The sequence below is a fragment of the Typopeltis vanoorti genome, chromosome 15, assembly GCF_054136105.1.
Source record: "Typopeltis vanoorti isolate ZY-2024b chromosome 15, IOZ_Tvanoo_1.0, whole genome shotgun sequence".
Classification (NCBI taxonomy): Eukaryota; Metazoa; Arthropoda; class Arachnida; order Uropygi; family Thelyphonidae; genus Typopeltis; species Typopeltis vanoorti.
Window position 1 is genome coordinate 51341787 of NC_143563.1, and position 144179 is coordinate 51485965.

The following is a 144179-nucleotide window of genomic DNA, read 5'->3' on the forward strand; positions in this document are numbered from 1 at the left end:
TCCAGAGGCGAGTGACCAAGATGATAGCAGGTCTGTGGAATGAACCGTATGAGAACAGGTTGAGGATTTGTGGGTTGCAAAAATTGGTTGATAGGCGGAGAAGGGGAGATATGATTGAGACATTCAAATTACTGAAGGGTTTCTATAAAATTAATTCAGAAGATATTTTTGAGAACAGGGCTGGTTGTGGGAGGACTAGGGGACATCCATGGAAACTGGGCAAAAGTGTGGTTAGTAAAGGTATTAGAGCTGGGTTCTTTACTTTTAGAGTAGTGAATGAGTGGAATGCGCTCCCTGAGTCTGTGGTGGATGCTGTGACAGTGAATGAGTTTAAGGCGAGGTATGATAGATACTGTATGAATGTCAAATAGTTGTGATGAATATGATTTGGGGCCTCCCTCGATGAGTCTAATGACTCCCTGGAGTTTCCCGTAATAATAATAATAATAATAATAAAAAGTACAGAATGGATTTAGAAAAGGACGATCATGTATAGACCCGGCCTTTTGCTTAAAATTAATAATAGAGAAAAGAAGAGAACATAATTTAGAAACACATATTTCATTTATTGACTTTGAAAAAGCAGTTGACAAAGTTAAAAGAAACATATTATTTAACATATTAAAAGAAAAACAAATACCAAATAATATCCTAAAAGCTATCGCAATTATATATGAAAATAATCAAATACAAATAAGATTAAATCACGACCTATCATATACGAGAGAGATAAACCAAGAGGTCCGACAGGGATGTCCACTCTCAGCAACTCTTTAATATCTACTTAAATGAAATAATAATAAAATGAAATAAAATATTTCATCAAGGAATTAAACTTTCTCCTAGAGTAAACTTAAACACTCTTCTCTTTGCCGACGACCATATTTATAACAACTACAATAATTACAAATACTGTATATTAATAATTACAAATTCTGAAGAAAAACTACAGAAAGCTATTTTAAATCTAAATGAGATATCCAAAGATTATGGTATGATAATATCAACAGAAAAATCAAAAACTATGGCCTTTAAAGGAAAAGTTCCAGCAAGAACTAAAATAGTAGTAAATAACAAGATCTTAGAACAGGCAAATTCATTTAACTAGCTAGGATGTATGATCACATATGAAAATGAAAAAGATATAAACATAAAAATTGCAATATATTTAAAAATAACAGGTGTAATTAACTCACTATTTAAACCAAACCTAGATCAAAAACAAACGAGATTAAAAGTATACAATACATTAGCCCTACCAGTCTTAATGTATGGAAGCGAAATCTGGACAATAAAACAAAAAGACAAACAAAGATTAACAACAGAAGAAATGAAGTTTTATGAGAAAAACTGCAAAGTATACCCTATTTGATCACAAAAGAAACGAAGATATTATGAAAGAATTAAACCAAGAATCAGTAATAGAAAAAATTAAAGAAATAAGAACATAAATGGATGGAACACGTTCAAAGAATGAAAGCATTAAGATTACCAAAACAAGCCTTAAAGTACAAGCCATTAGGGAACAGAAAACCAGGACGTCCTCTTGAACGATTCAACGAAGAATTCTAAGGCCGAAACAGGCCATGCTAGGCCTAAATCCTTGATATGCATGATGAAGATTATATCATACATTTGATATTATATGAAACAAATGAGTACAATAACGATGTTGAAGTGTATTACCGGCATTAAAGTCGAGATAAATGTGAGCAATATTTCAATGTCATTTATGGCTACGCTAACCTCTCTTAATCCTATCTGAAAGACTTCTTCCGGTTTCTCATTTACGAGCTTGTCATTAAAAGATGAAAAGACATCAATAAATGTGTTCTTAGTCTAGCAGCTCTCAGTATAGGAAATAACTTTAATTTTACTCATGTAATGAAAAGATCTAATTCTTTACCATTTCTACAGGTAAGATACTGCTACTGTCCAATAGGCTACAATAAAAAGTTGGCAGCCAGGAGAATAGATTAAAAAGACAATAAATAAATAACAATTCCCATTCATAGGGCCTCTATAGTTCAGTCGGTATAGACCAAACCATTTGGTCAGATAACTGGGTGGGGGGGGGAAGAAAGAACGAAATCGACGAAAGTATTAGTGCGCCAGTTACTAGTACTCATATAAAAATGTTATAACTTGCTGGGCTATTCTTAAATTTCATTCACTTAAATTTCATTAGAGATGGGAAAGAGGAAGTCTGAAAAACCCTTTTATGGCAAAGGGCAAAGACAATATGCCTTTGCCAATTTTGTGCCAAATCAGAAACAGTAATTTGTTTTTATTTCGTACAAAAGTTTACATTTTAGTAGAAATTTTTAAAATTTCTTACCTTAACAACTTTTAAAAATGCAGTCAACTTTCAAAGTATGATTTCAAAAAGAAGCTACACAGATATTCGTATCAAGCAGGGGCGAATGTTTGTTTTGAAATTCAGGCTTGCTCTTGTTATCCTTCAGTGAGTGAGAGGTGTGACTGAGGTCTTATTAGCGGAATACTGAATTGCTTACCATTTAAAACTACATACTTTATTTTGAAATGTATGTACATTCATTCATACAAATATAAGGTTATTTTATAAATGATATTCTATCTCTTTCAATTTAGCTACTTAAATACAATTTATACCCTATGGTTCTTCTTTATAAACTGGTCAATAACATCGTTATATAAAGTTGTTTGTAATTAACGAGAGGTGTGATTGAAGTCTGATTAGCGGAATAATGAATTACTGACCATTTAAAACTATACACTGTATTTAGAAATTATTTGTATGATTAAATCTGCATTTAATCATACAAATGCAACGTTATTTTATAAATGCTATTCTATCTTTTTCAATATAGCCACTTGAATACAATTTATACCCTACGATTCTTCTTTATGAATTGGTCAATAATATCGTCGTATAAAGTTGGTTGTAACTTAATTTTCCAAAGAACACGCACACTTGTAAAGGCCTGCTGTAGCACACTAGTTTGAACTACTTTGACTGCATGTGGCCTGTGTTTAAGACGACCTGAAGGGAGCGGTAATCGCTATGCGCGCGCATGAAATCACGGTGCTATAGTGAGGACCTGGAATCTCCGACAACCGAGCAAGCCAAGGTAGTTTAGACTAGAAGAGAAAGCATCGGCCTTCAATACAGAACGGCAAGCTTAATTCTTGCCGCACAAGATTAATACGTCTGTTTAATACATCAAATATTGATGAACAGAGAAACGAATCCCACATGTTGTAGGCTACTACTGTTCAGAGTGTCTGAATATCAGAATGATATCAAAACCAACACTTTTTGATTTCATTTTAACAAACGAAGTTGTTTCTGTTATTTTTTTCACTAGATGCGTTATTTACTTTTTATTAAATGTTAAATATCTCTTTCATAGGTGGTGTCCATTAGAAACAAGAAAAATTAAAACATTGCCTGTATGGACAACAAATTCGAGACAGTTACGAAACAGTATATTTCACAATAGCATTCTTTTCTAATTTCGATATTCATTATGATAGCAATTCAACTCAGAGAACTTTTTAAGTATGTTTTTCACTGTTAGATTCGTTACGACAATCCCTTCACCACTTGATTTCAATAATATCCTTTCAGGCAGAACCGTGGAATTATATTCTTGAATGATCAATATTCATGAGTTGAAATTCAGTAAATTGACAAAACATTTGATAGACAATTTACTTTTAATTTCATTATGTGTGCATCCCAAAAGCGCATTCGAAATAAGAGATGATGTTAATATATATCAGCAGTGGCCAAACTTGGCTCGCGAGGTTAATTGCCGATGCCTCTTAAAAGTTACAGCTTACGAACCACGAAACCTTAAATCCAGAGAGGATTTTGCCTATTTGATGCGATAAATAGGATTACAGTCACAAATGAAAGTAATACTAGGTGAGACTCACAGATTTAATTAGAAAATAAGATTAAATTCCACATGCATCGATGTTCTAATTAGCTAATAATAAGCTAAGGAAAAACAGAAGATAACAAAAAGACTTGAATACTTAACAGTTGATAACATAATAGACGTGTTTCATGAAAGATATCATATCATGCTTAGAGTTTACAGACAATTCTGTTTCTTCTAATTTCCCCTAAAACTATAGCAGAATACTCATTGTTGAGAGGATTTATAATAGAGCCAGTTTTGCCTTAATTGGCAAAATACAAATCACCAGATTAGAACTGTTCTGCACAGATAGAAAAGCTTCACAATTTTGTCAATTCACCAGAGAAAGAAACATCGCAAATTTGACAAGTATTGCAAAGACTGTTTGCTCAAGAAATTTAAAAACTGCAACAGATAAGACATCGAAATACAAAGTGACACCAGTAAATAAAGTGCTTATAAAATTTTCACATTATCAGCTAAACAAAATGGAATCTTCAGTGTTGAGCAAGGATTTTTGCTTTTCAATTACCCCGTGCCACATTCGCGAGAAGAACATAAATAGAAAACCTTAGCAAATCTGCGAGGTTTTTATCTCAACAAGAAGCCTTGAATATTAGATTGTTGTCTACCAAGACTGATGATTTGATCTCCAGCACAATTGGTTTCTCAGAGGAACTGGTGACATATCTTAAATCAAGACATTCCATCACCCTTGGAATGTATGGCGTATCCAAAATATTCTGTTTAAACCTGTTAATACTCTTAAGGTGTGTTGAAGTTCAGATCATTTCTAGAAGCTATCGATTTGTTTGCCTTTCTTTGTATGAGATTTAACAGTCTCTGGTCACACCGCATTTTAAAAGCGGCTATCCTTTTTCTATTCGGCTTTTTGGGATTCCTACTTTCAAATTTATAAATAGCTCCTGAAAAAACAGTTGCATAATTATACATAATCCTCGGTTTTGTTCCTGGATGATAAATTTGTCCTTCCAAACTTTATGGAAGTCTCTGACCATTGCTCGAGCCATCTCTAATCGTCTTCTGATGTCTTCTGAACATCATTTCTTCACATTGATATTGGATTCCAAGTACTGAAATTTGCTCACGTTCTTAATTATTTCTATTTAATGTACATTTGTTTCTCAGGGCATTCCTCTCTATATTTCTTCCCAGAACCACAATCTTTGTCTTTCTTGGGTCGGGCTCAAGTCCTCCGTAGTTGTTGATTTCATTTACTATTCAACATTTAATCCTAGTTATTCCCTGTTATTACATAGGAATACTATACGATATGCAAATCTTAGATTATTGACTTATCCCAAACACTGTTTCCAGTTCATCCATTTCTATAGGCATTATAGATAGAAATTGAACAAGAGAGAGAGAAGAAGGAATGGTCCTTGCCCATTCGAAGCCAGGTTGCTTATCCATCACTTGTGTTAACCAAGGCTTCTTGGTCACTATATGCAAATTAATTAATAATCTCATAAGGTGTTGAGAAAAACCCTTTCTTTTATTACTCCCCACAATTTCATATACTGAACACAGGCTTTTGCCATCGTCTGTTTCAGGCTAGGGGTGCACATCGAAGATCCTTGTCTTCTGCGATTGGAATATCAGGATATAATGCCTTGTGCCTTGACCACTTAATGTTTTGTCTCCAAGTATAGGTATATCATTGCATCTGGAAGAGGTATTGGTAATAACTATTCTGTTAGTATGGACAAATTCTGATATTCTTTCACCTCAAACGTTGCATTATCCTGAGATAACTTGTCCATCACAGGCCTGATTGTCATATCTTTTATCTTTTCCACTTTTGCATTGATATAAAGAGAACATCTTTGCCTGGCAAGGTACTACAATGTAGGTATTCAGAAAACTCAATCTCTTCATCAAGCCTTCTGTGTGGGTTGCATAAAATACCATAATTCGCATATTGTTATGATGAACCCTAATTCTAATTGAATGTATATCTTATAATTTACAGGTTAAACGGGATCTTATCTGACCTTTCCTCAGGGAAGAAAAGTATCATCCTACCTTCTGAAATGATCTCCGTTACATGTAGTGTCTGTAATTACCTGGATATCATTTCTATACATGTACCTCTCTCTACAGGATCTCAAACCTCCAACTTGTAGTTCATACCCATTCTGTTCGATATGCCTATAAAACTTAACCTCTACGTTTAATCACTAATATTCTTTGTATCTCATTCCTAGTAGAAGTGGCCGTTATTGGTGACTATAACACACTTCTTTAACTTCCTCTCCATCTAAGCCCTAAATGCGGCGCTGATTATTCTGAATAACAAACGATGAATCATAAAATTTGTTTGAAGGCACCATCATGCCAGAATTTTGGTCACTGCAAGAAGTAGTAGAGTTCTAGGAGATCCTCTACACAAAATGGATGACATAGAATTGATTCTGTTTGTTTACGCCTTTCTTACTATTGATTTGAAACAACCTCCTATAACCCCCCCTCCTCCCTTTCATCTATCACTTGAAGAGTACACATGGTAGAAGTGTGTTCTCTCCTGGGATTGTTTCGGCCGCTGTTCCTAATTCAGCAATCATTTTCACAACGTGGATTATTATTCTGCTATTATTATAGAAAAGAACGCTCACTTTGAAATTTGGAATATTCCGCCAGGAATAATCATGCTATAGAGCGATCCGAAAGATTAACATTTTTTGTTGCCAGTGAACCCTGAGGAGACATGATTTCGATACAGGGGACTTCCAAGAAACTCACAATACTTCAGATGAAAATATGAGAAACAATAGGAGAGGATATAACTTATTTTGAAAAAAAAAACTGTATTAACAACACAAAGCCATTATATCAAAAATTGTTCTGTGTTTTAATACAGTTAAAAAAATTAGTCAAGAATAACTATCAACACCAATGTTATCTGTTAGATTGTTTTGAAAAAGAGAGAGTGGGGCAGCAATAGATGATGATATTCACGGAGGTGGTCGATTTCTTTTTATTAAAAATGAACTCTGTCTCTCTGAATACCAGTGGTAATTGGAGTATCTTATGGCTTTATGCTGGAAGTTGAATAGGAGTCATCATGCTATAATGATTATCTCTTATGACCAATCCTGTAAGAGCTCCATGAGATACTAATTCCAAATTGGGCACATCTAATGTAACGTTTCGAGACGGGACGAATGATTCCACTTAGTATCTTTAATATCAGAGTTAAATGCGACACGACACTAGAAGATAATTATTAAGTAATGAAATGTTCGTAAATGCAACTAAAAATGCTATTTTCGTAAATAAAGTGCTTTGAAACATAATCCTATTATCATCAATTCAGGTTTTACTTAAAAGGAGAAAATTTAGACATCGTGGACATATTCTCTAATCTATATATCGACCAATACAGGACAGAACATCTCTTTGCCGCTCTATCAGTAGCATCAATAAGTACCTGAGAGGTTGAGATGCAAATCATACAAAGAAAAGCATAATTGTATGCTCTGAAAATTCTGCCAAATGCAAACAGCTCTAACGATATCTAAATGGCTAATTAGTAACGGGAAAATGTTACCCATATAGACCTAACCCTTTTTAACTCTATATGGGCTCTGTCCCTGATCCAAAGGATGCGAAATGTAGCAGGAATACATCTTTCCGTATGCGGATGCAACAATGTCTGAGTACAAACTACTTCGAAAAGTTACTAGGGGCGCTGTAAACACCAAATGCATTACACTTGCATATCATAAACCTCGGTAGGTGCCAAGAGGATTTAAAAAGAAGGACACAGGTTTTCCCTTTATTCGGGCTGTTAATACCGTCCACAGTGATGGCACTGACCTTTCCCGAAGTGGTTTGCTTCTGAGGCCATGCTATCTAAACAATTACAATGCCGTTGCTGCACATGAATTTCATTGCCTGAACAATTGCTGACGCGGTCTACTATCACCGTGGGCTCTGCGACGAATGATTAGTCGTTTTGAGGAAACAGGATCCTTGGGAGATAGACCGGCAGAGGTCGCAAACCAGTCTGTTCAAAACTAGTAAATGACGTTGTTACTACCATTACGGATGACAGCGTTGGTTTCTGCAGTTCACGTGCAGCAGAAACCAACATGCAGATAAAACTGTTCAGAAAATTATAAAGATTATGATTTTTACCAATTCCAGATTACTCTGACACAAGAGTTGCACTCGCAGGAGTTTGAAAGTCAATTGACATTCGCTTTAACATTCCTTGCTCGAGTGGAGTTGGACGCTACACGGCTGTAGACATCGAGTAGATAAGGGTTTGTGTTGGGAGATGAGGCTCACTTTCACTTGAACGAAGCTGTGAATACCAACAGTTGCCGGTATGGGCTACGCAAAACCTGCATGCAATCCAACAAATTCCTATGCATTCACTCAAATTTACTCTCTGTTGGGGGTTTACAGTTTATCATTGAACCATTCTTCTTTGAGGACATTCGCCATCGGGTTCTGTGACCGACTCTCTTACAGCCGAGAAGTATCGCGGTAGGATAAACAATTTTGTTGCTTCACAACTACATGGGCACCTGTGCATAGATCAGTCATTTTCATACAGGATTAGGGGAGCCATTCTACACAACGGTCGGTCCATACAGGATGTTCTTTTCAGGGTCACCTTATTCATTTGATCTGATCGTTCCCACCTGCTCTGAGCATTGCTGACAGGTAGGGTTTATCATGATCATCCTGATAACTTGCAAGACTGAAAGACAGCATAATGCAGCACGCGCCCACCATGAGTCCCAACCTGCTGCGTTCTGCCATTGATCACACTGTACAAAGAATGCAGTTTGTGGCATACTGCTAAGGGTAGTAACATTAGAACATTGCTTATGTCATTTTTCTCCTTACATCTCATTCAGTATATCATACAGCGCCCCTGGGTGTGACGTTTGAAACTGCTTTTTCACCTCAGACACATAGCTTCCGCATGGCGCACAACGCATTCCTGCAATGTTTCTCAGCATTGGCGTTGAGCTCCACAGGGCTACAGGAATACTTTAGTTTTGATCACCTTCTATATAACAAGGGGTTAGGCTTGTAAATTTATTTAAAAATTAGTTGACATTCAACATGATTAGTTATCCAATTAGGAGACACCATCGTCAGCAAAAGCAGTAGAGAACATGCAAATCAAGACATTCGATCATCCCCAGCTGAAGATTCACTTTGTTCAGTAGTGGGTTACATAAGCTCTATCACCTTTTTTTTTCCTAAATAAAAACAGGTGATAGAGCTTATGTAACCGGCAGATGTCGCCTATCAGATATTTTATCCACTCTGAACAAGTGGTTTTTACCTCACTAATGTTGCGCTGGAGGAATCAGTTCATATTATCAACTAACTCTTTCCTGGGGACATTATACGCTATCTCTCCCCATTACCAATTTATTTATGGAGAAATCTGAGAATGTGGTCTTGTCACTAGCCATCCTAAAACTACGTTTGATGGTGGGAGATGTGCAGCAGATGTTTTTATGAAATACACTCTTAAAGACTTAAATAATTTTGCATGACTCTTAATAATCATCACCCCAAGATTTAGTTTACACTACAGACTGAGAAGGATAACAAATTAATTTTTTAAATATATAATTATCAAAACACAAATGATGGAGGCATAAACTAAATGAATTAAGTGCTGAGGTTGTCTGCAAGAATAGAAAAATCAGAACTGCAAAAGAGACTCCTGAAATTAAAGAAGCACTGAAGATAAAGAAGACGTTTATCGAACGTTTCCTGCAAGGAAATCAGTGCTTTAAAAAAATATCGGAAAAAAATTTAAGAAAGCGAAGCATTATGCAAAATTAGCTGAACGAAAATCTTTAAAAGACTTCGGTAAGAACATAAAAAATAAATATCACGAAGGTGACAAAATATTCTGGAGGCTATTGACAAAACTTCGAAATGGAGGAAAGAGTATTGTAAAAGGAATCAAAGATAATAACGGTTACATGAAACTTAAAGATCAAGATATTCTAGTTGCAAGAGTAATTAATTTGAAATGTTGTTACATAAAAGAACCTGAGACAGCGCGGTGATAGGAAACAGAACAACAGTGCATTCAGAATTATAAAAGAATATTTGAGGTAGAAAAAGACATCAAGCACTTGAAATGAAGAGAGGCAACTACAGTAGTAAGTGATATTCGATTAGAAATGTTCACATATGACCGTCCGTTTTAGTGTACCTAAACTACACAATTTCGAAGTCAGAGAGTGAAATCTGGATGAGTGGAGTACAGAACTCTTAGTACTCATCTATAAAAAAAAGAACAATGTGAGTGTTACAAAGGAATTTTTCTTTGCACAAATATACTGAAGGAACGGATAAACAAATTGTGGAAGGGAAGCTTGGATAAGAACAAACTAGATTCATGTGAAATAGAGGTTGTTTGGATCAAATTTTCACTTTAAGACAGATAGTGGAGAAGACATGGGAATATAACAAAGATATGTATTTTCTTTTAATCTCCAAAAGACATAAAGTTGTATAGGGAAATAAACCATGAATAAAGTTGTGAAATGCTCTACAGTAATATGATTTAAAGAGGATATCATATCAAGCAATACTTACAGAATATTTTAATTATATGTCAGCTCGCTGAATTCAAGGAGGTACAGGAATATAGTTTGATGTGAAGTCAGGTGTGACATAACGACTTTCATTATGTCCATTTTCATTCATCATCTATATGTATTACAATTTTCATTTATTTTGTATATATGGAAATAATGGGAGTAAAACTTCTCAGAAAAGTAATAAACACTAAGTTCATAGGAAAATTTGAAGTGATAGAACATCAATGTGATGAAGGGATCATGAAACCAACTATCGGAAATTTACTACTTCAGAAATCAGATGTAGGAAAACCATATTTTGTGCATACATGCGAATGAATTGTTCCAGTTACTTGATCAAGGCGGTATTTATTATCAGTTTAAGCTATGTTGCTACAGAGATTGATCAAATGTTCTACAATTTCTATCTGATTGCATAATTGCATAATCCGCATTTAATGATGTTCCAAATTTTTGCTTAGGTTGCATTATTTTGCAAGGCATGTTCTTGTGGTGGTGGAATGAATTTTTCTTTTTCTTCTTTAATATATCCATATTGCAACCATTTCCACGTCTTCGTCATGTCAATCTCCCTCTATATTTTAGAAATTGGCATTGTAAGGGTTTATTTTTCCAGTGTGTATATACTATATTTTGCTGTTTGTTTTGTAATCAAATTTATTTCGATTGTCTTTAGAAAGCCTTATTTTGAAATGGCTTTGAGCATCTGCTTAGTTCTATTGTTGATATAATTTTCTAAAGTAATTTCTTCTGATCTGACTCTTGGTGTGCATACGCAAAAACCCATGCATGGATACAAATGTATGATTGGTTTACAACATTTCTTGGATGAGATTGATAATTTAAATAATACTATTTTGTATTATTGTTTAGTGTATTTCACATTTTAAACTCTTTAAAAGAAAACAGGAGTTTCTTATTGAAAACGTAATGGCGATATTAAACATGTAGGGATAAAACGAGCTTGCCTTCTCCCTGTATGGGACGACGACAAAAGACAAGGAATAAGAAACGTCTCATGGTGTATGTTATTGTTGATAGTGATGTTTTCTACTGGTGCAGGACACTAGAGTGTGCAGAGGATTTGAAATTGGAAGTGATCATCATCTAGTCATGAGCAGGATAAAATTGATTTTTATACTGAAAAGAAGAATATATAAGAAAGTTTTAAAGCGAATAAAAGTTGAGAATTTCTCAGATGTGAAAACCGCAGACCGAAATACATAAACATTATTGTAGAAAAATTGGAAGAATTTGAGAACAGGACCCAATCCTTGGAGATTCATTTGCAAGCCCTGAAGAAACAATTGATTGATTCAGCCAGAGAGGCATGTGGTGAGGTTGTCTCGAAGGAAAGCAAAATCAGAACTCAATTTTAAAACACAGAAAGTCAAAGAAGCAGTGAAGGAAAAGAAGAACCTATATCGAAAGTTCCTTCCTGACGAATAAATCACCTTATGCTCTTAGAGAATACAGAGACACTTGTAAGATATCTAAACACTGCGTAAACCCAGATAAACAAGTCATGTGAAGACTTTGGTAATAATGTAGAAAATAAATATCAAGAAGATGGCAAGATATTCTGGAGATTGTTGAAGAAATTCAGAAATGGAGAAAAGGGTGCTATAAAAAGATTAGAGATGAAAACGGTCACATAAAAACTGGAGAAAAATATAAATATAAAATAAATGTAAATATAAATATAAAAATATCCTTGATGTGAGGAGTAATTACTTTGAAATATTGCTAAATGAAAGAGTCTGTAAGAGCACCCTGAATCAGGCATGCAAACAGGAATACATATCCGTACTTAAAGTAGAGAAGCCATCAAAATCCTGACATGTAGAAAGGAAAGTGGAGTTGATGATATTCGACCAGAAATTCTCACGTGTGGAGGCATAAAAGTCTTACAGTGGCTGCACTACATAGTTTAGAAGACCTGGACACAGGGAAGAATTCCATATGTTTAGAGTAGAGCTCTCATGTACCTATATATGAAAACGGAAATAAATCTGAATGCGAAAATTACAGAGGTATTTCTCTACTGAGTGTTCCTGTAAGATTTATGCAAGTATACTTGAGAAACGGTTGAAAAGGATTGTGGAAGTGAAGCTTGATGAATATCAAGGTGGATTCAGGCCAAATAGAGGTTTTCAGTAATCCGATTTTCACTTTACTACAGATAGCTGATAAATTATGGGAATATGACAAAGATATGTATTTAAGTTTAGTAGATCTGGAAAAGGAGTATGAAAACGTGCCAAGAGAGAAGCTATTCAAAACACTACCCTTGTGTGGTGTCAGTGGGGCATTATTTCAAGCAATACTTAGTATTTATATGAGTGGTAACTTAGCAGTTAGAAATGAAGGATAGACGGTGGTTTAATGTTAAATCTGGTGTCAGACAATGATTTACATTATTCCTTCTATTATTCATTATATATATGGATCACATTATGAAGGAAAGTGATATTAAATCAGTTATATCAAATTTGAAAATATTAATGTCAGCTTTGCTTTATGCAAAGCTCACATTAATGTTTTACTTCTATATGTTTCTTCTTCTATATAAATCGATGATGTTTTACTTCTATATAAATCCGCTAGAAGTCTTCAAGATTCCCTGACTAAATCGAATAACTGTTGTGGTAGGAAATTCAGGAATAACATGACAGAGACAATTAAGATAGACAGAAGCATTGAAAATATCAACTGCATTGAATGGAGAGCCTATAGAACAAGTAAAGCATTTCAGCTACTTAAGTACAATTTTTAGTAAAGATGGTAAATTAAATATGGAAATAGACAGCAGAATCAACAAAGCTGGTATGGTAAGGAGTCAACTGAATAAATTTATATGGAATAAGAGAGAAATTAGTCAAAACATTAAATTAGCTGTATACAAGACAGTGTTCAAACCAATTTTAACTTATGGATCTGAGACTGGATTAAAAATAAATCTTTTACCAAAGACTGTGAGAGCCCTGAGAAAGATTAGGGGTGTGAACAGATCGGATCTGTATGGGAAAGAACGTGAGTTGTTAGCATCCAGTAATTTGTTAGCAGAGCTAATCTTAGATGCCATGGTCACTTAAATAGAATGGGAAAGGAAAGAGTAGCAAAATAAATGTTCTTTGACAGGTTTTCTTGAAAACGACTGAGAGGAAAACCAAGATAAGAAAGAATTTTCGAGGTTCTTTTCTGAGGGAAAGTGGCGAACTCCGCAGACGGCACTCAGACACCTTTAACTGAGCTACCATTATATGGGTATACCCATGAGTTCTACTGCGATGTTTCTTGTGACCCACAGTGGAAGTCTATTTACAAACACTAGTCATTAAGCACACAATACGTATCATATCTCTTCTTAAATTCACTCACACAACAAAGCACTTTCAAGCACCTGTAGCAAGGCATTGCATCCACTGACCACCCTATTAGCAAAATATGTAGTCTTAATATCTTTTGTCCACACTCTTGCACAATTTCCAAGGTAAATACCTCGTTCTCACCTCTCCTGCGCTGTATGCCAAAATATGTCATTAGTTTCAATTCCATAAAACCCCTTTTTTGACTCATGTTTCTATCATATCTCATCACTTACGTCTGTCAACTGGTTCTCAAATATATCATCAAATATATCATCATAAATATAGATCATCCGGTGTCATCTGTCTTTCTGCAACTGGAGGATGTGTTTATGACTTGAAGTATGTTATTCCTTACTAAAAATGTACTAGATGCACAAAGCACGTTTCTTACGTAAACGTTTTCACTGATTTTGGTTATGAGACTAATCTGTGTATAATGTCCCTATCGGCTTGACAGAATTGTTTCATTCGATCTCAATATAAGCAAAGTAGTGTTACAGACTTCAGGCGAATGTGGCTCATATACAGACGCATACAAAGCAATTTAAATAATTCAATTACCGATTCAGTTCTTTATACTGCATAGATAAGGTCTTATCAACGGAGCTAGATCCGTGAAATACTAAAAGTTAAATTATTGACATGGTAAATTACATGGTATAACTCTTCTTGCACATTTATTTTTGATTATTGTTGTTTTCCTGTATTGCACGTGTTTAGAAGATGGTATATTAATGTAAATTATTATAATAAAGTGTATTCAGTTTTTGGCTGGTATAGAGAGTTCTCTAATTATTTTTATTTTGTAGCATTTCTAACGGCATATTTCTCGAAATGGTATCGCTTCGACTTTTTGTTGGGTTACGATTTTTTCCCTCTGACTGGACGTATGATTACTTAATGACATTGTTTTAGTGCAAGTCGTCCGATATTGATGAAATGATAAAAGAAAATCCACAATTATAAAATATTACTCGATATAAAACAAACTGTAATACGGTTGCTGGTGGCAAGTGGCTACAGCACTGAAGAAATAAAACAACAACGTAACCTCCGCTTCTATTCTATTCTTCAGTTACAATTAAACATTAATTTCGTCTAATAAAAAATCTCTGCGTTTAAAACAAAAATTTCCATTATTGCTTCTATCTGTGAAGACATTACGAAATCTAAGCACCCAGTGTAGTGTTCTGGATGATAATCTCATGCCTGTTCAATACATGGCCCAGAATTTAGGAATAAACAGTAACATTATAGAGACATAGAGACAAATCGGCCCTTCAAATCACACGCAATTTACAGACACGAAATACTAATAATGGTAGTGGTGGTGGACAGTAGATGGCGCTGATGTTGATGATTGGTAATAGAGGTTCGGTGTAGTGGTGGAGACGGAGAGTTGTACAATAGGTGTCCTTCCGCGATCAGTCTTCAGACTACTTGGAGGTGTCCCGAATAACAATAATAATAACTGATGTGCTCTTCCGCAGTCGATGCCTATTCAGCCTAGATTTTTCAACTCTAAAAAGACCTGTCGAAATGCAAACATAACACCGACGCCATTTGTCATGATCCAAATTACATTTCAGGTAGTGAATATATTTCGTCTCAACGTATTTCGATGGCAAAAATGGTTAACATGTCCTTAAAAACGTGGATGTTACGTTGCTCTAATGAGTATTTCTTAACAACCATTCGCAAGTTGATAGCGAACACAGAATCATTAGATTCCCACCCTAACAGTGCAAAATACTTAGCAGAAAGACTTGGTTGCATCAAAGATTATGTTCTGTACCGTCGACAGGGTGTAGCAAAGAGCAGCCGGCCTCATGGCGCCGCTTAATAAGGCCGCTCGTTCCTCCATATTGCGGTAGGCGCCGTATTATGGCAACAACATTCTTTCAACCCTTGTGTTTTGTGTATGTGTGTTGTGCTGTGAATATATAGTTATCATTCAACTATTTTGGAATACCTATTTGTATTCAGAAGCACCATTCTGGAGAAAATGTAAGCTAACCACCTCACCGGCCATTATGGTTGAAATACGCATCCTCATATGCTTCATATCCATCATATATTTCAATGTAATATCAATGGTATTACAATATTAATATGCACTTCGCATCGGTGATAAACTAATCTATCCAAATCTCCATTTATTTTAAAAAAATGCCATTTGGTTTTTCATTCAAAAAAGAACTGATTTTTATATGTAAAGGCTGATGCGATTCGTGATTGTAAACTAAAAATTCCACAGCCAAAAACGTTTGTAATATAAGATAACATTAATTAGATAAGTAATGAACTTTAAGATTTTAAAATTTTAGATAAATCAAAATATTTGGATGAGTTATGTGTATGAGAAAGAAAGTGTGTGTTTCAGGGGACAGCAGTGATAAAGTATAATTAATTATTCAGAAATTGTCTAAATGCTGCCTCCATCTTGAATCTATCTAAATGAAGAATTCGCATACGCCTCTGCTAACAAGAAAAACGCGCGCGCGCGCGTGTGTGTGTGTGTGTGTGTGTGTGTGTGTGTGTGTGTGTGTGTGTGTGTGTGTGTGTGTGATGGGGACATCAATGATAATTTGTAATTAATTATTCAGAAAATATCTAAATGCTACCAACATCTTGACTCTACTCTAAGAGTTCCCATAGACTTTAACAGGAAAGAAATATCGCACTTATTGGAAAAGTCATGTCACCACCTATAGACAACTATGACAAATCTTGGTGAGAATGATGGATGTGTGTCACCCTGGAAAATTCCAAGATATCTTATCTGTAAACATCACTCACAATTTCATAGACAAACTAAAACACCACGTGATGTAACTGAGACACATGTTCCCCAGAAATTTCCAAACACATAACGTCAAGATTTCGTATCGCTAAATATCACCCACAATGCTTTGCGCGAAGCAAACACACCATGTGATGTCACTGACAGATTTGGGACACTGAGCAAAACTCCACACATTCCAAACTCTATCTTATCAATATCCATCACTCACAATGCTATACACAAACCATTTAGTTACCTACAGCTCAAAACAACACATATCCAGGACACTGACGTCAATCCCCCCCCCATTCTCCCTAGTATATGGGGAGTGATGTCAGTATGTTTGCTTTAAAGACCCGTATTTGCTTTAAAGTGTCCCACCAATCACACCACGAATCATTATCGACTAATATATCTTCCTTTTCCTTTCAAATCAATAATGTCACTTATTTACAACTAACAAATAACGTCACTAGTCTTCATCTGATAATTACACGCATCCACGATACTCACGTCACTTCCCACATTCACCCTACCACTATTTGGTTTAAACTGCCCCACCAATCATGAAACGATTCCTTATCCACTCTTATATAGATATATGTCTTTTTCTTTTCCATTGAAAACAATAAAATCTCTTATTTACAATTAACAAATTACGTCACTTTTCTACATCTGATAATACCACATATACAGGACACTGATGTCGCTTCCCCATTCAACCTATTCATACTGCCCTACCAATCACAACCCGATTCCTTATCTAAACATCACTTACAATTTTATATGCAAACAAAACAAACAACGTGACGTTACACACATATAAGTTCCCCAGAAAAATTCCAAACAGTCCAAACTCATGATATCACACACACAATGACGTCGTCATCTGAACAACCAATCACATCACGGTTCCTTATTTTATCTTGATCTTGATCTTGATCAATGTGACTGTACTACTACTTGCCATCTATTTACATCCTTAATCTCTCTCAGGACTATCATATCTGTGGTCTCTAGTTTTTGGTCAAGTGTTTAAATTCAAACACAATTCTCAGATCCATAAGTTAAAATTAGTTTGAATCTGTCTTGTATACAGCTAATTTAGTGGTTTGACCAATTTATCTCTTATTCCATAGAAATCTATTCATTTGATTTCCTATCATAAAAGCTTTGTTGATTCTGTTGTCTATTTCGATATTTAATTTACCATCGTGACTAAAAATCTTGCCTAAGTAGCTGAAATGTTTCAATTGTCCTGAAGGTTCTCCATTCGTATTTCAATTGATATTTTCAATGGTTATGCCAAGTAGCATTCTCAGCACTTAATCTTGTGAAGCTGGACTGAATAGACGATTTGGCAATACACACTACACATTACATGCGACTTATGACTGAGCATATGTAGTGAGTGCCAGTATACGACACCTGTTATATTCTCTTGAACGGATCAGGCAAACAAAGTAGCTCCCAGACAGACCACGCACAGTAGTAGTGGGGCCACTTCTGACCTTATCAAGATCAAGATAAAATAAGGAATCATGACATCATTGGTTGTTAGACTGATTGATGTCATTGTGTGTGATGCTGTAAGTGACATCATGAGATTGGAATGTTTGGAATTTCCCTTTGGGAAGATGTATGATTGACTTCAGGTCGTGTGTTTGGGTTTGCATATGGAATTGTGGGTCATGGTTAGAGATAAGGAATCATGTCGTCATATGTAGGACACTTTAAACTAAATAGGGGCAGGGTGAATGGGGAAAGTGACATCAGTGTCCTGGATGTGTGACTTTATGAGATGTAGATAAATGACGAAATTGATTAGTTGTAAATAAGTGACATTATTGTTTTGAATGGAAAAGGAAGATATATTATGGGATAAGGATTCATGGTGTGATTGGTGGGACACTTTAAACCAAATAGGGGTTGGGTGAATGGGTAAAGTGACGTCACTGTCTTGGATGTGTGTTGTTTTGAGATGTAGATAAGTAAATGGTTTGCATATTGAACTGTGGGTGATGGTTAGAGGTAAGATAGAGATTCGAATTTTATGGGGAACATATATGTCAGGGACATCATGTAGTGTGTTTGGTTCGCATAGGCATTAGGGGTGATGGTTAGATATAAGGAATCTGGATATCATGAGGAACTTTCTGGAGAACATATGTGTCAGAGACATCACTAGTGTGTTTTTGTTTGCATGTGGTATTGTGGGTGATGGTTACAGATAAGAGATCTTGGAATTTCCCAGGGCGACTCATATCTGCTATTGACGTCACATTTTGTCTTTGGGTGTGTATAGTTGACAGTATGAAGTTTACGATATAGGTTTGGGGTATTTCATTCCTGGTAGCATCATTTAGATATTTTCTGAATAATTAATTATAATTTATCATTGCTTTCCCCCCTCACACACACACACACATGCACACACACACACACACATGCGTTTCTTATCAATGGATGAGTATGGAAATTTTAGTTTAGAGTCAAAAGAGATGGTGGCAGAATTTAGACATATTCTGAATGAATTATTATATGCTGGTGTCCCCTCAACCACACACATTTAGACATAAAAAGTCAGTAATGTATCCCATGGTGATACTCTCTAATGTATGTGCCCTATGATTATTCTTAAAAAAAAACTATTCTGTATATCAATTACAATTGTACTTACCAAAACATACCAGAAGTGGTCATTGAAATTACAAATATCACTTGTTATGTTTAAGTTAAACAAAAATATTAACTTATGTTCTTTCCAAAATATAGAGCATCTTGGAACTAGAGATGTTTTCTGAAAACAATAGATATTGCAAATTGTTGATTTTTAGCCATATATTCACAGCACAAACTGCACAAACAGAGGTTTTAAAATGCACTTGACTCTTTTTTTCCTTATAGGTTACTGAGTGCTGTTTTCATCATTTACACTATGCCTCATGCTGTGTTTTCCCACGTTTCTATCCAAAATGACATCATAGAGTTGAAGTGGAAATGCAGTTTTAATATGGGTATGTGTGACTTCCTGTTTTTGGAATTCTTGGTGATGGTGAGAATATGGATTTCTAATAAGAGAAATGAATTGTTTTTTTTTTTACTTAATGGGATACACAAAACACTACAATGCACACAAGCATTTTTTTTCTTTCTATCATGTTCACATTTCCTAAAATAATTAACTACTGGAATATCAGTTTTACTGATTTTTTTCTTTCTGGTGTTTTTACTTGACAATAGCTTGTAGTTAATTCCTTACACATTTCTGTTTGATTTTTAATGTCATATGCACTGTAGTTCATAGGTATATTTTCCCCATGGATGCAGATGTTTCATTCATGTGATTTTCCCCAAGATGACACACACCTGTGAAATTTTATTCATTCTGATGGTGGAAAATTGTTATGCAGTAAAATTAATGCTTACATTTTTATTTTATATTTTTGAAACCAATAGATACAATTCTAATCAGAATAACTGACCAAAAATATAAATAAATAAATAACTGATTGACCTTCTCTGATTATTAATTTTACCTTCGATTCCTTGTGCTCTCAAACTACTTCTCCTTCTCTAACTGAAATAAATAAATTTTGTGTGAATTCCCCCCCCCCCCATCCCCAACTGCAGATTTGTGTCCTTTTATCTTAAGATGTCTCATTTCTGCTCACAATTTTGTTGTGCCTAGGTGTGACAACGTCTGTGTTTGGGTTTGTAAAATCTTTTGTTAGCAGTTTCTTATATTACAAATGAATATTAGCTCTGTAGTATACTTTGTTAATTTTATATGTTGCCTTTTATTTGACTGAAATATTATTTACAATACTGTATTTCTGAATCTAACATTCAGAATAACTAAGTAAAGTTTCACTGCAAAAAACACAACAACAACAACAACTACACACATCGTTGTTCATTTAAGTTACCAATGCATATTTTATATTGCTGAAATATTAAATCACCAAATGCTTACAGTCACAAATTAATTCCAAACTAAGGGACAAATATACAAATCTGTTAGAGACATCTACATATATAGCAATAAAATTGTTACTATTTAATTCATTTGTACTTTATTCATTTTAAAAGACACAATATCAAATCTGTTAGAGACATCTACATATATAGCAATAAAATTGTTACTATTTAATTCATTTGTACTTTATTCATTTTAAAAGACACAATATCAAATCTGTCAGTTTCTTTTCTTCATTCTCCTAATGGAATAGTATGTGTTTTCAAGTTTGAAAAACGTTTCGATTACCAGACACATGTTTGTAAACTTTTATCATGTACAAATGTTTGCAAAGAAAAGAAAAATATACCTTCTCTTAATTTTTGAAAACACCATAAAAGTTTTTTTTGGCTATTTTCACTTGTTACATTGTATGAACATTTATTTATCCTGTCTTCACAGTCCCCAATTTCGTATTTTGTTATCTGCACAGTATATGACATATTTTTATTTTCTACACCACACGTTTTAGAGTTTTGATAATGGAATTGGATAAAATATCTACTGTCTATCTGTAAAATAACCCAATTCTAAAAGTCATACGTTAAGTATGACTGTTTTATTGTAGTGTGGTGGAGGTATCTACAGGTATAGTAAAAAATTGTCACTTTTCAGGTGACATATACCTCTCTGCTACTTCACCAATCCACCAACTGCAACTACCTTTATCATCCACTGCCAACGAGAGTAGCAGGGGCACTTTGAACCAGACAGGAGTAGGGAAAATGGTGAGGAGGCGACACAGGAAATGCGACGCGGCCGATCGACGAGACAAGCGTGGCCGCGACCTCACCGCGATCGGTGTGAGTTGCCATCAGATGCAGTGACGCCACTTGTTATTTGCAAACGAGTGACGTCACCTGTTAAATGCAAATAGGGGACATCACTGAACCAAAGTGCAAAGTCGTAAACCACAGCAGTGGAGAGGTGCGACCTCCTGTGCGACGCGGTCGTTAGACCTGTGCGGGTGCCCCGCTCCTGCCTGTCTTCAGCAGCGGCCCATGGGCAATGATCCCAGTATGAAACACTAGGCGATGCCCAGCGCATGGAATGCCTGGAACCTCTGCGGAGGGTTCATTCACTACTGGGTGTGTTAAAGTGTTAAGTTTATTCTTAAGCAAACAGATGAGAGTGGCTAGTTTTATATCCCGTTTGAAAGTGGTGCAAAGGCCATGTTTCATTAGTACTTTGGCTATCTTTACTGATGTACCTCTGACATAGGGAGTAGAGATGGTCATGTTGTGTTCCTCTTTATTAGGGGAGGGAGAAGTAATGAGGCTGTGGAGTATTTTATCTATTTTGTAGGGCAGAAAGAAATTACTACTTCCAAAAATTCATGGAATATGACGTCATGAAGCAAACATGGGCTACACTCAATGATTTAGTAACTCGGAAAAAAGTAACATCAGCACAAGTTTTATTGCGAAAAGTTTAGGTCAGTATACAGACCATGAGAAATTAGCAGACTCATTCAACCATGCCTTCACAAACCATATCACACACTCAAAAAAAAAAAAAAAAAAAAATCTACCAACTATTCAGAAAAACCTAGAGACACAAAGTCAACAACAAACTGTTTGTTTTTGACATGTAACAAAACAGGAACTGAAAGAAGTACTCTTACATCTAAAACCAAAGACCACTCCAGGAATAAACAAAATAAGACTCACAGACCTTTTAACACAGTTTAAACAAATAAATCCAATACTTTGGAAACTCGTGAACACATTATTCGATGTTGGCATTATTCCCCAACAACTAAAAACTGCAATAATTAAGCAAATTTTCAACCATGGAAAGAAACCATTCTCAGTACTATAGACCAATAGCTACTCTACCAGTCATTTCAAAAACTCTAGGAAAAATAAAACAGACCAGACTACAGAACTATCTACAGAGGTAAAACATCATCTCAGAAAACCAATACGGCTTTGAAAAAAAAAAGCACTCTCAACTTCTTAGAAGACACTGCCGACACAATAAACAAAGCTCTCGACAAAAACAAATACGCCGTTCTGGTACTGCTTGAATTAATCAAAGCATTTGATACACTTGTAGATGACATGCTACTCAGACTATACTCGACAGTTATAAGAGGAACACTACATACCGCGTTCAGAAACTCTCTCGCAAACAGAACACAAGTAACTAAAATAGGTACATGTCACAGCGGGGTATACAAATAAAACACGGTTTTCCTCAGCCATTCTTCAAGATAGACTTATACGTTGGTGATACATAACTGTTCATTTTAATGAAAGACAACATATACTATTATAAAATAAAAAAAATCAGCTAACGCCTTTTTATTCCCGTATACGGGGAATAGGCGAGGCCATTTAGCCCTATCTAACTTTTGGAGACTGAGTGGGCAGTTCAATCTCCACTGGTACCAATCAGAGATAGATGGCCCAAGGCTATCACTAGTTAAGCGGTACTCAGTGAAGAGAGACGGCTCAAATATGCCGCCATCTCTTGGTCTCTAACCCTAACACAATATATTTAATGTCTGAAATAATGTGGGTTCTACGGTCGATTTTCTTAAGTTTACAGGACGAAAAAACCCGAGTTTCCGGGAGCAAAAACCTGCTTGCCCGTGCCAGAGAACGACTAACTCGGGAACCGGTCGAAAAAATGCTTAGAAAAATTTCCTCTAGTCGCCGACTAGACTCGAAACCAAGTCTTCCTTCGTGCGGTCAAGCGCCGTGGTAGGCAAACGCCACATCCACTGAGCTACACAGGCTCCCGTATACTATTATATTAACTAAAAAAAACTTTAATTAATACTTCCAATAAACAGAACTCATCAGGGCGCTGTCTAGGCATATGAACAGACGCACGGTGATATCGCTGGTCCAGTTTTGTATAGTTTCAGAGTGGTTCGAACTCCTGTTTTAAGATATAAAATGCACCGAGATCGGCTAAGAAAAAAACAAATTTTGAAGTGTTGTAAAGTGAACAGAGAGGACCGTGGTCAACAACGAGCGAAGAACAAAGGACGTCCCCATCTTTACAAACACGCCATATCAGCCCAAGGGAAGAAAGGTGAGTCAGAAGTGTATCAAATGCCTGGAGGATTTATCGTCTGACAGAAATAATATAACTTGTACGAAATGCAATAGGATTCTATACTTAAAATGTGCCAGCTTTTCAGAAACAGCCAGGCAACATAAATATAAATCCGATGTAACACGAGGAATGGAAGTGCGTACTCTATAGGAAGAACAAATAAATGTACCTAAAGCAGCCACCTAGGACGCAACCGATTATATCGGAGGCCAAATCAGACGACGAACTGAACAGACAAAAATGCACATGAGTCCTATAATATCAACTCTTTAAACATACTAATAGAAAACGGTCTAGAGACCATAAAAGCCAGCTTAGTAGACCCTTCTGCAAGATCTCTTTAATAAACAGAACGAACAAATAACAAAAACAAAAAACTAGCGAATATGAAGATTTGCTAAAACATAATAATTTAACAGTGATAGAAGTGTTGCAAACGGTAAAAGACATTAAAATTAGCATCAACGAACTAACTGACAGGCAACACAATTTGATGAAAGAGACATCCCTATTCCGTCAAGAATTGGATACCCTAAAACTACAATACAAACGTTTAAATCAGCAACAATATAAATAAGATTTGTCATAAACGGTTCTTCCGGAAACGGCACCTACAGAAAATCTCAGAGATCTGGTTTTAAAATTAGGCCATGCAATTGATATCCCCCTACAGCTTAACGACATTCAAACCGTAAATCGGTAGGAAGAGCAAAAACCAAGGCTTGCCGCGACCTGCACCGGTCATAATTCGCCTTGCGAGCAAGTCCACAAGTGACAATCTCATAAAAGTCAGCAGACAGAAAACGCCTGTTCCAAGGGCCTGAACGCATAGCAAGACAATACACCAATCTTCGTATCCGAATATTTAACACCTTTCAACCAGAATATGTTGTACCAAGCAAGAAAAGCAAAAACAGAAAAAAATTACCAATTTTCGTGGAGCAGAGATGCCAAGATATTCATAAGGAAGTCACAAACTTCAAAGCCGATACAAATTAAAAGCTCAGAATACATGCCACTGTAAAAAAGCAGCCTAATTAACTCAAAAAGAAGACCACAATAAAAAGAAAATGTGCACCATCAGGAGAGAAGCAATTACACAGGATATATCGGCTATTTCACTTCGATCAGACCGTTCAGATCATTCATTTGGCCTCCCAAATACCTGTCCACTTTCAATATGGCAACCAAATCAATCAATCAATCAATAAATAAATATATACTGTATATGTGTCTAACCGGTGTCATCCTCAAATAAGCTAATTACAAAACTTCGAGGATGCAGTTGAGACATTACATCCCAAACGAGATCAACAGAAAAAAAAAATAATAAAAAAAAAATAAAATAAATAATAATAATAAAATAAATAATAATAATAAAATAAATAATAATAATAAAATAAATAATAATAATAAAATAAATAATAATAATAAAATAAATAATAATAATAAAATAAATAAATAAATAAATAATAATAATAAAATAAATAAGTAAATAAATAATAATAATAAAATAAATAAATAAATTATTCATTACGTTGGGGGAGGGAAAGTAGATATATGTATGTATGTAATTTATCGACATATATGAGCAAAAAAAAAAAAGAATTATTATCTATTGTTAAAAAATTCCATGCAGTCTTCATTATAAATATTAGAAGAACACGTGTTGTAAATATAGATGTAAAAAACTATTATTTTCAAAATTTAATTGAAATGCAATGCAGAAAATGAATCACATATGCAGCGCTTTGTGCCGAATTTTGTAAAAATTGCAAGCTGGAATGTCACAAAAGACGATTATTGTAATTGTGTAAATATTTCAGAAATCAGAAATCAATTTAAAAAATATTAAGTACGGTCAAGAAAGTGTCTTTCGCAATTGTGTTCATGTAATGTATTATAAATATTATTTATAAATAATAAAGTTTGATCGGTTGAAAAAAATAAATAATTTTAAAGAGAAATAAGAACTTGTTATTGTACATGTAGCATAATAATGAAAAAAAACCCATAATAATCATCAATGTTAATATTATAATAATATATTTTCTAAACAATTATTATTATTATTATTATTATTATTATTATTATTATTATTATTATAGTAACAATTGAGAGAGGGCGCTGTATAGGCATACAAACGGTTGCATGTTTGTATCGCTGGTCCAGTTTTTATTCTTTAATGTGGTTCAAACTCCTGTTGTTAATTTAAAAGTGTCACACAGTAACTCTTCTTGTCATGCAGAAGAGTTAGTGTGTGACACTTCTTTGTCACACAGTAACTGTGTGGTGCTATATAGGCATACAAACGGTTGCATGCTTGTATCGCTGGTCCAGTTTTTATACTTTAATGTGGTTCAAACTCCTGCTGTTAATTTAAAAGTGTCACACAGTAACTCTTCTTGTCATGCAGAAGAGAGTGATATATAATTTATCGAAATCAGCCAAGTGAAACCTAAATTTTGTGTGTTCTGAAAATTCAGCAGAGTTCATCATGGTCACTAACGAGCATAGAACAAAGGACGTCGCCAACTTTACAGTTGTCCAAGGGAAGAAAGGTGAGCCATGAAGTGCAACAAGTGCCTCAAGGAATTATCGTACGACGGAAGTCATATAACCTGCAGGAAATGCATTAGAAATCTTCACTTTACATGTTCTGCATTCTCAGAAACAACATGGCAACGCAAATGCAATGCCAAGCGAGAGGAATGGAAATGCCTATACTGCAGAGAGGACAAAGAAACGCTGCCACCGATGACGCAACTGATTACAGCAGAGGCAGAAGCGGACAATGAACTGAACAGACAAAAAAATACCGATGAGTCTTATAATTTTAGTTCCGTAAATTTATTACTAGAAAAAGGTTTAGAAAATATAAAAGCCAGCTTGGTAGATGTTGTCCAGGAACTATTTGATAAACAGAATAAAGAAATAACAAAAAAATTAGCGGATATGAAGAGTTTGTTTAATTTAATAATTCAAAAGTCAATGAAAAACGGTAAAGACATTAAAACCAGCATTAATGCATTAACTGACAGGCAGCACAAATTGATAAAAGACACCTCGGAACTCCGTCAAGAATTTAATTCTCTGAAACTACAATACGAAGTTTTAAACCAACAACAACATAAAGAAGACCTTGTCATAAACGGTCTTCCAGAAATTGAATCCACAGAAAATCTCAGAGACGTAATTTTAAAGTTAGGCCATGAAATTTACATCCCACCTAGAGCATAATTATATTCAGACAATAAATCGGTTTCCCAGGAAGAACAAAAAACAAGACTCACCACGACCCGCACCAGTCATAGTTCGACTGAGAAGCAAGGCTACAAGAGACAACCTCAAAAAGCCAGCAGACTGAAAAACCCAGTAGTCAAGGATTTAAATGCATCGGAAGACAATACACCAATCTTTCTATCTAAATATTTAACACCTTTCAATCGGAATCTTTTGAACCAAGCAAGAAAAGAAAAAACAGAAAAAAGTATCAATTTTTATGGATCAAAGACGGCAAAATATTCTTGAGAAAGCTACAGATTTCAAAGTCTATACAAATAAAAATCTCGGAAGATATAGATAGGTTGCCAGAGTGAAACAGAATACTCCAACTTAGTTCAATAAGATCTCAACACAACAAAAATGAATGTGGACCATCAGGTAGATGTAATTACACCAGAATACATCAGTAATTGTACTTTCGAAATGCTTTGATGCATGGAAACAAGACACTACAAGCGAAAGGTCTCTCAATTTTGCATATTAACATCAGAAGCATCCGAAAACATTGGTTATTGTTACAGGCTAATCTGAGGAATTACACTGATGTTATTGATATATATTGATTCTTACAGAAGTATCCATAGCTAATGACGAAGCGACTGCTTTCCAAATTCCAGGGTTCCAACAACATAGATCATGCCGCCAAACAAAAAGAAGCGGTGGAATATTAATATTTATCAAACAAAAATTAATAGCAAAAGAAACGGCCTATCAATTTGAGCATGCTGAAACCCTTTGCCTCGAAATCACTAATACGACCAGTAGACAGCATCCCACAATACTAAATGCTATTTACAGTCCACCAAACCTAAACATGATAAAATTCTTGAAGGAACTCAATTGCTGGATTTCAAGCCAACAAATATGCTCAACCGAATACCTAATGATAATTGGCAACATAAACATAAATATTGCAATATTTATGTACAATACCTAAACATGCTATCTCGGTATAATCTAATACTAACAATAACATCATATAACAGATAAGAAACATTCGGAAATACTATCACTGCCTTTTCTCTAGATCATATAAACGTCCGAGCACCGCCAAACAGTTACACTGCATCAGTCATAAAGTGCAATGTAGCAGACCATTACTTCACCGCTCTAAACCTGCACACTAAGACAATATCCACGCAATGTCCCACAGAAGAAAAGCAACAGAAAACAATAATACACGAAGAAATATTCAACCACGAAATAAGAAAAACAGACTGGAAATACCTGGCATCAGATTCAGCAGATATCTTATACAACAACATTAAAGCTAAAGAAAGCTAATAAGAAAGCTAAAAAGAAAGTCAGAATTCGTTCAAACACAACACAAAATCCTTGGATAACACAAAACTTAATCCTAGAAATACACAGAAAGGACGCGTTATGGAAAGAATTAAAGCGATATCCAAATAACACAACTTTAAAAACTGATTATAAGATAACAAGGAATCGCCTTACAACACAAATCAGAAATGCAAAAAGACGCTTCTATAGAGACAAACTAACCTCCACACAAAACAACATGAAACAAACCTGGCAGCTGATTAATGAGATGCTAGATTCTGTTCCCAACACTACTGCCTCCGAAACCATAAAACACAGCTTCATGAAAGACGCAAAACCTATCCAACAACTAGATAAGAAACATGACTTTTACCAATACTAAAAATGACTTTAACCAATACTTTGCAGACTCCATCCAAGAACAGAAATATTCCCCCAATCACAAAACGAGACCCTCCACTTGGACCATAATCAAAACAGACATTATGGTTGCCAAGCATAAAAGAAGCAGAACTTCTCTCTGTAATACAGCAAATCAAAAAACCAAACAAAGGCCCAGGAATTGATCGTATCGGATATAAAGCAATATGCACTAGTTTAAGTCCTATCCTACTAAAATTACTAAATAGCATATTTAAAACAGGACAGATACCAAGTATGCTAAAGACCACCATAATCACATCCATATACATACATGGAAAATAAATTTAATCAGCAATTACAGACCGATAGCAACATTACCGATTATCAATCAAATTATGGAGCTGATCATACTGAAGAAACTCACAGCATACACTGAGATCTTTCATATTATCCCCAAAACACAATATGGTTTTCAGAAAAATAAGGGAACAATATTTCTCTTGGAAGATTTTACAGACGTAATTAATACCGCCTCAGACAAAAACAAAATTACCATGGTAGTCTTTATTGATCTAACTAAAACATTCGATACACTTACACATCAAACCTTGTTAGAAAAGCTGAGGCATGTTGGAATAGATGGGCCTCTTCACATGTGGTTTACAAACTACCTTCAAAATAGAAATCATATCACAGGAATCGGGTCAAACCCAAGCAGAGAGCTACCAGTAACCGGTGGAGTGCCACAGGGAGCTGTACTCTCTCCAACACTATTCAACATTTACAAGCACGATATTAATCAGCACCTCTCAAACGTAAGATATCCCAATACGCAGACGATACAGCAATAAGATCAAACCATAATTACGCCAGCATAGCCCAAACATTTATGCAACATGACATAAATCTGATCAGACAGACTGGCTCACAAAAAACTCCATACACCTAAACTCAGAAAAGACAACATTAATGATATTCAGAAATCCGCTGACTCGACTAGTTGATAACAAATATATAACCATCCAACATCCATTTTCCAACGTGAAAAACACACAGAACAGCAAACACCACTACAATCACTCAGGTTGAAACAATACGATACCTTGGAATTTACTTCGATGCAGATATTATCTGGAATAGCCATATAAAACATCTACACAACAAACTCCGAACTATAAGTGGCAAACTCTACAGGTTAAAAGACATAGTTCCCATACGCCTAAAAACACTAATATACAAATTACTAAGCTAAAATATATTAAGATATGCTATAACAACGCATGCTTTCTGTGCACCATGCAAATTAAATAGATCGCTACAGTACAAAATGATAAAACTGATATTTTGGGAAAACAAAGAGAAAATAACGACCTTATATACATTGCAATGTCAGAACACAAAATACTGACAGCAAAACATTTATGTCACTATGCAGCTTTGCTAAAACATTATTTCGATGCCAACTACAGGACAGTCAGAAATACATACTGTATAGCAAGACCTCATACTACTAATTATATCACATAAATACAATAGACACTACAGAAAGGCCACGCGAAACTTCTACATCCCAGATATGATAAACAAATTACCTTTTGAATAGAGAAACCTTACAAACTATAATAGCCAGAAAGGAGCTCTAAGGACATACTATGAACAAGAAACACGCACCCAAAATACCATATACAAACTCAATGAAACACAATGTATTCGTTCAGGCTTCCAGTTCAGTGACGCTTCAATACATTCCAAGTTAGTGTGTGTGTGTGTGTGTGTGTGTGTGTGTGTGTGTGTGTGTGTGTGTGTGTGTGTGTGCGTGTGCGTGTGCGTGTGCGTGTGCGTGCGTGCGTGCGTGCGTGCGTGCGTGCGTGCGTGCGTGCGTGCGTGCGTGCGTGCGTGCGTGCGTGCGTGCGTGCGTGCGTGCGTGCGTGTGTGTGTGTGTGTGTGTGTGTGTGTGTGTGTGTGTGTGTGTGTGTGTGTGTGTGTGTGTGTGTGTGTGTGTGTGTGTGTGTGTGTGTGTGTGTGTGTGTGTGTGCGCGTGCGTGCGAGCGTGCGAGCGTGTGCTTGCGTGCGCGGGAATTTCTCAGTCATAGATTTCGTAGCTTCCCAACACAGCAAAAAAAAAAGAAACAATAAATAATAACTAACTGGTGTCATCCTCAGATAAGCTTACATATAAGCTTCGAGGGTGAAAGCAGAGAAATTACTTCTCATCCAAGATGAATCACATGTAACCAAGTGCATGTAATGTACGTATCACATGTAAACCAAAGTATGTAATGTACGTAATATATGTAAACAAATGTATGTAATGTATGTATTATATGTAAACAAATGTATGTAATGAAAGTATCATATGTAAGGAATGTATCATATGTAAACAAATGTAAGTAATGCAGCATATGTAATCAAATGAATGTAATGTATGTAATAACTGTAACAAAAGTATGCAGTATAGAGAAATTATATCCATTGATATTGTATATATATAGAGTGTAAAATTGCAAAGAAACATCTGTAATAATCATCATTATGAATATTATAATAATATATGTTGTAAACAGTTATTGTATTATTATTATTTATAAAAATTATGTACGTGAGAATATTTGTTATGCATAATTGTCTTCATATAACGTATATAATTTATCTGAGAAATAATAAAAAAAATATAAATAAATAAAAATATAAAAATTGCTACAGCTAAAAAAAAAATAATAATAATTTAAAACATATTATGTAAGTTCAACTGTCTGTTACGCACAATTGAGTTCAAGTAAAGTATTATAAATATAATATAAAAATGATAAAATTATTATTATTATTGAAACACTTTTTTTGAAACACTGAAACACTACATGACATTAACAAGTAATTACTTCAGCATTACATATCGAAACAACAGAGATACATATCGTAACACGACCTATAACAACTCTCTACATCTCCACACCCTTCAACAACTCATACTACGGTTCTTTTGTGAGATCACATCAAATACCCACACAACTGAACAACCTGCCAAGAAATTTAAAACATCTACAAGTAATCCTTTTAAACAAATGCAGAAATTTGTTTTTATAATCACTCTTTCTCAAACTTTGAAGAAGAAAAAATTATACAAAAAATTGTATAATTTTTATGAGGATGAGTAAACCTCATCCGCATATCATTTGTCACAATTCACAAAGATTGTACGTCGTAATGTTGCGTTCTTTCCCCCCCCCCCAAATGTACACTGCTAGTGACACATCGAAAGTGATTGAGCTCTCCAGCACTATCCTCTTTACTGTTAATATTTTTGTATGAAAATTGCAAGACCTTGTGCTTCCAAAAACCTCTATGAGACGTGATTATGATGTGCATATAGCCATATCCACTACTACAAAACAGTGTCAGGATATTTTTGATTAGACAGTTCATCAGGAAATTCTTCACAGCTATGAAAAATTTTAAAAACTACTCGGAAAGTTTTTGAACAGCTTTTAGCTATTTCCAATGCTTTACGTTGTATTTCTTTTTATTTCGTTTACTTGATTATATTTTATTAAAGCAGTATTTAACTATTTCAATTTGGAAGGTTGTGTACTGTTTAATACCTCTGCTGAACAAAAGGAGGAATCGATAATTCTCATCTCGCAATCAAAGTTAAGCAGGTAGAATTTGCGTGTTAATGTTCCTTGCTAAAATTAGTCAGATACTCTCTACAGTATTTGACTAATTTTAAGTCACTGTTTCTTAATGTTGTAATAGATATTTGGTATATTTTTAAATGGATAGCATGGCGATGTTATAGTGAGTTGAATTTTTTCTGCTTTTTTTTAAAGCAGATGATTATTACCAGATTTTTGTATAATCTAAGAAAAGTACATTACAATGTTCTGTATGAAAGGCCAATGAATCTTTAGGAGGATGTTCAGCAAAACTTCATTAGGCAATTTTCGTCCCTTTTTTTTGTGTTTTTAATTTTAAAAGATTATAAACTCTAAAACATTAGTTTCAAAAACAGTCGGTTATATTTCTTTCTTGTATTGGAAAGTTACACATAATTCACGAATTCTTTATTCAAATAGTATTATCAATACAGCCTTGTTATTTCTATCAACACTATATTTAATTATTAGATTTAGAAGTTATATTTCTTCGCAAAATGTCATCATTTCCTAGGCTACTTCTAATCCTGTGTTATCTGCGATCCACTTCAGGTTCGTATTGACTGCTGTAAATATATAAGGGTCGCCAGTAACACAGTATTTTATAATCCGAGAAGTTACTCCAACAATATAGAATTTATCTTCTGTCTCTTTCATCAAAGGAGCGCCAAAACGACCCTATTTAAATGACAAATTTAGATATTATTCACATTCCCCCGCCCCCTTAAGTAGGCAGAAGTAGAAAATATAAATATTTCAAAATAGTATAACAAATCAATTAATTATTATTATAGAAGTGATAAATTATGAATAAATATTCGTGGACTGCCACAGAATACGATCTGTTATAGTCACATAACCTGAGTGACTAGTCCGGTCACTTAATCTTCGTAACTGATCGAAGGCTTAATTAACATTGTAACAATTTTCTTTTCCCTTTACTGAAAACAACCATAATATTTATAAATTCATAATATAAATACAAAGTAAATGTTTCGATTTCCACACCATTTTGCATCGTTTTTAAGTCTAAGATAAAAACCGTTAAGAAAAATACCATTCAGATTTTAAGAGGTAGAAATTAGTCCTTTTTAGGACTTCCAGGGTAGCGGATTGCAATGCTATAGCCAATGAAGTTTTAACTGAGGTTCGGGTATTGCCGTTACCCAGCCATGACTTGAGCATTTAGCTCACTAATATCCCATACACAGATTTTCTTCATTCAGATGACGGGATAAAGAGTCAAGGACTCAGTCCATCTCCCAGTTCTTTTAAGAACTTTAAGAACATTCAGACATGAAAGCGTTTTCGTCATATTTTTTCTTAAGTTACGACTTTGGAGTTGTATTTTCAGATAAATAAATAAATCTCCCAGTGCCTTATACTACCCAATGGGATTGTATTTATAATAGTGCTTTCCCACTCTTTTTCGAACCACACAAAATTTATATTTAAGCAAAATTATGTTTGCTTAAATATAAATTTAAGCAAATGTAAATTTTTTTCAATTTTTTTGGTAATTTATTTATCAAACGCTGTAGATTAAAAGACTTTAACCAATCGTTATTGCTAACCATCCGCGTTTCGGAAATTGTTTTGTTAGCCGTCATTGCACCCTCTCCAAAGTTGCTTCTTCCCTTCCGGATACTGGTAACCATTTCTAAAATAATAATTCTAATGTAGTGGTCTGATCAGGGGCTTATACCCTGCTACCAGCATTTTATTTATCCTGATCACCGTTTGTTTTATCGTTGCAGAAGCCCTCTGAGGTATTTTTACTACCTTTGAAACATTTCTCCTGAATTTCAAATTTCCATGCACCATCACCCCAAGATCTCATATCTTCTTCTTCCACTTTCTTCAGTATAGTTCTACAAATGGAGTATTATTGTCTCCCATTAGTGTATCCCAAATTTCAAAACCTTACACATAGCGATATTAAACTGCTTTCCCCCTATTTTACTCAGCTTTCCAGCTTATTTTGATCTTCCAAAGTCCAATATATCGGCATTAAAGAGTAATTCTTCTTAGCTTCACATTTCACGCAAACAGTATGATGCAGTATGATGATAATATCATTGATATAAAGGTTGAACAGTAATGGTTTCAGTACAGAGCCTTGTGGAACCACTGGTATCTTTCCTTTTTCCTGATCCTCCTTCCCATATCTAAAGCAATACCTAGCAGTGAAGCAACCTATCAAATGCCTTTACAATATTCAGATAATCAATGCATTCGCTCATTAATCACTCTTTTTTTATTTTAAAAAGCAACGGGACATTTTGCTATAATAACTGGAATTGGTAAAACACAGGGCGCTTCTGATAATTCCATGCTTACCTGTACAGAAAATATTACCATCATCATCATACCAAGACTGTATACGAGCCCTGACCAGTTTCTTCAAACTTTTAACCACTACAGGGTCTATGCAACAAACTGGTTTTTAATTTGATGGTTTCATACTACTATTCCTCTTATGTAAAGGCATTTTTTAAAAATTTCTTTCTGCTCCTTAGCGACTCTTCTTATTTCCAAGGCTTTCGTGATAATAATAATAATAATGATAATATATTTTTTTAACTGATAAAATATTTACATATACAATAAACTTCTTGAGTGACATTGCAACTGTTATAATTTTACAGAATTCAGCACAAAGTGCTACTTTTCTACATTGGATTTCAATTAAAATTTTTAAAAATATTTTTTGCGTCTATATTATGTATTTACAACACATGTTCTTCTAATATTTACAGTTAAAGATTATACGGAATTTTAATATAGAATATACATAATAATAATAACATTAATAATAATTTATTTTTTTTATGTCTAAGATAAATTGCATGCATAGATGCTGTAATAATTGTATATATATTTTATATATATATATATATATATATAAAATATATTATATATATATATATAAAATATATTATATATATATATATAAAATATATTATATATATATATATAATATTTATAACTCATTACAATTGTGGATAACAGATACTTGCAAGTTAATAATTTTATTCCTCGAAGCTTAACAGAGCTTATCTGAGGAAGATAATAGATGATACATGGTGATGGTTTCGTGGTTATGTTCCTATACTGGTCACAAGCCAGGTGTTGATTTTACTGTTTGTTGGTATGTGCTTGAAAGACTTCGACTGCTGTTACAGTTTAACTTTTTTTTTTTTTGTGCAAATAGGGTTGGATTTAGACATGGTGTGTTTGTTACTCTGTGTTCTTGTAATGAATTTTTGGGAGGGGGTTTGTCATAGGTTTGTGTGTGTGTGTGTGGAGGAGGGGGCACGGAGAGAGAAACAGGAATTGCTCTAATTTTCATTCTCGATATAATATTTATATAGCGCCTGTCTCAGCTTGTCGAACGTCAGTTTGTTTATCATGGTATGTAGAAGTTTCGGGTGGCTTTTCCGTAGTTATAGTTGTACTTATACGTTACGTAGTTTGTTGACTGTGGTCTTGTTATTTGATATGTTGTTCTGATTACTCTACATGTTGGGCTGTAGTAATATTTTAACATGACTGTGTAGTGGCATAAGTTTCACCTTAAATATTTTGTGTTTTGTCCGTGCTTCCTGCATAAGAGTGGGTTGTTCCCAGAATATCAGGTTTACCATTTTATCTTGCAACCGTTGTAGCCTGTTAAGTCTTTAGTCTGTGTAGAATGCATATGATGTGATTGCATATCTTAAAATGTTTTCACATAATGCTTTATAGATTAGTATTTTTATGTGGGTTGGGACAATGTCTTTTAATCTGTATAGTTTGCTTGCTATTATCCTAAGCTTGGTATGTAGGAAGTTTGTATTGCTATTCCAACTTTGATCATCATCGAAGTGAAGTCCGAGATAGCGTGTTGGTTTCACCTGTGTGATGGTTGTGATTTTAGGTTCTGCACCTTGTGTATAGGAGTATGAATGTTGGATAGTGAGATATTTAGTTTCTATGGGCAGGGTTTCGGGGGTTTTTGAATACCATTAGCTTTGTTTTTCCTAGGTGTATATATATGCCGTTTTCAGTTAATCAGTTAGTGATTTGGTTGATGTCGTGTTGCATATTTGTGTAAGCGATATTTGCATTGTTGTGAATGGATACTATGGCCGTGTCGTCTGCATACTGGAAGACTTTACTTTTTAGGGGGAGTTGGCTTATGTCGTGTGTGTATATGTTAAATAGAATGGGAGATAGGACAGCTCCTGATGGTACTCCACAGGTTACTTGTACATCTTTGCTGTATGCTGATCCTATACATGTGGTGTGCATTCTGTTTTTCATGTATACTTTAAACCACTGTAGTAGACGACCTCCAATTCCGATATGGGTTAGTTTTGTTAACAAGGTTTTGTGTGTTAGTGTGTCAAATGCTTTTCTTAGGTCAATGAATACCACTAATGTTATTCTGTTTTTATCTAATGCAGCGTTTATTGGATCTGTGAAATCTTCCAGGAGTGTTGCTGTTCCTTTGTTTTTTTGAAAGCCATATTGTGTTTTGGGTATGATTTGAAATTTTTCAACGTATGTGGAGAGTTTGTGATGCACGATGCGCTCCATGATTTGGTTGATTACAGATAGCGTGGCGATGGGTCTGTAATTACTTATAATGTTTCTTTTTCCCTGTTTGTGTATGGGTGCGACCATTGCAGTCTTCAGTGTTTCAGGTATGTGTCCCGTTTCGAAGATTTTATTTACCAGTTTTTGTATAACTGGAAGTAGGTTGGTTGAGTGTTTCTTGATGTCTTTTGGTCTGGTTCCGTCTATCCCCGGTCCTTTGTTAGGGTTAATTTGTTGAATTGCTAGTGATAGTTCTTCTTTTGTTACTGTGGGGAACTGCATCGACTGGGTTGCTCGTGGACCTAGTAGAGAATGTTCGTTTGTGTGAGGAAAGGTTGTTTCTTGTAGCTTTTGGACAGAGTTCACGAAGTGCTGATTAAAGTTGTTTGCCAACTGTTTGAGGGATTTGGGGTCGCAGGCAAAGCAGTGTTTTATTGTTTCTGAGGCAGTGGTTCTGTGTATATTGTCCAGCATTTCATTAATCAGGTGCCAGGTTTCCTTTATGTCATTCTGAGCTGTTGTTAATTTGTTGCTGTAATAGTTTCTTTTTGCCGTTCTTATCTGTGTTGTTAGGAGATTCCGTTTTCTTTTGTATTCAGCTTTTAAAGCGATATTGTTCGGCGACTTCTTAAGTTGTTTCCATAGGGCATCTTTTCTTTGTATGTCTGTTAGTATGTTGTCTGTTATCCATGGATTTTGTTTCGTTTGAGGGCGTGTTTTTATTTTTGTTAATGCTTTGTTTTATATTTTGTTAAATGCAAGTTTAAGATTATTATATACAGATTCAGCAGTGTCTAAAGATGCTATCTGCATGTTGTCTGTTTTTCTGATTTCATCGTTTACTATTGTTTCGTTTAGAATGCTATAATACTGTTTTGTAGTCTCAGTGATTTTTATGGGTTCTGGTTCAGTGTTTAACTGTAATGATATTAAATAATGGTCTCTCCCAGTTTGCATGTTATGACGGCTGATGTGTGGCTGTTTGGAATTGGCCCTTATATTTATATGATCAATGAAGGAAGAGGTTGTTATGTTTCTGACGATGTCTTCTCGTGTATACGACTGAATGGATGAATTTTTCTGTAAATTGTGCAGTATGTTTTTTAAATAGTTCTCCAACAAAGTCGATTAAACAGTCTTTTAGGTTTTGTAATCTGTTTTCAATTAATGCATTTCAATTTGGCTCACATGGGTTTCCGTTGTTGTTTTCTTTGTTTTTAATTCCCTCTGTTGTTGATAGCTGTTTACTGCCTGCGGTTGTTTTCTGCATGTCATGTGCTGTTTTCCGCCTGCGGTCGAAGGCGACATTCCTTTGTTGTCTCTGCAATGGGGACACTTCCACTCATCACAACTCTTGTTTGATTTTCGCTGCCAAGTAGTCTCAGACAATCTTGAACATAGAAAATGCATGTTTCTCTGGCAGTTCCTGCATCTTACGTGGTTTTCTTCCCCCGTTAAGTCTTCTTGGCATTTGTAGCACTTCATATTTCTTGTTTGACGATCTTGCTGTAATTTCTAATATGGTGACTTCCTTTGTTCTCTTCTCGCGTAGTTGACCAACATATACTTTGAACTTTGAATACTTATATTTTACTTTTACTTAAAAGATACTTACAGTTTTTACATCAATATGTTCGTCTTGAAGAACGGATTTCACTGATGTACTTTAAATTTTAATTCACAAGAAAAGATCTACTTTGCAACGTAAAATATGGGAGCATCGTAATAGCGTGCTTGCGACCGCTTGCTGCTAAAGCGTCCTCTATATAATAATAATAATAATAATAATAAACAGGTCAGTCACTCTACCACTTTCTTAGAAAGCTCCTTAAATCCTGGTCAATCTCCTCCAATTCTGCCACTTTGCTGACACCCAAAGTACTTATACCACATTCGACTTTACCTATATTCCCAACTCTTCAGTTGTGTTCGCTGGATTCTGAACCAGTGAAGTACCTTTACGTTTGCAGAAAGTCGTCAGTGGTGAATGAGAAGTATAAAGTGAGTTAAATAAAAATCCAAATTTATTTACTTTGCGATGGCAAAGTAAATAAATTTACTTTGATTCTGAACGGATAAAAATGTGGAAAGCTGCAAAGAAGAAGAGTTACAAGGATGAAATCTGGGTTATGAATCGAAGTTTACGAGGAAGGATAGATTGAGAGTATATACTGTAGAGTATAAAAACTGTATACTTTGTAAATATGATGCATGTATTAAACTAACATATCAATATGTACAGTTTGTAATTAAATATCTTGCGCTTACCCTAAACTTGTCTCGGTTCAGATAACCTGCACAGATCATCGTATTTGTTATGTTGCCCTCGTACGTTTCGTTACATGTATTCTGGTCCACAATGTCCAGTGTTGCATGTAGAATATTCCCACTTTTGTCTGAAAACATGTAGAAGAGAAATATTAAATACATGTAAATAAAGAATGGAAATAGTGATAATAATAATTACTCTCCTATATTAGTGGGTAAATAGTGATATTTGTGCCTGATACACAAGCACTGACAAAACTTAGAATTTATAGAAGTAAGATAAAACAAATTTCTTATTTGTTTTCATCTTGTCTATATATTCATATATATCAAAGCTATATCTCTCTATATATATATATCTATATATTTATATGTATATCTCTATATATACATATAAATACTGCATTGGCACATGTCGGTATTCCTTATTGTGGTTGTGTATGGCTTCAGAGACCTCCAGAGAGTCAACAACTCATCGAGGGAAGACATAACAACTCACACAGCTGTGTTACATTCTCGTAGAGTACTTCACGCTAGATGCACTCACTAATTCAAAGGCAAATTTTTCCACTCACTCACACTTCTGTGAGAGAAACATTTAATTCTCATTCCCTTTCTTTACCATAAAGTAACTTTACTTCCACGGACTCTCCCAATGTTCAATCCCAATTCTGTCGTATAATGAAAACTTTCATCAACTAATATCCTGTAACACGCTCTCAAAAGTTTATGCACCCCTCTTTCTCCTGTCTAACAGTTTATATACTCTACAGTATATACTCTCAATCTATCCTCGTAAACTTCGTTTCATAACCCATATTTCATCTTTGTAACTCTTCTTCTTTACAGATTTCCACATTTTTATCCCTTCGGAATCAAGGAGACCAAATCTGTGCAAATAGTCCACGTGTGGTCGAACCAAGGTCCGTGTAAAGAGGTAAAATGATTTCCATATCCTTACATACCAATGTTCGTTTCAATATTTCAATTATCCTTTAGCTGTGTTTGCAAATGTTACAAAATAACCTTCAAAATTATAATTCCAGTCCATGTTAAGTCCAAGATCACTAGCCTCGTCAGTTACTTTACTCCAAGCAAAATCACATCAATATAAAATGCTGTTGGCTATTGCGTCACGTCAAAGGGCATAATTTTCACTTTCTAACATTGAACTGATAACCATCATCGTTTGTCCCTTTTCAAGCCTAATCAATTCGCCTTATAAATGTCGAAAATCAGCAGTATCTGTGATTACCCTGTTTACTTATGCATCTGTAAACGACCGAAGTTCTCCTGTCAGACGCTCTCAAATATAAATTTATAGATTAAACAACAATGATCCCGGAAACACACCGGTCACTTTAAATCTGACACACACACACACACACACACACACACACACACACACACACACACACACACACACACACACACACACACACACACACACACACACACACACACCACTTTTTTATACCTATTGAACTACCACCCATTAGTCAGGTCGATAGTTTGCATCCCAGTTCGATATTCTCCAGTTTATGCAACAACCTTTCATGTGGTATTCTATGAAATGCCTTAGCAATATTTAACAGTGTCGCAATGTTCCTTTCCCCTTTATCCCATTCAGCCCTAAATTTATTATAAAATATAATTGGTCAAACATGATCTCCCTTTAGTAAACCCATGCTGATACTTGAAAAGTATATTCTGTTGTCCACCCATTTTCTGTATGCGAGATCTTACCGATTTCTCTGAAACCTTTAGGGTTACTCAAGAGATACTGGTAGTTAAATGGAAATAGCAGTCTTTGCACCACCCTTCTTCAATGAGATTGTCATGCATTCTTTCTTCTTGCGGGAGCCTACCTGAGCCAAAGCATATTATACAAACAATAATATGCTTTGGTTCAATAGTCTAGCCAGTTCGGTTCAACATTTTTTAGCATACATGCTGACATCCCATCTGTCCTAATTTCTGAATTCTTCTCCAGAGTATGCAACAGCTCTAGAACCTTCTTAACATTACTTCTAACTCTTTATCCAATATAGTGGTAACATCGTGCACCATGTTACACATCTCAGGAGGAGAGAGATCTTGGCGAAGCGAGCATTCCCGAGCATATGAAAAATCGCGTCAGCTTCTGACAGAAGTGTATCATCTGCATTTATTAGTTATTTTTCTGCAGTCACACTTTGTTTACTTTGTTTGTACACATAGCTAAATAACTATAAAATTCTTTTGGATTATCTTTAGTATCTGCAGCCAATTTCCTTTCGTAATCCAATTTAGTCCTCTGTACAATTCTCGGAATTTTTCTAGTCCATTCTTTTTCTAGTTCACTCTGACAGTATTCCTTCCACATCTTCTTAAGGATTTAATCAAGGTGCATATCAATTTCACTTCCATCCCATTTATTTTAAAAACTCTAGGAACCCATCAGATACTGATTCATTTAAGCACCTTTAAAAGCTTTCCCATTCAGAAACTGATACCATGCAATTAGTATTCTCCTGATGTTTTTCATAATTTTCAGCTTTGTAGATTAGCGGGTAACCTGTCTTGACTGCAACATCCACATAGTTGGTTACTTTCCAAGTGAGCGACCTGAACAAACACTCTCAGCGAAACAGTCATATCTTCAACTGAGGCACCTTCTAATGCAGTGAAGCAATGTAACACTCCTTGTCGCCGTATTGCTGTTTTCACGTTGATTGAGAAAGTTGACTAACAGTTCAATAAAATCTCCTTGGTTCTTGTCATCAGATTTTCTGTCACCCAATCAACAATCCGATCATAATAATAAAGATAACCCATAATACTCGTATTTACTTGCTAAATACCCATCGTGGTAATTTTTCGATGCATTTCTTCATTTCATCAATCGGTGAACTGCAATATCTTTAACAGAACGTTAAAACTCAATTTATAGAAACAAATAGAAATGAACAAAAATACCCCAAGAATGAAGTAAACAAAAATCCATGTCCGAAAATAGGAACTGCTTGTGATCTTAAAGGCTTCATTTCAGTTTTCATCCCGTTTTCCAATAGATCAAAATATTCGTACAAATGCACAAGATTCGTACTTGCAATAGATCAGACGCATTTACCATTCAGGAGTGGGAGCATTATATATAAAACCTATAATGGTAAGAGGCCGGTGTAGCCCTATTTCCCATTGAAAAAAAATGATTTTTTTAAATGTTTGTTGAATCTGCAGATAACATTTATTTATGCTGATATTCACTGCCCAGTCATGAAAAGGAGAAAAATATTATCAGGCAGTCAGATCCCAATTTAAGTCGAATAATTTATTAGTAAGACGTAATGTGTGTGTGAGCAGAATTTTTTTACCTTGGCTGAAAACTTTCACAATCTTTCTCTCATCTATAGATTTTTATTAAAAAGGTCAAGCGCCTTTTGTCAACTTTTATATGAGTTATGATTTCTGCATTACTTCAACCTTCATATCACTCCGGGGTCTGGCTCTCATTGATGTTGATAAAAGTTGAAACCAGTCTGGCTAGTGACCCTTCCCATTATGCATCATTATACATGCAAGAAAGGGGTTGCTTTGCATTATGGATACATATTAAGGCAAGTGATATAAATTCATTAGACTCCATATGCAAGTAGCTGAGACGTGAATACACATTGTGGCCATAAAATATTTTTTCCTCTTTGAAGGCATCTGTTGCTAAAAGCAATAAATGGAATTAGACCTAATTTTATGTTGAGACTTTTGAATGCATTGGGAGATGTTTTCCGCGATAAAAGAATTAGTACCCAAAGTCGCCGATAGTGGCAATTTTGACGCTACATTCCACATAGCAAACAATTTTGCAGTTCAGGTACTAGAGTTCGTCAAAAACCACCTAAGCAAGGTTAATGACCATCTCATACCAGCAGCGGATTCCAACTGCACTCTAGATCGTGCGATGGACAGAAAACACTGTGAAGAACTTGAGACTCAAAAGCTCAGCTTCTCTAGGATTTAATAAATGACTTCCAGCTCGCTGATACCAACAAACACTTGGACCCACATGAGAAAGTGTTCTTTTGGAGGGCCAAAGGTGGTCTTACCAGTGTCCTATACCAGGCACGGCTAGATAGACACTACACATCTATGCACACAATAGCTTATGTAAGGAGAGTCACATACCATCCATATCATGCATCAAACCATGATCCCATCCTTCTGAACATTTCCAATGCTGGACACACTGGCAAAAAGGAGGAGCATATTGGATATTTCATAGCATCCTACTACAGGATACATAATATCTCAGAAGAACTTCCAAAAACAATATCGAAACGTCCATCAAAGATATACCTACTTCCGAATCAATTTCCGAGAAGTGGTTACTCTTTTAATCCAAAGTTATGGTATTTACCCAAAAATATAGTCACCAGAGGAATTTAATCAAGCATTTAGTCCTTAAAAATCAGCAATAACAACAGCAATTACATCATCCGGAATCTAAAGAATATACCAGTCCTTAGAAATCACCATACACTCACATCTTCAGCACTCTGCAAGAGGAGCACTAACAAGAGCACGAGGCACACACCTTAACTTCGCAGATGCACCCCCAAAGTATTTCTTCTCACTAGAAAAACTCCAACAAGAGCGCCACACTATATCTGCTATAAAATAACATCATAGTGGAAACATCATAGACAATCATGACGAAATCCGCTTATATACCTTGCAGAACTACAAAAATTTATACCAAGCAAACTCAACATCTATGGATGCCACGAATGTAATTCGCTCCGATGTAAAAAAAAGACTCTCACCAGCATTGCAACATACGAGAGAACTCCTCATCACGCTACACGATTTGACAACTGCCTGCACCTCCTTACCTAAAGATAAATCTCCTGGCATAGATGGGCTTACCGCTGAATATCACCAGTCCTTGTAGAAAAAGCTTGGACCTCTCCTCTACAGAGTATATGTTGAAGCCAATACCAACGGCATTCCACTCCATATGACAACATCTGTTATTAAACTTATTGATAACCAATAATTGTTAACCAAATAGCCATCAGTGTCCTTTTGCATGCAATTGAGATTCTCACGTCGCCAGTGCAATTCATCAAGCAAATAAAGTCAACCATCTATCGCTTCATATGGAAGAAAACAAACTGGCTTACTTACTCCATGCTATGTACTTCTTTCAAACATTTAGGACAAAACTTGACCTCCACTGACAACACGATAACAACGTTCCGCACTCGATTTCTCCTTATTACGGTACAAAAGGAAATAGCACACAGAGGTACCAGTGAAAATATTTTCACTTCTGCCGCTATAGGTCTCTCTCTCTCTCTCTCCACAACCTTAAGCATGACAACAGAGCACGTGCCATCGAATCTAACAAAGTTCTGCTAAGATCCCCTTCGAAGAGAAGAAGTTAAACCTCCAGCACAGAGTGAAGGCAGCATTCCTTCCTGAAATATTCATGAAACCCACAACAGCATGGTAAGAAACCCGATCACTCAGAAAACGATTTTCTTTCCTCCATGGAGCTGGCAAGTTCTGAGGATCTTGGGTGACATTTTTCTCCGAGCCTTATCTGTTGCTTTCCAAAATCGATCGAAAACCTGGAATGCCAGAATCAGGCTGAGCAGATACAGATTGCAATGGCCTCTTTTCAAGTCGCTATGCCTGATAACATAACGGAAGAGGTGTTTAGCTCTCCTAACTCAAAAGTTCCGGTGCCTATATTTCTCATAAAAACTAATACTTCCAGGGAGAAACTTTCACCCAGCAACACCAAATTGTTGGTGTTGCTGGCTATAAAAGTCGAACCAAAGCACTAAACTGGAAAATCCTGCATCTTCCCACCAAACACTATTTCAATGGGACCTACATATCGCACAATAGCCATCAAACCCGACGCAGATATTCAGTGGAGAATGTGGCACAATGTATTGCACATTCCAACTATATTACGGAAATTTAACTCAGATGTCTCATATAAGTGCCTTTCTGCTACCAATCAGGAACAGTCCGACATATCTACTTGAAATACCCAATCAACATCCAATTAATCCGTTTGTCTCGGACAACGGCAGCTCTCACCTGTGGTAGTCTTCATGCAAAAGAGGAGTATTTCCATCTCTTTGACTCTGCATGGAGTATTTCCATGCAGAGTCAAATAATCATTCATTCTGCAATTAGCTCTTAATCACTCGAAAGCGATAATGTACAGCTTCTGCCGCAAGACAAGACAGCACAGCAACTTCTCAGAGAGAGTCAGTTGACCATCTCCTTGCAGCCTTCAAACAAGAGGTGAGAAGTCGGATCCTAAACGAGCATCACCACCACAGGCAAAACAACACCTTAGATTTTTCCACCAAGACTGAACTCCACGGAATCAACTCCTGGCTGAGCAGGGTGAGTAGATCATAGTCCACCTTCCAGCATAGAAGTGACATCATTCTACCCCCCCACCCCCAAAGAAAGGGGTAAGAAAGATGTTTTGTGCTCAACAGTGCGAATATTAATCAGCTCTCACTCTCATGTAAATAGATAATATTGTCCTATAGTAACTGTTATGTTATTCGATACATGTCAGAGTTTAAGTTCTTATACAGTATTATGTCAAAATTACTGTTAATGGCTTTAATTTAAAAGAAACAAAAATCTCATTCAGTTTATAAGTGATATTTCAATTTAAGCGGTTAAGCGGTTACATGCTCATACCTCGAGAAGGGTATGAGCATGGAACCGCTCTGCCTGACTCCAGAGAACCAAAAGCCGCTTAATACTGTACATAAGATGGTTACGTTTAGAATAAAAAATTCTCGTTTAGAATAAAGATAAAAAATTAAAAAACTCTCTCTCTCTCTCTCTCTCTCTCTCTCTCTCTCTCTCTCTCTCTCTATATATATATATATATATATATATGTGTGTGTGTGTGTGTGTGTGTGTGTGTGTGTGTGTTAAGTTGCTCAATAGTTCGTTGTTTACAATATGGTTCACACCAGTTTTTGAATCTTACTCCACCATATTTTTCAGTATGGGGGGACCTGAGGAAAACATCCAGTGGAGTAAGATCACATGATCGTGCAGAGTACTCAACTTGTCCACGAAGACCAATCCACCGCAGAAGGAAATGTTCATCCAACGATTCTCTAATCGGCTGGTGTTCCATTATACTGGAAATACATTTGATCGATATTCATGAAGTAATGAAACTCTCAAATATCTGAAACAGTATATTGAACAGTTAAATATTTTAAAAATTAATATGAAAGAGTTTCAAGTACTTAAATGAAAATTCGTTTAGGAAATTGAATTAAAGTTTTATATAAACTTTTATTCATAAAATATATTACAAATGCTTGCTGGAAACGTACCTTCGAATGACTAATCATTATTAATATAGAGATTAAACTTACCCGTTGTCCTTTCCCAGAATGCATGAATGACGTCATCACCAGCATCATATTTATCTGTTGACTGAGGTAAACAAATTGGCTTAGGTATATCTCTTACTCCATAAGCTGGAACATCTAATTCTATTACAGCCAAATCATTGCTATAAATAGAAGGATCACCAAAACTTTTATGTAAGACAATGCTATTACCCCTATAGCGCATTCCATATGGTACTTTCTTTGAGATATCGGATGTATCTAAGTACAGATCGAAGTCATGAGGAAGCCAGGCATCTAACTCCCTAAAAATGAAACAAAAAAAGTACTCGGTGCTAAACGTTGTTATTTAGAAATAAAAAATGTGATGTCAGTTTCTAATAAGATGAATATCAAAAACGTTTGAAAATTATAAACAAACAAATGCTTCAATTAGACAAATTTCATTTGAATTCATTTGAAAACTTATTTTCAAAAGTAATGCTGCCCACCACAACATTGATATCGTGCAGGAGAATTTCAGAAATACGGCAGGAATCGATTTTTTGATTCATTGGACTGTCGGAAATTTCAGACTGATTCAGAACAAATAACAGAAGGAATTTCCTTGCAATCCAACTATTCTACAAGGGAGAAATATTTGCATCATGGGATCGTAATACTTGCAAATGCATTTCTTTACCAAAGGAACAGAAGCCAAGAACACCACAATGGATTTGAAGAATAAAAAAAGTACTATAAAATATTGGTTGACTTTTCTGAATGAAGTAATTACTGAATGTATATACTCCAGCGAATAATGAAGTTTGATTCTAAGTAATAATAAATCTATGGTTACGTATATTAAAGAAATAATACAAATAAGATATAAATAAATTCATTGGGATAACCAGTTCGAAATTAGCATATTGCTCAGAAACAAAATTTCGGAATGATTTTGAAAATCTTCCAGCTAAAACAAAGTGGTGATTTTCATAAATAAAAATATATGGCTATTAATAATTTTCTTTTCAACCTTTTTATGTAATACATGGAAAACTACGTGAAACAGCGATTTAGAATTATTTATTCGAACAATATATGTTAGGAGGTTCTTCAAAAATTGCTTTCGACGCTAGATCTCTGCATTCATTCAGTCCATTATAGCTTTTTCACAAAGAACGAATGTGTAGCATATTTGTTTCGCCTGGGAAATAAGAGTAAATTTCTAATCATATCCCGTCATGAGCAAAGAAATCAGCTGCACTTTTATTACACAAGTGCCTAGTCTTGAAGATATTCACAAGAAAAGGTTTGTTTGGTCACCCTTTGATAAAGATGAAAATAGTAATATCCCTTGACTTGTTTTCATGTATAATGAAATTTAAAAAAAAATGGTATATCGGTTTTTGGAACTGAGCATGTTTGCATATCGTAGACACATTTCAATATCTGTAAACCATAAATGGCAAAAAAGGTCGTAGCCCGATATTCCATAGCGAAATATTGGATAACATGGATGAAACTGAGGAGGCTTAATTGGTTGAGATATTGCGGTGAAGTGACGTTTCTCCTGCCAACACACACAGCATCAGAATTTCAATGCACGAATAATCTCTACAGAATATCGAAGAGGCATAAGGGTCATGAAGTCAATGAAAATGAGATCAATGTGTTTTCTACTATAACCTCATGAAAAGTGGATTATTTTGTTCCTATTCTGTAGGTGCCAGTCATATGTTTCGTTCGTGCACTTTTTATGATATTCTGGATTCCTCACTCAATTTCAATAGTATTTTTCAGAGAATGATCACATTTTCCATCATGTCTTTTTTATCATTATCAAATCTGCTAAAAGGGCGCATGCAATTCACCCACATGGCAGACAATGCAAATAGTGTTAATAACATTATCATAAACAATAAAGAGATTCATATGCAGCTGAATAGGTTGACCATGACAGAATTCCGACAGAAAGAAAAGATGAATGGATGGATAGATGGATGGATAAAATTACTACATAATTTTAATAAAATAATAAAAATAATAATAAGTTAACACCTTTTTGTTCCCTTATAGGGATTAGACGAGGCCTTTAAAAGCCATTTAGCTTTTGGAGACTGAGCGGACAGTTCAATATCCAACGGTAGCCAGTCAGAGATAGCTGGCCCATGTCTATCACTAATTACAGGCAGCCACCGATTACCAGACCGGCAAACAAGTGCTGCAGTCTCTTGGTACCGAACTCTAACAGGATATATTGCTGTCTTCTACGGTCGACTTTCTTTAGTTTATGGGAAGAAAAACCCAATTGCCCGTGCCAGAGTTCGACTAACTTGGGAACCGGTTGAAGAAAGGCTTAGAAAAAGTTCTTCCATTCAGTCACTAGACTCGAAGTGTAGTCTGACTTCGTGCAGCCAAGCGCAGAGGATGGAGTCGCCACTTCTATTGAGCTAACTTACATAATTTTACGATATGTTATAAAATTGTAACATTCTAGAGAAATATTCCATAATTTCAGTACAGATTTCTACAACTCACCAATCGGGGATTATGCTCGCTGCTGTAAGGACGTGTCGTCTGCTTATCAGTGCTCCTACACCGATAACTTTCTGTTTGTAGGAGATAAGAGCCTATAACAGAAGAATATTTAAAAATCGTTCCAAATACATCGTAAAGAAAGTTTAAGGAATAGCAAATAGAAAGCCAACTAAGTGCATTCTGTTTAATTGAAATTGTCAATGAGAAGAAAATGGAAGGGAACTCTGCAATATTAGTCTGAGGATAAATAACTCTTAACTGGACAAAAAAAAAATTTTTTTTTGAACCTCAATATAAATTGGAGTAAGTAAAAGGAAATGAGTTACCAGTTACAATCACCATTTTTGTTCTGCCGATGTCAGGATTAATCAATCTCCGAAGCAGACAAATAGGATTGTATTTCCTCCAGACAGTCAGGAAAGAAAAAATAGTAATAAAGATATTCCTTTGCAAGTTGTGGAAATTTTAGAAATTTCCTGCAGATCAGTGGTAGCTATCTACCAGTCGTTTTCAAAAAAAAAAAAGTAAAAATAAAAGAAAAAGGAAAGAAAAGGGGGGAAAAGGAAGTGGTATAGGCTTAGGAGGATTATGTTTTTAATTATTATATGTAGAACATTATATGCACTTAATTATTACTTAAATATGATGTTTTATTATTAATATTTGAATATATTACTTTTCACATCCTTTTCATGAAACTTCATATTTAAGAAAAAACAAAAGAAAATAAAAGAAATCTTACCATCCAAGGATATTCCAATGGACCGGTTTCAATCTCAACAACTCGCCCTTTTGAGTGGTTGTTTGGTATTCCACAGTCTGAAAGAAAGAAAAGTTCTTTGATGGCATGCAAAGTAAGACAAACATTTTATTTAGCACTTCATAAGTTGTGAGTATGAATTTCAATAAAGTTCCTCTACCAAAATTTCTTTCATACGATTGATTTTGGCATCTTTCTAAATTCTCTCAAAGACTTGATTTAAACAGTAACATTTTCATCTTGAAGACAACAGTAGATAAATCCTAGATTAATCTTTTTTTGTTTCCCACCTCACCATTTTTTTTTGTTAAGCATAACAGTTAAAATATAGCTGCATATAACATGATGGATTTTAGAGAATAAATCGAAATATAACTTATTTATTCGGCCTAAGAGTAGAGAATTCTCACTTGAAGAGCACATTTCCCAGTTTTATCAAAATTTATCCATAGCAAGCATTTTTCTAAAACATGCATTTCTTTGAAGTCAGTTGTGTTATATGTTGTGCAATAATCTACGATTAGTAGCCAGACAAACATTTTATTTGATGTTAAGCAATTTAATAACTATAAAGCTTCTGCAGCCAGAGAAACAAATGGACAGCCTTTGAGTTGTAAGAAAACCTTGAATCGAATCCAGTCCATAACGTGATTCGAATACTGTCGAGCGTTTTCTAAGTAGGTTGAGTTAGTTCGAACATGAAGATTGAGCTGTAAACAAATTATTCACTACGGCAATCTCATCGCAAAAAGGATGTTCAACCTGTATATAGGACTTTGGATGGACAGAAAGTTGAAAAGAAAGAAGAAATTTGTTAAAATTAGATTTCGAGAATCCATTTGCGTTCTTTAGGAAACACATGCGTCCTTAAGGATTTTGCAAAGGAGATCAATAAAGGGACAGGAAGTAAATTATGTTTTCTGAGTACGAAACCATGATGACGATGATGTTGATGATGACGTGTCTTAACAGATTCAAGGAGAGTGAGAGATTACCAATGCCAGTTCCAGTGATTGAGGAATGTGACTACAGAAATATCTGCAAACAAGGAAAGCAGTGCAGAAGTTGAACAACTTTGAAAAAAACCGAAGTGAATGAGCGAGAGATTGGCCTGTTTTTCATCAAATTAATTCCCTCCTGAAGCGAGTCACGATTTTTGAGTATGCTTAGGATTTCTATCTCAAATGTAAGAATACTGTTCAATGGCCAGGATGGATTTACAGAATCACCAGTTGCTACAAGTCAAAGGAACTTATTGGAAGAAAAAGTAACATAATTACTTGAATGTTGAGGCAGCGATAATGCTTTCACTATGAAAGATTGGAAGTTAGAGTTATTCTATGAGGAACATTTTTTTCTTTTAAGGAATGAAAAAGGCAAGTTTATATATTGATACACCAGATATAAGCAAAATACCAGAACACCATTAAGAATATAATCATTCAGACGTTAGAAATTTTTAGTTATAGATCTTTACATGTTGATTGTCTAAAACTTTTATTCATTTATAAAGCGCTTACTTACTTCCTCAAATGAGAAAGCGAATGGGGATTTAGTCATAACCTCTGAGATTCGTGTCATTTTCTGTAATAGAATATGTTTTGTAATATATTTTTGAGAGATACGGGGTTTAAAACATGAGACTAGTTTCTGGATGGAGAACCCTATTTGCACGTGTCCCAGATCGAATAATTTGGGAACCTGCCCAAGAAGAGTCTAGAAATAGTTCTTCTAGTCGGCAACCAGAATCGAACTCATAACAAATATTTCTTGATAGTTTATTGTCATGAAAGCAAACTTCATTTCTACAGGCTACACAGGGATTTTCTTCTGAATCGAAAAGAAGCCAGATGAAAATCAGATCATCACTAAACAAGAAGTCATAGAGTGTCATCTGATTACATTATAACCACTTACAAAGTCTGTTTAAACATCACAGGATTCACATTTTGCAGACTATCACAATGAACAAAGACTTTTATAAATCTGCTTGAGGATTCCATGCTAAACTCTCCTTGTGGTGGCGAGGGAATTAAAAATTTAAATTATTTTGGTTCTTGTTCTCTAAATGTCTACTATGTGTCATTCTTTTTTACTCTACATGAATAACAATGATCTTTAATTTAGTAAGAGGAATGGACCATAGTTTGTACGCGAGCGCACGCACACGCACACGCACGCGCGCACACATACATACACAAACACACACACTGATAGCATTGAGCATTTTTACATTAGTAAAGGATTGTAATGATATTTGCGGATCCAGATATCTATTATCTATGAAATTAACCGAAACAAAACCTTCATAATATCTACTAGATAGAAATATAATAAAAATAATCTAAGTAGTCTCTCATTGCATCTAATTCCAATGAAAATATGTAAATATCTATAGCTTATTTCTCTATGCAATTTCCAGTAAAAATGGCATTTTTACTGGAAATTGGTTGATGTTTTGCTTCATAATTGCTTTCTTGTCACACACACACACACACACACACACACACACACACACACACACACACACACACACACACACACACACACACACACACACACACACACACACACAGTTTATGCATATTAATTAGAACTCCCTAACTGCAGTTGTCTCAGATTACTGCAATTATTTATATGTAGTTAACCCCAGAAGCGTATATCGTCAACATCACGAATAACGCAATGAATAAATTTAAAAAAAAAAAATTGTAATTAATGGTGAAGTATCTGAAAATTTCAGACATAATGTCTACTGTTTCCTCATTAAAGGCTAACTCGTGACATGTGCATAGCATATCAGGACTATTAAATCTTTATTCACTGTTTTTACAAAATGGAAATCAGTTGGAAATCTTCATAAAGAAAATTGGGGGGGGAGGTGTTTTCTCCCATGTCTACTTGCTTTAGCATTTTCTGCAGTCATGATTCAAATTGTTTTTCCGATTATTTGAGATGCATCAATGCCAACTGTCGATCTGTACTTCTTTTGCGAATCATCCACCCCAAACCAAATGGTCCTTTTAATCATCCAAATACTGGCCTCCCAATTCAAGTGGAATGTCCTCACTATCCATTCTGTAATCCTAGAGTTACTTTTTTATCCTTGAGAATGACATAAAAACATTTCTCATCAGTGAGGCGTTCAGTGAAGCCTCAAACTTTTCTGATGGAATGATCTGCTCCTCCATCCTATCAGGAATGTTCAAGACCTCACCGTGCTCAACATCACACTGCATGCACTTATCCCCCTCTGTGTACAGTCCTCCATTCATACGTAATTCAAGAGGACCATTTGGGTGGTAGTAATTTTATCGTTATTCAGGAATATCCACTAAAACAGATGAATTCTTTAATGAAATGCAACTATAATTAGATGAGAAAAAGTAAATGCCTTAAATAATTAGCTTCTAAATTCAAGAACATTGTAAATTTATATCAGGTTTTTCAAAGGTAAAGAAATCTCTCTCTCTTTTTCTTCCATTTACTAATTATTTACCTGCTATGTTAGGGAACACAGGAGGTGGAATGTTGTAGCAGGGAGGGGCATCCTCAGTATGTTGCTTAATCCATGAATAGTACATGGAAACTCTAGTATACACTCCTGGATGGTCCTGGTCTCCACATTGTAGTGGCCACGATAGTATTCCAGCAATGTACCATTTTTCTCCACCCTTGATAATCAATGGTGCACCAAGAGGTATCTAAATTGATGGATAAAAAGTTCAAAATGAGGATTAATTTTTATAGTGAACAGAAATTCTAATGAAAGTGCCAATATTAAAATATTAGAATATTAAAAATATCCAATTTCATATACCAGAATAATCTAGATCAGCGTTCTTCAACCTTGTTACACCTGCGGACCCGGGAAAATAGGAGAAATATTTCGCGGACCGGCTGACGACCAAGATAGAAACAAACAAATGTAGATAGTATTTTATTTATTAAATCCAATGTTATAAAATTATAATTTTAGCTAGTTTAGTGACATCTGTTGCTGGGTAGAGGTTAGAAAATTTGATATACTTGACTGGAGCGTTGTTTCTGAGAGACGAATTTGGAAATTTTCGGCGGACTGCCAGGATAACAGGTTGAATAACAAGATCTAAATGAAATCACAGTTTTTAATGTTACAGAGACAGTAATGCACAAATTACACCAATTTCTTTACAGCAATTGGAGTAATTTCTGTAAAGAGACTGTAAGACAGTCTTTGAAAACATAGATGCTTGAAACTTGCACAACGATAGAAAACTATAATCTGAAGGTGATTTTTATCTTCGATTATTGCACTGTTACCTTCCTTACTACAAACGAAAAGCAAACAATCTTTCCTCTCCATAACAGGATTTCTAGATTATCTGATCTGCACACGTTGTACTAATATGCCACAAGTCGCAAACATTCGTAAGTGGGTATAAAAAAATAAACAAAATGTGAAAAAAAAGGTGAAGATTTTACCAAATCATATTTCTCAATTATCGAGTAAACATAACGCGGACTTATGTCACTCTAATTTAAACGCATACTTTTGCTAATACTAACGACATTTTGGTCTCGGTGTTCTTACCATAATATTTATAGCGATGATAAATACAAAAGAATATTCAACATGCAGTACGCCAGTATAATAAATGCTCCAGGCTACAGGAAGAGAAGAAATATCTCAGTTTGATTGCTCTTTTTCTGGTAAAAATACAAAACATTATTCGTCGGAAAAAAAACTGCAGCACCAGTGAGAGTGGCGAGAGAAGGAAGAAGTAGAAGAAGATAGGAGGGTTTGTTTGGTTTCGAACTACGATAGTTGGTTGCTGCATATTTATTGATGAATAATAAAAAGTACACTATCTACCAATAATTGTACGGACATCCCTGTTATTCGAAGTTATTGATCATTCCAGGTTTGTTAATAAAATAAAAATGGGTGGGATAACAGTAGGATCAGAGTTTCATCGTAGCAGCTGAATGCAGGTGGAAAGGCAACACGACGTGAACTCATTGACTTCAAGAGAGAGGCCTCATCGTGGGATATCACATTGGTGGCATGTCCATACGCCATTTCTGCCCAACTGGAGTATCAAGAATCAACGGTTGGCAATGTGATCATCAAATCGCGACGTTCATCACTATTGAGGAAAATATCCAGGGTAGCCGCCGATAATGACTGATAAGGATAGAATGGTATTAAAACGGGTGGCACGCAAAAATCGGCTACAGTTGACACAGATCATCCGTGATGAGTTCCAGAGCGCGAGTAAGTCCACGTGAGCACCAATACTGTAAAAAAGGACTTTCATTTACTGAGTTTCAACAGACGAGCAGCGGCATACAAGCCGAACATCTAAACTAAAAACGAGGCGGTTCGTCTGGCTTAGTGCAAAGAGCGTGTGAACTGGACAGCTGACCAGTTCACAGATATGTCATTCAGTGGAAAACCGTGCTCGGGAGCGATGAATCAAGATTCACCTCTTTCCAGTCTTTTAAACAGGATGTGGGTGCAGACGTAGCCTGATGAACGCTCGTTACCACAGTGTATTGTACACGCAGTAAAGTTTGGTTGTGAGGGGTATTGATGTGGGGTGTATTCAGCTGGTTTGAATTGGGACTACTGATCGTTGTCGATGGTTCCATGAAGGCAGCTCGGTGCCTTGATATTCTGGATAATCAGGTGCTGTCTACACTGTGGAGAATTTATGGAATAGGCCCATGTTACTCTCAGGATCACAATGTCCCATTCCACAAAGCTGCAGCTGTTATGGAATGGTAGGAAGAGATGGATGTTGAACGATTGCCCTGCCTGTGCAGAGTCCTGACCTAGTAGATATGGACAGATACTAAACTGGTGATATTGATAAGACAATGGCTTAGGGAAGATACCAGAAAGTGGTTTATGGAGGAGCAGAGTCCAGGATGAGGCAGTTGACCAGTGGTGTGCTTCAGGCTCTGTGCTTGGGCGGTTATTCTTTAATTTGTGCACAAATGATATAGAAAATAGCTTAAATTGAGATATTCAGTTATTTGTTGATGATGCAAACTTGGGTAGCACAACAAAAAAATCAAGCTGATGTTAAGAGTTTGCACGATGATCTAAATAAGCTGGTAAAATGGGCAAAAGGTAATGGATGTCAGTTCATTGTGGAAAAGTGCAAGTTATGCACAGAATGTTATATCCCTTACTGTGGAAAATGAACATCCCACATCATTCACGTTTTAGCTAGTTGAATTTTGAATTATTCTTTATTTTGATGAGATGAAGATCACCTCGTGCCAATTTCCTAAGAGTTTATCATTTTGTTTCACAAATTTCCCCACTAAATTAAATAATTTTGTATCTCGTTTTTCTTAGGAATTCTTTCTGCAGTTAAATATTTAATTTTTTCCCCTTACCTCACAATCACCTCTATCCATTTCTCCTCCTGCACACATATTGCTTTCAGTTATATTCGGGCCATATATTTCCAAACACTGGGCGTTGGGAATTATTGGAAAATCGACTTCTTGGAGAATATTGCTGGTAATTGCTCCTAAAATAAAACGTACGATTTTTTAGGAAAACATTTAAATATAATTTCGTTCTTTATTTAAAACATACGTTTAATCAAGGTGGACTAAATAAATATAGACTGTGGAATGTTAATTTCCATTTTCGGAGTGAGAAATTCTAGCGTCCACCACTTTTAAACTGACAACCCAGAAGTTTTCAACTGCTAATGCTAATGTCGTTTGAACAAAAATCTCCACAAGAATTTGGACTTCAGTTCTTAACTTTGTATCATGTCTTACGATAAAAATTTTTGTCAGACCACTTAGCAAATTGTCTTTCTTCCTAAATAAGCCGTTTACAATTATTTTTGAAAAAAAAAAAAAAAAAAAAAACGATTTCTATTATTTTTCGAATAATGATCAAGCCGACACGAAACAAGTAGATAAACCACTGGGTGACAGAGGTTAAATATGTCACTGTGGGGTAATTGGTAATTGGAAACACACTTAAAATGAAAATTACAATAAGTTATACCCAATTTGTTTTTTAAATAACGGGAGCATATTAACTGGTATCTGTTTTGTAGATAATATATTAACTAACTTTGATATCTTTCTTCGTAACTAGTATTAACTTGTAGTTATCATTAACATTAACACGAAAACAATCTTTGTTTGTTATTAATACTGACAGCAATCTTACTTTGTACGTATTACATAAAAAATATACCTGTGATGTATCAACATTATTAGAGGTTAAGAGTGGCGGATAGAGGGCGCTCGACCCATTTCCTTGTGATCTTTAAAGGGTTGCTGATGATGATGTGTTTGCTAGATTGGATTTCAGTTCTTCTGTATTTAGAGTAGTCTCTAGGAGCGTAGTCGGCTGTCTGATTGATTAGTTGGTTGCGGTGATTGTTGGTTGTCGTGATAAACCTTTCAGCAGCAGTTGCTTTTAGGAAGGATATTATATCTGGTATCTATGCAACTGACTATTCCTGACGAACCAGGGAGTGTTCAGCGCCATCCTTGATTAATTTTTTTTTGGATTATTTATAGCTTCTTGATATTCTTTATATTGGTATTCCGCAAGGCTGGTGAGACGTAGGTTAGGAGAGGTCTTACCAATGTTTTGTAAAGTAGAAGCTTTTTGTTCATGTTTAGGTGACTATTTTTGTTTAAGGAGGATTAGAGTTGGGCAGCTTTGATAATGATGAAATCTGTGTGCATCCTGAAGTGCAGAGTTTTTCTAGTTTATCTCTTAAAGATTTGGCAGCGGTTTGCATTGGTGTAGATTTTCCGAACATCTGTATAGCTTATATCGGGTTTCCTCGTATTCTGGTGAAGACGAGTGTTGATGGAGATTTCGGATTAATGGAGATTTGCTACCTGGAGAACCCCTTTTCCAGTTCGTTGCCTACAATTTGGAGTTTTTTGCTGACTAGTTCCAGACCAAGTGATCTCCTATGATGAATGTATCATCGGCACAAACAGCGGTGATAGCAGAAAACATTTCAGGAAGGTCAGCCCATGTAAATGAAGATAAACATGGGGATTAGCAGGGAGACTTTAGGAAACTCCTCTTGAGGGAAACACGCTAATCTCTGGCAAATTTGGCTGGTCGAGTGGTTAGCATGTCTGCTCTCCAGTCATGAGGCTGCGGGTTCGAATCCCACCATTGGCATGGATGCTTTGTGATTATCTGTGGTAATGGTAATGGGGGTGGTCGGGGGTAGATGGCGCTGGTGTAGTTGTGGTTAGTTGGTGGATTGAATGGTGGGAAACCCTCCCTCGATGAGTCTTATGACTCCCTGGAGGTGGATATAATAATAATAATAATAAATCCTGCTGTGATTCTTCTTACTCTAAATCTGATTTCGTTTATTTTTACTCATAATTTGTTGGGATAGGATTTGATGAGTAAGATGAGATGTGTTGGGAATTTTGTTTGGAATGGTTTGTAAATTAGACGGTAGTGCCAAATCTTGTCAAATTCTTTGGCTACGTCACTTTGAATCCTTTGTTGGTTTATTCAACAATTCGGTAAATCTGATGTGTTATAGAATGGCCATTCCTGGATCCGAAGTGTTATCTGAAATAATTTGAGTATTTTCTGCTGCTTCTTGAAGCTGCAAGAGGACTGAAGGTTCTGCGACTTTGTCTATGTAAGAAGCTAGGCTAATGGGGAGGTAGTTCTGAGGGAATTGAATTTCTTTCTACGGCTTAGGAATTATGAATCAGATGGATTAATCAGATGTGCCGTATTTTTCTATGTATAAGAACGATACTTTTTCTCTAAAATTTTAGACCAAAAACTGGGGTCTTCTTTACACTAGGGGATAACCGGTTGAGAGATCTATGGTTTTCGTGGCGAAACCTCCGGTACCTTGTCTCTGCGGCCAGGTTTCTGCCAATCACTAGACGTCCTTAATTCTGTCCATTGACGTCATTAATGGATGATTCTGAATAAACCAATCAGAACTCTGAAAGCATTCATGTGTGTGCAACTCGTTGGCGGGGTAGCGTTTTCGCCTTATTGCGCTGGATTGATACTCCACGAACATTCCGTGTGTCGATCCAATATTTTGAGCACTACCCCTTTAAAATGACCGAAAAAACTATTTTCATATTGTTCAAAATTCAAAGTTAAAAGTTAAAAGATAAAAGATCCTTTGTCTAATTGATGACTTTTAAAAGTTAAAAGTCATCAATTACACAAAATAACATGGAAATAAAGCTTCTCAGAGAGAGAGTTTGGACCTCCTCCTACTGAGTGTATGATTAGACAGTGGATAAAACAGGAAGAAAAACTACTCAAGATGCCAAAAAAGAACAGGCCCTTCAGAGGAGACCAGCAAAATGGCCAAAGGTGGTGCAGAGGCTTAAAACGTGGATTATGGAGCAATGCCAGAGTGGAATATGTTTGTCAATACTCTCCAAGCATATTGAATATGAGGTAAAAAGGTTTGCAAGAGAAATGAATATTATTGATTTCACAGGAAGAGAAAATGATGCTTCATCTTCATGAAGAGAGAAGGGTTGGCCATGAGAACACGAACCAGATTAGACCAGAAAATGCCAGAAACTATTAGTGCTGAAAAAAGTGATATGTCGGAACCGAGAGTGATTCATAATTTCATACTGTGTATCTTAGAAATATTACCAAATTGCTAAATGTGCTTTGAATATTAACAGAATATCAAATGTGTTCTGTTTTGTGATTAAAATATTCATTTCTTAATTTTGGATTCGAAAAATTAGGGGTAGTCTTACACACTGAAGCGGCTTATACACAGAAAAATACGCTATTTTTTAGATTAACTACAACATTTCTTTCTAGATTGTTTATGTAATAAAAAAAAGAGTTTCATGTTTCAGGTTAATTTTCAGCACAGAGAGAGAGAGAGTGGTAAAAATGATTTTATTCATTCATAATAGAATATACTGTATTAACTACAAAAGTGTATTCATATTTTCATTTATACTGTATCATAGTAAGAATTTCAATGCATCACAGTGATAACTTTTACTCTTAAAAGATAAATGCGATAAATCGTAACCGTCAACATTTTAAAGGCGGCCTATACAGTATACGCATCCTTATTTAAATCATGGCGCGATCGAACATGAGTTTGTACGATGTAATACACTGTGATTTACTTTTCTTCAAAATGAAACGAAGAATTGGCTGCACCCATGAATGACAGCTTTTGTTTTCTCATTTTTGTTAAAACTACGATAAAACATAATGTCAAGTATAATTTACTATGGTATTAGTGCAAATCGTCTTGATTATGAAATATTTCTTTCATATTCTGCAACAGTTTAATTACTTGCATAAGAAAACACAAATTTTGGCATTCGAATAAATATTGACATCTGATACTAAAACTTTAGTCATATTCATATTTTAAATGTTACGTCATCATGCATGCTGATTTCATATTTGGTGCATTTCGTTTTCAGTTTACGGTGAGAATAATTCAGAGGTTGATCAATTTAATTGTATTTGCCTAAACTAGTAGTGATATATAATAGCAGCAGAAAATCAAGCAGACGAGACGGACTTTGTCCAAGTCTATAATCAAATCGTGCGACACGGAAAATTCTTAAGACACCAACGGCATTCGGGTCACACTTGATTGAAAAATCCCTCGCCGCAATCTCTGCCTTCTGATGCCAAATAAGATACTTCAGACTACTACAGTTACTAATTATCTACAACAGCTGATAACTGGAAGATGTTTTCAGATCCATCTGCCGAATAAAAGAATGTGCATTCTACCCAAATCAGTTACAGACTATCGGGGGCTTACAAGATTACTTGACAACAACAACAACTTGCTAAATTATAATTCATTTGCTCTAAACAGTGGAGGGGGGAGGGAATCTGTTAGTTGTACTTCGCGGAGTAATAGAGTCTATTTCCAAAGAAGAAATTGCAAATTAATCTTTAAAACAAAGGCTTCAACCCACTTAACTTTAGCGATATGAATAGAGGGAACAGAACTCTATATCACCCAATATCAGTTGGAATCAGTAAGGACCAAAGATATATATATATATATGATCTGCAAACAGCCTGTGACACGTGTTTTAAAAAACAGAATTCCTGAAATATAAAGCCATCGCCACATACACACACGCTGCCGACGGTTGGGCCACGTTCAACGTTGTTGCAAAGCAGATTATCAATGCATGAAATGCTGCGACAAGCAGGCAACCGTCTCCTGTAAAAAATCAAAAACGCAACAGCGAGATGTGCTAATTGTCAGAGACCATGCCCACTAACTAGAAGATGTTCATATTTCACACTTAGCGCCAGATCTCAATCTACGTGCAATATGAATTACTTCTCAAAAATATCCACTACTGGAAAAAATGCTCTCCAATCAAGCTGATGGGAGAGCAGTTGTTTTATTATTCTAAAACACACACTCAGATAATGCTCTCGGCATTTCAGCCACAACAGACCCACATCAGTACAGATTACCAGCTGGAATGCCACCGGCTTAAACAACAAAATTTTAGAACTAAAGGAATATGCCACACAAAATCAGGTAAACATCGTCTTCATCAAAGAACCTCATCTCCGCCCAGTCGACAATATCAGAATCATACACTACATCCCTTTCCTTAAGGACAGACTGGATTTGCGATGAGGGGCCTCTGCCATATTTATCAGAAAAGATATAAAACAAACTGCAGTTGCCGTTCCTCTCACCCAAAACCTCAAACTTCCGTAGTAGAAATTCAAAAAATGCAAACTGAAGCAACCTGAAAATCTTTGTACATATCCCTACAAACAAAACACGTTTTGACTAAACACAACAGTAATAATTGCTGGTGATCTGAACGCCGTGCAGAAAACCTGGAAGATTGATATCTCCAAAAATAGCGGCAAAATCCTCAACACATTCGCCACCATGAGAAATGGTAGTTATCGGTCACGCTACTGCGTAGATGCTCTAGATGTATCAATACTGAAAAATTTATCACATTCCATTACAAACAGTCAATGACCCTCAATTTTCACCCTAACTCCATTATACTCAACTTAGGCACTGCACATAATTTAGCGTAGACAAAACCATCGCTATCAACTGGAATCAACTCCCTGCTGCTCTTCAAGAAAATCTCGGATCAGTCCCGTTCATAACTACAATTGAAGAACAGAATGGAAGAATTTCTTTATAAACACGTTTTCTTAAATTCCACGTTTAATCCTGATATCTCCAAATCGTTCATTATTCACTATTAATGTTGTTTTCCATGATTTCATAGCAGTAGCCAGAAACGAACATATGTTTTTGCTAATTGCAAAACTTTTTAGTGATTTTAGGATACAGGAGTGTGGGAGGGAATCGAATGCTTTCTTGTAATCTATCCATGCCCTCTGTAAATTAGTTTTTCGCCTTTTTGAATTTCTGAGAATAATTTTATTAATAAGGATCTCGTCTTTTGTTCCTATAGATTTTTGAAAATTGCCTTTTTTTTCAATCGTAACGGTATATGGAATTTGCTGTGATTGTAGTGAACAGCTTAAACATAGTTGGTAGGCATCTTATTGGACGTTGGTAGGCAGTTACTTGGGTCTGCATCCTTATCCTTCCTTGTTATCTTTCCTGAAGAGCAAATTGCGTCCAGATATCATCCAGTCTTCCACTGAGCCTGACTGCAACAAATAATTAAATTGTTCTGCCATTCGATCATGTAGACTGGTTAGATGTTTTAACCAAAATCCATGTAGTTCGTCTTTGCCAGGAGAACTCCAGTTTTTTAATTTTCTAGCTTGAGAACTGACCATTTCATTAGTGAAAATGACATTTTGCATTTGTTTTTGTTTCATTTCTGATTCTATTTCCTTAATCCATGAAGCATCTTTATTGTATTCAACAGGATTATCCCAGATTGACTTCAAAATTTGAGTGTTTCTTCTTTTCCGGATGAATGATGGTTTGCATTTGTATTTCTCTGGAGGGACTGGTAGAACTGACTTTGGTTCTGTCGAAATTTAATATTTTGTACACATTCGTTTATTCTTGCGTCATATCTTTTAATTTTCTCTGCAGTCGCTGTAATTCTTTATTTTAGTCCTCGGTATCTTCAGCATTTGTTTTGTTGGCCAAATTATATGTGTTAATCAGTTTGTTTTTGATGTTATTATTTTTTAACCGTCCTTAATTAAACCACTTTAAGTTGCTTAGCTCAGCTCGAAGTCTGTTGAGCTTTCGTTCTAACCGTATTTTCCATGGTGCAGATTGTTTCAACCTCGGGCATTTGCACTTTCGATTTGCAACCAGGCTTCACTGAAATGATATAGGCTGTGCTGTATAGAAGCTGATTTGTTTCCTTTATACTGTAGGTTGTGATGGTATCAATTACAGCATTTGCGTCAAAGAGGAGCTGTTTTAGCTTAGATTGTTGTAAAGCTTTTAATGGTGGTAGTCTTGTACGGTCATTTATGGAATTCATATGTTCTAATATCCTTGACTTCATTTTACACTGCCCTTCTGTCAAAACATTCTGAGGTATGTCGTCAGCTTGATGTTTTCTGAGTTGAATTCCAAAGTTTGATATAGCTACTTCCTAATGATTTTCTGTTACTGAATTGTTGGTTTATTACATAACTCTTGCAGCTCAAGTTCAGTAAATATTTTGTTACGGAAAATTATATTCTTTAGGTCCATAAGTCTATGTTCTGTTATTGCAGATTCTGGAAATTTTTGTTTCCAAATTAAATGCATACGCTTCCTGAAACCTCGTGTTGATATGTAAAAACATTTCATAATGTCCTGTTTTCTTCTACAGTCCATTTTTTGCGTTTGGTTTCTTTAAGTAGATTTTCAGCTTCCTGCCCTAATTGCCCAGCAAGGAGAGCTGGATCCTATAGCCCACTTGTCGCCTGATGCCCAGGATTCTATGTGATGCAGTCCTTGGTGACCCGGGCGTAAACTGATCCGGAATGGATGGATTATTATTATTATTATTATTATTATTATTATTATTATTATTATTATTATTATTATCATCATCATCATCATCATCATCACAATCACAACATACTTCCACCAAAACGCAATTCTAATCAACATCACCAAAACTCAAATGTTTATAATACACCACCCAAGAATCATACGCCCTGCATCACTATCGATACATTGTCACACATACTGCTGCATTAACAGCAAAAATACCTGCCAATGTTCCGAAATCAAACCTGTAACACACACAAAATACCTCGGTCTCTATATAGATTCCCACCTTAAATGGACAAAACATATAGAATACCTACACTCCAAACTCCGGATCATCGCAGCAACACTCTTCCAAGTTAAAGATATTATTCCACCCAACATACAAAATTCCTATATCACGGTATCTGCGAATCCCTACTCATATACGGAATAACAGTCTATGCAAATACAACAAACAGCCACCTAACAAAATTAGAAACCCTATACAGGAAAATCTTGTCAACAGTGATCTGGACACCTTACACGCAACAACCAATATCCGACAAGCACATGGCGATACACAGAATTCTGAGCATTAAAAACCTGAAACACTACATGACATTAACAAGGAATTACTTCAACATCACCTACCGAAACAACAGAGACACATATCGTATAACACGACCTACAACAACTCTCTACATCCACACACCCTTCAACAACTCATACGGTTCTTTTGTGAGATCACATGAGATACCCACGCAACTCAACAACCTACCAAGAAAGTTACAATACGTAGATAACTACAGAACATTAAAAAACGAACTCTGGAAAACATACCAACAAAGTTAAGAAACCATTAACACTAATATACACATCACTAGCATCCAATGCCTACATTTCATACATAAACAGTAGCAACAACACAAATAGTGAAGCCTAATCCCACTCTCTTCATAAAAGCTAACCCAAGCTTCGAAGTAGGTGGAATTAACTTGCCTCACTCATACAAAAATAATCCATATAAGCATATGCAGAAATTTGTATGAACAATCACTCATTCTCAAACTTTAAAAATAAAATAATAAAATATATATATAAATAAAAATTAATGAGAAATAATAATTGTCATTATTACTATTATTAATTGTTATTATTACAAATGAGAAATAAAAAAATGTTAATTTTTTTTTTAAAAATGTTAATTAATAATTAGAAAACATCTCCAACTATCATCATTACGAATATTATAATAATATAAGTTATAAACAGTTATTATTATTATTATTTAAAAAAACTTTATATACGAGAAAGTATTTGTTATACATAATTGTGCTCATATAATGTATGTAATTTATCTGAGAAAAAATGAAAAAATGAATGAATCACAGCTTAATTATTATCATTATTATTATTATTATTATTATTATTATTATATATTTATATTTTTATTATATTTATATTATATTTTAAAAAAATTATTATTATTCCTGACACTTCCAAGGAATCCGAACACTCATCGCGGGAGGACTCCTATTGTACAACTCTCCGTCTCCACCACTACACTGATCCTCTACTACCAATCATCTACATGATCGCCATCTACTGCCCACCACCACAGCTAATATTTTTTATCTGTAAATTGCGTGTGTTTTGAAGGGCCGATTTGTCTGCGGGATGAAAAACCCGAGTTTCCTGGAGAAAAACCCTGCTACCTCCGTATGAGATCGTCTAACTCAATTTCCATTGAAAACGTCCATATAAAGATTCCTCCCGTCATGACGAGAATCGAACATAAGCCTTTTTCAATCGAATGGAGTAACGTACCGTCGTTCTTCCAATTGCGCTACGGAGGTGCTTAGATTCAAGGATTTATTTGTTCCTTAATGTATTTTATTATTTATTTATTTGTTCAGTTGCTTACATAGAAAATGTATATTTACCATTTGTTTGAAACCAACCAGTTAATCGACCAGTTAAGCCATCTGTTTTAAAGATTGGTGGGGGTATACAGACCGGATGCACATTACGAGAGAACTCAACTGGTTTAGCCAACTGAAGAAGAGCAATGTCGTTCGTGGCATTTTTCCTGATGAATTTGGGATGCCTTTTTACGTCGGACAGCTCTACGAGATACTCAGTACTATTCAGCGTATGCAGACCAATCTTAACTAGATAACGCTGCATCGGATAGCTGGAATTATTAAAAGAATATTAATATAGAAATCAAACAATTTATAAAACGTTAATATATCATCTCACAATTTATAATTTTTTATTTATTTTTTTTATTTCGATTTGTTCCTTAACAGTTATTGTGTTACCAAGATAATCCAAGAAAATTTGAAACGCGATGTCACATTTGCAGATCATAAATAAATCTCAAATAACTCATTTCTAATATTGGATATACATATATAATATCATGATATCATTCACACGCACAGTGCTTCACGCCAGAGCTAACGCTCCGACCCAATTTCATATATATATATATATATTCAATAATATATATAATATGATATAATATGATATATAATAAAATAGCCTATGAAAAAAAAGAGATCCAATCCTATATATTGTTGACTGATCGGATTGTGCTGCGAATATCCTGGAAAAAAATTCATCTTCGGTTAAGGATATACCATCTTCCTTATCTCTACCTCCCTCTTTCTGTAATCTGTTACATTTCTGTAAAAATTAGACATTTGATGGAGAAGTGAATGAATCACAGCTTAATAAAACTATATCAAATTTATTAAACTGCAGAGGCTACGACTAACACAACATCGAATCCTTTGGATCAATATAAAACTGCACTACGTCTACTTTGATACGTGGCCATTTGGTTGAGGGAAGATTTGTACAATTACTTGTATATTGTCCTAAATCGCAAGGAGATGTAAGTATTCCTAAAGTTAGAAAATTATTTTGTAACCCACCATTGCGAATGACGACGATGTGTGATGGCTCTCCAAAGGTGTATGTTTTTAATATTCTGGAATTCAGCAGCTACCGTGGACATGACAGCAGAGGATCGTTGAACCCCTGTGCAGTGGGTTGCTTTTAAATACTTTGTTTTCTAGTTACTCAACGTACGTTATGATTCATATCGCGAAATATCTGTAATTTAAAGTAAATATCTGTAATTTAAAGTAAATATCTGTAATTTAAAGTAAATATCTGTAATCTGTAAAATATCTGTAATGGTAAATGCCCCGCAACTTCCAGCTGCCCAACATACAATGCTGCCTATATCCTTTTGCCAGAAAGGGTCCAGAAAGCTATTTTCTAAATTTGACACAAAAAAGGTCTCCATAGCATTTCTCCAATTCTCCTGAACGTTTGTGTACCAGACCCTACTCCTCCTATACATACCATGTGAGTCAAATGGTATCTATCTCACACCTTGAAAATTGGCCTACATTCACCTCATTTTCAAGAAGAGCGAAAAATTCACTACTATCAACCTACCACCCAATCTTACTGACTTGAATCCTATCTAAAGTAATGGAGAAATCCATCAATTCCTACACTACCTAGAAGACACCCAGCTATTAAGCGACCATCAATGTGGATCCCGTCGCTGCTGACCAACAGGTGATCTACTCTCATATTTCTCCCATCTCTGGACAAATGTCATGGAGAAATATGTTGAATCTCAAGTGGTTGCACTTGATATCTCCACAGCTTTTGATTGGATCCAGCACAAAGTTCAGGTAAGAAAACTCATCATTTGGACTCTCTCAGGACTTCTGCAGGTGGTTTCCAGCTTTCTATCTGGACGCACACTAGGTAGATGGTTCCTTACCCTCTCACCATTCGAATAATGCTGGAGTTCCACAAGTTCCGGTTCTGTCACCTAACGTCGTCATTCTTTTGTATATCAATGACCTACTTCAGTTAACCTCCAACCCAATGCACAGTTTTGCAGATGACAGCACATTGCAATCCTCCCTTTCATTTCACAAACCCTACTCTGCACAACCCTTCAACCTGTAGAACATCAACCACCACTGCTTTCTATTCTGATCTCCAAGCGATCGTCCAATGGGTCGCCGTTAACCTCGTCAATTTCAGTACTAGTAAAACCCAGTTCTGTCTTATTTCTGACAAAAAAAAACATTTCTCCCCAGTATTATTAGTCCCCTTGTCTGAAATTAGTCATCTTGTCTGAAATTATTAGTAGAGACTAATAATTTCAGACAAGATGAGATTTCTCTTCTAAACGTCAGTTCTCTCCTCGCACATAACAACCATTGCATCCTCAGCCATAACAAAACTAGGATTTCTGTTTAGTTCACGATGTTACTTAACCTCAGAACAGCTGTTAAACTTATACAAACCACAAATCCGTACAACTATCGAATACCGCTCTCAAATTTCGACTGGCAATACTAAAGGTTTCCTCAATATGATTGACTCACTTCAGAGGAGGTTAATTAGATTGCATAAGAACTCATCTATTACAATGCACCCCCCCCCCTTTCACAGAGATGTTTGGTCTCTTCAGTTTGTGTATTCCATAAATATTTCCATGGAAAATGTTCATCTGAAATAGCATCCATAATTCCCCCACTCCGTACTAAGTCTGTACACTTACTGCTATCCCCAACATCCTATCACAGTACAACTTGAAACCCACAGAAAAAGTTTATTTTTTTTCCTCCATCCCTGCTACTGCTGTAGTGTGTAGAAGTATTTCCCCTGATGTATTTCTCAAGGAATACAATATGCAAGCTTTTAAATCAAATGTAAGCAAGTTTCTTCTTTTCAAACCTTCTACCCATATACGGTATTATTGGTGAATCAACCAACCAATCATGTATGGGCTCAAAATAAAAAAAAGAACAAATGATTGATTATGTAATTAGTTTTTCTTTTCTCGCTTTAGTTCATGTGCTTTCTCCTGAATATACTATATTCACAGAAATCACGAAAGATAGGACATCTTATTAATAATATCCATTATAATTGAGAATAAAATCAAAGCTGTGGGGACTAATATTCTACAATTAAATTAAGATGACCTTTGAAGGACTGAAATATAACAGTTGCCTTCTTTCAATCTTAAGTAGAATGAAGTCCACATTTATTTTAATTGGACATAACTTGATATTACAAGGAAATAAATATCGTGATTTTGGAATTTATTAGCAGATACACATCGCAGTAATTTTTGTTTACTAAATTCGTTTCACAGTTATGTATAAATATATATATATATATTTAGATAATTATATAAATATAGTTATCTAATATGAAACAGTAGATAAATAAAATAAACTGTAGTGTATAATATACTACACCGCAGTTTATTTTAGTGTATAATATAATACAAAAATAGAAACTTTTCTTACAATTTCACGCACTGAACTACGGTAAGGGCATATTGTCTGTTAATAAGAGCTGCTCCACAATACAATTGGTTCTGAGGGTTCACCACACCAGCCTAAAGAATTATACGAATAATTCAAATGAAAGTATCTCTTAAAACAACAACAAAACATTGCACATGATGCGAAAACTGTTATTTATGCTGATTTTGTTATCGATAGACAAATTCCACCGATGCTACTATAATAACTTTAAAAACGTTATACAGGTGATCAGTCTATCAGTGGGAGGGAAGATTTTATCAGGAGGAGTTACTGGAGTGAGACTACCGAAAATTTTCATAGACTTTTTTTTTTCTACCGGAAATGTGAATAACATGTTTTTGTTTGGCTCAATATTTGTTATAATTACGGAAAAAGTATCTGAACATCAAAAGTCAATAAGTTATTACATTTTCGTATATATTATCACCAAAAACGAAGAGTGGGATTTACTTTAGTAGATCCCATTCTTTTTTTTTATAATGGTTTCAAAAAGTTGTTTTTTGAAAACTACAGCCGAAGGTACAGCTGCGAAGCCATTGTGTTGTGTTTGTTAATTGTGTGAATTCTTCTTTTGCCTGGTTTGTTTGCGAGATTTAAAAAGAAAAAAAGACTATTCTTCAGAGAAAAGCGCCTTCCCATTTGTAGAAACAGACAGGCTAGCTCACCTTCGCTTTTCTATAGAAGGCAACCTTCTATACAAACGTTTCTTTCGTAAAGTGTTTCTCTCTCTCTCTCTCTCTCTCTCTCTCGCTCTCTCTCTCTCTCTCTCTCTCTGTGTGTGTGTGTGTGTGTGTGTGTGTGTGTGTGTGTGTGTGTGTGTGTGTGTGTGTGTGTGTGTGTGTGTGTGTGTGTGTGTTTCTTTATTTTCTTTCCTTTCCTTTGAAGGATGTGTGTAAGTGTGTGTGCTGAAATTTTCAACGCTGAATCATCATCAGCATTGAATGTTTTATATAGACGTAACCAGGATATGTATCGTTATTATTATTACATAACAACTCCAGGGAGTCCAACGACTCATCGAGGGAGGTCATCTACTTTACAACTTTCCGCCTCCACCACTCCACCAACTGCAACTACCTTCATCTTCTACATCAACGCCATCTACCGCCGACCACTAGTATTTTCACAGACAATCACATACATTCATGGGCGAGATTCGAAACCCCAGCCTTTTGGCTGGCGATCTAATATGTTAACCACTCCACCAACCAGGCCGGCTCTCTCTCTCTCTCTCTCTCTCTCTCTCCTTTAGGCAAGCGTATCATCACACTTTCCGAACCGAACTCTATAGCCACAGAGGAGAAAGTGAAAAGAATGAAAAAATGAGTCATGAGTTAATTCAGATATTTGATAACCTCCGTACACAGAATGCAACCCCCCCACACACACCTACACCTGCAGTTGCTTCTTATTCTCAAACATGAAATCTTTTCTTAAAGTGTCGATTTTTCTCATATTGTTTTCAGACACGTTGTTTGCGTAATAAATACCTTGAAAAGAACAAAAACATTGCAACATTTAGTATAGCATTTTCAAAGGAATAAATGAATATCGTTTGTCATGATTAATAATATTTCAAGATTTAAATGCCAAAAATATTTTTCATATATTACAAAAATAATATTTCCAAAACATTTTTAAGCTAATAAGCATTGTGATTTTTTTTTCAAAAATATTTCTTCTCTTGTAACGTTTCTCTCTTCTTTCCGATAGGGTGTAATGGAGGCCGTTTCAGCTCCAATTTTTTTGACAACCGATGGTCCGCCTTATCGGCTATTATGGATCAAATATGCATCCTCATACGCTTCGTATCCATCATATATTTCAATGTAATATCAATGGTATTATGATTTTAATATGCACTTCACATCCATGAAAATTTGGACGTATAAATGCAACTTGGCCGGTAGTGTGGTTTATTTTACACTTTACAGCCACTGATAGCTGTTCCAAAAATATCTGCATTCCAAGGTATGCATATTGGTCCAACAGACATCGTAGTAAGTCAAGACATTATCAGCTTGTTTACAAACGTCCCGAGAAAAAAAATTTTGAGTCTCCTAGAAGAGAAAAAGCAATTTTGAATCTTCCCTCCAGACATCTTAAATCTTTTTAAACATTGTATAAACAATACTTTTTTCACCTATCAAGACAGAATCTAGGAACAAAAAGAAGGCTTGGCCATGGGTTCATAATTATCAACGGTATTAGCAAACTAATTTATGGAAAAATTTGAAAACAATGCTCTTAAGAATTACCATAAAAAACCAAAAATATGGCTACGCCATTTGGACGATATTTTCATCATATTCAATGGAAAAACAGATGAACTTATCTATTTCAAAGATCATCTCAACAATTTGCACAACACCATAAACTTCACTGTAGAATACGAAGTAAATAAAAAACTGCCTTTTCTGGATAATCTATTAGAAGTTAAAGAAGAAAGTAAACTCTCCTTCACAGAATATAAGAAGCCGACAAACACTGATTTCTAAATGTAACCTCACACCACCATCCTTCACAAAAATAAACTTAATTAAAATTCTTAGAGACAGAGCACACAATATCTCCAGCACACAAGAAAGATGTAATGATGAAATACTTAATACTTAACACAAATCCTCCAACAGAATGGATATGAAACAAAAACTATCAGCAGAATCCTTAAAATGCCTCCAACTAACAACACAATAAAAGAGGATTACAAAAACGAGATCTCGCTTCCTTATATCAAAAATGTCACAGACAAGCTAGCCAAATTATTGAATAATCACATCATAAGCGTAGCCTTCCTTCCTATAGAAAAAATCTCAAGATTCTTACATCCACCAAAACCACCTCATCATCCTCTTAAAAAACCAGAAGTCTACAAAATCCATTGCTCTTGCGGGATTTGCTACGTAGGACAGACAGGAAGATCTGGAGAAATACGCATGGCTGAACACCAAAAAGACGTACAAAACAAAAGAGAACAAAAAACGGGTCTTGCTTTCCATACCACTTCCACTGGACACGATGTACTCTGGCAAAAAACGACGATATCATACATAGTAAACAACAGTTATATAAGAAAATTTAAAAAATCTGCTAATATGCTAAAAATTCGAACGCAATGCAATAAAAATCAAGGTTTAATTCTCCATCAAGTGTGGTCTGCTCTAATTAAAAATCTACCTCAATCGGAGCCTGGACTGTATGAACGAGAACAAGAACACGTGACATCGTCCAGTATTGTTCAACATCATTAACGTTTCATATCTGCATTCTGTTATTTGAGTTTATGAACAGCCAGATGATTATGATTTGTATTTATTAATTCTCTTGTTTAAACTTTAAGTTATATTATTTACCCGCTGATGATGTAAATCCTACAATTTACGAAACTTGTCGGGAACTATTATTTCAGTGTTTTATATAACTGAATAATAAAAAAATGTGGTGTAATCACCGAAATATATGTTTTAAAAAAATCATCCACAGAGGTCTACACCTGCAATGTTCCAAGAATATTAAGATCCAAAGATCTCCGGGAAGTGAAAAGTGCGTCAGACATCTTCCATCATATTGCAGTCACTGACCCTAACACTAAAAATTATTGTCCGAAAGAGTGATATATTCTACGGGTTAGGCGCCGTAAACGCCAGGGTGGCAAGCCCCCTTATACTTGCGGAGTTTATAACTCTCGAATTTTCTAGAAGAAAACCGAAAAAAAAATCTCTACTTATAACTAGAATCGATCTTTACATTGTCCTACTTCCAAAGCGTAGCACAATGGAAACACAACTTGTTTAAAAGCATTTAGTAATGAACAAAGTTAGTAGAAAGAACTTGGTTAATTTCGAAAAGTTAGGGACAGAAATGATCACAGCGATATAGTTGCTTAAATATACACATGCTGTTTAGCTTTGAAATTTTTTAAGAACCTCCACTGAAAATATGCAACCGGAAGAACGATGGAACACTGTGCCGTTCCGTTGAAAAAGTCCTGATTTGGATTCTGATCGTGATGAGAAGAAACTTTATACTAAATGCTTCGATTTAAGGTGAGCTAGCTGATCTCATTCTGGGGAAGCATGAGTTTTAGTCCCCAAAACTCGGATTTTTCATTCCACGTCATACAAGAAAATCGGCATAGAATAATTTGCAGACAAAATATTATGGGGAAAGATTCCCTCCCCCCTCATGATATTTTAGAGAATAGGAGAATGCAGATAGGAGAATTAAGTAGTGTTTAAGTAGTATTAAGAATTAAATAGAAATAGAATAGTCGGTGTGTTATGCGAATATTTTTGTCTTCCTACAATAAATCGATAGAATCAGTGGAAGTGTCTCGTAATAAACTGATGTTAATTAAGGTCTGTTAAAAACTGGAAATGGTTTAGAAGAATTTCTTATCAATTACTCATACCATATGCATAGTAACAGAGTGATAAGAACAATTTCTCTAATAATAAAATTAATGATAATAATAATAACAACAATCTTTCCTTACCATCCAGGGATATCTGTGTTCTGGAGTGACTTCTTTGCCTCCGAGAATTCTGTCTTCATCTGCATTTTCTGTTCCACATTCTAATATATACATAATGTTTAAAATAATTTCAGTAAACAAGAGATAAAATATGGCTAAAATATTTTTCTTATTCATGCGTTGACGTAACCACCAATAAACTGTTTATTTACTTATTCAGTTTCTTAATATAAATGAAAAAATTTGTAGCTCTAAAGAAAAAAATAATCACAAGTTTAAGAATATATTCCTGTACTTACCGCAGTCAGTAAACGGTGGTAGAATTGGTGGTGGAGTCACCTCTGTAATTAAAGAAAAACTAAGTAAAATATTATACTGAAGTATTATGCTAAGAAATAACCAAGTGCATATGTGCTGTGTCCAGGGGCGCACTCAGGATTTAATCTGGGAGGGAGACGAGTTAAATATACGATTTGAGATTACACACTACGCATTGCATAATACTTATGACTCAACATCTGAAGTGATCGCCAATACAAGATACTCATGATCTCCTTTGGTCCGGCTCGGACAAACGAAGTAGCGCTTGGTCAGACTTCGTTCGCCTCGTGTTCAACAGCGGTCATGATTCCCGAGAGCTATAGGGTAGTCCAATCTTATGTGACCGCTAATTCATAAGTAGTATAGAAATGGAAGACACGACACAATATAAATTTTTTTAAAAAGTTATATTGTGGCGTTTTTTTTTTTAAATTTATGTTAAAAATTTTTAAAAATATTATAATCTTAAGAACACAAATAAAGTGGGTTCAATTAGAATGTGATAGGCATCTTCAGTTACGTTTAAATGCATTATAGAAATTTAAATTATTTCATCACTCTGTAACTAATCACTCTGTCTATCCTTTTTCCTAATCGATAAGAAATGTCATGTTCATATAAATTATTAATTTATTAGTAATTTTAAAGAATAATGGCGATTCCTTTGTATGTAAGCTAACTTCAGAATAATAAATTTTTTTCACAAAGGATATAATTAAGTGGTATTAATAAATTTTGATTCGCATTTTAGGTTTGGAACTTGAAAAATAAAAGAGCAAACTTACCTTTATCGATAACGTTAAATGTCGCTTTAAAACCACGGCCTTCAAAACAACAATCAGATCGAAACTTTACCAGAAATCCATTGCCAATAGATGTCATAGAAGGCAGAGAACTGTTTCCACAATACCTGAAATTCGAAAATATTAATAATGTAGAATCTACATTATTAATCTACATTTTAGATTATACTGATTCATGTATGATACATGTAAGAGTAAATACTTTTAGATATAAAAGAAACAGGGTAAACAAATTACACATCAATGAACTTTATATTCATTAGGGTATCGTATTTTTTGTTAGTTGGATTAGTACACAATGCAATGTACCGAAAACTGTTATGGGAAAAACAACTCTTTTTACAGATTTAAATAAAATAAAATAAATTAAATAATAAATATCTGGTTATAAAAGGAAACTAAATTTAAAATACTAATTTAAGCTCCAAATGCAGTAAAAATAAACGAAGCATTCAAATATTTTATAGCAAATAAATGAAAACATTTCGGCAACATGAAAAATTTTCTGTTATACGACTTTCAGAAGTGTAAGTAATCTAAGAAAAAAAATTACGGTTAAGTGCATAACCTAAAAATTGGTTGAATGCTAAAACATTTTCGAAGCCCTTATTATGTGTTTAATTTTATATCAGCAAAATTTTAGGTGTTTAAACGTAACATTCCTTTTAAAGAAAGCCTTTTAAGGACGTCGGATTTTTCCCAGTATTAAGTTACTGAAATTTTCATGGTGCCGTGTGTTATAGTATTTTCTTCCCCTGTGTTTAGGTGAATTACATCTTAATACATTTCAGGTGTAAAACGGTAGTGGTTTAGAAAATATTCATTTCATTCCAATTCCGAGTGAAGTATCAATGATTATTCATCTTTAGTTGAATTCCATGGAGTAAATTTAGCACGGAGGCTTCTAATTTCTTGTGTGTGTGTGTGTGTGTGTGTGTGTGTGTGGCCTGTGGCCTGCTTGGAGAGATTTAAAACCCTGAGTTTTCCGATGGAGAGAGAGAGAGAGAGAGAGACTAATTATAATCGCATCCACTAGCCGCTTTGACGTTCAATATACACAAATCTTTCTGTATACAAAGTGGTCACGAACTATTATTCAAACTACCAAATTCAATTATCTGAAGCTCTATAATTATGTAAGTCTCTGATTATGGCAGCACAAATATATATTTTTCATCTCAGATGTCATTCGAGAGCGGAGTTAAAAGTATTGGAAAAGTAGGTTAAGGTCAGAAATGCGGATTGAATTCAGGAATAGTGTTGCGCAAATTAGAAAAAATGGAAATGGATACTAAATTGGTGATACGGATAGGAGAATGACTTATGGAGAGATAACAGAAAGTAGTGTATAAAGGAGCAGAGGTCAAGATCAAGCAGGAAACAAGCGGTGCTCTTCATGGCTCAATGCTTGGTCCGTTATTGTCTAATTTGTACATAAATGATATAGGAAATAATTTGAAGGGAGTTATTCAGTTGTTTGCTGACGATGTAAAGTTGGGAAAATAGATAAGAAATCAAGCTGATGTTGGAGTTTGCAGGATGACTTAAATAACCTGGAAAAATGGGGAAAACAGTAATGGATGTTATTTCAATGTGCAAAAGTGTAAAGTAATGCATTTTGGGATTAAAAGATTACCAGCTGTGTACCACATTGATGGAATGGTACTTGATGAGATTGATGAGGCAAGGAAACTTCGGGACATTAGTTGATAAGGAGTTGAATTTCAGAGGACACATTGCTAAGGTGTCCAAGATTTCACATAGCATTATTTGGTTATTGAAGAACATACTAACGTCCAGATATAAAGAGGTTATTATTCCCCTTTATAGGGCGTTGATACTTTCACATCTGGTTTAATGAGCTCAAGTCTGGTCGCCTGAATTCCTTGGAGATGATGAAGTGGTGGAGAGAGTTCAGGCGAGAGTGACTAATTTGGCGAGTGGTGTAAAACTGTTCCCTACATTGATAGAGTGATGGCGTTTGGATTATATAGGTTGACTGATAGGGGAGAAGAGCAGATATGATAGAAACATTTAATTTGCTTAAAGATTTTTATAACACTGGGGCAGAGGAAATATTTCAACTGCGTGATATTTAAAGAAAACCAAAATGTCATCATGAAATTAAGGCAAAGGTCTGAAAACTAGATTTTTTGCGTGGAACGTGGGAATAAATGGAACGCATTGCCTGACTCAGTTGGAGTACTTCGTCTTTAAATGAGTTCTAGAGGAGGTATGACAGATATTGTGTGATAGTTCGGGTCTTCGAAATGTACCGATATAATAATAATATGCCAATCTTTATATTATTTGTTATAAATTCTTTGAATCATATCGGCGTTGGATTTGTGACTTAATTTATTATATATATATAATCATATATATATATCAGTGGCGTCGCCTGCCACTGATATTTCGGTTGGGTATGCTGTCATGTAGGTTATGCAACGAGTGCTACAATTATAACGTCAATTTGATTGTATTCATGTACGTCCGCAGAAGATATTTTCCCAGGGCCCGGGGGGCGAAGTTTGGAGATAAATAATTACATCAATACATTTTTATAATTATTGACGTAATTATATAATTACATGAATAAACGTCTTTTAGCATTTTGTTACTGCAATTATTTGTCGACGTAAACTATAAATACATTATTTTCATTTTACATCGAATTTAATGCTCTTTAATTCTTGGGAACAAAGTGTTCAGAATTAATACAGTTTTTAGCGCAATTTCATATATAACAAAAATTAACCAACATATTTTAATAAAAATCAACTAATTTATTAATCCCAAAGTCCTAAATTAAATTATTTCAGTTTGAAAACAACAAAATCAAAGAACTAACAAGTAAAATAATATTAAATTACACACGCTTACCTTTTAAAAAATGTATTTTTCTGTTTAAATTTGTTTCACTATAAATTTACAATTCACACTTCACTCAGGGATTTACTAAACACAGAGGGCGAAAAAACTGGTCACTGTTCACAGCAGTAATGAATATTTGTTTCACAAATCAGAAAAAGATGAAATAAAATCAAGAGCATGTGTTTCATCGCTGCAATAAAACATGTGTTCTATGGCGACCCCGCCACTGGCCAAAACAAGCCAACCCATTATATAATTTTAAGACAGACGAAGAATCCCAGTGTCGAGGGTGTAAGATTACATAGCTCAATCACTTTTGCAATTACAATTTGTGGAATTTTTACTCAATCCCGGGTGGACGTTCCCCATCCCCTTCTCTGCAGATGCTCATCACCGTGTGGTTGCATTTGTATCGATGAATGAAAGTTTTGAGAGTGCATAGCACACCAGCGCTCATCTTAATTGGTCTAATGCAATTAAATGCAGGATAACTTTGATACGTCTGTATAGAGTGGGAGAACAATCTGTTGTCTTTGGGATTTATTATAAAACAACAATGAAGGAGAACGCTATATTCAAGAAAAAAAATCTGCTAATGCCTTTTTTTATCCTATGTAGGGAGTAGGCGAGGCGTTTAGCCCTATCTAACTTTTGGAGAGTGGGCAATTCAATCTCTATTGGCAGCCAATCAGAGATAGCTGACCCAAGGTTATCACTAATTAAGTGGCACACAGTGAAGAGAGACGGCTTGACAAGAACCGCAATCTTATTGTCTCTAACATTCGTAGTTAATGTCTGAAATAATGTGGGTTCTATGGTCGATTTCCTTGAGTTTATGGGACGAAAAATCCGAGTTTCCTGGAGAAAAAACCCGCCTGCCCTGTGCCAGAGAATCGACTAACTCGTGACCCAGTCGAAAAAACGATTAGACAATTTTTTTCTAGTCGCCGACTAGATTCGAAACCAAGAGGTTTACCTTCATGCGGTCAAGCGCCGTGGTGTGTAAACGCCACATCCATTGAGCTAAACAGGCAGCTGGAATGCTATAATTTGTTGCCCATGTTATGTGTATTTCTCTGGTATGTGTCTATTTCGCTCAGTTTTCAAAGAATATTATTTTGTTTACTGAGACTCAGTGTACATAACATCCAGTCATTATCAAAATTATCCACACTTTTGAGAATCCTACATTCATTTTTTTTGTATTTTTTTTTGTATTTTTTTTTTGTTCTTCTGTCTTATCAATCTCACATATACTGATATTTTGTTGTAGATCAACAACGTCTTATAGTATGCAGAACAACCATTTTTTTATTCAGGAATAGATATTTTTACTGTCTGTTGTTTCCGAAGACTAGAATAATAATGTCTCTACAACTATAAAAAAAATCTTTGCGACCTCAACAGATACTATACTCACAAGCAAAAGAAAAAAACAATTACCTTTTTCTCCCAACATCCACTTTCAAATTTTCAGTTCCAGAAAACACGTATAACAGCTATTTGTAATACAGCCATCGGATACAGAAAGTTCTCAACTCATGACAAGTGACAATGTTGAATTGGATTGGTTGACACAATAACCAATCACCGCCGCTAGATACTGGGTGAGCTAACAATTTGAGCTCACCCAGCCTCGCCTTCTCATCAGTTTAAAAATACTAGAAAGCTAAGAATGTGACCCGCTGCATCCTTTTTACAACTTTTCGAAGTGCTCAAAGGTGTATGCATTTTGAAAGCACACCCGGGCTATTAACACAAATGCGAGGCAATGTTTACTCGTCTAAAAGTACCCTCTTTATGAAGTATTAATGCTTTATTAACCTCATGAAGAGGACAAGAAAGCATTAATACAGTACTGTGTTCACTTTTAGGAATTGCACGAAGTCTGCAAACAATTGGGGAAGACTTTAATGGAAATAAATTCAAAAAAATAATATCGGTGATACTCTAATTTCGTGGATGAGCAACCCACACCTAGCATAGTCGGAACATTCACCACATATATATATATATACATATATATATATGTGGTGAATATATATATATATATTCATATATATATATATATATATTCACCTATATATTCATATATATATATATATATATATATATCTATATATATATATATATGTATACATATATATAATTAATTAATTAATTAATAATTATACTGACTAGAACACCCGGGGAGTATAATAAAAAACATTAATGAATCACAACTTCTTTCATCGGAGATCCGACTTCTTCAGGTGAATAAGAAGTAACCAAAACTTACAAAAACTAACACGGTAAAAAAAAACATGGGCATTTCAGTTTAACACGAAAAATTAGAAGAATAGCAACAGTCATATTTGAATTAGAGATTGCGTGGCATTATTAGCCTGAGTTGATGTTGAGTGATTGCTGATTTTAGAGCGCCAGTATTGGATTACTGCGCTATGGGAATCAGGTAAATTTTAATTTAGATTGCTATTCATGTGTGAAGGATCCAGGACTATTTCGTTAGATTCTACAATGCATCTTTCAAACTCATCATTGCATATATATAAATTGGTCTTGTGATCCCAATGGATTTGGTGTTGACGCTTTTCAAAATTAGAGTTGGCGGAGAAAAGAACATGATTGGAGAGAGCGTTCAAGTCATGTTCTTGTAGAATCTAAAGAAATAGTCCTGGATTAATTAAATTTTTTATTATACTCCTAGGGTTCTACTCAGTATAATTATTAATTCCAAATGTATACATCCCGAGTCAACTCTAGTAACAACATATATATATATATATATATATATATATATATTACCTTTTCTCATCTGGTCCAAAGTCTCTGTTTTCGGTGATCATTAGAAAATCATTAGTGCACTTAGTGTTATCTCCTTGAAGATCAAAATCTTCATTAAATTCTACATTTAATCGCTTTCCTGGAGGCGCCTACAGAAGAAATAGTAAACTGTATAAATTCTTATTTTAATGATTCGGTACCTGCTGTTGCTCACTACTAATGTTAGTGGTGTAATTGTTAAATTCACTTGTGTTGGGCAACAGTGATGTTAAGAAGTGACAGCATAATGAGATTTGAACAGAGCATTGAGGGAGGTCACCTCAAGGGTAGGTTTTTGGTTAATATTCAAAACCAACTGATTGGCTAGATAGGCAGATGTAGTGATTCTTCAATGATCCTTCAATGATTATGGGAAAGCAAAATAACCTGTTATGTGCTGATTAATAAAGCAAAGAGTGTAGAAAATAATTCAGACACGCTTAATCAATAAAGTATAGCTCATCGAGAGAGAGAGAGAGAGAAAGAGAGAGAGAGAGAGAATCATTAAAATCTTATTGAATATATGCTGTATTAAACCACACTTGACAGAAGCACGTTTTTTTATTCATCTCTTTTAATGATAGGACGATTCGTCCAGCGAAAAATGTCTGAAAATTTATGGAAAAGACTCAGATAAAATGTTCCTCGCGTGCTTCTTGTTTGCTAATGATAATATCCTATGGTGTATTATGAGACAAGACAATTCACTTTAATTTACTCATCTTGATAAATTAGGGACACGCCTCCGTTTTATCCTCACCAGCGAGAAATGTATTTCTATTGATGCATAATCAGAGAAAATACAAAATCTGCATAATGATAAAAGATACAAAGAAAGTCATAAACAAAAAGCAAAAAGTATGAAAAGATCTTTTGTTTACTTTCAATCGAGTAGTAATTTTTTAGTCAGAATATATTCGTTGTAACTTGTCTAGTTGTAAATCAAGCAACAAGCAAATCCAAAAATTTCTTAGCCGCGATTTAAAAAAGTGTTGGATTGCATTGCTCTCGAAAATTAGAAGACATCCTCAGTTCTCTCTCTCTTTCTTTCCCTCTCTCTCTAACAACAATAATTATTTTTAATTGTATTTTTTGAAGTGTCGTCACTTGGTTTTACAGCTAATATTCACATACATTTTGCTTCATTATTTATGCATGAATTAATATTGTAATGATGTTAATTATAGGTTACTAAATAAACTTATTTTATGCAAAATTTGTTGGCACACAAACACAGTTTATATTATAAAAGAGCAAAGTTAATTTATTCATTATAAAAGGTAGATGTTGGTTAACAAATTTTCGAGAAATGTTACATTGCAGATAAAGTATCTTTACCGATAACTTTCAAAAGTATTAGAAATCAAATAGTTCAATTTACGATCATATTTCAAATTACAAAGAGAGAGAGAGAGAGAGAGAAAGAGAGAGATTAGTGTTAAAAATAGCCAAATGCTCTTCTAACATTTATTACTAAATTCTTACCTTTTGTATCTATGTTCTTTTGCAAGGGATTGAGCAGACGTGCTTCTATCTGGATAATGTTCAACTGATCGTTGATATTTGGCCAAACGATTTATCGAATGTCTGCGATGAAATATCAGTGAACACGCATAGTAATACATCTCACTCTTTTTTAACATTAAAGTTGAACATAACTTCATATTATAGTTACATAGTATATTATGCCGAGTGTGCATTTGCATGCTATTATTCAATGTGTATGTGTGACGTCACATTGTTTAATTTCGTTAAAGATAAGGAAATGCATAACTCACCACAATCTTCCAAACACAGACATCATTTTTACGATAGGATTTAGGATAGTTTGGGCTGGTAATAAATGTTGATTCTGTGAATACTTGACGCGTATAAGAACATTTGGAATAATAAATTTCAACTCGAATTCGAAATCCACGTTCTTCATGATTTGAATTGGAGACGAAACGTAAGTTCACAGTATTCCCTTGGTATAGACGGATTATGCCGTTTTGCACCCCACAGAACCTAATTAACAAACAAACAAACAAAAAAAGTTCAAATATGCAGATTTTTAGGATATATGATGCTACTTTCAAAGAATGACCGGAAATAAACTTTTCCCATTGGTATAAATTACTACAAAGGTATTCTACGAGATTTCACTGTTGTACACTATAATAATCTATCAATTATAAAACAGTTTTAAAAAATCTATTGTGCAAATGCAAAACTTTTAGAATGCAATACATTAACAGCAATGACACCGGGTAAGAGCAGTCTTTATTTTTTTATTTTATGTATCTCCCGCCTAAGAAAAATTGCTACTTATAGCATATGTGCAGGTAGCGCAGTGGTTTTTTTTTCCTTTTATATACTGTATTTGTTGTTTATTATAGAATTTTTTGTGTGAAATTTTAAAACGCACATTAATCAAAATTAAATTTAAAAGGCATATTAATCATACCTTTTAATTTTAAAAGGTATGATTAATATCTTTTCTTGAGTCCATAGCTCCAAATCGTACTGCGAGCAGAGTCATAGCTTGCAGAAATGTTTATATTTTATAAGAAAAGTTTCTTGACTTACGTTTCAACCTTTCCTTGAGGGCTCATTATTTGTAACCTATCTTTTTTGCACAAGTCATCGAATTCTAAAGAAAACTTTAGGAACTTCAAGAGTATTCTCGAGCCTAACTGTTCGGCTCGATTAGCCAACTTTATCTAGGAGGAAAATAGTGAGTTCAGAGTGAGAAAAATATCATTGAATATCTGCATTCAGATGTATGATTTATAGAATATTGCACAGGAATAAAAATATTAGATGATAATTATGATTAAAGTAAAGAAAATTAGGAATTCTCCAGTTTTATAAGAAATAACGACATAAAAGAGTTTACTATGAAGGAATAGAAATTAAGTATGAAAGTGTTTCATACCCCCTCATTCCATATCTTAATTATATTATCTATTTAATAACAAGAATATTGCAGTTAATTTTTATTTTAAAATTTGCATAAATGGTTTCGTTGCTATTAGAACACGCCGCGGCCAAGGACTATTAATGTAATAACTAGAATTCCTCCTCTCTAAGGTAGTGTGTGCGATCAATTGGCCACATTTCTTACCTAAGTAAGTTCGACGATCAATAAGAACATCTCAGGAACTGCTTCTCTAATAGTACAGCGACGTGCAATATTATCTGGAGTATACTCAGAATGGGGAATTAAACAGAAAATATCAATTCAACATCTGTCCTTTGGCTGGAAACCATTAATTAAAGCAGAGGCACACAAATGATCGATAATCTTCTAGTTCAAGACGTGTTGAAACTGGTCAAATAACTGCGTAGTACAGATTGTGAGGGAGAGTATCTGAAAGCCGAATGAATGCTGAGGGATGCAACAACGGAAAATCATTAAGAGTATCAATCTAAATGATTTTTCAGGGATTGGCTAATTATGCAAAATTCTACTCCTCACGAAAAAAATTTACACCCTAAACCTGCTTTCCCACTTCTTTTAATGTGTTCCAATTAATCAATAGGGTTTCATAAAGTGATTAGTGATATATCGCCGTTTGGAGAATATAGTATTCCCTTTTATGAAAATTATTCCAAGTTAGAGAAATCAATCAATAAATAAAAGCAATAAATCAATAAATAATCAATAAGTAAAAAAAAAACATTTTTTTCTTTTTCGAAAAGTAAAAAAAAAATTAGTTACCAACTTATTTCTGGCAAATTAAAAATATACCAATTTGTCTGCTCTGCAGCTGTTAGCAGGCTAACAAAATTTACATGACAACGGCGAAGGAGTGACCGTTTTTGTCTTTCTAAAACCCTGATCATGTCCGTAGAAAAAATAAACAGCAATTTAAAACAAAACGCATATTAAATGGATAAGAAGAGAACTTCAGAAAAGAGGGCATGCAGTGTCTACTCACGGTTTCTATTAATTTCCTGCAGCAAAAAGTAAAAACATGCCGACAAAAAAAAAATAAATAAGTGATGCTTCTTTGCAAAGATTCAAACAGAGGTGAAGTGATGATCCGAGAAATGGTTACCAACACTCATCCACTTGACACCAGTAGTAGATAAAGAGATGATAGCACAGCCTTCCTGAACTTGGCTGTGGACCAAGTATAACAATAAAAGCATGTGACGCATGTTTAACACGCTTTCACTAGAACACCTACGACGAAGAGCAATCCTTGAATGATTACATGTAAGTCTCAGCAATTTTACTTTATTTGAATTAATCGCATATACCCCCTGCACTCATACTGGAACTCGAATTCGCTGATCGTTTTATTATTATAGTTACTATTATTTTTATTATATATATATACAAGTGGCCATAAATTAACTTTCCCTCTTTGGAGGTATCTGTAGCTAAAACTAATACACGGAATGAGACCATATATTGAGACTTTCGAAGGCAAGGCGAGATGAATTCCGCGAAATTCTTTTAGTTGCAAAAGTTTTAGTATTAAAAGTCAACGATAGGGGAAATTTTCGCACTGTCAGAGCCGAAATCAATCAAAAATTTGCAGTAAACGCAAATAAAAAGAATTATGGAAATTTTCCTATGCGTGCGTGACAGCAGCGCCATCAATTCCACTTAGAAATGAATTAGAAACGTTCAGGCATTTATTCGAATGACTGACGAATTGTGCTCAATATGCGTCCTAACTTGCCTCAGCGAGTTTTTCTTGTTAAGTTGTTTTACCTTAAACAGAGCAGTGCCGTAGTGGCCCTTCGGGAATTTAGAAGTCTTCGTAACCTGTGTACAGGACCTATGTCAGCTGTAGCACTGACGGCTATGATTAAGAAGTTGGAAGAAACTGGATCACAAGGAGTTAGACCTGGCAGAGGAAGGAAAGCAGTGCAAGAAGAGACAGTAACAGACGTTGCTACTGTGGTGTTCGACGAGACAGGGACCAGTACTGGTCCAAGCGCTCGTGCCATAGCTCTCAAACGTGATATGGCTTATGGTACAGTCTGGAAAATCGTACGGAATATGCTTCACTTCTATCCGTATAAGTTCAGTCGTGTGGAAGCACTAACTACTACAGATCATGATAAGCACATGACCATCACGCTAACGTTTCTTAACCGAATGGATGTCGACAATGGAGAATATTGTAGGGTGATGAGGCTCATTTATATCTGAATGCGTCTGTTAACACTCACAACTGCGGAATTCGGGCAGTTGAACATCCCCAAGCGATCCAGCAAGTACCATTGCATTCTCCATAACCGTGTGGTGTGGCTTCACAGCCGATTTCATAATATGACCATACTTTTTTGAGCGTATTACACCTACAGTTCCTGTAACCTGCTTCATTACTGGAGAGATTTATCGACGAATGCTGGAAACGTTTTTAATTCCTACACTGCAGCAAAGACAATGTTTGCACTCCGTAATATTTATGCAGGATGGAACACGCCCACACAGTGAACGTTCAGTACCTTTTACGCCAGCATTTCAGTAATGAGAGGGTTATCAGTCAGTTCTTTCCGACGGAATCGCCGCCTCGATCTCCATATATCATTCCATGTGACTTTTGGCTGTGTGGGTATTTGAAATCCGTTGTGTATGTTGGTGGCGTTCCCAGCTTGCATGTCTTGAAACAGAACATAAAACGAGCTGTTATGATGTCTCTCGCAAGTTACTGTTTTAGATTAATTACTCTTCTTCTTATTATCATTGTATCGTGCCACATATCCAGCTGGAATGAGTGACACGACTGTCGCTTACACTGTCGAAATGTTATTATTCCATTTTATCTGCCTTTAATGTAACTTTCTGGCTGTTTTTGGCTCCTCCAGTGCCAATATTTCCCCTATCGGCGACTTTTGGTATTAAATCTTTCCTTTCTCAATCCCTTTTCAAGTGGAATTGTGGTGCTGCTGTCAAGTACGCACAGTAATATTTGCATAATCCTTTTTACCCAGGTTTACTGCAATTATTTGATTGCATTCGGCTCTGCTAGCGCTAAAATATCCCCCATCGGCGACTTTTGATACTAAATCTTTTTTCGCGTAAATCATCTCCCCATTCCTTCAAGAGTCTCAATATAAAATTTGGTCTCATTCCATTCATTGGTTTCAGCTACAGATGCCTTCAAAGAGGGGAAAGTTATTTTATGGCCTCCCTGTATTTACGATCATTTGGCAAGTTCCTTTAATCTCTAATTTGATCCCTTCGGGAGAATGAGATCACATGCTGTTTACTATATTAATGGAACTGAACTGCAAGACGTTAACGAGGCAAGTGCCCTGGGAGTTATTGTGGACAGAGAACTCAAGTTTAAAGGGCATATTGCAAAAGGTTTCCAAAAAAAAACATCAAAGTACATGGTTGTTGTAGAACACACTGACAAGTAGGGATAAGGAAGTTATTGTTCCACTTTATAAGGCATTAGTAAGACCGCAATTGTACTACTGCGCACAGATCTGCTCACCTGGATTTCTTAGTGATGAAGAAATGGTGGTGAGGATTCAGAGGCGAGTTACAAATATTGTTGCAGATCTGTGTTCAGTACAAGGATAGATTGAAGATCTGTGTGTTATTATTCCATTTTATTTGGCATTAATGTAACTATCCGCTTGTTTTCGGCTTCCCCCTATCGGCAACTTTCAGTACTAATTTTTCTTTTTTCCGGAAATCATCTCCCCGTGCCTTCAAAAGTCTCAATATAAAATCTGGTCTCATTCCGTTTATTGGCTTTACCTACAGATACCTCCAAAGGGGAAAGTTATTTTATAGCCACCTTGTACATAAAGGGTGAGACCAAATTTTATATTGAGACTTTTGAATGCACGGGGAGATGATTTCAGCGAAGAAAAGCTTTAGTACAAAAAATCACCGATAGGGATATTTTGACGCTGGCGTAGCCGAAAACAAGTGGATAATTATATTAAGGCAGATAAAATGGAATAATAACATTTCGACGGTGTAAACGACAGCCGAGTCACTCATTCCGGCTGGATATGTTGCGCGTTACAACGATAATAATAATAATAATAATAATAATAATAATAATAATAATAATTAAACTAAAACAACAACTTGCAAGAGACACAGAAATTAATGTAGTGATTGAACTCACAGGAAGTAATGTTTTATTCAACAGAATCAGAAATTGCGAACTATGGAACGAGCACTTCGACGCTTTGTGTCGTCGAACACCGCAGTAGCAACGTCTGTTACTGTCTCTTTTTGCGCTGCTTTTCTTCCTCTGCCAGGTCTAACTCCTTGTGATCCAGTCTTTTCAAACTTCTAACTCATAGCTCTCAGTGCTACAGGGCACACTGCACCATTTACCGGGTTATCAAGCCTTCTAAATTCCCGAATGGCCACTACGGCATTGCATTCTTTAAGGTAAAACAACTTAACAAGTAAAGCACACTGAGGCATGGTAGGACTCATATTGAGCACAATTCGTCAGTCATTCGAATAACTGCCTGAACGTTCCCAATCCCTTTTCAAGTGGAATTGTTGGCGCTGCTGTCACGTAAGCACAATAATATTTGCATAATCCTTTTTACCTGTGTTTAATGCAAATATTTGATTGCGTTCTGCTCAGCAAGCGCCAAAATTTCCCCTATCGGTGACTTTTGATACTAAATATTTTTTTCGAGGAAATCAAAAAAGTCTCAATATAAAATGGGGTCTCATTCCGTGTATTAGTTTTAGTTACAGATTCCTGCAAAGAGAGAGAAAAAGTTAATTTATGGCCATCCTGTATATATACTACATTCTTATCATAACGTAGGCTAGAGTAAAGAAAATGTTATTAATCAAAATGGTAAGGAGGTTAAGTACATTTAGAATACTGTACTGAACTGTAATGTATTGCCTTTATCGATACCGCAAGTTTACGTTGCGTGTTTATAAGATAAATCATATTTCTGTCAGTACCTAATCAATATTATTATTATTATTATTATTATTATTATTATTATTATTATTATTATGTGACACCGCCAGGCAGTCCAAGGACTCATCAATAATATGGCACAGAACACTGTACAGGTTATAAGTATTACTAACACTAGACATTAAACATGAAAGATAACGTGAAAATGAAATTCTTCGTGTTTATTTAGAGGTATAGCGATTCATGTATTAATAACGAAGCAGCAGCAATATGATTGCTTGACGGTAGCCTAGTGTAATCGTGACAATTATTTCGTGTTAGTCTAGCCTATACAGTAATGAATGAATCATTATAATATTTTATTTTTATGCTAACTAATTAATTTAACTATTTAACTAATTAATAACAGTTCATTTTTTTGCAGTTATGATTTAACACTGCTTCTTTACGTTTGTTTATCTTTCTCTCGACTGCATATGGCCATATAAGGTCCTTAAGTGTTTCTGCCTAAGTTTCGATAAATTTTTAGATATGTGTATATTTTAGGTAATAAATGATAAAATAGACTAGCATCCAGGGCCGGCGGAAGCGGGCATGCAAACGCCGCTACGATTGGGGAGTCGCCGCCAGGGAACGGTTCATAAGTTAATTTCTAAGAAACAAACTTTTATCATAAAAAACAAAAAAGTTCTTAGAATGATCAATATTAAAATAAATAAGGTCGGATACACCGAATAATTTTTTTTTTTAAAAAATGTACGTTGTCGCCTCTTTGATCATCCTGCTGTTTACAATTTTGCAGGGAGAGCAGGCTAAATGCTTGCCTGCAAAATTATGGTGTCTACTGCAATCTCTCTAAAGTGAAACGGTGAACGGTTTTTATGGTCAAAAACGAATTTTCGTACAAAACATTGGTTGCTAGTTAATCAGTCATATGGTATGCATCTGAATATATTACTGACAGTTGCGCAATGTCGACTAATATTTCATCTCTGTGTTGTGTTGTATAATATTTTCTTGTGGGTATAAAATAGAAATGAAATCAAAAATTAAACAAAAAGTTATCAGGTGCACAAAATCGTAAGCGTCATGATGCAAAAGAAGCAGATATTAAGAAACAAACTGGGGCTCTTAATAAATTTGTTAAAATATTAAACATCAGAAATCAGAGTTGAAGAACCATGCACATCAACCAGTTTTTATGAAAGTACTATTGCAACTATTGAATAAGATAATCGAACATGATTTAAGTGAAAAATAGTTAGGATTTAGTCAACTACAACAAGATTTAGTTGTTGTTGACTACGACACTATTACATTGTTAGTCTCTGTAAATTTAGAAGATCCAGGTGAATGGGGAAATACTGATGAAAAATTAAGAGTTATTTTAATTGAAATGGGGCCTATTCAAAAGAAAAATATAATATATCCCAGAGATACATATGGTCGTAAATTTTGCAACACGTATTATAATAGAAAAATGGAAAACGTGAGCTCGTGCCAAGAACATGGCTCATTTATTCCGAAACTTAAAATACTGTTTTTTTGCTTTTGTTGCAAACTTGTCGCACCTACTGAATCAACTGAATCACCTACTGAGTCTTGTAAAAGGTTATAACGATTTGAGAAATGTAAGTACAAATTTACATAGATATGAAACTAGTTTAACTACATGAAATATTTCTTAAAATGGAAGGAACTTGATAAAAATTTAAAAAAAAACAAAATTACTATTGATTTCAAAGCATGTATGAAATGGAAAAAAATTATTGGACGAATGTTTTAGAACGCTTTATTGAAATTATAAAATTCCTTGGTAGCCGAAATTTAGCTTTTCGCGGATCATCTAATAAATTATATGAAAGGAATAACTGCAATTTTTTAAAATTAGTCGAAATGTTTGCGAAGTTTGATCCCGTTATGGAAAATCATGATAAAATGGTCCTACAACGAAACAATAGGGTACACTATTTGAGTAAAGACAGTCAAAATGAAATATTGGAAACTTTAAGCAACGCAATCAGGGGTACAATTTTATTATCAATTCGAAAATCTAAATATTATTTCATAATTTTAGACTGCACACTGATGTAAGTAAAACATAACAAATGAACATTATTATTCGCTTTGTTTCCTGTGACAATGGAGTTGTCAAGATCAGGAAAAACGTTTTAGGTTTTGCAGATATATCAGATTCCACAGGACGTGGTTTATGTTCAACAATAATGGAACAACTGGAAAAATGGAACATCCCCATTAAAGACATGCGAGGTGAAGCGTATGACAATGGGGCAAATATGAAAGGGAAAAAATATGGGATCCAAAATTTGCTTTTGAACCAAAATCCTCGAGCTTTTTCCGTGCCATGTGCTGCTCATATTCTAAATTTAATCATTAACGATGCAGCTAAAGTGAATGCAGATACAATTAATTTCTTTTCAATTATTCAAGAAATATAAAATTTATTTTCATTCTCTTACAAACGTTGGGCAATCGTTTTAAAGTTCGAAAAATGTAACATTAAAACAGCCATCAGAAACGTGATGGGAATGTAAAATTAACGCAATCCGCCTTCTACAATATCAGTTAGGAGAACTTTATGATGCACTTTTTGAAAATTTAAATAATGAAAATTTTAATAAAGAAACTAAGCCTGAAGCACAAACATCATGTGCTAAAATAAAGGCCTACAAATTTATTTGCTCTCTTATGACTTGACACGATTTACTTAACAGAATAAACCCTGTGAGTAAAATGCTTCAAGACAAAAATATGAACATTACACTTGCTTTAGAATCTTTCGAAAACTTAAAAATATTCTTACAAGAGTATCGTGAATAGGTGAATGGAGAAAAAAAATTAAAACTAGTTCGGAAGTTCGACGACAAAGAAGACACGACAATTTGACTACAAACTTCATGACGAAACCCCACAATCGCCAGAAGATAAATTTAGAGTGAATGTGTTTTATACACTAGTAGACGTTGCAATTTGTTCGTTAATAGAACGTTTTGAACAACTGAAAACATATCACGATAATTTCAATTTCTTGTATAGATTACTACAAATTAATAATGAAGATTTACGAAAACATTGTGACGATTTAGAGATTTTCTTGAAGGACTGGGACATTAAGACGTAAATGCAATAGAACTATATGACGAGTTATGTGCTTTCCGGGATATTTTTCGGAAGGATAATTAAAATATTCAAAAACCATTTCGATATTCTTAATTTTATTGTGTCCAATAAATTATTTTTCCCTAACTTTTCAATTGCTTTAAGAATACTATTAACCTTAACTGTTAGTGTAGCGAGCACTGAATCTTCCTTTTCCAAGTTGAAATTTATTAAAACCTATTTAAGAGCAAGTATGTCACATAAAAGGCTTGTTAGTTTGGCGTTATTAGCTATTGAAAATGATATATGTTGCGAACTAGACGTTAAGACCACTATTTCTCATTTTGTGAATATGAACTCAAAAATCTTAAAATTTTAATAAAAAAAAATTGAAGTATATTTATGTAATTTAATTTATTTTCTGTTATTCTGTAAAGATATTATTTTTTGAATACTTATATTAAATGTTCTAATTATTTCTGAATTCTTTTCTTATTTTCTCATCTATCTTGAGTTTCTTTTATTTTCCTAAAATACAGTTCCACTTATAAAATTATTAAAAAATTTTACAAGTTACTATGAATTTTGTTATTAACTTGTAAAATGCAAGAATTTTTTAAACTTTAGTTCAAATAAATTTTATCTTAATTAAAATTCATTTTAATTTTTTAGCGATTCGGGTCAGTGAGAATTCTATAATCCCTGTATCATTATATTCAACGATTAAAGTGAAGTGGCTTTGTCAAAATTTGCTTTAACTTCTGAGAATTTTTTGAATATTAGGGTTTTTAACGATTATCCTGCCTAGTCAACACCCGGGTTCGTTACATTTAGCGAAAAAAACCTGTGGCTGTTTCGTCAACATTTATTTAAGAAATTTGAAATAATTTAAATTTTTATTGTCGTAAAAGAACCACACACTCCCGGATCGTTACAGGGGCGCTTAGATAGACATTGCATGCGGGCGGCAAGACGCTAGCGCCGGCTCTGCTAGTATCTACTTATATTTTATGCATTTATGACATACCTAACTTTTTCTTATTTTCTTACTATTTTTGTTTCGGCATATCTGAGCTCATCTTCGTCTGCGTTCATCTGCAATTTTTTGCAAATTGTCGCAAATCTCCAAAAATTTTTCCAGTATATTTCTTCTACTTTGACTGCCATTTCCTATGGAAGGTCGTCGACCACGGTGGCAAATTTAAACAATCCTCAGCCACTCTGAACAATCCCTCAGAGCTCATGCCATTCCACTGTCTGACGTCAGCCAGTCAAGAATTTCTCCGTCTTCCTTGTCCTCTCCTTCGATTTATCTTCCCTCTTATATTCAACTGAAGTGTCTTAAATTTTTCATTACAACGTAGGCGACCAGAATTTGTAGTTTTCCTTCTTTTTATGTATCTAAAGGTTTACGTGATTTCCATTTGTTCCCATACTTCCTGAGTGGACATATTTGCTGTCCATGGGATTTTTAACATTCGTCTGCAGAACCACGTCTCAAAGGCTTCAGGCTTTTTTATTGATGTTTTCTTCAAGTTCAAAGTTTCTGCACCGTACAGCAGTACAGACCATATAGAAGGTTTAACCATGTGTACTCTAAGTTCTAATTTTAAACTGCAGTTACATAGTGTTAATTTCATCAGGAGAAATTTTTTTCTTTAATTTTTAAAAATTTTATGGAATTTACAACCGTGTTAAAAATCTTTTTTTATTATCCCGAAGTTTCGATCTTCACATCAAGATCTGGAGCGTACATAAATATACAGGACAAGCTGAATTACATCATTAACTGTAAGCTAGAGAAACAATGATTTGATCACATGTTATTTTACTGGCGTGACCTCTGGTGAAAAAAAAAATATATATATATATATATATAATAAAAAAATAAAATAAAATAAAATAAATAAATAAAAAATAAAATAAAATAAAATACATAAATAAAAAATAAAATAAAATAAAAAATATATGTTTACACCGAGCTAAATTTTATTTTTACAATGACAGGAATATACATTCTTTTAGATGGATTTCTTTCAGACACAATCGATGTCCTATTTTTAGTATTACAATTCTTATTTTTCATTTACAATACTGAATTTTCTACAGTCCTGTATATAGTTGTTCTTGGTCAGGAAGGTCGAATCATTGTTGTTCAGATTGGGGTGGTTGCTGATAATCTCACAGGCTTCCTAGAATTTCCGTTCATACCATGTTCTAGTGTGATGTAGACAACTGGTGGTTTTTTCTGATTTCTGAATTTCTGATCATGCCCTGAAATACCTTACACAGAATTGACTGAGAAACCACCAGCTGTCTACATCACACTAGAACATGGTATGAACGGAAATTCAAGGAAGCCTGTGAGATTATCAGCAACCACCGCAATCTGAACAACAATTATAGTTTAAAAATCCCAAACATATGGAAGGTATATATATTCGTCCTCACCAAGAACAACTATAAACAGGACTGTAGAAAATCCAGTTTTGTAAATCAAAAATAAGAATTGTAATACTAAAAATAGGACACCAATTGTTTCTGAAAGAAAACCATCTAAAAGAATGTTTATTCCTGTCATTGTAAAAATAAAATTTAGCTCGATGAAAAATTTATTTTTATTTTATTTTTTAATTTTTATTTATTTTATTATATATATTTTTTTTTCCACCAGAGGTCACGCCAGTAAAATAACATGTGATCAAATCATTGTTTCTCTAGCTTACAGTTAATTATGTAACTCAGCTTATCCTGTATATTTATGTACGCTCCAGGTGATAATCTTTATGTGAAGATCGAAACGTCGGGATAATAAAAAAAAAATTAACGGGGGTGTAAATTCCATAAAATTTTTAAAAATGAATGCTGATCACCATGTAACCCTAAAAGAAAAAAAAATTCTTCCATTTTAATTCTAACTTTTATTTACATTTTTGGATTGCAATCTTCATTTATCCAGCATCCACGATATTTAAACTTTGTCAGTCTTACTGTTTCTTTCAAATTCAAAGAAAGTGTTGAATTAAAAGAATATTTTCAAGATCCTGAATATTATCAGCCAGGAGACCAGTGTTATCTGCATATCGGATGTTACTGTTGACTTCATAATTTGCATTAATCCCTTTCTCTCTTCATTTTAAGATTGTTTGAAATATGGCCTCTGAGTATATGTTGAAAAGAAGAGGTGACAGCACACATCCTTTGCCTTACTCCTCGTTTGATGTTAATGGAGACTGTAATAATGTCATCAACTTGAACAGATGGCTTTGGGTTCATGTTTTCAATGATCCTGATGTCTTTACCATCTAATCCAATTCTTTTTAATAGTGCAATCATTTTAGTATGTTGTACTCTCAAATGCTTTCCCGACGTCAATGAAGCAAAGGAATACTTCCCTGTTTTGGTGAATACACTTTTGGAATAAGATTTGAGAACAGAAAGGAGCCTCTGTCGTTCCCAAAGACCGAATCGTGTATCACTGATGGTGTGATCACATTTTCTGTGTATTCTTTTTTGAATTGTTTTCAGAAACATTTTGAGAATATGACTCATTAGGCTCATCATTCTGTAGTTATTACAAGTTTTCGCATTTGTTGTTTAGATTGCATGATGAAGGTGGACTGTAACCTGTCTTGAGGGATTATGCTTGTATCATAGATCTGATTAAATAGCTTTATTAATATAATAATGTTGTCACCTTCTAATAACTTTACTTTTTCTGCTGGTATTCTATCAGGGCCTAAGGCTTTGCCATTTTTAACTAAGTCCAGCTCACATTCTACCTCTGATCTCAGAATGCATGGACCTTTCATTCTGTTCATAATTATTTCTGGGTTCTGTTTGTTATCAGTAAAGAGTTCTTCTCATCTCTTATTCTTCTTTCTAACATGGAATTTAGGCCATGTGACCTGTTCCGGTCTCATGCCATCTCTTTCTTGGTCTTCCGATACTTCTTTTTCCACTTATTTTGTATCTGTTTCTACATATTTCACCCATTCTTGTTTTTTTTTTCCATCCTTTTCGGATATTATTTCTCCCTTTTTTGTTTCGAAGGAAACATAGCTGTTTTTGCTTAAATATAACTGACGTCTCTATCAGCTTTTTTGTGTAAATTAAAACTATCATGCTTTTCCTAGAGAATTTCTATTTCTTCACATTTTTCATTTATTCAGTTCTCTTTTTCTTCTCTGATTTTTCCTTTAATAATTTTCTGAACCACTTTATATTTTGTTCGACTATGATTTTTAAATGATCTGTGTTGATCAATGAGAGAAAGAATTTCATCAGTTATCCGTTCTTTCTTTCTTGCTGCTCTATCAAGACACAAGGTATTGGTACAGTTCTCTTTGAAGACAGATTTAAATTTGTCCCAAGATTCATCAACTCTTATGACGTCATCATTCCTGATAAGTGCTATCCCTTGATTCAGATCTTGACTCCATTTCTTTCGTATGTCTGGGTTTTTTACTTTTATAAATGAAACCTTTTTGTTGATGTTTCTTAAGTATAGTTTTCAGTCTGAGTTTTAACTCTGTTACAAGTAGATTATGATCAGAAGCAATATTTGCAGTAGGACAGGATTTTCACACTCTTTATGGAAGTTCGAAATCGTGGATTAATTAGCAAGTAAGCAATTTGGTTTCCGTCTATATTTGCACTATTATCCTGTGGTTATCGCCAAGTACTGTATATATCCATCTTGTGGTAGCGTAAACCACGTGTTTGTAATAATTAGCTCCTTTTCTTGACAGAATTGAATAAGACTGTCTCCTCTTTCATTTCTTGTTCCCAGTCCATGATCGCCAACTATAACTCCTCATCTATCTTTCCCAAATTTATCATTGTTTATATCATGTGTTTTTTCATTATTCTTTTAATTGATATTAAATTTTTTGATCTCGGTATCACTCTTTTCTGCAGTAGGGGCATAGACCTCTATAAGATTAATATCTAGTGGTTGACCTTTCAGTTTTAATAATGTCATCATATGTGTGTAAGGGTGAAGGTCAACAGTAACTTATTGGCATCTTTGTTTAACGTTATTTCAACTCCGTTTTGATGGTTGCTTTCAGTACTTCCAGAGTGGTACATTTTCATGTCATTAGCTTGAGTTTAGCCTGATCCTGGCCTCCTAACTTCACTGATTCCAATATATTTATTCAAAAAAAAAGAAGAAGAAAGCGCGTATCCGCGCAGTTCACACCCCTTTCATCAAGAGTCAACTGTATTTCTAACCTACTGTTTATTCAAGTGCACAATGGTGGAGCTGATAAACCGTTCACAATCGTCCTCTACCTACACTTCTACTGTGATTTTACTGAATATGTAAAATATATTTCGCTTATAAATATGGTAAGCTATTATAATTTTATAACATTATTAAAGTCGTGTAATCATTCATCAGATGTAAGAGTAATTCCTGTTGTGCTAATCGAAGAGAACATTTATCCCTTTTTACTCACTGTATCTCAGCAAAGAGATAAAGGTTCTTTTCAAGTTCTTAATCTTTGAGGACATACTTAACAGAAGAACGATGTTTGGTATAACTATTACTCTATAAACAGCAAAGATTAAATTGTTGATAATAGTACTTACGTTGACCTGAATCTTTCCATTTATGTTTGACGGATAGAGTGAATACGGATAACCAGGACTAACGATATAAGTAGGCCATTCTTCGTCTCTCAAAGTAATTGTTTCGTTATCGGAAATAATAAAGTGATCTGAAAATGAAAAGGTAAGCATCAATGACCAATTTTTAAGGATAAAACATGCAGACGTGTATAGAGATATTACAGGTATCAAAATCTATAGTCTGAAAATTATAATAAAAATAAATTTCAGAAAGACAGACTTCTGGAACATTATATGCTAAACATCACTGTTGTCGAACAACAATATATGTAGTTCATTGATGTGGCAATACCAGGGGATAGCTGAGTAGAAGAAAAATTAATGAAAAACTGAACCAACTATAGGAACATGGAGATTGAAATTCAACGACTTTGCAGGAAAACAACAAGTTCTATTTTTCATAGGAGCGCTAAAAGATCGTTTATGAAACATCTGGAAGTGTTGGGTCTTCCAGTTATCCATCCAACTCCAGAAACCTGTACTTTTAGGAATACCTGACATTTTACTACGATACGTAATAATCGATTTTTAGTCCTTTGATTTGATATTCCAGTGAAAGATTCATTATGCTGTTTCATGTTTCTTGTTACTCTTTGACTGAGAACTATGTAAACTGAATATAATAATAATAATAATAATAATAATAATAATAATAATAATAATAATAATAATAATAATGTAGTAATTGACATGGAACACTTTCATAACTGCAGAAATTCTATGTAATTGTATGTCCCCAAAATATAAATTTTGTAAATAATTTATGTCAAATCTCCCTCAACGCACTCGTACAAGGAGAGTTACAAAAATGATAACTCTTGCTTTTTGTTCTTTCGCTTCGACAGCAGCAGAAAACATTACATGCCATTTAGTGGACAGTGGCAGTCTTTCGATCTTCCACAGTGAGTGACGCTATGATCGGTCGTATGAACACGGCACATTAATGGTTCAGAACGGCAGCTGTTATAGATGCTAGTACAGTGTTTCTCAACCTGTGGTCCGCCAACCACATGTGGTCCTCAGTTCAGATTTAAATTAATTAAATAAATATATATTTTTTAATTATCTAAACAAAGTAAAATTGAATAAGTAAGTAAAAATTACTGAAATCAAATGGAAACTTTAAAAAAAAACAAATATCGTCAGAATGTTCAAAGGTGGAAGGAATAAAACTGTGTTGTTGTTCACTTCACCCCTGTTTTATTATTCGTCATTCTGCCGCTAAATTTGTAGCTGCAGAATGAGAGTAATAAAAGAGTGGTGAAGTGAACAATAATATAGTTTTATTGCTTCCGTCTTCCCTTGTTGTTTTGTCAGATTTGAAGTGAACGTGTTATCCACATTTCAATCAATTGCTTCTTGTTTCTTGATTTTTACTACTGCAGGTTCCCCTCCTTCAACCAAGGCGCGGTATATCTCGAGAAGTTCAAAGTGGTACTTGGACAAAGTGTGTCCTGAGTTAATCCCAGTATTATATATTTATATATTTTTCGGCAACGTTTTTTAATAATGGAAAAGTGGCTTAGAACTAGGACTTTGAAAAGAAGGGCAAATGAAACCGGTCATGCTAACCCTAATTGAGATACACGTGTTGTAACGGCGAGTAAATCTGATACTATTAAAGAAAAAGAAACAAGCAGTTCAAAGAAAAAATACAGTAGGAAATATAACAGCTGATATTTGGAATTCGGGTTTACTTGGTGCAAAGATGAAAGTGAACAGAAACCTCAGCAAGTTTTGTGTTATGAAGTGTTGTCGAACGAGGGCATGAAACCTTCGAAACTCTGACGACATCTAGAAACTAAACATTGTTATGCGAAAAATAAGCCAATATATTTTTTCAGCGACGCTTAGGGACATTAATTCATGGGAAAGATATAGTTTCGGTAATGGGTTCCATTAATAGCAAGGCAGTGGAAGTATTCTATCTCTTAAGTTTCTGCATAGCGAAAACAGGGAAACCTCATTCTATCAGGGAAAATTTGCTACTTACAGCTATAAAAGATGTGGTAAAAATAATGTTTGGCAACAAGTTACTAAATGATGTTGATTTGATTCCTCTTTAAAATGACACTGTCGGTCGCAGAATTAATGACATGGCAGGTGATGTCGAATCTCATTTAATCGAAAGAGTTAAGAAGAGTCCTTATCATGCGTTACAAATAGACGAGACTATTGATGTTATAAGTGATGCGTAGTTAATATGATACATAAGATATGTGCATGATAACAATATTCATGATGATATTCTGTTTTGTAGAACTTTGCCATCCCGTACATCTGGAGAAGAAATATTTCACACTTTTAGTAATTACATAATACATAAAGGGATCCAGTGGGGAAAATGTATAGGCTTCTGTTCGGATGGAGTTCGCTGCCTTATAGGCAGGCATAGTGGGGTTGTTTCAATTGTCAAGGAAGTAGCTCCGGATATGAGTTGAGTACATTGCCTCATACACAGGGGAAGCGTTAGTCTCCAAAGGAATGCCACCAGAATTTAAAACTGTGCTGTATAACGCTGTAAAGCTAGTTAATTTTATTAAAGCTCTACCGTTAAATAACAGATTATTTTCAGTATACTCTGCGATGAAATGGGCAGTGAATATATACAATTTTTGCTTCATTCTGAAATTCGCTGGTTTTTCAGGGGAAAAGTACTAACAAGGTTATTTCAATTAAGGTACGAAGTTTCATTATTTGTGAATGAACGTAATTCTGATTTTGCATCACTCCTGACAGGCATGAATATCAACAATATTCTATCTTTCAGACATTATTTTTGAAAATTAATGAACTAAATCTCTTCCTTCAGGGAAATTCTTTAACTGTTCTTGATGCCTACGACAAAATAAAGGCATTCGAGAAAAAACTGGTTTATACAGATAATTTGCATCTTTTTTAACACTGGAATCCATTTTAGTTGAAAATGACATTTTTGTCGATTCTGGGTTTCTGATAGGGTTTGTGAGCAAATCAAATATCTGAAACGGAATTTTGAAACATATTTTACGAATAACTTTTATAAGAAATTTCTGTGAGTTCGCGATCCATTTCAGGCTCCAGTCATGAAAGCGACCTTTCGTTATCGAAAAAATAATAGTTAACTGAGTTTTCAAGTGACAGTGGACTTAAAATGTAATTTCGTGATCTTGGTTTAGCTCGATTTTGGATCTCGTCTTCAGTGACAAGTGAATTTCCCGAATTATCTGAAGAAGCATTGAAAATCTTCATGCAGTTCTCTGCAACCTATCTTTGTGAGAAAGGATTTTCATAACTCCTTCAAATAAAAACAAAATACAGAAATCATCTTCGTGGGTGTGCCGATCTTGGACTGAAGTTGACCAATAATGAGCCAGATATCCAGCAACTCTTCCAGGGTAGAGAAGCCCAACCATCTCATTAAAAGTAAGTAGTAACATAATTAGATCACATTATTTATTTGTTTAATAAAAAATTAAAACTTTGTTAAATGATGATACACTTTTAATTGTTTACTTCGAATTTAATTAATTATGTTTCCATATTTATTCAAACCATGCTTTTATATTTCTCATGTTATTAATGGGACAGTTTTTCCGAAATGTTAGTAATTCCTGCTTCGGTTTTTATAAAAATTGCTAAAAGTTAAAATGACGTATAGGGAAATAAATTAAAAACACCATGTATATTTTTGAAGTAAAACTTTAATTCTAACTTTCTAAAATGTTATTTTTCTTGCTTTTCTGTTCGCAAAATCGTCGATGACTTTGATTAAGTCTATTTCATCACCGAGTTGCTGTTTTATAGAGAGTAAGGCAAGATTTCTTAAACGCCAAAAACGTGTTGCCAGGGGCGGATCTCTCCTCCCCCCCACAGCTACGCCTCTGTAACTTAGTGGTAAGTAGAAATGTTTTCAGAATTTTACTGTACCTTGGACTTTGAAAGGTTGAGAATCGCTGTGCTAGTACAATACGCATTCTGATGACTGAGTTCCTTATTGCGGAAGATGCGATTTCGATGCAAATTTATATTCTTCTGAAAAATGTGGAGACGACACTGTTGGCGTGAACATAATTAGACGCTGGGGGTCAGACATTTTAAGAGCGTTGAAACCGAAGTACTCAGCAGCAGGCTTTTATACATGTCCACAAGATGTGATTTGCATTATGGGGGATACTAAGACAAGTGATGTGAAGTCATATGACCTTTACCAGGAGTTTCCCCAGTCCTGAAGATACTTCATGTGCAAACTTTGTTTGCTTATACTTGGATAAAGGATTAAACCAAGTATATAATTTCTTGGTATCTTTCATTTCCTAAGCTATCTGTGTTTACTCTAATGTATATCGGTGGTTTCTGATCAGAGAACCTTTTATTAGATACTGCATTAAAGTAGTTGTCATTATTAAGTGTATACCTTCATTCTGCACTTTCTTCGTTCTTATATTGCTGACCTTTCTTTATAAAGAAAACAGAATGTTAAATGGATGAAGGATAAACAAAAAAAGTACCGTCACAGATAAAATAAATAGTGAGAATAAATGAACAGCGTTGTAAAAATTTAGGAAATATTCCATATTTTACTAATTCTCTTCTGACGTGTATTGGTTAAGTTAGGTTAGATTTGAGCATTACGTGTACTCATAGAGCGATGTTCACCATAAAATATCTGATTTATCATAAGGGGAAATAAATCAAGGGGCACTCTTTTGGTACGAGTAGAGATGTTCTGAAATAAATAACCAATGGAAGAATTTCAGAAAAGGACCCTTGTCTAATCAGTAAGGAAATGAAAATTTCGAACTTCATTTATGTTGTTTATTGAATCAAAAGTGTTATCGTCTAAAGATAGTTCTCCAACTATGAATGAGTCAATGACTAAAAAATATATAAATAACGTGATAATTATTCAAATCTTTAAATTAACAGTATTTCTGAAATTCCTGGAAGGTTTCTACTTCGACACTTATTGCGGGAGTCTTTTGCTACAATAGCATGCCACAAATGGCGATTAAGGATTAATCTCATGCAGTGCAGTTCAAAATTCGGAAAAATCAACTGTTTCTTAAATGAAAATTATAAATAATTTTTAAAATTTAAAAATGTTTTCATGTTCTCATGATATTTTATCAAACATTTGAATAAACTGAGTAATGAAAATCAAAAACAATTTTATTGTCTTTAGCCTTGTTGCTTAACAGCCCAGCCGGCCATGACGTGTATACACGTCAACATTGTTTGACTGCATGCTTTAGCCAGGAGAACTAAGTGTTAGACTGGCTGCCAAATCGCTCTAGCTCAATTAGCGTTACCCATAGTCCACCACGAGGAGGCTAGCTAGATTACACCCCCTGCAATCTGACCAATATGGATGTAACCTTTTAATGTTATTGGTTTTTAAAACGACTTTTGATTTTAAATGTTATTAAAGCGACAGTGTACTGCATGTTTTGATATTCATACGAATGAATAAACATGCCATACGAATAAATAAACGTTAACATTACCACAGATGCGAAGTGCATATTAAATTGTAATACTATTGATGTTGCATTCAAATATATAATGGATACGAAGTGTATGAGGAGTCCACATTGACGACGACGTGGTTAAATAATATTACGTTTTTTTTGTGACATTTTCACTTTTATTATTGTAAAGTGTCATAGAGCTCAAAATCCCCTTCTCTCCCGAATTAAAAACAAACGTTTTACGGAGAAGAATTTAATAATTTAATGTTAGTGTTTGGATTAATCTACGCGTTGATTTAATAACAGACAGCATCTATTAGGGCTGGGATAAACCATATTAAAATAAATTCGATATTTCACACAGGCTACATGGTAATCATCAAAGATAAGAGAATTCTCCGCAGCTCACTCCGTATCGACTGAGGTGTGGAGAGAGAGAGAGTCAAAACACAAAAGCATTATAAAGCTTTTTAACTGAATGTGAGTTAACCTGTCTCTTATCAAAGCTCTGATCCAGGGCACCTTGCTCCTGCCGGTCTTCCTGTTTTGTTGATTTTCTATCTCGCAAAGCGGACAAACCAGCCCGAAAAATATAATCGATTTACACACATAATATTCCAGACTCGTCGTCTTAGCTGCTTCTGCGTAGTTCCAAATAACCAACGAACCAGTCAGTGATCAAGGCAACACTGTTAGTATAAACAAGCACTGCATTATGGTATTATATACACTATAACTTCATTATTTCCTTTCGATGCTTGAGGGTCAATGCTGTATATAACAGAGGAGACCTCCACATAGCCTTTAAAGGAATGCGAAGAATCGATCAGGGTTTCCGTCCTAATATCCAATCCTCAACTTCTTGTGGTGTACCCTGTTAGATATCTAGTAGAATATTGAACGATAAAGGTTGTGCTGGTGATTTTGGATTTAGATGAACAAATTTTATTCGTATGGGCTTAAGCCAAAATATAAAATCTTGGTACAACATGAGAGAATTTCATACCAGCTGGTGCGTCGCCGAGTTAAACAACCCCCCCCCCCGTTGTTTTCTAAAGGAAGTCAAAGGAACAGCGAAAAATCAGCTACTGGAATACCTCCTGAAACACATCTTTACTCATCACCGCCACAGTTCAAGATTGTACTATCGACATGAGAAACCTGAATGGCAAAGAAATGGAGCTAGCTGAATAATTGGATAAGTACAAGATCAACATAATAGAGATGACCGAAACAAAAAAGATAAAATGTTGTGAGATATTTCTGCTCAATGAATACAAAAGTTTATACTCAGGCAATGACACTTAGGAAAGAGAAGGTGTAGCTATACAACTGAACACAAAATACGAGGCAATTGTTCTTGAATGGCTAGCAATATCAAGTAGAGTGATGTGGGCAAATATTAGAATGGGCAACTGAACAACGATACTTATTTGTGACTATGACCCCACAGAAAGTTCTACTAAGGTACAAGAGGAGGAATATTTTATGCTTTAGAGAAAGCAACTGATACAATGGAAAAGGAAAACTTGGTACTTGTTGGGTATCTAAAGAGCGGAGTAAGAAATAGTTGTCAGAAATACAAAAATATTCTGTGAAAATTGTGAGAAAAGAGCAAAGCTAATAATAATGGCAAATACCTTTTGGAATTCTGTTCGGTACATTGACTGGTTATTACTAACACCATGTTCCAACATAAAAATGTGCACAAATTTACATGGAGAGAAGAGGCAAGGAACAAGAAAATTCTCATTGACTATGTTATTGCTGATAGTGATGTTTTCTCCCTGGTGCAGGACACCAGAGTATAGAGAGGATTTAAAATTGGAAGTGATCACCATTTAGTCCTGAGCAAGATAAAAAAATTATTTTTATACTGAAAAGTAGAACATGTAACACAGATCTAAAGCGAATAAAAGTTGAACAGCTCTCAGATGTGATCTCTAGACTAAAATACAGAAGTATTATTCAAGAAAAAAATGAAAACGTTTCAGAACAGGAACGAAATTTCGGAGAGATTTCCAAAGAGTCAAATATGTCAGATTCTGACAAATACCTCAGAATCTGCTACTTGAGAATTCAGAGACAAATGTAAGATAACTAATTACTATGTAAAACTAGTTAAACAAAAGTTATGGGAAGACTTTGCTAAGAACATAGAAAATAAATATTAAGAAGGTGGCAAAATTTCTGGAGGCTGTTGGAAAAGCTCGAAATGGAGGAAAGAGTGATATAAAAGGAATTAAAGATGATAAAAATGACTTGAAAGCTCGCGAAAGAATGTTTTTGATGTATGGACTAATTACTTCGAAAAATTGCTAAATGAAACAAGCAGTGATGAAAACACATCAGTAAAAAATGCTCACCAGACAAGCAATCAAGAATACATATAAATACTTGAAGTAGAATAAGCAATAAAGAGCTAGAAACATGGAGAGGCAGCGGAAGGAGATGATAGTCGACCAGAAATTCTCAAGTATGGAGGAATAGAAGTCTTACAATAGCTGCACTGCATAGATCAGATGGCCTGGACAGAGAGATGAATTCAAGTTGATTGTAGTGGAGCTCTAAAAAGCACCATGCATAGAAAGGGAAATGAAACTGAATGTGAGAATTACCGAAGTATTTCCTCACTGAGTATTCCTATTAAGATTTATGCAAATATTTATGAGAAACAGTTGAGAAGTAAGAAACTTCGTGTAAACAAGCTGGATTCAGAGCAAATAGAGGCAGTCAGGATCAAATTTGTATGTTACAACAAGATTAGTGGGAATATAACTGATCTGTATTCAAGTTTTGTAGATCTGGAAAGGTCATATGACAAGGTGTTAAGAGAAACGCTATTCAAAACCTTATGGTTGTATTGTGTCAATGCAGTATTCTTCTTCTTATTGTGCTATCTTCTATCGAAGGTCAGCGACCATCTTGGCGAACAAACTGCGGTCTTGTGCCAATCTGAGCAGTTGTGCACTGCTCTTTCCTGTCCACGTCTTGATGTTGTCAAACCATGATATTCTTTTTCTTCCTCTAGTTCCTTTGCCATCAATTCTTCCTACCAAAATAGTGTGTAGAAGTTAGTATTTGCTGTTTCTCATGATGTGGCCAAGATATGATGTTTTTCGTTTCTTCATTATTTGTACAAGATGTTTAGCTTTGCCAATGGATTTTAAGACCTCTTCATTGGTAATTTTTTCTGTATATCTTTAGCATTCTTCTGTATAGCCACATCTCAAAGGCTTCGATTTTCTTGATGGTTGTCGCCTTCAATGTCCATGTTTCAACTCCATAGAGCAGAATAGACCACACGTAACTTTTCAGCATTCGGCATCTGACTTCCATGTTTAGGTCTTTATTGCAGAATAGTGTTCTCATTTTCATGAAGGACTGCCGTGCAACTTCAATCCTTGTCTTTATATCTATTTCTGGATCCCACTGTTCATTAAGCCAACAACCAAGATATTTATATCTTGACACTTGATCAATATTTTTCCCACTGAGTGTCAGTTTCATTGATGAGGCTGGATGTTTGCTGATGATCATGTATTTTGTCTTTTTGATGTTTATATTTATTCCCATTCTTTGGCTTTCTATGTATACTCTGTCAATGAGTTTTTGGAGATCCATAATGTTATCCGCAATTAGCACGGTGTCATCTGCATATCGTAGGTTGTTAACAATCTTTCCATTTATTGTGATTCCCTCTGGACATTCTTCTAATGCTTTTTTAAAGATTACCTCTGCGTATATGTTGAACAGGAGTGGCACACATCCTTGTCTCACTCCTCTTTTGATGTTAATATCACTGGTGGTAATGTTGTCTAATTGAACGGTAGCTGACTGATTCCAATACAGATTTGTTATTAGTCTTATGTCTTGTTCGTCTAGCCTTGCTTGTTGAAGGACTTCTATTAAGTTAGTGTGTCTGACTTTGTCGAATGCTTTTTCAAAATCTATGAAACACATAAAGACAGATTTCTGTTTTTCTATGGATTTTTGTATCAATATTTGGGTACAGAAAAGGGCCTCTCTAGTACCAAAACCATTCCGAAAGCCGAATTGTGTTTCACTTAGAGTTTCTTCACTTTTTCTATAAATGAGATTCTGAATTACTTTCAAAAATATTTTTAATGTTTGGCTCATTAGACTAATAAGTCGGAAGTCACCACAGGAATTCGCTTTGGGTTTCTTTGGGATAGTGATAAATGTAGATTTGAGCCAATCTGATGGAAATTCATCACTTTCATATATTTCATTAAATAGTTTTTCAAAAAGTTTGATGTTATCTGGTTCTATTAATTTTAAAAATTCTGTTTGCACACCATCTGGTCCAATGGCTTTTCCTGTTTTACTTGTTCGTATAGCATTCTCTATTTCGCATTTCATGATTGCTGGTCCTTGAATGTTATCTTTTATATTTATAGGCTTCTGTCTAGTATCATTGAAAAGTTCTGTTACATATTTTATCCAAATCTGTGCTTTATTCTCTTCTTCTAGAACTATTTTTGCATTTTTGTCTCTTAGAGACACTATTTGCTTTTTCCTCAGTTTTCCGGAAATTTCGTTGATTTTCTTATACAGATTGAAATTATCATGTTTCTTCTGAAGCAGTTCAATTTCAGTACATAAATTTTTCATCCAATTTTCCTTGGCTTCTTTTATTTTTTTTGCAGTATTATATCAAGCAATAATTAGTCTTTCTTTGAGTTGTACCTCAGCAGTTACGACTAAAGGAAGTACAGGAAGGTGGTTTGATGTTAAATCGGGTGTCAGATAAGGACTTACATTATGCTCTCTGTTTTTTATTATCTATATGGCACATATTATGAAATAAACCTCATATCAAAATTGGTGATGATAATCTGAACTCTTTAATTTATGCAGACGATGTTATACTTCTAAATAAATCTAGCACAGGTCTGCAAGATTCGCTGAATAAATTGAATGACTGTTGTAAAAGATATTATATGAAGGTCAGCAACAACATGACAGAGACAATGAAAATGGGCATAAACATTGAAAATATCAATTGCATTGTGAATCGAGAACCTATAACACAAGTAGAGCATTTCAGCTATTTTGGTGCAATTTTTAGGGAAGATGGTAAACTAAATATGGAAATAGACAACAGAATCAATAAAGTTGGCATTGTAGGAAATCAACTGAATAAATGTATATGGAATAAGAGAGAAATTAGTCAAAATACTAAGTTAGCTGTATACAAGACAGTTTTCAAACCAAGTTTAACTTATGGACTGAGAGTTTGGTTAGAAATAAAACACATGACAAAAGATTAGAGAGCACAGGTATTATAGGCTTAAGACACATCAGAGGCGTGAACAGGTGGCTGAGAGGACAGAAATATAAGATCTGAAATGTTTGATTCTTGTTAGATAATAGATTTATTTGGAAGAAATTGTAGATAAGAAGTTATAAAAAATGGAAGTTTTTCATGTTGTACTATCTTCTCCTGTAGATTCTCAAGGGGTGTTCATGAATATACATATCAGGAATTTGATGATGATGATAATAATGATGGTCTTCCTTTTGGACTGTGGTATTCTTATCGTCATAGTTGAAATGCTTGTCTGCATGGAATCTTATAGATGCCTGAACAGCAGAGGGAAGTCGCTGGTTTTTACTAAATAAGTAACGGTTCTAAAGAAGTATGGCGGTTTGAGTTTATCAGTGATTCATTTTTTTTTCGGGTCAGACTACAAACTTCATAAAGAAACTAGCGAAACCCATTTGTTTTTGAGATCGTTTAATTTCTCTCTCGTCCGCAGTAATAATTAATAATATTGTGTAAATAGAAATTCATGTTCATAACAAATAATTCATAACAAAATGACAAACAAACCCAATTAATAAATATTCATGAAACAGGTAAGGAAGACACTTTAGATTAGCTTTTTTTGAAGGCAATGAGATATTTGAAATTTTTCTGGAATACTAAGCATAAAAATCTTGTAAGATATTAAAAAAATGATGTTACATGTCATAGTAACAATGATTCATGTAGTTTCTATCAGCGGTTGAATAATATTTATTAATTAGTCAGAATTAATTTATTAATTACTGTTATAGTGAAACGTGGAAATTTTCATAGGCACTGTATATATTTTGAGAAGAAAAAAAACTTTATGCTGAAAATGCATTTTTATATTTCCTAGTTAGGTTAGTGGCAGCATACATACTTTTATAGATACGTTCTGGTGGAAACAGCCGTATCGCAGAATACTGCAAAAATAAATGAATAAAGTCAGTGTATACAGTATTGACTACATCACGACAACAATAACAATTATTATTATTATTATTATTATTATTATTATTATTATTATTACGAGGCAGAGGGCGCTGTGTAGGCATATGAACGGTTGCGTGGTCGTATCGCTGGTCCCGTTCTTAAAGTTTTAATGTGGTTCTAACTCCTGTTTTTAATACAAAAGTGTCATAAAGTAACTCTTCTTGTCACGCTGAAGACAGTGATATATAATTCATTGAAATCGGCCAAGTGGAATCCAAAATCTGAGTGTGCTAAAAATTGAATAGTACACCGCGATTGCTAACGAGTATAGAACAAAGGACGTCGCCATCTTTGCAGCTATCCAAAGGAAGAAAGGTGAGTCATGAAGTGCAACAAGTGTCAGAAAGAACTACCGTTCGACGGATGTTTTATAACCTGCAGGAAATGCCATAGGAATCTCCACTTTACATGTTCCGGTGTATCAGAAACAACCTGGCAACGCAAATCCAATGCCAAACGAGAAGAATGGAAGTGCCTAAACTGTAGAGAGAACAAAGAAACGCCACCACCCACGACGCAACTGATTACGCCGGATGCAGAATCGGACGATGAACTGAACAGACAACAAAATACCGGTGAGTCTTATAATTTGAGTTCCGTAAATTTATTATTAGAAAAAGGTTTAGAAAATATAAAAGCCAGCTTGGTAGATCTTGTCCAAGAACTATTTGATAAACAGAACAAAGAAATAAAAAAAAAAATGAGTGAATATGAAGAGTTTGTTCAATTTAATAATTCAAAAGTCGAAGTCTTACAAACGGTAAAAGACATTAAAACCAGCATTAATGCATTAACTGACAGGCAGCACAAATTGATAAAACACATCGGAACTCCGTCAAGAATTTAATTCCCTGAAACTACAATACGAAATTTTAAACCAACAACAACATGAAGAAGACCTTGTCATAAACGGTATTCCAGAAACCGAATCCACAGAAAATCTCAGAGACGTAGTTTTAAAGTTAGGACAGGCAATTGACTTCCCGCTACAGCATAATGATATTCAGACCATAAATCGGTTTCCCAGGAAGAACAGAAAACAAGGTTCGACACGACCCGCACCTATCATAGTTCGTCTGACAAACAAGGCTACAAGAGACAACCTCATAAAAGCCAGCAGACTGAAAAAAACAGTAGTCAAGGATGTAAATGCATCGCAAGACAATACGCCAATCTTTCTATCTGAGAATTTAACACCTTTCAATCAGAATCTCTTGTACCAAGCAAGAAAAGAAAAAACAGAAAAAAAAGGTATCAATTTTTATGGATCAAAGACGGCAAAATATTCTTGAGAAAGTCACAGCCTTCAAAGTCTATACAAATAAAAAGCTCGGAAGATATAGACAGGTTGCCGGAGTGAAACAAAAGGCCACGACTTAGCTCAATAAGAAGATCTCAACACACCAAAAATGAATGTGAACCATCAGATAGATGTAATTACACCAGAATACATTAGTAATTGTAATGTCGAATCTCTTGATGCATAGAAACAAAACACAGTACAAGCGAGAGGTCTGTCAATCTTGCTTACTAACATCAGAAGCATCCGAAAACACGGTTATTATTACAGGCCTATGTGAAGAATTACACTGATATTATTGATATATATTGATTCTTACAGAAGTATCCATAACTAACGACGAAGTGACTGCCTTCCAAATTCCAGGCTTCCAACAACATAGATCATGCCGCCAAACAAAAAGAGGTGGTGGGATATTAATATTTATCAAACAAAAATTAATAGCAAAAGAAACGGCCTATCAATTTGAGCATGCTGAAACACTCTGCCTCGAAATCATCAATACCACGAATACACAGCATCCCATAATACTAAATGCTATTTACAGGCCACCAAACCTAAACATGATAAAATTCTTCCACGAACTCAATTACGGGCTTTCAAGTCAAGAAATATGCTCAACCGAACACATAATGATAATTGGCGACATAAACATAAATATTGCAAATGAAAACCAGAACAACACTGTACAATACCTAGACACACTATCCATGTATAATCTAATACCAACAATAACATCATGTACTAGAGAAGAAATATTCGGAAATATTATCACTGCCTCCTGTCTAGATCATATAAACGTCTGAGCACCACCAAATAGTTACACTGCATCAGTCATAAAGTGCAAAGTAGCAGACCATTACTTCACCGCTCTAAACCTGCACAACAAGACAATAACCATGCAAATTCCCACAGAAGAAAAGCGACAGAAAACAATAATAGACGAAGAAATAGTCAACCACGAAATAAGAAAAACAGACTGGGAACACCTGGCATCAGATTCAGCAGATATCTTATACAACAACAGTAAACTCACACTAGAGGAAATATATAAGAAAGCTACAAAGAAAGTACGAATTCGTTCAAAAACAACACAAAATCCTTGGATAACACAAAACATAATCCTAGAAATACAGAGAAAGGACGCTTTATGGAAAGAATTAAAGCGATATCCAAATAACACAGCTCTAAAAACTGAATATAAGATAACAAGGAATCGCCTTGCAATACAAATCAGAAATGCAAAAAGAAGCTACTACAGAGACAAACTAACCTCCGCACAAAACAACATGAAACAAACCTGGCATCTGATCAATGAGATGCTAGATTTTGTTCCCAACACCACTGACTCCGAAACCATAAAACACAGCTTCATGAAAGACGCAAAACCTATCCAACAACTAGCAAATGACTTTAACCAATACTTTGCAGACTCCATTCAAGAACTGCACAGAAATATTCCCCCAATCACAAAACGAGACCCTCCACTTGGACCACAATAAAAGCAGACATTATGATTCCCAACCATAAAAGAAGCAGAACTCTCAGCAATACCTCAAATCAAACCAAACAAAGGCCCAGGAATAGATGGTATTAGACCTAAAGATATAAAGCAACATGCAACTAGTCTAAGTCCTATCCTACTAAAACTAATAAATAAAATATTTATGCTAAAGACCGCCATAATCACACCCATATACAAACAGGGAAAAGAAATTTAATCAGCAATTACAGACCCATAGCAATATTACCAATTATCAGTCAAATTATGGAGCGGATCATACTGAAGAAACTCACAGCATACACTGAGATCTTTCATATTATCCCCAAAACACAATATGGTTTTCAGAAAAATAAGGGAACAACGTCTCTCTTGGAAGTCTTTACAGACGTAATTAATACCGCCTTAGACAAATAAAAAATTGCCGTGGTAGTCTTTATAGATCTAACTAAAGAATTCGATACACTTACATATCAAACCTTGTTAGAAAAGCTGAGGCATGTTGGAAAAGACGGGCCTCTTCACAGGTGGTTTACAAACTACCTCCAAAACAGAAAGCATATCACACGCATCGGGTCAAACCGAAGCAAAGAGCTACCAGTAACCTGTGGAGTGCCACAGGGAGCTGTACTCTCCCCAACTCTATTCAACATTTACACGCACGATATTAATCAGTTCCACTCAAAGGTAAGATATTCCAATACGCAGACGATACAGCAATAATATCCATCCATAATAACGCAAGCATAGCCCAAACAAATATGCAACATGATATAAATCTGATCATAGACTGGCTCACGAAAAACTCCATACACCTAAACTCAGAAAAGACAAAATTAATGATATTCAGAAATCCACTAACTCGACCAGTTGATAACAAATATATAACCATCCAACATCCACTTTCCGACCCAAAAAACACACAGAACAGCAAAACCACTACAATCACTCGGGTGGAAACAATACGATACCTTGGAATTTACTTCGATGCAGATATGAACTGGAATAGCTACATAAACCATCTACACAACAATCTCCGAACAATAAGTGGCAAACTCTAGAGGTTAAAAGACATAGTTCCCCTACGCCTAAAAACACTAATATACAAAGCACTATGCGAAAATATACTAAGATACGCTATAACAACGTATGCTTTCTGTGCATCATACAAATTAAATAGATTAATGTCGCTACAGTTCAAAATGTCAAAACTGATCTTTTGGGAACAAAGAGAAAATCACGACCTTATAAACATTGCAATGTCAGAACACAAAATACTGACAGCAAAACATTTATGTCACTATGCAGCCTTGCTAAAACATTATTTCGATGCCAACTACAGGACAGTTCGAAATAAATACCTTATAACAAGACCTCAGACTACTAATTATATCACATATAAATACAACAATCACTACGGAAAGGCGACGCGAAACTTCTACATCCCAGACATGATAAACAAACTACCTTTTGAATACAGAAACCTTACAAACTACAATAGCCTGAAAAGAGCTATAACGACATACTATGAACAAGAAACGCGCATGCAAAATACCATACAAACTTAATAAACACAATATATTCGTTCAGGCTTCCAGTTCAGCGACGCATCAATACATTCCAAGTTATTCTGTGTGTGTGTTGGGGGGGGGGGTGCGTGCGTGTGAGTGCGCGCCCGCGAATTTCCCAATCATAGATTTCGTTGCTTCCAACACAGCCAAAAAAAAAAAAAAAACCAATACATAATAACCAACTGGTGTCATCCTCAGATAAGCTTACATATAAGCTTCGAGGATGAAAGCAATTAAATTAGTTCTCATCATCCAAGATGTATCATATATAACCAAATGCATGTAATGTACGTATCGCATGAAAACCAATGTATGTAATGTATGTATTATATGTATTCCAATGTACGTAATGTAAATATCACATGTAAACAAATGTATGTAATGTATATAATAATTGTAACAAATGTATGCAATGTAAAAAAAAAACATTCTTTTAAATGTAAATCATGAGTTTACACTGTATGTTTGTGAGAATAAGGAAATATAATATTTAGATTGCATATGTGTAAATACAGTTGTATAACAACACCTTTTCAAACTTGAAAAAAAAAATAGTAAACTACAACATGTAATATTATACAACTTATGTAACTCTGAACAATATAATTGTAAATTATTATTATGATTGTTATATAAAAAAAACTGTTATCATCATTACTATTTAAATCTCATTATATGTAGCACAAAGTGCTGAACCTTGTAAAATAATATACTGAATAGATGATCATGGTACATATGTAAATATTTGAAATTAAAAAAAAAAATTATTATTATTATTCCAATATAAAAAAAATAAAAAAAATTATTATTATTATTATGTATATCCTATATTCAAAAATTCTGTATAATCTTTATTGTAAATATTAGAAGAACATATGTTGTAAATACATAATATAGAGGCAAAAAGTATTTTTAAACATTTTAATTGAAATCCAATGTAGAAAATGTATTACTTTGTGCTGAATTCTGTAAAATTATAAGTTGCAATGTCACTCAAGATGTTTATAGTATGTGTAAATTTAGCAGATCTAAAAATATTATCATAAAAAAAAAAAAATTATCATCATTATTATTATTAATCCTCATCCATTCCGACCCAGGACTTGCTACAAAACATTTTAGCCTTTGGTAGCTGAAAATGTTCCGATTTAGGAGAGTTACAAAAGACCTAGAAAATAGAATTTTTACTTTTTTTTAATGTGAATCCCACGATAAAGGAAGTTAGTCTGTAGTGGATTAGCATCCCAGTAACTTTGATAACGTTAGATCTTTTGCGACTTGAAAAGTTTTTATAGTCCTTTCCAGCACAAATTTTAGAGTGTCTCGATCTTTGGCTCAGTTGGATTTTTCCTTCTATAGGGAAAAATTTCCCACATGAAACACACAAAAATACTTACAAATAAATAGTACTTAGGGTTAATTACTGTTAGGTAGTGCACTATGCGATCGCACTCAACCTGATGATTACGAGATATAGAAGCACCATATTTTTTTTTTTTAATTAGGGCTAGATAGAGTATTAATGAAAATATTCTCGGAAAATTGTGAGAAAAGATCTGTGTGTGTGGCCTTCGAACTCTACGCCGCTTAACCACAGAAAGAAAGACTTATAAATTCGAATCTAGTGGCCGACCTGTGGAACATTTTCTAAGAATTTTTCCAATCGGTTCCTGTGTTAGTCGATCTCTAGCATCGACAAGAGGTTTTTTCTCATGGAAACTCGAGTTTTTCGTCAAGCAAAGTCAAGACAATCGACAGTCGAACCCCACACTATTTTCAGACATTAAAAATAGTGTGTTAGAATGGGGACGACTAGATGGCGGCACTTGTTAGCAGCATTCTATACTGCATTACGATTAATTAGTGATAGATTTGTGCCAGCTATCGCTGATTGGCTACCAGCGGATATTGAACTGCCCACTCAGTCTCAAAAGTTAAATAGGGGTAAAACGGCCACGCATATTCCCTATACGGGAACAAAAACGCGTTAGCTGATATATACTGTATATATATATATATATACCAGGTGATTATAAAATAACGTCAAGTGTTCAGAGCCCTCTAGCGAGTAACGTATTGGACGAAACACACTAATATTCGGTAGACGTACACAGAGGACCATGGGAATTCGATTTAACGAAAAAAAATAGTACCAAAAGTCGCCAACAGGAGAAATTTTGGCGCTGTCAAATTAATTTTAGTAGGTGTGACTAATGAATTACTATATAGCAAATGACAGACAGCACACATCAATTTCATGACGTTTATTATTAATTACAAATGAGGTTCAATATGACCACCATTCTGATGTTCCAAGAACGAACTGCATACGCTGCACAACATTTTCCACAGTGGCTCGCAACATATCGGAATTGATTTGTCTCATGCGTAACGTTATTCGACCTTTCAAAGGTGGAATATCGGATACATATCCTTGATACACAATGCATTTAAGAAATCCCACAGCCAAAAGTCACAAGGATTGAGATCAGGCGATCTCGGTGGCCATGGCGTGGGAAATGCACTACTAATAATTCTTCTGTCAGAGAAATGTTGTCGCAAAACACGCTGTACCTGAAGTCCGATGTGGGGTGGTGCACCATCCTGCATGAAGATGGTCGAATCGAGACATCCTCTTTGCTGCAGTTGTGGAACCACAAAGTTCTTTAGCATATCGGCATACCTGTTAGCATTGATGGAACAGTTCACTGGTCCATTTTGGCAATTTTTCTCGTAAAAGTATGGACCAATGATAAAAGATTCCATAAATCCGCACAACATTGTGACTTTGGGCGAGTGGATAGGCATCTGCAGACACACGTGCGGATTAGTTGCAGCCCAAATACGACAGTTGCATGTGTTAATATCGCCGTTCAAATAAAAGTGCGCTTCGTCACACCATAAAATCTGCCATGGCCATGCATCATCCACTTCCATGCGTGCTAAGAATCTTAAAGATAAGTCGATTTGTGTGGTCGCATCACCAGGGCACAATTCTTGAACATGACTGATTTTATAGGGGTAAAACTTCAACATATGATGTACGATTTTCCACACCGTTGTGTATGCAATATCCGTTTGCTGGAATATTGCTCATGCACTGCTGGTAGCCTCCATATTCGTCATCTCCTCTTCCACAACAGCAGTTGCAACTTCTTCAAATTGTTGGTGATTCATTGGTTTTCATCCGCTGCCTACCTGCACTGCTAGAGTTCCAGTAGTTTAAAATCGCCGAATCAGTTTTCGTAAGTTTGTTATACTAATCGGGCCTTTGTTTAAATTTTCATACACCATAAAATCACGAAGACAAACACTGGCATTGTTGTTCCGCTGATAATAGAGTTTGACTAACAAAGCATGCTCACGTAAGGTAAGAGGCATCGAAAAGCAGTTCATCAACGAATGATAAAAAATCTCACAGTCTTTCCGTTTTATTGCATGATCGCTCACAAGAAACGCGATAATGCAAATTAATGCATTTTACTCGGTAAACAGCGTCAAAAACTCCCCTGCTGGCGATTTTTGGTACTATTTGCTTTTCGTTAAATCGAATCCGCATGTTCCACTGTGTACATCTACCGAATATTGGTGTGTTTCGTTCAATACATTACTCGCTAGAGGGCTCTGAACACTTGAATGTATTTTATAATCACCTGGTATACACAGTGTTTTTATCACGCCTAATGCAATGTCCACTATGATTATGCGCATGGCCGAAATTCAGAGCATGCAGGCACCACCCCCGGGATATGGTTCATAAGTTAATTTTTAAGAAAGAAAATTTTTATCATTAAACCAAAAAAATCCTTAAAATGATCATTATTGAAATAAATGAGGCCGGATACACCGAATAAAATTTTTAAAAAATTGTATAAAAATTGTACGTTTACAATTTTGCAGCGAGAGCAGGCTAAATGCTGCCTGCAGATTGTTGTGTCTACTGCAGTCTATCTAAAGTGAAACAGTGGACGGTTTTTATGCTCAGAAACGAATTTTCGTACAAAACATTTGTTGCTAGGTAATCAGTCATATGATATGACTGGTTACCTAGCAAGAAGAGCCTACTGACATGTATAATAATTATACATGTGCACAAAATCGTAAGCGTCATGCTGCGAAAGAAGCAGATATTAAGAAACAAACTGTGGCTCTTAATAAATTAGTTAAAATATTAATATATTCTGATACAGATTGTAAACAACTCGATACATCAGAAATCAGAAAACAAGATGCATAATTTAAGTGGGAAACAGTTAGGAGAAGATTTAGTTGTAGTTAACCACGAAATTAACATATTGCTAGTCTCTGTAAATTTAGAAGATCCAGGTGAATGGGGAAATATTGATGAAAAATTACGAGATGTTTTAATTGAAATGGGGCCTGTTCAAAAGAAAAATATAATATATCCCAGAGATACATATGGTCGTAAATTTGGCGACACGTATTATAATAGAAAAATGGAAAATGTGAGCTCGTGCCAAGAACATGGCGCATTTATTCCGAAACTTTAAATTCTGTTTTTTGCTTTTGTTGCAATTTTGTCGCACCTACTGAATCAACTGAATCACCTACTGAGTCTTGTAGAAGGTTATAACAGTTTGAGAAATGTAAGTACAACTTTGCATAGACATGATACTGGTTTCACTCACATGAAAAATTTCTTAAAATGGGAGGTACTGGATAAAAATTTAAAAATACACGCCTAGTATTGATTTCCAGGCTCAAAGCATCTATGAAATGGAAAAGAAATATTGGACGAGTATTTTAGAACGATTGATTGAAATTATAAAATTCCTTGGTAGCCGACATTTAGCTTTTCGCTGATCATCTGATACATTATATGAAAGGAATAACTGCAATTTTTAAAATTAGTCGAACTGTTTGCGAAGTTTGATCCCGTTATGGAAAATCATGTTGAAAGGGCCCTACAACGAAACAATAGAGTACACTATTTGAGTAAAGACAGTCAAATGAAATATTGGAAACTTTAAGTAACGCAATCAGGGGTACAATTTTATTATCAATTCGAAAATCTAAATATTATTCCATAATTTTAGACTACACACCTGATGCAAGTAAAACAGAACAAGTGACCATTATTATTCGTTTTGTTTCCTGTGACAGTGGAATATGAAATAGGAATATAAAAGGGAAAGAATATGGGATCCAAAATTGGCTTTTGAACAAAAATCCTGTAGCTTTTTACGTGCAATGCGTTGCTCATACTCTAAATTTAATCATTAACGATGCAGCGAAAGTGAATGCAGATACAATTAGTTTCTTTGCAATTATTCAAGAAATATACAATTTCTTTTCATTAATTTTCTCTCTTATAACGTGGCATGATTTATATAAGAGAATAAACCCTGTTCGTAAAATGATTCAAAACAAAAATATGAACATTACACTTGCTTTAAAATCTGTCGAAAACTTAAAAATATTTGTACAAGGGTATCGATCAGATACAAATGTTAAAGAAGTTCTAAAAATGGCAAAAGAACTGAGTGAATAGGTGGATGAAGAACAAGAATTTAAAACTGGTACATAAGTTCGACGATGAAATAAGACACGACAATATGACTACAAGCATCATGACGAAACATCACAATCGCCAGAAGATAAATTTAGAGTAAATGTGTTTTATCACTTCGAGACATTGCAATGTGTTCGTTAATAGAGCATTTTGAATAACTAAAACATATTATGATAATTTCAATTTCTTGTATATATTACTACAAATTAATAACGAAGATTTACGAAAAAATTGTGACGATTTAGAGATTCTCTTGAAGGACAACGACGATAAAGACGTAAATGCAATACAACTTTGTGACCAGTTACTTGCTGTCCGGGATATTTTTAGGAAGGATAATTTTAATATTCAAAATTCTTTCGATATTCTTAATTTTATTGTGAGCAATAATTTATCTTTCCCTAACTTTTCAATTGTTCACTCTTCACCTTGCCTGTTAGTCTAGCGAGCGGTGAACGTTCCTTTCCCAAGTTGAAATTGATTAAAACGTACTTAAGAACAAGTATGTCAAAAAAAGGCTTGTTAGTCTGCCGTTAATAGCTATTGAAAATGATATATGTGCGGAATCAGACATTAAGACCATTATTTCTAATTTGGTGAAAATGAAATCAAAAACAATAAAATTTTAATACAAAAAATTTCAAGTATATTTATGTAATTTAATTTATTTTCTGTTATTCTGTAAAAATTGTATTTTTTGAACACTTATATTAAATGTTCTAATTATTTCTGAATTCGTTTCTTGTTGTCTCATCTATCTTGAGTTTCTTTTATTTTCCTAGAATAGAGTTCCACTTATAAAAATTACTACAAAATGTTTAAATTTACAAGCTACTAAATTCTCAGTAACTTGTAAAATGCAAGAATTTTTAAATTTTAATTCAAATACATTTTAAGTTTAATTAAAATTTATTTTAATATTTTTAGCGATTTGGGTCGGTGAGAAGGCTATAATCCCTGTATCATTATATTCAACGATTAAAGTGAAGTGGCTTTGTCAAAATTTGCTTTAACTTTTGAGAATTTTTTTAATATTTGGGTTATTAACGATTATCCTGCCTAGTCATCACCCCCGGTTCGTTATATTTAGAGAACCAACGTGTAGCTGTTCTGTCAAAATTTATTTAAGAAATGTCAAATAATTTAAATATTTATTATCGTTAAAGGTTCACACACGCCCGGATCGTTACAGGGGAGCGCTTAGATAGAAATGGCATGCGGGCGGCAAAGACCCTAGCGTCGGTACTGATTTTGGACTGTGGAAAAACCACAACTGGTTTGTCACAGGAGCTGAGGTAGGAAGGTAGCGGAAATTATTATGACTGTAGAAAGTGTGTGTGTTCACGGGCCAGTTTGCCTATTCTGGGGGAAAAACCCGCGCAGGGGAAAAAACTACTCCCGCAAGAGACCGTCCGCCGAAAAAGCCCCCCAAAAGATTCTTCACGTCATGGATGGGAATCGAACCCAGGTGTTTCCAATCGTCTATACTGAATGAGCTATGGAGACTAATTGTTTTGCTGATATGCTTATCGCAAAATTTTCGTGTTAGAGATTGCGATTGAAGATGATTACTGCATGCCAAAATATTTTCTAAATTTTGTTTTGATTGTGAAATATAATTTGATTTAATCAAAATATATTATTAATTTTGATCATATTTTGTTTCTATCATTAATAATACATAATTAGTAATGCTCTAATTATATAACCTAAAATGCAACTTCGTTTTTTTTCTCCTCAAGCTTCTAGCTATTACTGCAATTGCACGTCGAACATATTTTTCGAATAGCATACAATGAGGTGAAAGTGGCGTCAGTCCTTTCATCACCAAACGGTTTTAATTTAATATCATTCGGAAGAATAAGACAGAAAAAGTATTTTCAACTAGATGGCATTTCATCACTGGTGTTGCACAACGATGTCATGTGAAGATACAAATGTTAGGTTTGGTTCGTTAGAATTAACGAACAATTAATGTTCTAAAGCTGGATGTAAATACTTGTAATATGATTATATTCGTCTCAATAACCAGTTGGATCCTTCCTGATAAGATCGATGAAATCTTTCAACACATTCCCATCCAGTTAGTGACTTAATGATGAGCATAAATTTAGCCTCAAGATCTGATGATGAAAATATGGAAAGGTGAATATGAGATGAGTTGTGCAATGTCTCCTTATTTCTTATTTTGTAGTAATTTATAAGATTTAACACAAGGTTGATCTGAATTATCAATAAATCCAGTTTCCTGCAATAAAAAACAAGGATGGGCTGGCAATTTGGAATTGAGCAGACCAAATTGTATTTTTTCCGACTTAAACAATAAAATGCTGGTACAACAAGACAGCATTTTATTCAGGCTGCGGAGTTGCCGGTTTAAACAAGGTTCCCCCGTTGTTTACGCAAGGGGACCAGGGAGAAAAGCGAAATGCCAGAAACCGAAACAAATCCTGAACTCAACATCAAAAGTTTTCAAAATCGGTAGCATCAACATATATTGCCTGAATGGCAAAGAAATAGAGCTGGAATGGCTGAGAAATTTCATAAGTACCAGATCGACATAATAGAGGTGACTAAAACAAAAAAAAGACAAAAACTGGTAAGATCATTCTAAGTAATAAATAAAAAATACTATATTTAGGTATAACAACAATCATGGGAAAGAAGGAGCAGCTACAATATTCAACACTAAATACGAGGCTAATCTTCTTGAATGCAGGAAATATCAAGTGGAGTGATGTGGGCCAATATCGCTCTACTTGATATTGCCCACAAAACAATTCCTCTATTTCTGCCTTACCAGAATTGGAGGAATTGTTTGAGGATTTAGAAAAAACAACTGACAAGATGAAAAATGGAAAGTTGGTCCTTGTTAAGGATATAACTTGTAGAGAAGGAAATGATTGTCAGACATACAGAAATATTTTGGGGAAATACGGAGAAAAGAGCATATTAAATAATAATAGGAAATACCTTTTGGATTTCTGCTCAGGACATGGACTGGTTATTACTAACACAATGTTTCAACATAAAAATATGTACAAATTTACTTTGAGAGAATAGTTAAGGAATACGAAAACTCTCATTAACTGTGTTTTTATTAATAGCGATGTTTCTCACTGCTGCAGAACACAAGAGTTACAGACGATTTGAAATTGGAAGTGATCACCATTGAGTCTTGAGCAGGATAAAATTAAATTTCATATTGAAAGGAAGAACTTGTAAGAACGTTTTAAAGCTAAGCAAAGTTGAGCAGCTCTCAGATGTAACTGTAGAATAAAATACTCAAGCATTATTCAAGAAAATATGAAAGAGTTTGAGAACAGGTACCAAACCTCGAAACAGAAACAGTCAGTGGCAAATCCTGAATAAAACATTTATTGATTCAGCTAGAGTGTCATGTGGTGAAGTTGTCATGTTGTGGACACAGTAATTTAAAGAGGCAATGAAGAAAAAGAAGAAAGCATATCAATAGTTCCAGTCGAATAAGTCAGCTTGCGATCTTAGAGAATACAAAACCAAATGTAAGATAGTTAACCATTGTTTAAAACTATCGAAAGATAATTGTAAGAATATATAAAATAAATATCAAGAAGCTGGCAAGATATTCTGGAGAAGGCTGTTGATAAAGCGCAGAAATGGAGGAACCTTTGCGGTAAAAGGAAATAGAGATGCAAAAGGTGACATGAAAATTGGAGAAAAAGATGTCTTTGATGTATAGAGTAATTACTTAGAAACAAGCAGTGACAGCACAGTGGTAAAAAAAAACACTGAACTGGCATACAATCAGAAATACATATCCATGCTTGAAATGGAAACGGCAATCAAAAGACTGAAATGTGGAAGGGCAACAGGAGTAGATGATATTCGACCAGAAATTCTAAAGTATTTATGTCTTGCAGTGGCTGCATTGCATAGTTCAAAAGACCTGGAAAGAGGGACAAATTTCTGATGATTGAAGAATAGGTTACTTAGTTCCCATAAATAAAAAGGGAAATGAAACTGAAAGTGAGAATGATAGAGGTATTTCCCTACTGAGTGAGAGCAAGCATACTTGAGAACCTGTTGAGAAGGATTGTTGAAGGGAACCTTGGTGAATAGCCTGCTAGATTCAGGCCAAGTAGAGGTTCTTAGTGTCAGATATTCACTTTAGAACAAATAGTTGAGAAATCGTTGGAATAAAACAAAGGTCGTTTTATAGACCAGCAAAAAGCATATCACAAGGTGCCAAGCGAAATGCTGTTCAAAATGCTACAATTTTATGGGGAACATGGGGCACCATATCAAGCAATATTTAGTCTTTATTTTAGTTGTAAGTTAGCAGTTAGGACTTAAGGAAGTATAGGAAAATGGTTTGATGTTAAATCTGATAATAGACAGGGATGTACATTATCCCCTCTGTTATTCAATATCTATATGTATCATATATTGAATGAAGGTGGTATTAAAACCTAATATCAAGATTGGAGATGCTGATCTCAGCTCTTTACTTTATGCAGATGATGTTATTACTTTTAAATAAATTATACATTACAAGGCCTAATACGTAAAAGAAAGAAGAACAACAACAAGAAATTTATATATATATAGCATGACCATTAACGCCACCGGAAGGTACTAACAGGGACACAAAGATACAGAAATAATGCAAGGCAGTAAGTCATGTATAAAACATTATTAAGAGTAACTGAAGAGTCCAGTAGTAGATGGATACATAATATGGTAAAAGGGGAGCATGTCTGCTATCTCAGATTTCATGAAACGACTCATGTTCTTCATAAGACGTTCAAAGCTTTATTGAGAAATATGGAAATATTTCTCCATAAAGCTTTGAACAATTTAAAGCAATGGAAATATCTTATTAAAAAGGATGATATCAGGAAAGAATTTGTAATTTTTAGTATCCATGTTTGTGTTAGCATAGATAATCTCAGGTGATATGGTTACTTAAGGCGAATGGGAGAGGAAAGATTAGCTAAACAAGTGTTCTTTGCGAGGTTGGCAGGAAAAAACCCAGAGGGGGTGGATTGATACAGTAAAGAGTACCTGAGAGGAGAGAAATATAAGATCTGATAATTGGAGTCTTGACAGGTAACAGATTGCTGTTGAGGAAAATTGTTGTTAGGAAGTTTGTAGTGATGTAAGTTCTTCATACAGAAGTAATATCCTGCATACCCCTTGAGGGTACATCTTGGAAATTTGCTGATGATGTTTGTTGATATGCTATTCTGAATAGTTTGAGGATTTTACTTGATATAAGAATGTGTCAAGTAAATAATAAACCTAAAACGTTCGGTTAAACATTTGTGACACTTTTTTAAAATGTTAATTATGAAAGTATTATTTATTAAAGAAATGAATCTGAATCCTTTAACCTCAAGCAAGACTTCTGATTAACTTTTTGTAAATCGGTAAGTAGCCATCAGTATCATCACCGATACTCAACTTCAATACTGTCAACGATTTGAAGGCTGCGGGGAGAGATTACGATAAGCAATATCGCTACCACTTCTTCTCAAACCCTAACTGGTATTATTGTCGAGAGAGAGAGAGAGAGAGAGAGAGAGAGAGAGAGATGGTTTGGATACGCTATTTATCATTCAAATTTTGTACTCTACCACTTTCTAACTAGTATACTTCAAGAAGAGAAATATAAATCAATCCTTGTCTGAAACCTTTCGTGGCACTGCCCTTATGCAATGTCTTATTATTTTTTCTTTCTCAATATTTCTTGGGAATCTGTTCTATGGGAGAAATATTGACACCATATTCTCATAGACTATGAATTAGTATATAAACTAAGTATAGAGCCTTATTAATACTTTTAGTATACTGTATTACCGTTTTCTTACATGGCACTTTCTACCTGTAGTAGGAAATACACTGTCTGAATCCTGTCCAGGACGCTAACGTTTATCAAGGATCTTATGTTGAAGCTGGGTTTGTCAATCTTTTATGGTGACGACAGCGTTTTTCCCTCTGGATTTTTCATCCCGGAAAACAAGAAAACAGGCAATTTTTGAATTATATAATGAGAATATTTGAGTTCTCATTAAATAATTGCAGTAGTTCTCTAGAGTGGTCATGTTGTCACTCTCTCCGTAATGAAAAAGTAAAACAAAAGTAAAGGAACATTTAATTATAATATCGAGAATGAAGTGAGTGGGTGATATTTAATACCATCACCTGAAACATATAGACAAGTAAATATCAGTGAAGTAATTTCATTTTATTATTCAAATTTTAGCTATGTAAGACTGAGAGCCATAAACATTTTAAGGCTTTAAAATATTATGTTATTTAGTGTAGAGACAAAATCAAAACATTATAACTGCATGATCAGAGTTTGCATTGCAGTAATAATTTAGAAAAGTACTTACCCCTCTCTGAGGAGCCTTAACTAGAATGATAAATATTGTAAACGCCCTTCCTATAGTTAATATGTTAGGCATCCCTACACTTTTCCTTTATTTACTAACAACTTTCTAAGTTCCTCAAAAACTGCATTTTTATGCATAATGTCTTCCGTTTTATCCAAACGGACCATCTGGATTTATTAATTGTGATCACGTGGTTATGTCAAATAAAATGAAACCAAATAGACAGAAAGTGAAATATGGATATGTCTTTTAGTCTCTTTTCACAAATGTGCAAGACAGGAAACTGTCTTGCACATCTGTGCAAAAAAAAAAAAAAAAAAAATTGAAACACTTAGTTTTGTTTCAATATAGGACTTAAAACAGGAGTTATGCATGTGAATAAATGGTGTATATTCTACTTCAAAATCGTTATAAAAATTATACACAAAGGAGAGAGAGAGAGAGAGAGAGAGAGAGAGAGAGAGAGTGTGTCATTTAGGTATTAAAATGATGTTTAATAGAGATGTCCCGCCTACAGTGACACATACATGAGGAAGTGTCACTTAAGTATTAAAATGATGATTAATACAGATGCCCTTCTGACATTTGTATTAAACACATGTGAGGAAAGACATCTGTTTAATGCAGATATTTTCTTTACTTACCTATTCAGTAGGGGTTGGATGCTACTGAAATGTAGCGAATGCAAATTAAATTAATGACCATTTCTTTAATCGCCATGATTAGTAATTAAATTATTTTCAAATGATTTTCATTAAAAATAACTCGAAAGGTATGAATGTCTTGCGAAGATGAAAAAAAAAAAAAACGCATAACACATGATTGGAATTTTCTATGGTTCATTGGCTAATTCGTAGACAACAATTAAATGGGAAAATGTGTGTGTGTCCATGTGCAATTTAGAAGGATTTTTTCCTTTTTTTAACTTACGTAGAGTAAATTCATTTACTTATGTATCTGTGAAGATTTTATTTGGGGTGAAGTGCTCAGGAACCGTTTATACCGTTTATAAAACTGTGATAGGTTTGGGGTAAGTTAGCAATTCAGTATTAAAATGAACGAACACCACTACTGATTTTTTAATTCCTATTTAGACCTTTTTATATATATAATTTTTAAATCCTACACTTAAAGACAGATTATCCTTTACACTGTCTCCTTCAGGAGTTAAATCACTCTTTCAGCGCTAATGTTTTGGAAATCGGTTATCTCTTCAGCCAGAACTCTCTACGGACAGCTAGGAGAAAGGGGCGATAATAAAGCTTACTGCTCGATCTCATGTTCCCAACCCTGACTAGTACTACACAATATATGTACGTATTTGTGTGGATTCTATGAGAGATTTGCTCCTGCGTTACGGAGTTAAAACCTAATTTCTTACGGAAAAAAAATGGTACTTTTTGTTGTTAACTATAATTCAAGTTATGTATAAATTCTGTTCATCGAAAATTGACACCAGGGTGCGAGAGTATCATTTAAAGTTTAATATCGCATTTTATTTTTTTTTCCTTCAATCAACAATGGTTTGTCATTTTTTATCGTCGTTTCAGTGTTTTCATATAATATATAAGCATTTAATACAGTTTAATACAAAATTCAGTACACAGAATTGCATGCATGCATGTACTGTAATTAAGGTTTAGTTACACAACCCTGGAGTGTTCTGTATAGGCTGACCATACTTACCGTTTTGAAAGGGAGAGTACCGTTTTTTTTTTCATATTTTCCGGATGTCCCGTCGTTTTAATAAAAATGTCAGTTTTGTTCCGTTTTTAATTAAAAACTATAAATATACTTTAATATTAATCAATCATAAATTATTATTCATAATCTATAATCGTTTGTAGATCAGTGGACCTCATAAAATCTATAATTGTGAGGCAGTTGGACATGGAATAAAAGAAACATTCCTGTATCTGATAGAGGGATACAGGTTTTTTTCTGAAATGAGCGAAAACCGCATAGACTTTCAAGACTAGAGTTTATTCTTTGTCTTCCAGGAAGTGCAGCACTTGTTGTGAGAATATTTCCTGTTATAAATAGTATCTGGTCAAAAGAGAAATCTAGAATAAGTGTTGAGTCAGTGAGGGCTATTTTAGTTGTAAGACAAAATTGTGTGATTGAGTGTGAGAAGTTTTATGATACGCTGTTGAAAGATCAAAATTTGATGCATAAGATCACTTCATCGGAGAAATATTCATGGTAGGATCGGGTGAAATACAGTCTCCCTTTACGTCTACCTAAATGATTGTATGGGTTTTGTCACTTAAGAATAATGGTAAGCTCAGTATGTTTATGTAATAAAACATTTCTCTCGTCTTACGTTTTCATGAATACAAAATATTATTACATAATGTCCCTCCTGTTTTTGCCATCCCAATCTCCAGTTTTTGTCTCAAGGAAATATGGTCAGCCTAGTTCTGTAGCATGTTGCAGTTTGAATCTATATACTCGATATGATCCGTCCAAGATAAGTTTCTCACGTGCAAGGTGGTCCAGAGGTAACAGAGCAAGGCGCAACTCCACATTGAAGCAGAAAAAAATTTATTCTTGGTTTAATCTAAACTTTAGATCTTCTACTATTGAAGATTCTGAAATCAAAATAATTATCAATTATTAACAGCAAACAAAACTCATTTAATAATTAAAATAATAATAACAAATTAAAAATAATTTATAAAAAATATTGGTTTAATTAATTAATTAATTAATTGTCGAAAACGAAGGAGAAGAGAATCCATAAACTTTTATGAACTTCGAATGAATTTCTATTGGCGTTAAGCCTTCTTTTATTAAGAATTCTCTAACCACACGATACTCAATTTTATCCATTTCAAGGGATACAGAGAACACTTTTGTTTCAGACAGCTGTCATTCTACTTGATAGAATGACTTGCAATTTCGCATGGATACTTTTGACAGATGTACCAACTTAGAAAAAAGAATCTTGCCGAGAGTGTTGCTATCTATGGTCTAGGCCGAGAACCTTTCAGACCACCCTCGTATCTCTGTTTAAATCTATCAATACTCTTAAGGTGTCTTAAAGTTCTATAGATCATTTCTAGAATTTGTAGATTTGTATGCCTTTCTTTGTATGGGATTTCGCAGTCTCTGGTAATCTCACATTTCAAAACCAGCTATCCTTGTTCTATTCGTCTGCTTTGGATTCCTAGTTGCATATTTATAAGTAGCTACTAAAAAAAAACAGCTGCATCCGTACGTAATCCTCAGCTTTGTACCTGGATGATAAATTTGTTCTTCTAAACTTTATAGAATTCTTTGACCATTGGTCAAATCATTCCGAATCGTCTTCTGAACAATATTTCTTCATATTGATAATGGATTCCAGTTACTGACATTTTCTCACTGGCTTAATTATTTCTAATTAATGAACACTTGTTTCTCATGGCATCCCTCTCTATATTTCTTTCCAGAACCATAATCCTCGTCTTTCTTGGGTTCGGCATAAGTCAACCGTAGTTGTTGATTTCATTTAATCTTCAAGGATTAATCCTAGTTATTCCCTGTCATTACATAGGAATACTATATGATATTCGAATCTCAGATTATTGACTATCCCAATCTATGTTTTCCGTTCATCCATTGATATAAGCTTTATGTCATCGGAACAGATAGATACTGAACAAGTGAGTGGAGAAGAAGGCGTCTCGCTTAATCGACTCCAGACAGTTTATCCATCACTTGTTTTTAACCATGGCTTCTTACTCACTGTATACAAATTAGCTAATGATCACACGATGTTGAGGAAACAACCATTGCTTTAATTACCACTCACAATTTCACATGATGAACACAGGCTTGTGCCGTTGTCTGGTTCAGGACAAGGGTGCACATCGAAGATCCTTGTGTTCTGCACGTGGAATGTCAGGATATAATGCCTTGTGCCTTGACCACTGATTAATGTTTGATATCCAAGTATAGGAACGTCGTAGCATCTGGACGGAGGTATTGGTAATGACTAAGCTGTAAGCATGAGCAAATTCTGACATTCTTTCACCTCAGCCTTTCCATTATCCTGAGACAACTTATCCAACACAGGCCTGATTGTCATATCTTTATCTTTCCCAATTTTGCGTTGATATAAAGAGAACATCTCTGCCTAGCAAGATCCAAACACACTTTGTAGGTATCCAGAGAATTCAATATCTTCATCAAGCCTTCTGTGTGGGTTGCATAAACTACCATGTTTCACATATTGGTATGATTAAATCTAAGTCTAATTGAAAGTATCTTATAATTTAAGGGTTTAAAACAAAGAAGGGATCTTGCCTGAGCTTTCCTCAGGCAAGAAAAGCATCATCCTACCTTCTGAAATGACCTCCGTGCCATCTGGTGTCTGTAAATACCAGGATATCATTTCTGTACTTGTCTATTTCTCTACAGAATGTCAAGATTTCCATTTGTAGTTCACACCCATTCTGTTCGCTTTGCCTATTTAACTTCACTTCTAAGTTTAATCACTAATATTCTCTGTATCTCATTCATAGTAACAGTGGCCGGTATTGGAAACTGTAATATACTTCTTGCAGGACTCTCCACCTAAGACCTGAATGAGGTTCTGATTATTATGCTTAACAAACGATAAATAATAAAATTTGTTTGTTGGCACCATCATGCCAGAGTTTTAGTCAGTGCAAAAGGTTGTAGAGTTGTACGAGATCCTTTGCACAAACTGGATGCGATCATGCTATAGAGCGAGCTGAAAGCTTAACATTTTTTGTTGCCGGTGAACACCGAAGAGACATGAGTTCGATATATGTAACTTGTGAGAAACTCACCATACGTCAGAGGAATCTGAGTAACAATCGGAGCGGATATTCAGTTAGCCGATCTCATACGGAGTTAGCAGAATTTTTTCACCAGGAAACTCGGGTTTACATCCCGAATACAGACAAATTGACCCTTTAGAGCACACACAATTACAGACAAAAATACTAGCTGTGGTGTTTGTAGTGGTGGGCAGTTAATGGCGTTGATGTAGGTGATTGGTTGTAGAGGTTCGTTGTAGTAGTGAAGATGGAGAGTTATATAATAAGACTCCTTCGAGGTGTTACCAATAATAATAATAATAATGTAACTTGTTTTAAAAAAGAAAGAGAGAGAGAGGCAGCAATAGTTGAAAATATTCATGGAGGTGGTCGATTTCTTTTTTATTAAAAATGAACTCTCTCTCTCTCTCTCTCTCTCTCTCTCTCTCTCTCTCTCTCTCCCTGATATGCCAGTGGTAATTACAGAATCTTATGACCTTAGGTTGGAAGTTGAATAGGAATCATCATGCTATAATGATTAGCTCTTATGATCCAATCCTATAAGTGCTCCATAAGATATTAATTCCAAATTGGGCACATTTAATGTAACTTTCTGAGACAGGACAAACAATTCCACTTAGTAACTTTAATAACAGAGATAAATGTGACGCGATAATAGCAGATAACTACGAAAGAATAGTGTTCGTAAATGAAACTCAAAAATGGTATTTTCTTAAATAAAGTGTTTTGAAACATAATCCTCTCATCACCAATTCACGTTTTCCTAAAAGGAGGAAATTCTAGACATCGTGGACACATTCTCTAATCTGAATCGACCAATGCTGGGCAGAACGTGTCTTTGCCGCTCTATCGGTAGCATCAATAAATAACGGAGAGGTTGAGATGCAAACCCTACAAACAGAGACATTCTTGTTCTTGTTTCCCTGTTTATGGTTTCGTCGGGTGCTATCCATGATTAAAATGATGAGAAACTTTGCAGGTGTACATCGCCGTCATGTGGAAACGATGTCTGCGAAAAAATACATAAGGAAAGTGGATAAAAATGTATTATTTATGCATGTGTAATATTTCTCCTTACATCTACATTTGGTATATCATACAGCACCCATGGGTGTGACTTTTGGAAAATACTTTTTTTCTCCCTTCAGACATCGCTTCCGCATGACACACAACGTATTCCTGCAATATTTCGCAGTGGGTTGAGCTCCACAAGGCTAAAGGGATGCTTTAGTTTTGATCACCCTCTATATAAAAAGGGGTTAGGCTTGTAAATTTAATTAAAAATTAGTCGAAATTCAACATGCTTAGTTATCCGATTAGGAGACAGCATCGTCAGCAAAAGCACTAGAGAACATAGTATACCTGTGTAGTATACTGGCCACTAGTGACCAGATCAAGATCAAGATAAGATAAGGAATAGTGACGTCATGAGTATCGAATGCTTGGAATTTCCCTGTGGGAATTTCTGGTAGTGACGTCACGTCGTGTGTTTTGGTACTGTGGGTGATGGTTAGAAACAAGGATTCGTGTGGAATCAACCACAATTCGTATGGAATTGTGGGTAGTGGTTAGAGACAAGGATTCGTGACGTCATTGAGTTGAAGTGGAAAAGGAAGTTATAGTAGTGGCAGGTGTGACTTCCTGTGTTTCGTGGGTGGCAGATTTGTGTGAGTGTCTTGTTTTTGTTTGTTTTCAGTGGTGGCATATGGCTATGGGAATTTCCCTGGGGGAGTCATCTGACACTGATATCACGTTGTGTGTTTTGGTTCGCGTATGGCATTCTGGGTAACTGTTAACAATAGGTATTGCGGGTGATGGTTAGAGGTAAGACAGAGTATGAATCCTTCTGAATTCCCTGAGGGACACATGTCTCAGTGACATCACGTTTTGTTTTATTGATGACATCAACAATTAGACATGTTTTGAATAATTAATTACAGGCTATCATTGGTATCGCCATCATGGTGGCCCCCTCAAAAAGAAGAATATTCTTTTTTTTCCCCATATACATAACTCATGCGAATATTTTGATTTACCTAAAATTTTAAGATCTTAAAGTTCATAACGTTTTCAACTTAAATGTTATCTTTATTACAATGTCAAATTAGAATAACTGAGCAAATAAATAAATAAACAATTAGTGTGTGAATTCACTGACTTCAAAAAAAAAAAAATGTGGTCTTACTTAAATTTGCATAACACATCAACGACACCAATTTGTTCATTTAAATTTACACATTTTATTTGATTGAAATATTATTTACAATATTGTATTTTCTGAATCTAACATACAGAAATAGGGTTCTTTCTGGCATCACCATTGTCTGTGGTGTTTTTCCTATAACATTTGAATGATGAGACATGTCTGATTGTTTGGTTTTGATACTGTTTCCCATATGAGAATACAAAGTCCACAATTCACAAACATAAGCATCACTACTATAAAAACAATCGGGTGACGCTTTAGCGATGGTACTTGATTTTCACCTGCAAAGAAAAAATCTTATTTTAGTCATGAAAAAGTTAGCAAATTCCAATAATCCTAATACAGTAGATAGTTTTGGCAGTATCAATGCTTTACAAAAACGTACAATATTGCCACATGAAACAGTCAAAATTTGGTTGGCAGCAAAGCCTACTTTTATGTGAGACATAAACATTAGAAGAAAGTTTAAATGCAATGAAATCAAAGTCCCGACACTTTTACCCACTTTTCAATGTGATTTGGCAGATATGTCACCCCATGCAAAAGAAAATGAGGGCGTGTGTTTCATTCCTTTTTATATGCATTGATTGTTTTCCCAGATTTGAATGAGTTTGAACACTGAGGAAGAAATCAGCAGACGCTGTTATTAATGCTTTCGAGTCTATTTTTAGAGAAGTGCCCTGTTACATAAACACAGATCAAGGAAAAGAGTTTTGCAACAAGAAAGTTCCTGCATTGTTTAAGAACCATAATATTCATTTCTACACGACCAGGAGCGAAATGAAAGCACCCATTGCCAAAAGATTTATCAGAACATTGAAAAGATCTACAAATGGATACGAAAGTATTGTGACCCTTGTACATACTTATAACCTCACGCCGCAACGCACGATCAGTATGGCCCCTTCAGAAATTAATATTCACAATGAAGATAGCGTTTGGAAATATTTGTACGGAACCCAAGAGGAGGCTACCAAACCAAAATTTCAGGTAGGTGATAGTGTGGTTTTTAGCGATGATACTCACAAATTTAGAAAAGGTTGTGGGAGTAACTAGTTATGAGAACTGTTCACTATTGCACTGGTTATTAATAGAAACCCTGTAGTGTATGGAGTTTGCGGTCGGGATGGAGAGATAGTGGAGGGAACTTTCTATGAATCCCAACCAAAAGGCTGATATACTCAAAGAACTTCCGGAAGACGTGTGTCTAACCTAACTAGTACTTAAGCAGCGCAAGCAGAAAGGAAAGATTCCGTATTTTGTTAAGTGGCTCGGTTATCCCTCATCGTAGAATTTTTTGGTTCGTAGCGAAGATGTTTTACTTAACCACTCCCAGTAACAGAAGTATGAAAATATTTCCTATTAACACGCAAACGAATTTCAACTGGAATTCCCACACTAGATAAGACTTAAAGGTAAATGGGAAATTGCTTTTGCTGAAATTCATCTTCTAGAAGAATTTAATAACATCAATTCCGGTTACGATGAGTTTCATATGATACATGGAGTAGGAAGTGGAGTCAATATCATCGACAACAACAACATTACAGAAAATAATGTTTTCGAAAAGTCTAAAGAAGGATTTTACAAAGTGTACAAGATTCCCCATGGGAGTCACAATTCACCCTCTGAACTTCTTCAAGCAGTGTTTGATGTCAGTTCTGTGATTACTCGAGAAAAGAACCCAAACAACACCATTTCTCTGACAGTCCGAAAATATTAAAAGATGTTGTTTTCTGAGGAGGCCCCGGGATTGTGCCTTTTACTGGGTTTTAATCATATAGGTGTGAGACTGAAAGTTACAATCACTGGGAAATATCCAGTTGATATAAAGAAGGGTGTAGAGACATATTTTGTTTATTCTGATTTAATCCAAGAGCAGATAGTTGGTGATACATGTGCACCACTGTTTCGAGTTGTTCAGTGCAGAACCAAGTGTTCCTTCTTTTTTGCTAACCCTGATTATTTTTCGTTACGAAGACAAACATTTCAGTCAATCAGCACTGAAATTCGTTCTGACAGTGGCGAATTGTTTCACTTTCGTGGTGGCAAGACAATAGTTAAATTACACTTCTGACAAGTGAAGGATAACTGATTATCTCAGATATTACACACTGCAATCAGGTGGGGCTAAAATATTTACGGGGCCCCCAATACAGTGTGGGTACGGATTATGTAGCATTTTCAGAAGTGCCCTCTCCTTTCTAAGTCCACTTTTAAAACCTGCAGCTCAATTTGTCGGTAGACAAGCCAAAAAGGCCAGTCAGCCAATGATAGGACATGTATTGGAAGGGGTACCTGTACGTCGACCCTTTATAAACAGAGCATCAGAAGCTGGGAAAACCATTGCTGAAAAGGCTTTGAGTCGATTACTTCAGAGAGATCAAGGAAGCAAGAAGAAGAAGACGAATATTAAAAAGCGCAAACGAGATGAAATCTTTTGCTGACGATATGATGACAGAGTTAGATATTTTTTCCCACCCACGTGTCAACGTTTGTGTGGAAAGAAGTTTTTATACCACCTGCCAACCAATATCTGGTACTGATTGTGGAAGTCCTGTGGAATTTTGCATACCACGTACATCTTAAAAATATTTGGATTTGAAAAAATCATACCTATGCATTCGTGTGCACATCACTGACAACGATGGTAAACCTATTGAAGATTCTTCAGTTGGTAACATGAACAATTTTCTCCGTTCCCTGTTCAGTTAAATTAACTATTTCCTCCAAGACAAACTAGTGAATGTGGCATCTGACATGCATCCTTATAGGGCTTTTATTGAAAATCTGCTAAATTATGACAGATGCTAAAAGCAATCAACTGACAAGCAAGCTATTTGTTAAAGATGACATGTCTGATGTTAGTGATATGTTTACCAAAAGCGAATGTGGTATGGTTAGATGACAAGCTTGAATTAACCAATCGAAAAGTGCTGAGCTGCTTGGGAAAATCCATGCTGACATCATGTATCAAAGCCACTACTTGATCAACAACGTTTCTGTCCGTTTTCGTTTGGTTCGCAGTTCTCCCGAATTTTGTTTACTGATAGCAAGTGCGGATGCTAAGGCTAAAGTGCAAATTGAAGAGGCTACACGTTTGTTTTGTCCACAAAGTCAAAATAAACCCAAAGATTCAACTGGCTCACCTGTCTCTGTTAGACGAGTCAAACATGGTATATTCCATCAATCGAATGCAAGGGTCTAAGTTTTCGATTCCAAAGGGCATATCAGATGCCACACGAGGCAACTTGTATCTAGGTGAAATACCATCTAGATTAATTATTGAACTGGTCGCTAGTGATGGATTTAATGATACTTTCAAAAGAAATCCATTTAATTTTCACCATTTCAATCTGACTTTTCTAGTGGTGACAGCTGACGGCATTCAGTATCCCTCGCAACCTTTGACTCCGAACTTCAAAGAAGGGCTTTATAGCACATGTTACATGTCACTGTTCACATTGCTCAGCAAATGGAACAGAGACTATGGCAATGACATTTCTTATGAGAAATACGTAAAGGGAAACGTTCTCTATGGATGTGACTTATCACCAGATGAAAATGACGTTGCCCCCAATGTCAGCCTGTTAAGAAGAGGAAGTTTCCGCCTTGAAGTTAAATTTGCTCAATCTGTTCCTGAAAACATCACAGTGGTTCTTTATATGGAATTTGAATGAACGCTATCCATAACAATGGATCGTCTGTGTTACGGGACTATGAACACTGAACAATTAGTAAGCATACTAGAGTTAGAACCCACCACAAGAAATATGGGTTCAGGTGTTTGTGATCATGACGAATTCTCCTTTTTATCTGATCAGACAACAAAAACATTCGATGTTCGTCGTGAACACAGATCCGATCTGGTTGCCAGGACAATATTTGTAAGTTATCTATATCAAAGGCAAACGTGGCGATTTTTTCGATAGCTTCGGTCGTCCACCCGAAAGCAACATTGTTAACTTTCTGAATATCAACACTAAGATATGGCATTATAATAGTGTACCTGTACAAGATTAGAAACTGTCGCGTGTGGTTTGCACTGTATATATTTTTTGACATTGAGATGTCATGATCTTCTATGCAAAATATTATTAGTAAACGTTATTCTAATGATTTCTGAATAAATGATATTGTCAGTTATGCTGTAACAGATCATTAACTGAATATAAAAAATAATTAAAAAACATTTTTTAAAATTATTTTACTTATACTTATTATTTATTACTCATCATTTTTTCCAAACCTGTTTCTTATTCCTTGGAGTTTTCGGGGAGATAGAGAGACGAATTTAGCATTTCTCCTAGCTATCATTTGGAATGGGGAGTGGACTAATTTCAAATCTAAATAGGAAACACTTAAATATGCTTTTCCTTTTTCATCTGAATTTTCATTAGACCTTAAAAATTGGCCTCATTTCATCATCTAGATTGTACAATACATGCCGCTCATTTATGCTTCTGGTGGTAAGAGAAGCATAAATGTTTTAAACATAGGATTCATTTTCTAATAAGTGAACTCAATAAAGGAAAAATGATACTGCCTAATAATAGGAACAGTGCTCCCCCATGCTGTAAAACCAGCTTTCTTCTAGTAATGAATGGAATTAGAAATATATATACACACTTTAGCACAAGAATAATATTTAATTTACCAAATATTTCGGTCTGAATATTACAGACCATCTTCAGTGGCTACATAGGAATAGTGTTTAAAAAACAAAGTGGAATACAAACAATTGATCATTCATACATAGAACACGACGCGTGATGTCACATCGCTAAGTATTAGAAGAGTAAACATTTCTTAAAAAACATAATTAAAGATTAATATAAGTAACGGCTATTTTAGCCTGTTTTTGTTAGCATGGGAATTTCCCAGAAATTATACATAATTAAAGATATATGTATGAATGATCAATTGTTCGTATTCCAATTTGTTTTTTAAACACTATTCCTATGTAGCCACTGAAGATGGTTTGTAATATTCAGACCGAAATATTAGGCAAATATCACAAGTATCGTTAAAAAATCAAATGAATGGAATTGATTTGTTGCTTAGTGCACTTATAATTTTTTTTTCCTTCGTAGGCGTGACTTCTAGTTGTTATTTAGTGAAATACTGCCAGATATAACGTTTTTGCATATTTCACAGAGCGTCGCGTTTTGGATGGAGGTGCAATGTTTTAGAGCATAATTTACCTGATTGGGAGAGTATTGAGATAAGTACTTGATGAGATATTCATATTGGTTGAGTCTATCAGCCATTCAGGTATCAACACTGTGTTGGATTCTTCACCTGGCAAGATCCGTGACCTTAAGTGTAAAATATCAGGTGTTTCCTGTCTAAAGTCTAAAATCAATAATGAGTGGGGTTCGCGTGTTGCTTCTTTATAAACTCCACCTACATATTCGTATATCCTGGAAATACTTGGGAAGCTAAATGAGAAAATCGTAAAGAGTCTCGGCGATTTTTAAATGCAATAACATAAAGGCCATTGAGAAAAATTGTCCAAAAATGTGTTCCTTGACAGAATAAATTTTGTGTCAGCAGAATGATACTGAGGTTACGGTGATGTGAACCTTTTATGAAAACAGCTATTTCCATGCAGTCCTTAGTCTGGTGAACCAAATCATCGATCATTAGTAAATTTATACATTTTAATCAAATTCAGGTAACTTGAAACCATTCACGAATTCTATGTTGGTAATTTTTTTTTAATTTATCCTGATTTTCACTGTAACAGTATATGATTCGTTCCAGTGGTGGGTTGATTAGATGTTTACAATGTTCTATGAGAGACAACACATAGGTTGTTTTTCCTGACTGAGTACTTCCCGAAATACTGCATATAAATGGATGTAAGTACATAGCGAACATGATAACATAATACGATTGTGATTATTATATGTAATCAGAGATCATGCAAGAATAGTACATATTTGTTTTTTTAATATCATTTAACTCTCCCCATCAAGTTTTTTTTTCTGTGCGTGTGTATCACAGTCACTATCTACTTATTCCAAAGTGAATTTTTTAATTTTATACTTTTTAAATTCTGAAAACAGAGCTATCTTAGAATAATAGTAACAGTCACGTGTAAATTCCACAAGAGAAGAACAGCACTGCAGATTATCATGTGGAAAACAACCATGGATTTTTTTACCTACCAGGTAGAATGCTGTTTAGTTTTCTCTCCCATAGATGGCATATTTTGCTTATGGGGTATATGAGTGAAAGGAATTATCCTTTAAAATACCCATATGGAAAAGTGCACATGTCTCTTGACAAAATTCGCTTTCCAAAAGTGTATCCAAATCATTTGTCGTTTAGAGTTGACAGCTCCATTTGTCTCTACGGACAGAAAATGGCACAGGAATTTCTATGTTTTGTGGCTCACCCCTTACTGCTGATATCATAGATTCCAGATTAATATCTATGTCTGTGCGAGAATTTAAAGTAATACCTTTGCATTTGGTTACAACCTTATCCCCCTGCATCCTGTAAGAATAAGATTTAGGGCCTGTATTGACAAATTCAACAATTACATCACCATGGAGTTCGTCACATAGCTCTCCAAGATTGTGTCCATTGGATAGAGAGTAATCTCCCCGTTTTTCAGTGAAAATGACAGAAACTGAATCTATACACAAAAGCCATCTTTGCAAATGTTTCATGACCTCATAATTTTATCCTTCCTACAGTAGGCAGCTACAAATGATGAGATGACATTCCCTTTCCTATTTTCAGACACAGTGTCTTCAATAGGAGAATAGGCACCCATCATCTGCTCTTTTGAAACTAACTTTGCATCTTGAAAACTTTACTGTTATCTAGGAATTGTTCTAGGAGATCTTCATAAGTGGAAATCACTTGGGTTTGATTTCTTAACATTCTCATGTCAAGCCTTCCCCATAGGGAATTAAAACATAGCTTAGCAAGTGAATGCTTATGGTTTTTGCTAATGTGTTCACCATTTAGCATAATACCTTCCCTTAGCAAAAACTCATTCAGATAAGCTTGTTGGTTTATACCTTCAGGCCATTCAGATGATTCCTGTTTCAGATTTAGAAAGGCATCAGTGTAGTGAGAAAAGAAATTTTCTTCACCTTCAATTTTTTTAGAAAAATGCCACACCTCATAAAATTCTAAAACTTCATAACCATGAGCACAGGCAAGATCTAATTCTTCAGTTCCCCATATGTGAATAAACGATCAGTCCCCATGAGAGCATGTTGGGGCCATTTCAGAAGCACAGAGACCACATAAAGGGAAGATTAATTTTTCGTTCACAGTGATAGGCAAAACCGGTAAAAAGAGATCATCACGTGCTTCCACTTTTGCATGGCAGATAATAAAATATACCACAGGAGTATAGTCGAAATTATTGAGAATAACGTTGGGATGTCCCATAGGAAATACTTGGTATTTCATTACCCATGGATAAAGGCTATTTGAAGTGTAAATAGCGAATAACTTCCCCTTCTGACCGAGTTTTGTGATACATTTTGTAGCAGTCAGTTCTGCCACCATGCAGAGTACTATGAAGCAAAATGGGAGCTGGAATTTTTAGAGCAGCAATAAAGTTTTTCATGGATATGTTTTCTGAAATTTCTGTATTTAGTTGGCATTCCCAAATTAAGTTCATATCGAATCCTTTGCTATAAAAAACGTTTTCGCGATCCTATGTTTCTTCAAAAAGGATAGTCATTTTTGTGTCTCTGTATGGTTGGAAAGTATTTAGTCTATAGTATTTTTGACAACCATGGTGGAAAGAACGATACAACTCATATGTAATGTTTCCACTTTTCCAATTCACAAAATAAAGTCTGATGCAGATTTCACCACCCACTGAACGTGCATATTATATGGATATGTTGTTCTGTTGTTCTAGCCCCATTTGAGCAACACCAAAGCATTTTGACTTTGCACGTTTTCCCCCCTCCCCTGTAACCCCAAGCAGGAAGTATGGCCAAATTGTTAGGTTTTAAAAAGTTCTGGAGAAATACTCTCAAGCATACTCCTGCAACTGTTGTCATGAAGAAACAGGTAAATCCGTGTGAGCTGCATAAAGAGTGTGCAAAAAGTGTTGCAGCTGTCATGCAAAACACCACATCATTCTTTGTATAAGCCAATAGTTCTGATTTCAGACAGTATTCAGTGTGTAACTAAATTTCGTACCAATTCTCGAACTCTGTACAAAGTTTCTTTTTCCATAAACTCCAGCTGGAAATATGTTTTTTCAGAGATGGCTCCGTGATAACCCAGTGAATCAGATATATGGAACTTATATCTGATTCACTGGGATTTATCTATCCGAACTTCGAAACCCTTACGAAGTTCGGATAGATCGAGCATGGCTGATAGTTTCGTTAGAGTTACATTAAGGTATGAAAAACTGTCAAGAAATATGATGTTTAACTGCTCATAATAGAGAGGAAGTGTCTTTGATCCATCAAACACTACACAGGGCTAGAAATCGCTTGCAAAAAATATTCCTAAATAAAATACCCATGAAAACCACAAATATTGTGTATAATCACACAAACATTTTTGTATTTTGGTTTGATAGTCCAAAGGATACTACCATCTTGGCTCCCTTTCATGATATTCTTGACAGAAAACAACTCATCTAGAAACTGACCCACACTGACCCACACAGTTTTCACTCCAGAACTCGCGTTTGTGACTATCAAAATCAGCTATACACAATAATGGAACATGATAGTGATTTTCAGCAATAGATTCTGTGTCAAAATTGATCATAGAAACATTCTTATTTGGGACCTCTGGTGTTTGCACATAACATTGGTGTCGGTCTTACAGTGTCAGAAATAATTTTCAGGTGGACAGATGTGGTTTTTATTTGTAGAGAAAGTAGTCAAACTTTGTCCGCAATCATGGAATTTTGGACAAATTTTGTATTTGTAAATACAGACATTCTTTTATGTAGAAAAATCTATTACATGACTTGCATAAAAGAAGGTCCTGCACACTATGACTGGCATTTGTGTGACAGCAGAAGCATATATTTAAAGATTTATGCATTTGCAATTCGATTGCATTTTGAATATTTTTGAGCAACTGGGGCAATAATAGTTACCCCCAAACAGGGCTGTGACACTGTGTACAAAATCATAATGAGAATCGCGATATAAAAGAGAGATCTGTTTTTTTTGGGGTATTTGGTCCCTGAAATACTACACAAAAATCACTGCTGAAAAATTATGATTTGGTATTCTGGAGTCAAATGCCTCTGAAATAGAGCTGGCTCTTGAATACCATATGAACTGAGCCGAACCCCTGCAATTTTGTGGAGAGTTAAAGCCCTCTTTGTTTCTAACGTTTTACAATCCAGTTGTGCTTGTCTGTATGTTTTGGCATCATCAGTGTGTGAAGAAACACACAGAACAAGGGCATGCAAAGGTTGTCGTTGTTGTTAATTTCCACAACAGCTCTTTTGATTTTCAGACATTCATCCAGGCTAAACAGCATTTGTCGTTTCACATTTGTTCTACCATTACCTTGATTACCGATATTAATAAGCATAACATCTATAGAAAGATCTTTTGTGAAAAGGAAGTGATATTTCGATTGAGAAACAGTATAAAAGGCATCAATTATCCTTTGGATAATTTATTTAGAGAGTAACATAAATGGTAAATTTATGTTACTCTCAAAATTGGACACACTGACACCCAACAGAACATGAGAGAAATTTCCTAAGGTTGATAAACAATGAATTATCTCATTAAGCAAATCTTGAAACATCTCAAAAAATGACACCAGTGGAAGGAGTTCAAGGTTACAAAATATAATTTGGTACTCCATTTGAGGAGTTTGATATTTGATAAAGAATCGTGACCGACCCACCGAAACTGTATAAAAATGTCCAAAGAGTCAGGCATCAGTACTAGAAGAAGAAGAGAGTTTAGTTTCACATCCAGAATCTGAATGTAAAATTTGCAGAGAGTCCTGCCTCTATCCTAACACACTAGCGACAGTAACAGGATTACTAACACCACAATCTCTGAGCTGTTAATTTTGTCCTTCCTGTGTTTCTCTCAAATCTTCTACAATTATTGGAGCTTGATTAAACACAATCCCATTAGCATCAACATACCGAATTACAGATGATCTAATTTTTAAAAAAATTACATTCTAAATTTCGGAGATCTCTTTAAGAAAATATGTTATTCATCTTAAGGCATATTTTGCAATTTCGACACTATGCGTCCGTTCTCTAACATAGTTTTACTATTCACCCCTTCCCCAAACCTTTCCCCAATCACCATAAAAAGCAAAATATAATAAATTATGGATATTTCATGAAAATATTTCCAACAAAAAGTTGGAAATATTTTCATGAACATGCTTTTTTTCTGTTCCAAAAACCACCTTATAACCAAATATATTATCAACTTAGACATTAAATTTCGCCAATGTACCATATGCTGAAAGTCCCTATTTTATGTAGCCTATGATTAATCTTGTGAAAAACTATGCAGTATTAAAATTAGAATTGAGCTTACAAAAACATATGAGCAGTGGTCATTTGGAATTACAAATATCATATAAAGTAACTGCACTCATAAAATATTGTCTGTTTTGACTGTATAAAATCTCAACTGATGTTAATATTTTTACCATTGCTATTCTTAAACTACACAAAGAAACATTAACTTACTTTCTCTCCAGAATGTGTTATCTTGGAACTAACGAACGTGTGAATAGATATTCCAAAATAGTGGAAAATAAGAACAATAAGTAATATTCGAAACTGTTACTGTGTATTTTTAAAGAATCATAACCAATGGAAAACTAAGAACGAGAACACATGACATCCAATAACCATAGTTCTCACCACTTGTATGAGGCCAAATTCCAAACCTTGGTACCTACCATAGTGTAAACAAATTGTTCATCTACTGGAAAACAAGAACTGATTATAATCTCATTTAGTATGCATGTAAATTTCTAAATGTTTGGGACTTTGTAACCGAAAGTTAACATAAAGTAGAATACTATAGCTAATATTCAGTGAAATAATAATAATAATAATAATAATAATAATAATAATAATAATAATAATAATAATAATAATAATAATAATAATAATAATAATAATAATAATAAATAAATAAATATTTATTTGTGCTGGTAAAAGAAATAACATAAGAAGAATGAAGAAAAAAGAAAATGATATATCTACAGTGGGGGAATAATACAAAGTTTCAGATATTACTGGTATTATTGATGCTCAATTTCTTTTGGATGAATGGTCAACTTTATTTCCTAAAGAAATTTGTATTTCTGATGGAATTGTTGTAAGATATGCATTGACAAAACCACCATGTTGTTGAAACCAATTACCTGAAAACGTTAAAAAACAGAATTCTTGGTTAATTAAATATAATCATCGGCTGAAATAGGAAAATAGTTCTCTATCTCTGAACAAACAAAGGGATTGGATAATAGAATCAACATGCAAATATCAAATATTGCTTGCCAAAGGGAGAGAAAAATCAAAAACATTAACAAAGTTAAGAGACAAACCTGTTGTTGAATTAAACGATATTGGTTGCTCAAAACCTGAAAATATACCATGTATTTCTTATTCATGTTATTAGAAACATAACCAAAGATTTTGTGCTTATATCAATGCTCAAAATTATATGTATTGGTTTAAAAATAATAATAATGTAAGCCTTAATGTTACTACCGTAACAAATTCCTATGATCACAAATGAATAAACTTTTGCAGATAAGTATCACAATGTAGAGAAGCATGTGAATGTCACTTCTGCAACCATGGGAAATCATCCCCTTTGAACAATAGCGAAAATTTAAAACTAAGAAGATTAAGGGAAAAACTAGATTGTATTTTTCACTTCATTTAAATTCTGTATAAATAATACAAATAAAAATATTCACATGAATTATGTATCTGGAGAAAAACGTGTGTGTGTGTGTGTGTGTGTGTGTGTGTGTGTGTGTGTGTGTGTGTGTGTGTGTGTGTGTGTGTGTGTG